General features: G+C 42.2%; 3 protein-coding genes across 3 annotated transcripts; all 3 read left to right on the top strand.

The window, feature by feature from the left end:
• The first annotated feature begins 45853 nt into the window (after window positions 1–45853).
• LOC311131935 (uncharacterized protein) lies at window positions 45854–47633 on the top strand. The gene is made up of 5 exons (XM_084165044.1): window positions 45854–45950; window positions 46268–46323; window positions 46803–46872; window positions 47119–47284; window positions 47548–47633. The coding sequence occupies exons 1-5, from the start codon at window positions 45918–45920 to the stop codon at window positions 47625–47627; spliced, it is 405 nt and encodes a 134-aa protein (XP_084021170.1). The 5' UTR covers window positions 45854–45917; the 3' UTR covers window positions 47628–47633.
• A 6768-nt stretch (window positions 47634–54401) lies between these two features.
• Window positions 54402–97729, top strand: LOC311133087 (adipose-secreted signaling protein-like). The gene is made up of 6 exons (XM_084166522.1): window positions 54402–54600; window positions 79180–79258; window positions 90667–90815; window positions 92688–92826; window positions 93553–93678; window positions 95782–97729. Exons 2-6 carry the CDS (start codon window positions 79240–79242, stop codon window positions 95880–95882), a joined length of 534 nt encoding a protein of 177 aa, XP_084022648.1. The 5' UTR covers window positions 54402–54600; window positions 79180–79239; the 3' UTR covers window positions 95883–97729.
• A 9783-nt stretch (window positions 97730–107512) lies between these two features.
• vax2 (ventral anterior homeobox 2) lies at window positions 107513–134575 on the top strand (the record flags this gene model as incomplete). The annotated part of the gene is made up of 3 exons (XM_084164894.1): window positions 107513–107762; window positions 111574–111761; window positions 134081–134575. The coding sequence occupies 3 exons, from the start codon at window positions 107513–107515 to the stop codon at window positions 134573–134575; spliced, it is 933 nt and encodes a 310-aa protein (XP_084021020.1).
• Window positions 134576–144179: the final 9604 nt, after the last annotated feature.

The raw sequence follows: 144179 nt of genomic DNA, 5'->3' as shown, positions 1-144179 counted from the left end.
CAACCCTACTAGCTATATAATCTTCCAGAACGATGAGTAGGTGTGTCCAAACTTTTGACTGTTACTGTACATACAGTATATCTATATTGCATAGTTATAACCCTTAACTAATACTGTTTACATGTGTGCATATCTTTGTCTTATAGAACCACAACAATAAGATTCCAAGTTATTCGGATTACCACAATCATATAAACATCCTCAAATACAAACAGCTGTGTCTGCATGTGTGCGTGTGGTGGTGACCAAGTGTTTAGTATGGGCCTCAACATCATGTTCTAACCGGACAGCACTATAGTGCGCAGAACCAAACCAATCAGTTATAAGTATATAGCGGGTGAGGGCATTCACAGCCAACCGCTCAGACGGGTGAGGGCATACTAGCCAGCTGTTTTACGTGGTCTTTCTAGCTGGATTTAGTGACTAACAGTATTTTACATGGTCTGTCATTTCTTTAGCGACCAATAGTTTTTACAGTCATTGTGATAACTATAAACTTGTATACTAACATCACCAATCTGAGGTAAAATGGATGTGTAATTCCACTACATTTTATGGGGTGAAAATGCAGGCTTGTAGTAACACAAACTGTCCACAGTCCACATTCGGGAAATTAGCGGAATATACAATAATTTACTATGCCAAAATAATTCAACATGTCAACTTAAGATGATAGTATACAGTATGTTGCCCACTCACAAACTATTGCAACAATGACATCTATTTCTCACTCATTTAACCATTTGGAGAGTAAAATAATGCTCTAAAACACAATTTAACTGGTCGCTGTAGACTAGAGCCTCCATAGTCTGTGCAGCAGCCTGAACGTTTGACGTCCCTACCTTTTTAGGTTTCTTTTCATGTCTAGTCCATTGTACTGGCCTGTGTGAGGTGTAGTAGTTTGATGCATCTTCTTGCTTTGCTTATTTTTTGTCACCTGAAAATTCAGTCTCAGCCAACAATTGTTGATATCCTTCATTCCTTACCTGACCCTTACAGACACAGATACCGGACCCAAAGACATTCAAGCAGCACTTTGACAGCAAGCATCCCAAGTCCCCAATACCTCCAGAGCTGGTTGCTGTTGAGGCTTAAAAGACCACACACACACACAATGGACCTACAGCTGGGATAAGATGCTCTCATCATTCAGACTCACAGTATACATGTTAGCAGCAAATTATTGCCCTATGCATCAACTGTATTTCATATGGCTCAATATGTGGAAATGTTGTCACTCATCGCCTTTCATGTTGTGATTCACAGACACACGATGACCACGATTTGAGCGCTGCAACTGGGACTGAATGGCGTCAAGGGACAAAACACTGAGACCCCTGGACATGGGTGGGGGAATATTTGTGTTACAATGACCTAAAAGGGGGGGGGGGGGGGGGGGGGCAGAAGCACACCAGCACCCCATCTTATATGTCCAACCACCCCTCAACTTCAGACTCTATTGAAGCACCCATCTTACTTCTATGAGCCCACTCTACCTACATCCCTTTTCCCTATGCCGCTTCCTTCATTCATTCCTGATTCAATACCATCTAGACCAGGGGTGTCAAACGTCCGGCCCGCGGGCCGGATCAGGCCCGCAAACGGGTTTAATCCGGCCCGCGAGATGATTTTGTAAAGTATAAAAATGAGCTGCAATTTTTCAATAAAAGAAACTGCTGTTCCAATTGTGTCCACTGGATGGCGCAATAACAATTGTGTTAAGCAAGCAAACTGTTTATACCGGGGCAGAGCAAATAGGTCAAGCAAGTGCAGCCAGTCCGGATGAGCTACTTTGTTTTGCCCGCGATATTTATTACGGCTTCTACTTTTAACATTATGTGCTTTGGCACCCTCATTGCCCCAATATGTCTCTGTCAAAAAAGAGAAAAGTGGACGCAGAATGCAGAGTGTTCCAAGAAAAATTGTCATCCTTCTATTTATTCATGGAATTGAATGGGAAAGCTGTATGTTTGGTGTGTTCACAGCATGTTGCAGTGCTGAAAGAATATAACCTTCGTCGCCACTATGTGAGTCTTCATGCCGACAAATATGACAACTTTCAAGGACAGCGGAGAAGAGAGAAGGTGAATGAACTGTTGGTGGGTCTGAAGAAACAGCAGTCTGTGTTTACTCACAGCCGAGACATCAGTGACGCTGCAGTGAAAGCTAGCTACCTCATTGCTAATGAAATCGCAGTGGCTTCAAAACCATTTAGGTAGGGTGAATTTGTAAAAACATGCATGATGAAGGCAGCAGAGATTGTGTGCCCTGAAAAGCACCAGGCTTTTGCAAATATCAGCCTGACAAAAAACACAGTTGCAGACAGGATTTCCGATCTTTCAGTGGATTTGGACAGCCAGTTGAAGCAAAAAGTAAAGTCATTTATTGCGTTTTCGGTTGCAATTGATGAAAGCACGGACATTACAGATGTTGCACAACTGGCCATTTTCATCCGCGGAGTTGATGACACATTGACCGTCACCGAGAAGTTCGTGGAGTTGGTGCCGATGACAGATACAACGACAGCAGCTGATATTTTCACTGCACTCGTCGGCGCGCTGGACAGGGTCGGAGTGGACTGGTCCCGCGCTGTCAGCCTGGCTACAGATGGTGCGCCCTCAATTATCGGGAAAAAAGCAGGCGTTGTGACAAAGTTCAGAGAGAAAGTGCAATCTGCAAATGGAGGACGTGATTTTCAAATGGAGGACTTTTCACTGTATTTTGCACCAGGAGGCTTTGTGTTGCAAGTCATTAAAGATGGATAACGTCATGAATAAAACAAAGCTGCGCTCAAGGCTCACACACAAGCACTTGAATCACATCCTGAAGTTGGCTGCCACTCAGGATGTGACGCCTGATATTGATACGCTGGTGAAAGCTAAAAGATGCCAGGTATCAGGAGTCAAATAAACCATGCAACCCCACTTAAAGTGCTGCATGGGACACCCTGATATAGTTCTGTGATCTGTGATATACTTCTGTGAATCACTGAGGCATTGTGTGTTTGTGTGTTGTTTGTCCTCAGAATTTCAAATAACTTGAGGTGTTTTATGATTAATAGTGATGTTGTGCTTTTGGACACACTGTCATCAGGCTCCAGCTTTATGTTTATATGTTTTTATGTTGATGAGCTATTGTTTTTAATTAATTTTATTTTATTTGTATATTTAACCTATTCTTGACTCTGTGGTTCTTGCACTTGTTTGTGGAACAGGATTTCAGTATTTGTATCTACATTTCTGCCTGAGAAATGACACCCTGATATAGTTCTGTGATCTGTGAAACAGTTATGTGAATCACTGAGGCATTGTGTGTTTGTGTGTTCTTTTTCTTTAGAATTTTCAAATAAACTTCAGGTGTTTTATGATTAATAGTGATGTTGTGCTTGTACTATTTTGGACACACTGTCCTCAGGCTCCAGCTTTATGTTTTATGTTGATAGTATTAAAACAAAGAAAACAATCTGAAGTTGTTGTTTTTAAGTTATATATACCATGATTTTACCGGTCCGGCCCACCTGGGAATAGATTTTCCTCCATGTGGCCCCTGAGCTAAAATGAGTTTGACACCCCTGGTCTAGATGTTATCAAATCAGGAGAAGAACAAGTGCAGGAAGCAGCATAGCTTCCTTCACTTGTTCTTCTCCTGATTTGATAACATCTAGCCTCAGTAACATATTTAAAAGTGTTGTAGTGTACAGTTTTTGCTACCTTTTTTCCACCTGTGTAAGGCTGTCCTGCTTATTCTGGGGTTCAGACTGAATGCAGTGGTAAATGTGCTGCTCACAATTGACAGCAGCAACATTGACAAGAAGGGTGTTGATATAGCTGCGTTTAGACATGGCTTCCTTGTTTTGAGTCTGTTAGGTGTGTTTCTCATTCTGCTGGAGTTTACCTAGTATTTTATATAAACCTACCTTATGCATCCAGTTTTTCCATTTGTAACTCACCCACCAAAATCACAATATACTGTTTTACATTTTGTGTTATTTGTGCTGGTCTAATTCCTAAAATGGAAAAGCAGAAGAATCTATGCGCTCTTGGATAGTAATAATTGTTAATATGGTGCTCTTCCATGTCCCAGGTGTGTGGCATTGATTAATAAATCATTTAATGTTAACTTAAATTCAGATGTTTAGATGTTATGTATAATGGGCATTGTTTACTATTTGATTTCTTTAAAACAATGTAATTGTTGGAGTTCAGACTGAAGGAGAAGAGGATCTGGTAAAATAGGTTGCTAATATCATCTAAGTAGGTAGCTAGCTATATAGCTTATTTGCAGAAAACTATCCTAGTATTCATAGCACATTATATATATCTGACTGATACTAGTATAGTATTCTGTTCAAGACACAAGACCAAATGCATAAATAAGACAATTATGAGTTAAATAAAATATGTAACAGTAAATGTAAATGTTCAATATACATTTTGTTTTGGATCAAGGTAGCTAGTAGATAGCTAGCTGACAACAAAGGTGTCAAATAGAGAGGACGTGTAGGAGCTCACAGGGATTTGTAGTCTTGTAGTCTTAATGCTAATTAGCATTTTCGAATCTGAGTGTAAATAGAGCCGATTATATTGATAAAAGTCACCTTGTCCAAGAGAGATTTACATGGTTATCAAAACGTCATGACAGGGTAAGCCTACGCAAAACACAGACATTATTTGAAGTGTTTCTAAAATCCACAATGGATAAAATTAATGGTTGAAAAACGATTGGAACCATTTCCGTGCCCGCAAGGTTTTATGGGTATTATGAGGTGTCCACTGTGGGGCTCAATTACAAATATGATAACATTTACATATCATTTATAATATTTGATTAGTTTCAAGTTAGTCGCCTCTCTAACTTCAAAACGTCTAAAATAATTGAGGAAAATGAAACCAACTAATATAAGAAAGACTTAATTTAATGTTTTATTTCAAATTTATATAAATAAAATACTGAACAATGAGGTGAGTGCTTCAATCAGAGGGGTTTGGGGAAGGGTACTATGTTGAAGAATTTACAAAGGGAGGAGCTACATCTAACATAAACCGCCCGGCTAGCTCAGTCGGTAGAGCATGAGACTCTTAATCTCAGGGTCGTGGGTTCGAGCCCCACGTTGGGCGCTATCTTTTGAATAGGAAGTGATTTCACAAAGTGATTTCACAACCTCCCCCACAGTAATCTGAAAACCTTCAACAATGGAATTGAATCACTATTATCTTTTTCAGTATATAATCTATCTTTAATAAGGTGAATTTCTTATATAATCTCTCTTTAATGAGGTGAATTTCATAAAGTAAATATTATAACCCTGTTACAAATACTAACACTAATATTTTTATAGTATTTATATATTTTATTAGTAGGATTTCTTCAACTTCAAAAACGTCTAAAATAATTGAGTAAAATGAAACCAACTATAAAACTAAAATACTATATTAAAATGTATATAAAAAATAAATTAAAATATAATAAAGAACACAGATGAGTGCTAAAATCTTGTCTTTACGTCTTTGAGCACAGCAAGGTTAGAGGTGCGAAAACAATGTGCGCCCAACGTGGGGCTCGAACCCACGACCCTGAGATTAAGAGTCTCATGCTCTACCGACTGAGCTAGCCGGGCAACTTTAAGAACGAAGGAAGGAGCCCAATAAGAACATAACATGGAAACTCCCCCTCATCAATGGTGTGTGTGTGTGTTTCTCGAGGCTTGGGCTAGGGTTCAACTGGAATGTGCTTATGCCCTGAGACAAGTGAGTAAGTGTGTGTCTATCTAGGTAAATGAGAGCAGAGGAAGAGCGGCTTGTTCTAATACAATCGTTGCAGCAGGCTCAACCACTACCCCGCCGCTCGTTTCTTTACAGACAGAAGAACTAGGCAATAGTTGTTTAGAGCACGCAGCACTTCACTGTTTGAGCGAAAGATACATGCGTGCTGGCAGCTACAAATGTATTTATCCGATCACAGATCATAAAAAAATACTTGTTATACTCTTATTCGGAAAATTCTCGATATCCGTTACAATATTCGTTTTGTCAGAGTACTCGGCACACCCCTAGTTGCTAGTTAGTTAACTAACGTTAGCTAGCTGGCTAGTGTTTGTCTGGGAGTTCCATTTGTTGCAGAAGCTAGCTACAGCTCCTCTCCACAGATAAGGTTAGTTGTAAAAAATCTCTGTACTCTTTGCTGGTGGTGGCTTGTTCTCTGTTGTCTAGCTAACGAGCTAGCTGGCTAACGTTCGTCAGGCAGCTGTATTGTAGCCAGCCAGTAGTAGGCGACCAGCAGTAGTGTTGTCATGATACCAGAATTTTGACTTCAATACCGATACAAGGTTTAGTATCACGATACGCGTTACCATCACAATACTCTGTTCCAAAACGATACCACAACAAATCGGCATATTTGCCAAAGTCACAGAATGGCACTTGATCCAGACAGATGTAAACTTTTTATTGGGTATTTGGGAATCTAGTTAATAGTATTAGGGATTTATTATTCTCCTAAACTGATGGGATGACTAACTTAGAAATAATGCATTCTTGACTGGGCTAATGTAGGCTGTGACACCTGGCAAGGCTGTGATTGATGTGAAGAGAAGATAAGGATTGTGTCTTCAAATGCTAGACTATAATAGTTCATTGTGATTTATGAGTCTTCCTTTGACATGGGAATGATGTCTAAGGGAGCTGGCTCTTCTCACTATGATAGGTTGTTATGATAATCTTGTAAGTGTGTAACAAATGGCGCCGAAGAGATGAGACCAACCCCCTGCATCAACGTATTGGCTGAGATAGTTTAAACTGCTCAAGTCTTTACTCTAATTGGCCAGCAGAGAAGTGGGAAACTTCCTCTGTCAGAGTATTTGGGTATTGTTTCTAGAGCAATGAGTTAGTTCTCTGGAATGTCCTGCGAGGCATATCAGAGAGCCCGTATATACGAAACATCATATTTACCATTGAAGGTTTTTGCATTAATTAAAATAACTAGTATACCTTAGAAGTCGTATTGACCTCTTTTGTTCCTGATACCAGATTTGAATTGACGCAACTTTGACAATTGGTGACACCCGACGCGGTCTGGTAGAAGGGACTTCGCTGGGTAAATGTCCGGCCCATTTGGTCAACTCTTTAATCGAACCGTGTGTTTCACAAACTGCCCGGGCTTCTACAAAGGTAAGCAGATACCTGTTGTTAAATAACCAAAGATCTGCAAATTGGCTTTATCCAAATTAATTTTGTGAAACACCTGTCTGATGTAAGTGAACTAAATTATGAAACTATTATGAGTAGACAAGCACAATATTGTGACATGCAGGCCTTTGGTGGATGTGATGTTAAAACATTGGTACCGTAGAGTATTGTTTCTTTGACACATATCCAGAAGAGATATGGCTAGGTTCTGAGGAAAATACTGAAGTCTCCAGGCTAGGATCACCAGGGGTGAGAACTGTGAGATACAGGGAATTATTGGCTAAGGGCGTTGACTGCTGACACATATCCATCAGAGATATGGCTAGGATTAGAGGAGCGCCAAAATTTTAGTTGAGTATTGTTTCTTTGACACATATCCAGAAGAGATATGGCTAGGTTCTGAGAAAATACTGAAGTCTCTGGACCACAAATGGTGGAACCGTGAGATACAGGGATTAATTGATTAAAGTGTAACGTTGTGGCACATATCCACTGAAGATATGGCTAGGATCACAATGGCCACTTAAATTTTAGATAGTGTTACGCTACTGACACATATCAAAAGGCTAGATACGGATAGAGTCAGGGGGACACTGGTTGTTGTATGCATGAGTGCGCGAATGATCACAGACGAAATAAAATAGTGAATAGGGGTTATTAAAAAATAATAGACCTGTATATTAAGACGTCTGTGGCTGTCCAAACGGTATAATTTGGGAATAACTGTTGGATTTGTGGTTGCTTAAACCATATAACCCGTTAAAAACAATTGGGAACATAAAGCTAAAGTTATGAATTGTGTGACTGAACTAAAACGGTTGAATTGATATATTGAAATATAACGTTTGGTGTTTGAAATAGCATAATACTGCTTTTGAATAGTTGTGTCGAAACAATTCGGTTTAGTATTTGATTTGAGGTTTGATGTTTGACATAGAATAATACTGGTTTTAGGTGCTTGGTTTGGGCTACTTGGTTTATTATTTGATTTAACGTTTGATGTTTGACCCTGCAAAATACTGGTTAAACAATTAGACTGAAATAATTCGGTTTATCGTTTAAATATAAACATGCACCAACTTTAACTAATTAGGTGGGGGAGAATCACCGAAAATTGACCAGAGGTATTAAATTCCCGGGGATGCCAGTTATCTCTGTGATTTCACACTTAAAACGTTCCATATAAATGGTTGTGTGAAAGGTACAATTAAGCTGAGATTAAGTCTTTCCTAGTGATTGAGTTGTCTAAAGAAAATCCTTTGATAGGGATCCAGTTGCTTCTGTGACTTCACATAAGTATAAGGTTGTGTGAAGGGTGGCAGTTGAACTGAGACTATGTTTTAGGACGCTCTGGTAACCTAAATTTTTTAAGGTATTGTATTCTAATTGGCAGTTTTGTTTTGCTGTGTTTATATTTTAACGTGTCTGTGTTTTTATGTATTATAACGTGTAATGGATGATGGGAAGGTATAGTGAGACTTATGAGACCGAACACCAATCTGTGGAATTGAGTGAATTTGACCTAGGGTTTCAGGAACCGGGGACTGGGGAGACTGATATTGAAGTTGTGCATGATTCTAGAACAAGCGTGAGATAACTAAAGCGTGGTGTGTGCTGTGTGTAGAGATTACTGCATTGGTATATGTGACTGGAATTCTGATTCTTATGATAATAATTGCATTACAAATTATATAAATTAGCCTCTTTATATGCGAGGGTGTCATACATGAGATAAGTCTGTATTTGCTACCGATAATACATCCAAGATAGAGAAAGCAAGATGGCAGGACCAAACATAAACATACCCAAATTCAATGAATACATAGAACAACGAATGACAGGGAGAGTAATGCCAGGTCCACCAAGGGAGGGAGGTCATATGCCCGCCCTTGATGTACAACAGATAGAAATGACTGATTATGTGAAGAAATTGACGGAATTTTCTGCAGCACTCTCTTCTCAGGCGCAGAAGGCCCAAGAGGGGGAGCTGTCGGGAAGTACGCTGACACTGAAGGTAAACGTGGGAGGCTGGGTGAGGGTTAAAGTCCACAAGAGAAAGTGGCTGGAACCCAGGTGGACTGGATCGTACGAAGTGAAGGAGGTTACTTCACACTCAGTCCAGGTCAGAGGTAAATTAGGCGCACACTGACACCATCTAACTCATTGCACACCAGCCCCCACTCCTTCTAGATCACTGACAGAAGTCAGGGCTGATTTGAGCAGCGAGAACCAATCCTGACAACACAGTGAAGAAACCCTTATGGGAACAACAATCTCACTCAGGGTGAAGAAGAACTTTTTCCCCCTGGGAGAGATTGGGAGTGTCTGAATGTTTGTATGTATGTTTTCTGATAGGAATTGGACTCCTGCTGGGCACTCCTTATGAGGTGTTGTTCTTTTACATTACATTTGAGTCATTTAGCAGACGCTCTTATCCAGAGCGACTTACAGGAGCGATTGGGGTTGAGTGCCTTGCTCGAGGGCACATCGGCAGATTTTTCGCCTGGTCGGCTCGGGGATTGGAACCGGTGACCTCTCGGTTGTTGGCACGGCGCTATTGGTTACTAAACTGCCAGCCGCCCCATATGAGTTTAAGATTGTGGCGTTGTTGGATAATATGATGGCGGAATAAACTGACCATAAGTAATGTTGTTTTAGACGTAATGTATAATATAGTACAAAGCAAATAGAGGGTTAAATCGAACTAATTATCATGGTAGAGCTAACGTAGTACAGTGAGGGAACTTCATTTTGTGTCAGAGGGTAAAATGAGAAATCATTGCAATATGCTATTGCTGGAAATCTATTTATCATTTCAAGGCATGGAGTAACAATCTGCATTTATGAGTGTAAATTCCACGGCTGATGTGTTGATTGAATGGGTACGATGAGTATTTGGTTTGGTAATGTTGAATGGACTATTTGTAGCGAGCGTGTTTAGGGGTTAAATAGAAAAACTAAATTATACAATAGGGAATCAAAGAGAGAGATAGTTTTTTGCTGAGGTGAAAGCTACTGCGATTTTCATTTGGTGACGTCACTTGCTCTATGAACTGGAAGTAGTTACTTTGAGAGCATCGCAGATGGTGTGAAGTGACTGGCGTTGTCCCTGGTTCGAACACAGGTAGGGACAGTAGACAAAGCTTTCGCAATGGGGCTATATACCTAAATTACTATGTGGATTGAGAAATGTGAAAGATTGAAGTAGATAGCTTAAATAGAACTATTCTAGAAAAGTCTATGAAAATATGTAATAAGGTTACCATGCGCTCTCCCCGAAGGAGCAAGGGGAGGGTGAGAGACAGTATAGTTCAGATGATAAGAATGTCATTAAGCGTATGCTGACCAACGATAGCAAGTATTTGTTTTATTAATTAGGGCATAATCAGAGAGAACAGTTAAATACATTGAATAGCGAACTGAAATGGGTTAGCGGGGAAATACAAGATAGATGGACCATTTTGAAACGATAATTTATTTTGGTTAGGATGCAAATATGCATTGGCTGTTGTGCTGGGGAATAGCACCAGCCTGTAGTGGGTTATGGATTTGTTACATAAACTTATATTTTAAATTAAAGTGATGGAATAGGCTACAATTATAACATTATCAGAAAGAAAACACAATATAATGTGAAATAGTTATTACAAGTATTATTGATAGTTATTACAGTTATTATCATTGATCCAGTAATGATATAAGGATAGTAGAGGAAGGCAGGGGATTTAATCTCATTTAGGGAAGTTATATTAGAAAGAAAATACCATTAAATGAGGGAACATTTGATGTAACCGTGATTGTGTTGGCTAAAAACTCAAATATGACATTTAAAGGGAGGACAGGAACAGTAGAAGGGAAGACAGGTTTTCCTAGGGGGTTGAATAAATAATTGATAAATGGATCATTTGAGATGAGATCACATGTAGCAGAGTTAGGGAAATCAATTAAATAATCATTGTATACTCGAGGAATTTTGAGTGGTTTAATGAATTAGATATGAGGAAATAGAATGATACAAACAATTATTGATGGGTTAAGACTGGGGATATCTATCATGTTTTGTGTGTACTACCATCTTTAGATTATAACTAGGAGAAAGAGATTAGCTCATCTCAGTTAGGCAGAATTTAGGTCATAAAAGTGAGCTATCAAATTGAGTGAGGCCTGGCTATTTGTGATTGTTGTTTTTTCAAATTGGGTTAAAATGGGTTCACAGAGCCAGAGGCTGTACAGAGAAAGGTGGAGCCCCCATGGTGCCCTAGTGAAAGAACATTCAGAGGAATGTTTATCACTAGGTAAATATATAAAACAAGGGAAGAACATTACTGACTGGCAGAATACACCAAATGGGGATCAGTATGGCCACTCCACTGGGAGATATAGAATAAAGTTAAATGGGAGAGCAAAAACCCAGCCCAGTGTCCATCTGGAGATAAGTTTTAACGGATGACAGGAAGAGATTTTCTTAACTCAGGAACAGGAGGGTGAGTTAGCAGCAATTCTGTTCAAATTATGGTCACAAGGACAACAGATGTAGGACTAATAAAGGGGGTAGCTCCAGTACAAGTGATTCCTCGATTCGATAATAGACCATACCAAAAGCAATATACTATGAAACCAGAAGCAATAAAAGGGATAACACCTACATTTGAGCATTTACTTAAGGGAGGGGTGATAATTCCTGGAGATGTGGTACAATGCAACTCTCCATTATTTCCTGTTAGAAAGGAGGCACCTAGCGCCGACTGGAGGATGGTCATGGACTTACAGTTAGTTTCAGAAAGTCTTACAATCTTAGCCCAGGCTATAACTAAAAATTTGGGAAAGTTTGAACATAGGGAAGGATGCAAATGTTAGTTTATATAGATGATATTCTATTGGCTAATCCCACTCAGGAGGGATGTAAGAGGGATACAATCCAATTGTTAACCTTCCTGGAAGAACAGGGACACAAAGTGAGCAGAAAGAAACTTAAACTTTGGTAGATCGAGGTCATTTACCTAGGACACACTATAACACAGGAGGGGAGAATGTTAAACTCATCCATAAAAACTGCTATATTTGGAGCGCCAAAACCGTTAAAACAAAAAACAAATGATGAACTTATTGGTAATGATAAAGTGCTGTAAAGTTTGCGTACTCCATTATGTACTGCATACGGGTAAATTAAGTGATCTTATCTATGGGAAGGCAATGGTAGCCCATGGTAAAGTAATTTGGAACTCTAAGGAGGCATACATACATCAGGGATGTTATCCAAATGGTAGAGAGTAACGAGGGATATGACATTGGTAGTGATTTAAAGATGATGAGGTTTTTTGGTGGGCTATTAGATATAACTGGGTTAATCATGAACATAGAGATTTTTATTCTTTGTTGCTAGACAGAAGATTTAGGTGACTTAAAAAATAGACTTGTCATGTCCAACAATTAGTCTTCAGGTCAAGCCCGGGAGAGCCTGGGTAGAACAGAGTTTGAACTAAACATGAGTGTTTTTACAAGATAAGAGATTGAATGATTGGATTACTAATTGATTCTGAACTGGATGAAAGTTGAATTTAGCTGCCATAAAAGACAAAGGAAGTGGGAGGAGCAATAAAGAAGCAAAAGATAATCTAAAAAATGATAGGCATGGCAATAGGATGATAAATTATATAGGGAATGGTTTAGAAAGGTGGTAATATTGACACATGGGCAAATCATGTGTCAAAAAGGGGGAGTGATAGGATTAAATAATATTGATAGAATTAAATAAAAATACTTAAAAAGAAAAAACAAGAATAGAAATTGAGAGCTGAGCATGTATGTGTGAAGATAGTTTATTAACCACACCCGTATGTCAGAGGTTTTGTGCCCCACAGGTGAACTAAAGGAGAAGGTGACCCACTCTATCACACCAGGAGACTGGGTGTGGATCCAGTCCCTAAAAAAAAAAAAAAAGAAAAACTGGAAGCAGGCCTGTTGGGAAGGGCCCTATCAAGTCCTATTAGATCAATCTGGGTGCATGTCACACACTGCAAAAAGGTAAACCCAGTTACACCTGATGAACAAACACAGAGTTAGGAGAAAGATCCGATCACCACTATGGTCCGGGGGTTGCCTCCTTAACGAAGATTCCCTTACCCTGTCTGATCATCCCTGTGTGAGTTTGGTAGAAGGTAAAGTAATGGGTTGGCGTCTGACATGTTCTCAGGGCAAGGGTGGGGATTCACAGGTCTCCTGACGGTAGGTAGCTGTCTGATTGTGGGGGCCATAGTCCTAGCACACGCGGACCCTCCTGTTTCAGCCAAAAGTAGTAGTTAACCTAAAACAAGTTGATAAAATAATACCTGAGCACAGTCTATGAAGGCATAGGAGACAGCTAGACGTAGGGAAAGGGGAAGATTAGGGACTTTAGGGGAGGACATCACTATATGTGTGTCGCCGTGTACATCCTGGGACTATGTAGTTGCTCATATCAAGAGCGTGGGGGATATGTAAATCTTCATATACAGTTTGGGGACAGGTGTAGTGTTGTGAGGGTAGGGAATTACCAGAAATGGCAGTGCGACCCATAGAAGGGTAGGTACTGTCTGAATGTCTGAAGTACGCAAAAACAGGTTTATCCCCATGCAAACCACCTGGGAATGTGGTGAAAGAGTCTTGTAGTAACTTGAACTATCAGTATCCCCCGATAACAAACTCATTCCGACCTAGGTTGCCTACGTTTGAAGTCTCAGGGGATTCTAATCGTTTTTCTAGGACTAGTAAGATAGGATACTGAGTAGGGCATCTTAGCTCTGCTCCTACACAGAGAATATCACAACTGAAAGAAAACATTACTAATCTCTCCTATTTGTTGCAGACAGAGGATTGTAGGACCCAAAACCAGGCCCGTGCTGACATCTGATGGTTGTGTGGTGATAACTGATTGTGAACTCACCTACATACGCAAACAATCAAATGTGTCAGAGACTGGTGAGTTGTCAAATAGAAAGTAGGACCTCCTCCTGGGATCCTTTGATGAAGGGATCCTGTGATGGGATAGGAGTACCTCGAGAGGTTCCAGAACAATTCAAAGCTAGGAATCAGACCGCAGTTGAGTTTGAATCAAGTATTTTTTGTTGGTCAACAATTAATAAAAACTTAGATTGGATAAATTATATTTACTATAACCAGCAAAGATTTATAAACCACACTTGTGATGCAATAAAGGGATTAGATGAGCAGACAGCGGCAACTATCTTAATGACAAAGCAGAATAGAATAGCGTTGGATATGCTTTTGGCTGAGAGGGGCGGAGTTTGTGTTCTGTTTGGATCTATGTGCTGTATTTTCATCCTCAAACAATATAGCACCGGACGGGTCAGTGACAAAAGAGCTTCATGGGAGTAACTACGCTGACAAACAAACTGGCTGAGAACTCTGATATTGATAGCTCCATAAACGGTTGGTTTGATAACATATTTGATAAATGGAAAACTATTGTTGTAACTATTCTGGGTGAAGTTATAGCTTATATGGGTATACTTGTTCTTTGTGGATGTTGTCTTATTTCCTGTGTCTGAGGTTTGGTGAGAAAGGAGATGGAGAAGGTGATTTCCCACAGATGGTGAGATAAGGCCCAAACCTGGACTCCAACCTAGGAATGGAGGATATGACCTACCAGGCTTGGTGGAGTGACACTAGAGGGTGTCTAAAGGGGGCCAAAATATACTTCTCTGTTTGTGTTTTATGTTTTAATAGTCTTATGTTTTGTGTTCTATTAATCCTGTGTTTTATGCTTTATTAATCAAGTTAACCATGTGAATGTTTGTCTTTTCTTATGTGATGGTTTGAAGTTCCTTGGTGACTGGTAACAATTTGCAAGTGGGGTGTAGATGAACTGAGGGTTTGCATTTTTAGTAACATTATGGCCTATTAATAAAAGTGTGATTTTTTGTTTGTTTTGTATTATAATGAATGAAGATCTGTGTTTTCTTGTTTTTTGAATCACACCTTATTTGGTGTGAAAAGGGGGACTATTAGGGATTTATTATTCTCCTAAACTGATGGGATGACTAACTTAGAAATAATGCATTCTTGACTGGGCTAATGTAGGCTGTGACACCTGGCAAGGCTGTGATTGATGTGAAGAGAAGATAAGGATTGTGTCTTCAAATGCTAGACTATAATAGTTCATTGTGATTTATGAGTCTTCCTTTGACATGGGAATGATGTCTAAGGGAGCTGGCTCTTCTCACTATGATAGGTTGTTATGATAATCTTGTAAGTGTGTAACAAATGGCGCCGAAGAGATGAGACCAACCCCCTGCATCAACGTATTGGCTGAGATAGTTTAAACTGCTCAAGTCTTTACTCTAATTGGCCAGCAGAGAAGTGGGAAACTTCCTCTGTCAGAGTATTTGGGTATTGTTTCTAGAGCAATGAGTTAGTTCTCTGGAATGTCCTGCGAGGCATATCAGAGAGCCCGTATATACGAAACATCATATTTACCATTGAAGGTTTTTGCATTAATTAAAATAACTAGTATACCTTAGAAGTCGTATTGACCTCTTTTGTTCCTGATACCAGATTTGAATTGACGCAACTTTGACAATAGCTACGAAGATGATACCGGTGGCTTACAGCTTTATTTGTAGGCTAACTTTCCTCGCTAGCTTACAGCTGAAGCAATATCAATTCACTACCATAGTACTTTGTTTGTGATCATATGCAAATCATATTGCAAAATATGCTGATTTCAAAGCTGACTGTCACCAAAAACGTTATTAATTCACTTCGTCTCCATCGACACCAAAAACGAATTCACTTCTTCACCTCCAGTGTAGTTTCCACTAGATTCCATAACAAACCAAATCAGATTCCACAGCCACATTCTTCCTCACATGGCAGTGTGGGTGGAATGAGCGAGCTCGCCTGGCAACCACAGCGCGAAACACTCGAGGAAATAAAACTCGGGTAGTCTGCCTGGAAATTAATTCGCAAGACCAGTACATTTTTCTAATATTTTTTATAAACATATTTGATAGTTATCTGTTCTACTCTCATTTTAATTCAAGTACTTTTCAAGTACCAACTTCAGAAAATGTCTGATTTTCAAGGTATTCCAGTACTTGAATTTCAGAGTGCCAAATTCATGTACTTTAAGCACCTCAAGCACCTTGTGCGAACCCTGGCTAGCTATTGAATTCATGAATTCATGTTTAGTTCCTTGACTCTTGTTGACCTTGATTGACATTAATGTGTGTTTAGTGACATCTTATGGTTGGTCGACAGTATTGCACCCCTTTGTTTTAGCCACCCAATTGTTGCATTTTCTCCTCACTGTTTTATGTTGCTGGAGAGAATGTGAGGAGTGAGAGAGTCCTTCAAGTCAACTAACACTACTGCTATGTTATGTGCTTGTCATTACCCATAGAATAAAACAAATTGAATAAGCTACATCACGTGCTTGCTGTGCTGTTGCCTTCAGTGGGAAGAACTAGGCAGTTACACCAGCAAATGGACATATGAATTGGAGGAAAAAGGCACAGTGGGGTAAGTTATATCATCATGTTTTGTCTCTCATTCCCTTTCTCTTGTTTCCTCAGGTCTTAGGTTCCCTTTCTTTTGCTCAGTAACGTAAGGTAAGTTATTCAACTGATAGTGTTGACTAAGCACAAACGGGTTGGGTAAGTTGACATGAACTTGTAATGTGTACTTTTTTGTTGACAAAATTGTCAGATTTAGATAAATATGCTAATAGTGTTATAAATGTGCATTTATCAGGTGCTTCAGACGTGTCCATTCATCATGAAGGGATATCACCTTTAGCTGGCTTTGAAGTCGAGGGAAGGATCAGGATCAATTGAGTCTTTCCTCTCTTCACATTACTGCTTCATATCAAGAAGTCTATGCATTTTCTACCACATTGTTTTATTCCCTATCCACACTTACTCTGCAGCAATAGATTGTAAGTTAAAACCAAGGTTCTTCAACTCTGGTCCTGGAGAGCTACTGTCTGTTTGCAGGCTTTTGCTCCGGCCCATCACTAATAATAATTTGCCATTTAACAGACACTTTTATCCAAAGCTACTTACAGTCATGCATGCATACATTATTATTTTTTTGTGTATGGGTGGTCCCGGGGCTTGATCCCACTACCCTGGCGTTACAAGCGCCGTGCTCTACCAGCTGAGCTACAGAGGACCACTAATCACTAACACACATTCAAAGAATCATGGTCGTAGGTCTGGTCTATGATTAGCTGAATTAAGTGTGTCACTGCAGGGCTGGAAAGAAAGCCTACACATTGAGTTGCTTTCCAAGATCAGAGTTTGATACCCCTGGCTTACCCAATGTTAACACTGTGCTTTACACTGACAGATGATGACCAGAAGCTGAGAAAGAGAAAAATATGTCTGAAGATAAACCTGGCCTGGAAGACTCCATATCTTGGCGTTACTAAGGATTAAAGCATTACTTTGTTTAACTGCTTGAGCTAGACCAGAGTTGATGCATTTCCATTTAAACGTTAAGACTATATTGCCCTTTCAGAGCTCTTGAATACGGGGGTGGAACAGAAACTATTTTCATGGTGACAGTGATGAACACCGTTAATTTAAAGCTGCAATATGTAACTTTTTGGGCGACCTGACATAATTCACATAGAACTGTTAGTTATAGATCTGTCATTCTCATTGAAAGTACACTTTATATACAAATGTATGTGGACACTCCTTCAAATTAGTGGATTCGGCTATTTCAGCCACACCCGTTGCTGACAGGTGTATAAAATCGAGCGCATAGCCATGCAATCTCCATAGACAAACATTGGTAGTAGAATGGCCTTACTGAAGAGCTCAGTGACTTTCAACGTGGCACCGTCATAGGATGCCACCTTTCCAACAAGTCAGTTCGTCAAATGTCTGCCCTGCTAGAGCTGCCCCGGTCAACTGTAAGTGCTGTTATTGTTAAGTGGAAACGTCTAGGAGCAACAACGGCTCAGCCGCGAAGTGGTAGGCCACACAAGTTCACAGAGCGGGACCGCAGAGTACTAAATATTGTCTGACCTCGGTTGCAACACTCACTACCGAGTTCCAAACTGCCTCTGGAAGCAACATCAGCACAATAACTGTTCGTCGAGAGCTTAATGAAGGGTTTCCATGGCCGAGCAGCCGCACACAAGCCTAAGATCACCATGCGCAATGCCAAGCGTGGAGTTGTGTAAAGCTCGCCGCTATTGACAAATCTGGGTTTGGCGGATGCCGGGAGAACGCTACCTGCCCCAATGCATAATGCCAACTGTAAAGTTTGGTGGAGGAGGAATAATGGTCTGGGGGAGTTTTTCATGGTTTGGGCTAGGCCCCTTAGTTCCAGCATACAGCATACAATAACATTCTAGACGATTCTGTGCTTCCAACTTTGTGGCAACAGTTTAGGAAAGACCCTTTCCTGTTTCAGCATGACAATGCCCCCGTGCACAGATTGAGGAATACAGAAATGGTTTGTCGAAATCAGTGTGGAAGAACTTGACTGGCCTGTACAGAGCCCTGACCTCAACCCCATCGAACACCTTTGGGATGAATTGGAACACCGACTGCGAGCCAGGCCTAATCGCCCAACATCAGTGCCCGACCTCACTAATGCGCTTGTGGCTGAATGGAAGCAAGTCCCCGCAGCAATGTTCCAACATCTAGTGGAAAGCCATCTCAGAAGAGTGGAGGCTGTTATAGCAGCAAAGGCGGGACCAACTTCATATTAATTCCCATGATTATTAAATGAGATGTTCGACATGCAGGTGTCCACATACTTTTGGTAATGTAGTGTAAGTCTAAGAAGCGGTAGATCAATGTGTGCTATTTCTATGCTTCCCGTTCTTACGTTTAGCTTTATTTAGCATCTTTTAGTTTTATACACCAGCTTCAAATAGCTGAAAATACAATATTTTTGGTTATTGACTAGATATTTCACAGTGGTTTAGAATTGACTAGGTATGGGTGTCCCGAGTGGCGCAGAGGTCTAAGGCACTGCATTGTAGTGCTAGAGGTGTCACTACAGACCTGGGTTTGATCCCAGGCTGTGTTTCCGCGACCAGGAGACCCATGAGGCGGCGCACAATTGGCCCAGCATCGTTAGGGGAGGGTTTGGCTGGCTGGGATGTCTTTGTCTCATTGCACTCCTTGTGGTGGGCTGGGCACATGTATGCTGACTCGTGTTGTATGGCGTTTCCTCCGACACATTGGTGTGGCTGGCTTCCAGGTTAAGCGGGCAGATATTAAGGAGTGCGGTTTGGCGGGTCATGTTTCAAAGGACGCATTACTTGACCTTCACCTCTCCTGAGCCCGTTGGGGAGTTGCAGCAATGAGACAAGATTGTTATTTGGGGGAGAAAGAATTGACTAGATATTTCACAGCGGTTTAGATTGTACAATGATTCTATACATTATATTAGACATTTTGCAACCTGGAAATGGTGGAGCGATTTCTGCATATTGCACCTTTAAAGATATATTATATAATTTAAAATACAATTATTCAATAACGGATCAAATGCTTACTTTTGAGATGTTAGGATGTGTCAATGAATTTGAAACGGTGAATAACTGGCTGTATCAAGGTGAGTCGAAGCATTTGACACAGCATGTATTCCAGATGTGTCCGAATGTGACCATTGAGTCTGACATAAGGTGGTCCGTTTCTTGGTATGTGTTGATACGGTCCATATCGGACCTGGACACATTTGGTTACTCATGGACATACACTATGCTGTGTTGGAATGTGTGTCAAGAAAGACCTATCGGGGCGCTAGTGAGCAAGCCATGGAGTAGGTCACGTTTTTCCGAGCTCCTGCTGAAATTGCATTTATTTAATACTTCTTTGTGCTTTGACCCAAAAAGAACTAGGAAACACAGCCTTTGAATGACGTGCTTTACTTTGTTCAACTTGTATTTTTGTTTCAATGATGTAAATGGCACATAACCTGCAAAAGTTCTGCAGAGTCACTGACAAAAGAGAAAAGACTAGGCCCAACACGAGGAGCTCGAGTTCTTCAACAAGTGGGAGCAGCGGCTCCTACCCTTGGCTCGGCGAAAAAATGAACACAGAGGATTTGAAGGCTGAGATTCTTGATGCCCTCAGAGAGGACATTTAATCTATACTCAAGTCGGAACTCAAGGAGGTGCTCAGTGAGGACTTTAATTTTATTAAGTCGGAGTTTCAAGCATTCAAGAAGGAACTCACAAATCAAATCACATTTATTTGTCACATGCACCGAATACAACAGACCTTACCGTGAAATGCTTACTTACAAGCCCTTAACAAACAATGCAGTTCAAGGTAAAAAAAATAATAAAAAGTAACACAATAAAAGAACAATAATGAGGCTATATACAGGGGGTACCGGTACGGAGTCAACGTGCGGGGGTACAGGTTAGTCGAGGTAATTTGTACATGTAGGTAGGGGTAAAGTGACTATGCATAGATAATAAACAGCGAGTAGCAGCAGTGTAAAAACAAATGGAGGGGGGGGGATGTCAATGTAAATAGTCCGGGTGGCCATTTGATTAATTGTTCAACAGTCTTATGGCTTGGGGGTAGAAGCTGTTAAGAAGCCTTTTGGTCCTAGACTTGGCGCTCCAGTACCGCTTGCCGTGGGTTAGCAGAGAGAACAGTCTATGACTTGGGTGACTGGAGTCTTTGACAATTTTTTGGGCCTTCCTCTGACATGCCTAGTAGGTCCTGGATGGCAGGAAGCTTGGCCCCAGTGATGCACTACCCTCTGTAGCACCTTACGGTCAGATGCCGAACAGTTGCCATACCAGGTGGTGATGCAACCGGTCAGGATGCTCTCGATGGTGCAGCTGTAGAACTTTTTGAGGATCTGGGGACACATGCCAAATCTTTTCAGTCTCCTGAGGGGGAGAAGGTGTTGTCGTGCCTTCTTCCAGACTGTCTTGGTGATAGTTTGTTGGTGATGTGGACACCAAGGAACTTTGTCTTGCTCACATTGAGGGAGAGGTTGTTGTCATGGCACCACACTGCCAGGTCTCTGACCTCCTCCCTATAGGCTGTCTCATCGTTGTCGGTGATTAGGCCTACCACTGTTGTGTCATCAGCAAACTTAATGATGGTGTTGGAGTCGTGTTTGGCCACGCAGTCGTGGGTGAACAGGGAGTACAGGAGGGGACTAAGTACGCACCCCTGAGGGGCCCCAGTGTTGAGGATCAGCGTGGCAGATGTGTTTTTGCCTACCCTTACCACCTGGGCGCGGCCCGTCAGGAAGTCCAAGATCCAGTTTCAGAGGGAGGTGTTTAGTCCCAGGCTCCTTAGCTTAGTGATGAGCTTTGTGGGCACAATTGTGTTGAACGCTGAGCTGTAGTCAATGAACAGCATTCTCACATAGGAGTTCCTTTTGTCCAGGTGGGAAAGGGCAGTGTTGAGTGCGATTGAGATTGCGTCATCTGTGGTTATGTTGGGGCGGTATGCGAATTGAAGTGGGTCTAGGATTTCCGGGATGATGATGTTGATGTGAGCCATGACCAGCCTTTCAAAGCATTTCATGGCTACCGACGTGAGTGCTATGGGGCAGTAATCATTTAGGCAGGTTACCTTTGCTTCCTTGGGCACAGGGACTATGGTGGTCTGCTTGAAACATGGAGGTATTACAAACTCGGTCAGGGAGAGGTTGAAAATGTCAGTGAAGACACTTGCCAGTTGGTCCGCGCATGCTTTAAGTACACTTCCTGGTAATCCGTCTGGCCCAGCGGCTTTGAGACTGTTGACCTGTTTAAAGGTCTTGCTCACATCGGCTACCGAGAGCGTGATCACACAGTTGGTGCTCTCATGCATGCTTCAGTGTTGCTTGCCTCGAAGCAAACATAAAAGGAATTTAGCTCGTCTGGTAGGCTCGCATCACTGGGCAGCTCGCGGCTGGGTTTCCCTTTGTAGTCTGTAATAGTTTTCAAGCCCTGCCACATCCGACGAGCGTCAGATCTGGTGTAGTAGGATTCAATCTTAATCCTGTATTGATGCTTTGCCTGTTTGATGGTTCGTCTGAGGGCGTAGCGGGGTTTCTTATAAGCGTCCGGGATTAGTGTCCCGCTCCTTGAAAGTGGCAGCTCTAGCCTTTAGCTCGATGCTGATGTTGCCTGTAATCCATGGCTTCTGGTTGGGATATGTACGTACGGTCACTGTGGGGACGACGTCATCGATGCACTTATTAATGACGCCGGTGACTGAGGTGGTATACTCCTCAATGCCATTGGATGAATCCCGGAACATATTCCAGTCTATGCTAGCAAAACAGTCCTGTAGTGTAGCGTCTGCGTCATCTGACCACTTCCGTATTGAGCGAGTCACTGGTACTTCCTGCTTTAGTTTTTGCTTGTAAGCAGGAATCAGGAGGATAGAATTATGGTCAGATTTGCCAAATGGAGGGCGAGGGAGAGCTTTGTATGCGTCTCTGTGTGTGGAGTAAAGGTGGTCTAGAGTTTTTTTTCCTCTGGTTGCACATGTGACATGCTGGTAGAAATGAAGTAAAACTGATTTAAGTTTGCTTGCATTAAAGTCCCCGGCCACTAGGAGCGCTGCTTCTGGATGAGCATTTACTTGTTTGCTTATGGCCTTATACAGCTCGTTGAGTGTGGTCTTAGTGCCAGCATTTGTTTGTGGTGGTAAATAGAAGGCTACAAGCATACAGCAATGGTTCGTACTGAACTGGATACAGTTAAGAAAACTGTCTCCGACATGGAACAAGGCTTGTCAACATGCTCAGACGACACGACTACGCTACAAACCACCGTTAAGAAGCTCGAAACTGATGTGGCTAGCCTTAAGTAGCAATGCATACATTTACAAGGTTATATGCGAAGATCCAATATCAAGATCATGGGGGTAGCTGAGGACCCGGGCTCAAGTTGTACTTCATCAGTCTCAAAGTTATTGAAGGAAGCCCTCAAATTGGATAAAGACATCCTTGTAGACCACTCACATCAGGGCTCTCAAGCAAGAAAGCCTGGCGGTAAACCTTGTGTCATTGTGGCTAAACTACACTACTATCAGGATTATATTAATGTTCTTCGGCATGCCAGAGAATTTGGCCCACTTCGATGCAACGGAGCACCCATCTCTATCTTCCCAGACTATGCCCCCAGCGTTGCTCGTGACCGTGCCGCTTTCAACGATGTCAAGAGTCTGCTCCGCGGACGGACCGACGTTTGGTATGGTGTGGCTTTTCCTGCCCGGCTCCGTATAACATACAACGGCACCGAGAAAGGTTCCAAGACCCCCATAAGGCGAGGTCAGATGAAGCAAACGGCTGAATGTTCCTTTTCCCACCTGACTTTACATGCCTAGGCCTAATATCATGAGAGGGACAGCTGATTGCTCGGTCACTTTTGCTAGCTGGAATGTTAAATCTTTAAATCACCTAGTGGAAGTAAAAGGGTTATTTCTCATTTAAATCACTTTAAAGTAGATATCACCTTTCTTCAGGAGACACATCTCGCACTTTCGACCACTCCAATTTTCATTCTAAAACTAGAGGAGCAGCCAATTTAATTAGTAAAAACATACCGTTCGCAATGTCAAGTGTAGAGGCAGACTCAGCAGGTCGTTTCATTATTGTAGTAGGAAGACTGTATAATACACCTGTTATCTTGGCTAACATTTATGCACCAAATTGGGATAACAGTTAATTCTTCACAAATTTATTTTCTTGATTACCAAATATGGACACACACCATCTAATACTAAGTGGTGATATGAATTGTGTACTGTCGCCCAATCTGGATCGTAGCTCTCCTAAGGTATCATCTTCATCAAAGACAGTATCCACAATTCAGCTATTTATTAAGACATATGGCATGTCTGATGCGTGGCGTTTCCGCAATCCCACAGCTAGGGAGTATTATTTTTTCTCACCATAGATTTCTGCCACTTATCACAGAGTGTGATTACCAAGCTATAGTAATTTCGGATCATTCTCCTCTTACTATGAAATTACTTACAGTGGCTTGCGAAAGTATTCACCCCCCCTTGGCATTTTTCCTATTTTGCTGCCTTACAACCTGGAATTAAAATTGATTTTTGGGGGGTTTGTATCATTTGATTAACACAACATGCCTACCACTTTGAAGATGCAAAATATTTTTTATTGTGAAACAAACAAGAAATAAGAAAATAAACAGAAAACTTGAGCGTGCATAACTATTCACCCCCCCCCCCTTTTGCAGCAATTACAGCTGCAAGTCTCTTGGGGTATTACTCTATAAGCTTGGCACATCTAGCCACTGGGATTTTTGCCCATTCTTCAAGGCAAAACTGCTCCAGCTCCTTCAAGTTGGATGGGTTCCGCTGGTGTACAGCAATCTTTAAGTCATACCACAGATTGAGGTCTGGGCATTGACTAGACCATTCCAAGACATTTAAATGTTTCCCCTTAAAACACTGGAGTGTTGCTTTAGCAGTATGCTTAGGGTCATTGTCCTGCTGGAAGGTGAACCTCCGTCCCAGTCTCAAATCTCTGGAAGACTGAAACAGGTTTCCCTCAAGAATTTCCCTGTATTCAGCGCCATCCATCATTCCTTCAATTCTGACCAGTTTCCCAGTCCCTGCCGATGAAAAACATCCCCACAGCATGATGCTGCCACCACCATGCTTCCCTGTGGGGATGGTGTTCTCGGGGTGATGAGAGGTGTTGGGCTTTTGCGCCAGTTTGCGTTTTCCTTGATGGCCAAAAAGCTCAATTTTAGTCTCATCTGACCAGAGTACCTTCTTCCATATGTTTGGGGAGTCTCCCACATGCATTTTGGCGAACACCAAACGCGTTTGCTTATTTTTTTCTTTAAGCAATGGCTTTTTTCTGGCCACTCTTCCGTAAAGCCCAGCTCTGTGGAGTGTACGGCTTAAAGTGGTCCTATGGACAGATACTCCAATCTCCGCTGTGGAGCTTTGCAGCTCCTTCAGGGTTATCTTTGGTCTCTTTGTTGCCTCTCTGATTAATGCCCTCCTTGTCTGGTCCGTGAGTTTTGGTGGGCGGCCCTCTCTTGGCAGGTTTGTTGTGGTGCCATATTCTTTCAATTTTTTAATAATGGATTTAATGGTGCTCCGTGGGATGTTCAAAGTTTCGGATATTTTTTTATAACCCAACCCAAATTTGTACTTCTCCACAACTTTGTCCCTGATCTGTTTGGAGAGCTCCTTGGTCTTCATGGTGCCGCTTGCTTGGTGGTGCCCCTTGCTTAGTGGTGTTGCGGACTCTGGGGCCTTTCAGAACAGGTGTATATATACTGAGATCATGTGACAGATCATGTGACACTTAGATTACACACAGGTGGACTTTATTTAACTAATTATGTGACTTCTGAAGGTAATTGGTTGCACCATATCTTATTTAGGGGCTTCATAGCAAAGGGGGTGAATACACATGCACGCACCACTTTTCCGTTATTTCTTTTTTTGAACTTTTTTAAAGTTCAGGTTATTTGAACTTGAAACAAGTTATTTTTTAAAATTTCACTTCACCAATTTGGACAATTTTGTGTATGTCCATTACATGAAATCCAAATAAAAATCAATTTAAATTACAGGTTGTAATGCAACAAAATAGGAAAAACGCCAAGGGGGATTGTGATGGGTGAGGAAGGCGCAGGAGGGTAAATCACAGAATAACAGGATTTATTCCGGAATACAGAGTTACGCAGTAATGCGTCAACACAGTCCAGTGTGCAAAACAGACGCACTGAAACTAACAAGGCACACGGGGAAAATAACCTGGCAATATAAAATACAAGGAGCTCAACCGAGCTTCACTCTCCTCACAATAAACAATCACACACAAAGACAAGGGGGCAGAGGGAACACTTATACAAGGACTGATGAGGGGATATGAACCAGGTGTGTGTAATAAACAAGACAAAACAAATGGATGATGATGATGAGGAGCGGCAGTGGCTAGAAGGCCGGTGACAACGAACGCCGAAGCCTGCCCGAACCAGGAGAGGGGGCAGCTTCGGAGGAAGTCGTGACAGGGATGAATACCTTTGCAAGGCACTGTATACAAAATACATAGCCTAATTATCGCCCTTGGCGGCTTAACTCACTACTGCTATCAAAATAAACCTTTGTTGCTTTTATATAATCTCAAATTGATCTATTTCTCGAGCTTAATCAAACCCCTGGAATGTCTCCTACAACAGTATGGGAATCAATGAAGGCTTATCTAAGGGGCAAAAAACATTCAGAGAGTGCACGATTAAGGGAGTGCAATATTCAATGCCTAGGGGAACTTACAAATAAAATCTTGGATTTGGATATGGCATATTCACACTCTTCATCCGCAGATTTACTAACACAACGTTTAACACTTCAGACAGAGTTTGATCTTCTTTCAACTCGACAAGCTGAAAATCGAATTAGTCAATCTCGATACAAAAATTATGAACACGGAGAGAAATCAGGGAAAATGCTAGAACACCAGCTGCGTCAGAGAACCGCAAATCAAACCATACCTGAGATAACTGACGAGCTGGGTAACAAATGTATTGATCATTTAGAGGTCAATTCATGCTTTCATAACTTTTACTCACAATTATACACTTCGGAATCCGCTGGTAATGCTACCTTACTCGACACCTTCTTTGAGAACTTAGATATGCCTACAGTTTAACCTGAGATAGCTGCTGATTTAGAAGAACCGTTCTCTGTAGAAAAGATTGTGTTAGCAATTAAATCTATGCAGGGTGGTAAATCCCCTGGACCCGACAGATTTTCGAGCGAATTCTGAAAACAATTCTCAGATCAACTCTCTCCTCTCTTGCTTTCCGTATTTGAGGAATCATTCTCCTCAAACTCTTTACCCTCAACAATGAGACAAGCATGTATTTCACTTCTGAAAAAGGGGAAAATAACTTGAGTGTGGTTCATATAGGCCATTTTCTTTACTGAATTGCAACGTAAAGGTACTTTCTAAGATGATTGCCTGCCGTTTTGAGTCAGTCCTTCCCTCCATTCTCTCTACAGATCAAACTGGTTTCATAAAAAATCGTCATTATTTTTTCAACATCAGACATCTTTATTATATACTTTATAATCCCTCTTCATCTGACACTCCAGAGATATTGTTATCACTTGATGCTGAGAAGGCATTTGATCGGGTGGAGTGGGATTATCTATTTTATACTCTCAAACAATTTGGATTCGGTCTCAATTTTATGTCCTGGATCAAAGTCCTTTACTCCTCCCCTATGGCTGCAGTGCGCACAAATAACAACCTTTCATCCTATTTCCAACTTCAACGTGGGACAAGACAGGGTTGACCTCTATCCCCTCAGCTGTTTGCCATCGCAATTGAGCCTTTAGCCATAGCAATACGTAATAACACCACTATCAAAGGTATTCGAAGAGGGGGCTTAGAGCATAAAGTTTCACTCTATGCGGATGACATGCTATTATATATGTCTGACCCTTTAACTGGTCTTCCAGAGATCCAGGTTCTACTAAAGACATTTGGTAAAATATCCGGGTATAAGGTTAATCTACAAAAAAGTGAATTGATGCCTATTAATCCTTCTGCCATGCAAACTTATTTTAGTCATGTGCCCTTCAGAGTGACTACACAGAAATTGAAATATTTTTGGGGTGGGTTTGATTTGGTAGGGGATCCGTGTGTGATCTGCCCTCTACCTGTTCTGTCTGTTATCTGTATAATCATAAAAAAAGACCTGTTGAATCTTGGTACAGCGGTATGTTGCGCAGTGCTAGGGTTACGGTTAGGGTTGTGGTTGAGGATTGGGTTGAACAGGGATGTGAACATGAAGCTAGGGTTAGGGTTGTGGTTGACGCTAGGGTTAGGGTTGAACCAGGATGTCGACATGAAGCTAGGGTTAGGGTTGTGGTTGAGGCTTTAAAAGGGATGTGGACATGAAGCTAGGGTTAGGGCTGTGGTTGATAAGATATACATTATTAGTCCATATGATGTCTTCTGCATTTTCCCCCCAACCAACCAACCACACATATGGTTGGAGAGCCTGAAGAGCCTGGAGCAGAGGTCATCCGCAGTGCAGCACCCAATGAGCAGTTTAGGGGGTTAGGTTCCTTGCTCAAGGGAACATCGGCAGTAGGTGGTACCTGAGACATTGATGCCAGCAACCCTCCAGTTGCCGGCTCACTCCCAGCTGATTTCCCCCCCCGTCAGCACTGAGACTCAAACTGGCAACACTCCAGTTGCCGGCCCGCTTCTCTAACCTTGAGGCTACTGCCGCCCCCATTGAAGCTAGAGTTAGGGTTGTGGTTGAAGCTAGGGTTAGGGTTGTGGTTGAGGCTAGGGTTTATACTGGATGTGGACATGAAGCTAGGGTTTGGGTTGTAGTTGAGGCTGGAGTTAGGGTTGAACTGGGATGTGGACATGGAGCTAGAGTTAGGGTTGTGGTGGATGTTAGGATTGAAACAGGATGTGGACATGAGGCTAGGGTTAGGGTTATGGTTAGCAAGCAGTTATAACACGAGTCAAAGAGACAAGATTTTGAAGGATGGCCATGTGAGACTAAACCTAGCTATATTTTGTTTAACTTACTTGTTTAGTTTTTCTGTGAGCATTGCTTGATCAACTACACAAACTCTCCATCTGCTGATCCCACTGGCCTCAGACTTAGCACTGCTGATGCCAACCTGGACAACACAATTGAAGTGTGTGTGTAGTAGTCTGTGCGTGTCTGTATGTCCTTCTGTATCTCTGTGTGTCTGTGCGCCTTTCCTTATGTAACCTCCTGTGTACTTTTCCATTGCGCAGGCTCTTGATGTTGTCAAAGCACTTGAGGTGTGGCTGCACGGTCTCGGGGTGGCGTGATTGGCCCAGGATCTCCATCAGGTCGTTGTTGAACAGGAAGTAAAACCTGGGGAAGGTCTGGCGCTTTGCCTCTAGGTACATGACCAGAGACTTCTGAATCTCCTCCAGCTTGTTGTTAATCTCAGACAGCTTCTCTGGCAGGCCTGGTTGAAGGAGAAAGAGATAGGGAATGATCATACCCAGCCATCACCTTTGTCTTGAGATGTCTTGAGACATCCATGCAAACAATAATGAGTCGCTAGAACGTCCCCGGGACGTCACAAAATGGTTGCCTAAAGTCGTCAGGACGTTGTATCACGGTCCTCGGGAGGTTTTGTCTAGTTCCCGGTTGGTCCTGGGGACATCCCCGAGGACATTCTTAGGATGTTATTGGGACGTTACCTCAAGGTCCCATGGAGGTTTTGTCTAGTAATATTCTGGTTTGAATTTATTGACTTATAGCGCCTCTGAGTTAATATTGTGGTTTCTTTTCTACTCTGTTTACATGGTCTAGGCCCTGACATCTCCCCACCCAAGTGTTATATGTTAGAGTTGTATTTTTAGAGAAAAACTGCAGACGCTAAAGCTAAGCTAACTGCGCTAACGCTAGCCTGTCAAGCCTATAGGGTTGCTATTAGCTTAGCGGCTACCATTAGCTGGCTTACCGTTAGCTGGTTTATGGACCATTTAGCCATTTAAAGGTTAAAAAGGCTTCTTTATATGTGTATTCCTTTTTAATAAAATAGTACATGATTGTAAACTTTTATATCATCTGAGCTTTAGATAAATAATAAGGTATATTTTTAAATACAAAATGACTTTCTATGACTATTATGACTATTTTAAAGACAGAGGATGTATTGTTACTGTACTTACGGTACTTTCTAGTCTTTTACAGCATCTGAGTGAATTCTTTATGTTTTGCAGATCGAAATTCACCCATGCTCGAACATTACTGTCCCAAAGAACGTCTGGAGGGCGGAGTTGTCAACTGGGATGGAGAGGTCTTGGAGCTGGCAGGCCTTCCCCGGGAGGAAGAGCAGCTCCTTTTGTCGAGATCAGTAGTTCTCAGGCTCAATAGAATTTTGTTTCCAAGTTCAAAGAAGATCCAATCACTTTGGATCACTTTTTTGGGGGGGTCTCAAACTCAGAATGGATAACAGGTGTTGTTTCAGCGATACATCACCTGTGAAAAGAGGCTATTTGCTGTTCACTCAAACCAACACTGTTTCGGATGGGAATGTCAATTTTACTCATTCTAATTCTGTGGGACAGTCGCTATACAGTGCATTCGGAAAGTATTCAGACCCCTTGACTTTTTCCACATTTTGTTACGTTACAGCCTTATTCTAACATCCACCTCATCAATCTACACACAATACCCCATAATGACAAAGCAAAAACAGGTTTTTAGAAATGTTTGCTAATGTCTTAAAAATAAAAACCGGAAATAACACATCTACATAAGTATTCAGACCCTTTACTCCGTACTTGTTGAAGCACCTTTGGCAGCGATTACAGCCTTGAGTCTTCTTGGGTATGACGCTACAAGCTTGACAAACCTGTATTTGGGGAGTTTCTCCCATTCTTCTCTGCAGATCCTCTCAAGCTCTGTCAGGTTGGATGTGCAGCGTCGCTGCACAGCTATTTTCAGGTCTCTCCAGAGATGTTCGATCGAGTTCAAGTCCAGGCTCTGGCTGGGCCACTCAAGGACATTCAGAGACCTGTCCCGAAGCCACTCCTGCGTTGTCTTGGCTGTGAGCTTAGGGTCGTTGTCCTGTTGGAAGGTGAACCTTCACCCCAGTCTGAGGTCCTGAGCGCTCTGGAGCAGGTTTTCATCAAGGACCTCTCTGCACTTTGCTCCGTTCATCTTTCCCTCGATCCTGACTAGTCTCCCAGTCTCTGCCGCTGAAAAACATCCCCACAGCATGATGCTGACACCACCATGCTTCACTTTAGGGATGGTGCCAGGTTTCGTCCAGACGTGACGCTTGGCATTCATGCCAATGACTTGAATCTTGGTTTCATCAGACCAGAGAATCTTGTTTTGCATGGTCTGAGCATCCTTTAGGTACCTTTTGGCAAATTAAATGCGGGCTGTCATGTGCCTTTTACTGAGGAGTGGCTTCCGTCTGGCCAATCTACCATAAAGACCTGAATGGTGGAGTGCTGCAGAGATGGTTGTCCTTCTGGAAGGTTCTCCCATATCCACAGAGGAAGCTCTGGAGCTCTGTTAGAGTGACCATCGGGTTCTTGGTCACCTCCCTGTCCAAGGACCTTCTCCCCTGATTGCTCAGTTTGGCCAGGCAGCCAGCTCTAGGAAGAGTCTTGGTGGTTCCAAACTTCTTCCATTTAAGAATTATGGAGGCCACTGTGTTCTTGGGGACTTTCAATGCTGGAGACATTTTGTGGTACCCTTCCCCAGATCTGTGCCTCGACACAATCCTGTCTCGGAGCTCTACGGACAATTCCTTCGACTTCATCGCTTGGTTTTTGCTCTGACATGCACTGTCAACTGTGGGACCTTATATTGATAACAGTGTCTGCTAAATGACTAAAATGTAAATTATCAATGGAAACAGGATGCACCTGAGCTCAATTTCGAGTCTCATAGCAAAGGATCTGAATACTTAAATAAGGTATTTCTTCTTTATGGGGTATTGTGTGTAGATTGATGAGGATTTGTATTTATTTAATCTATTTTAGAATAAGGCTGTAATGTAACAAAATGAGGAAAAAGGGAAGGGGTTTGAATACTTTCCGAATGCACTGTATGTAAATGTGTCACGCCCTGTCCTTGAGAGGCCGGTTGTCTTTAGTTGGTTTGGTCAGGGCGTGAGGATCTATGTTAGTATTTCTATGTTTAGGATCTAGATGTGTTGTTTCTATGTTTGGCCGGGTGTGATTCCCAATCAGAGACAGCTGTCGCTCGTTGTCTCTGATTGGGGATCATACTTAAGTAGCCTGTTTGCCTTCCTTAGTTGTGGGATCTTGTTCCATGTTTAGGCTTGTATGTGTATAGCCTGAGGACTTCACGTTACGTTGTGTCTTGTTTTGTTTATGTTTATTGAGTTTAATAAACATGTTCGCATACCACGCTGCACCTTGGTCTGACCTGTCTCTCTGCATTCGTGACAGAAGATCCCACCAAACGAGGACCAAGCAGCGTGGCCAGGAGCAGACATCCTGGACATGGGAGGAGATCCTGGATGGTAAGGGATCTTGGACATGGGAGGAGATCCAGGCTGGGATGGATCGCCGTCCTTGGGAACAGACAGAGGAAGCCCGGGTTAGAGAGGAGCAACGGCGACACTGACGGCGCCGGCCGAGGAGGAAGCCCGAGACGCAGCCCCAATAAAACAAATTGGGGGGGCTAAAGGGGTGGTCGGGGAGCGACCACTGCACCTGGTGGGTTTCCAGTTTGAGTCCCTACGACCATGGAAACAGCAATGGGAACAGTTTTATACTGAGGAGTCGGAGGATGACGACGACGATGAGTTTCTGTTCCCTAACTCGTGGGGGCTCCCAGAGGAGTCCTCACTGGAGGAGGATTGGGCGCGGAGAGAGAAGGACTGGAACAGTCGTACATCTCCAACGCCAGTTCCCAGCCCGGTACGCCCCGTGCCTGCTTCTCGCACCAAGCCAGTGGTGCATGCTCCCAGTCCGGTAAGATCCGTGCCTGCTCCTCGCACCAAGCCAGTGGTGCGTGTCCCCAGTCCGGCTCGGCCCGTTCCTGCTTCTCGCACCAGACCTGTGGTGCGTGTCCCCAGTCCAGTACGCCCCGTACCTTTTCCCCGCACCAAGCCAGTGGTGCGTGTTCCCAGTCCAGTACGGCCCGTCCCTGCTCCTCGCACCAAACCAGTGGTGCGTGTCGCCAGCCCGGTACGCCCCATACCTGCTCCCCGCATCAAACCAGTGGTGCGCGTATCCAGTCCGGTACGGCCCGTGCCAGCTCCTTGCACCAAACCAGTGGTGCCTGTCGCCAGCCCGGTACGCCCCATACCTGCTCCCCGCATCAAACCAGTGGTGCGCGTATCCAGTCCGGTACGGCCCGTGCCAGCTCCTTGCACCAAACCAGTGGTGCCTGTCGCCAGCCCGGTACGCCCCGTACCTGCTCCCCGCACCAAACCAGTGGTGTGCGTATCCAGTCCAGTACGGCCCGTGCCAGCTCCTCGCACCAAACCAGTGGTGCGTGTTCCCAGTCCGGCCCGGCCCGTTCCTGCTCCGCGCACCAGACCTGTGGTGCGTGTCCCCAGTCCGGCCCGGCCCTACCTGCTCCTCGCACCAGACCTGTGGTGCATGTCTCCAGTCCAGCCCGGCCCGTTCCTGCTCCTCGCACTAGATCAGTGGTGCGTGTCCCCAGTCCGGCCCGGCCCGTTCCTGCTCCTCAACTAGACCTGTGTTGCGTGTCCCCAGTCCGGCCCGGCCTGTGGGCCTGGTCCAGCACCGGTCGGCTGCTCCACACCGGAGCCAGAGCAGTCCGTTCCACCGGGGTCCATTCCAGATCCGGTCAGCGGCTCCATTCCGGAGTCAGAGCATTCCGCTCCACCGGGGTCCAGTCCAGCTCCGGTCGGCTGCTCCATGCCGGAGCCAGAGCAGTCCGCTGTCGCTCGTTGTCTCTGATTGGGGATCATACTTAAGTAGCCTGTTTGTCTACCTTAGTTGTGGGATCTTGTTCCGTGTTTAGGCTTGTATGTGTATAGCCTGAGGACTTCACGTTACGTTGTGTCTTGTTTTGTTTATGTTTATTGAAAAATAACCAGAATTTGCATTATGTTTCTTTAGCCGCCAATGGATCATGGTGTCCATATGGCAGAGGCTGGTGCTCTCCCATTAGTTGAATTCTAACTTTTAGATTTTTATCATTTTAATTCAGATTTTTACAATTAACCACTTGACAATGAAATTGAGAAACGAAAACGTTATTATTGAAATGAAACTGTTCCACGAAAATGCGCATATGAAAATCATAATTGACAAGCAGATCGGTAGAAATGGAACGCGACGCCTATGAAGTCTTTATAAAATAGTTGTCTTCACATTTCCATGGTCAGATTTTGCCTATAGGCCACTTTGATGCAGTGGTGGAAAAAGTACCCAATGGTCATACTTGAGTAAAAGTAAAGATACCTAAATAGAAAATGACTCAAGTAAAAGTGAAAGTCACCCAGTAAAATACTACTTGAGTAAAAGTCTAAAAGTATTTGGTTTTAAATATACTTGTCACGATCGTTCATTAACGAGAAGGACCAAGGCGCAGCGTGATATGCGACAAAAGAACAAAACGAAACGTGAAGTCCAAGGTAGACAAATAACATACCTTTACGGAACAAGATCCCACAAACTAACTGGTGCCAACAGGCTGCCTAAGTATGGTCCCCAATCAGAGACAACGAGCTACAGCTGTCTCTGATTGGGAACCACCCTGGCCAACATAGATCTAAACGATCTAGAAACTAAACATAGAAACAAACACAACACGAAATATACACACCCTGACTCAACAAATAACCGTCCCCTGAGTCAGGGCGTGACAATACTTAAGTATCAAAAATAAATGTCATTGCTAAAATATACTTAAGTATCAAAAGTAAAAGTATAAATCATTTCAAATTCCTTATATTTGGCAAATCAGACCACACATTTATTTTTTACTTTTTTTTAATTTACGGATAGCCAGGGGCACACTCAAACACTCAGACAATTTACAAACAAAGCATTTGTGTTTAGTGAGTCCGCCAGATCAGAGGCACTAGGGATGACCAGGAATGTTTTCTTGATAAGTGTGTGAATTGGACAATCTTTCTATCCTGCTAAGCATTCAAAATGTATCGAGTACTTTTGGGTGTCAGGGGAAATGTATGGAGTAAAAAGTACATTATCTTCTTTAGGAATGTAGTGGAGTAAAAGTACAAGTTTTCAAAAATATAAATAGTAAAGTAAAGTACAGATACCCCAAAAAACTACTTAAGGAGTACTTTCAAGTATTTTTACTTAAGTATTTGACACCACTGCTTTGAAGCAAGGCAAGACGTGCCTCATAATATGAAGTAATACATTCAGGTATTAAACAATTAAGTAGGTTTTCAAAATGCATACTGCCTCCAGCTCACATTGTTAAGTGTTGGGTGATGCGCTGAACCTGTTGTCCGTACTTGAATGGGAGGCGTGCTTCAATTACCAGCTGAGAAATAAAAATAGCTATTTTTTTCAGAGGGTGTCTCAGTGGGAGTTGGGATATGCAAAAAAAACTAAAACATTTCCATTTCACACCTCACACTTGTACAGGATACCTACTTGTACATGCATTGAAACAGGACAAATACTGTGAGGGAAAAAAGTATTTGATCCCCTGCTGATTTTGTACGTTTGCCCACTGACAAAGACATGATCAGTCTATAATTTTAATGGTAGGTTTATTTGAACAGTGAGAGACAGAATAACAACAAAAAAATCCAGAAAAATGCATGTCAAAAATGTTATAAATTGATTTGCATTTTAATGAGGGAAATAAGTATTTGACCCCTATGCAAAACATTACTTGGTACTTGGTGGCAAAACCCTTGTTGGCAATCACAGAGGTCAGACGTTTCTTGTAGTTGGCCACCAGGTTTGCACACATCTCAGGAGGGATTTTGTCCCACTCCTCTTTGCAGATCTTCTCCAAGTCATTAAGGTTTCGAGGCTGACGTTTGGCAACTCGAACCTTCAGCTCCCTCCACAGATTTTCTATGGGATTAAGGTCTGGAGACTGGCTAGGCCACTCCAGGACCTTAATGTGCTTCTTCTTGAGCCACTCCTTTGTTGCCTTGGTCGTGTGTTTTGGGTCATTGTCATGCTGGAATACCCATCCACAACCCATTTTCAATACCCTGGCTGAGGGAAGGAGGTTCTCACCCAATATTTGACGGTACATGGCGCCGTCCATCGTCCCTTTGATACGGTGAAGTTGTCCTGTCCCCTTTGCAGAAAAACACCCCCAAAGCATAATGTTTCCACGTTTGACGGTGGGGATGGTGTTCTTGGGGTCATAGGCAGCATTCCTCCTCCTCCAAACACGGCGAGTTGTGTTGATGCCAAAGAGCTCGATTTTGGTCTCATCTGACCACAACACTTTCACCCAGTTCTCCTCTAAATCATTCAGATGTTCATTGGCAAATTTCAGACAGGCCTGTATATGTGCTTTCTTGAGCAGGGGGACCTTTCGGGCGCTGCAGGATTTCAGTCCTTCACGGCGTAGTGTGTTACCAATTGTTTTCTTGGTGACTATGGTCCCAGCTGCCTTGAGATCATTGACAAGAGCCTCCCATGTAGTTCTGGGCTGATTCCACACCGTTCTCATGATCATTGTCACGGATACGGCCGAGGCTGCCCCTCCTCCTCGCTCAGGCAGGCTCCGCTCGGGCACTAGTTCTGTCTTTATTATTCACACCTGTTACTCATTAGGCTTATTAGTTTCCCTATATTACCTCTGTTTTCCCTCCTGGGTGTGTGCGTGATTGTTCTTTGTTGCGTCATCTGTTGAGCTGTTGTTTTGCTCTTCCCTGCGTGGAGGGTTTGCTATGAGTCTAGTAAAGCCATTTATCTCTCAGTTCTGTGTCCTGCGCCTGATTCCGTTTCCCCACTTCACCCAGACGCTGACAATCATTGCAACTCCATGAGGTGAGATCTTGCATGGAGCCACAGGCCGAGTGAGATTGACAGTTACATTTACATTTTAGTCATTTAGCAGACGCTCTTAGTGAGTGCATACATCATTCTTTTTTTTATATATATATATATATATTTTTTTTACTGGTGGGAATTGAACCCACAACCCTGGCGTTGCAAACGCCATGCTCAACCAACTGAGCTACAACCCTGCGGGCCATTCCCTCCCCTATCCTGGACGACGCTGGGCCAATTGTGCGCCGCCCCATGGGTCTCCCGGTCACGGCCGGCTACGACAGAGCCTGGATTCGAACCAGGATCTCTAGTGGCACAGCTAGCACTGCAATACAGTGCCTTAGACCACTGCGCCACTCGGGAGACTTCATTTGTGTTTCTTCCATTTGCGAATAATCGCACCAACTGTTGTCACCTTCTCACCAAGCTGCTTGGCGATGGTCTTGTAGCCCATTCCAGCCTTGTGTAGGTCTACAATCTTGTCCCTGACATCCTTGGAGAGCTCTTTGGTCTTGGCCATGGTGGAGAGTTTGGAATCTGATTGATAGATTGCTTCTGTGGACAGGTGTCTTTTATACAGGTAACAACCTGAGATTAGGAGCACTCCCTTTAAGAGTGTGCTCCTAATCTCAGCTCGTTACCTGTATAAAAGACAACTGGGAGCCAGAAATCTTTCTGATTGAGAGGGGGTCAAATACTTATTTCCCTCATTAAAATGCAAATCAATTTATAACATTTTTGACATGCGTCTTTCTGGATTTTTTTGTTGTTATTCTGTCTCTCACTGTTCAAATAAACCTACCATTAAAATTATAGACTGATCATGTCTTTGTCAGTGGGCAAACGTACAAAATCAGCAGGGGATCAAATACTTTTTTCCCTCACTGTATAAACACCCCCTATTTGACTTTTTATATGTACATAGCTACCTCAGTTCCCTCGTACCCGTGCACATCGACTCGATACTGGTACACCCTGTATATAGCCATGTTATTCTTAATCGTTATTCACTGTGTATTTATTCCTTGTGTTACTATCTATTTTTTGTTTTAATCTGTATCTTTAACTGTGCATTGTGTGCATTGTGGGAAATGGACCCGTAGGTAAGCATTTCACTGTATTTCACCTGCTGTTTACGAAACGTGACAAATAACATTTTATTTTATTTGTGAAAGATGTTTTGATCACCTTTGATCACAAATTATGGAAATGTGATGTTCAGACAATTTTAATGGGTAGTGCAAGTGTATTGCCTACCATGAAAACAATGTAATGTACTCTAATTTACAGTACTGAAGCAAAGGTCAATTTTGAAAAATGTATCTTACATTTTTTGCTATTGGATTAACTGGTTGTTAAAATAACTAAATTGAGAAGATATCATTATGTTGTGTTTTGGTGATTAAATCAATGTACTCATTATACTTAACAGTAAACTTATATTTTGGATCAATGGTTGTGTGGTGAAAGATGTCTACAAACAAAATGTATGCACAATGAAAGGTTTTGAATGTAAGACTGGCTGCGTTACAAGTGTTACCAGTTTGGAGTTCTGAAAATGTTGTCTATTTAGTCAGGCAATGCCCACATTCTTGTGACATATTTTAGAATGTAAAATCATGTGAATGTCAATGCATAATGCCATTGGGTAGGCCTATTAAAAAAATTAATTATTCTTAGCGGTAATGCATACTTTTTTTGCATACATTTTAGGGGGAGGTTTTTTTCTATAGGCTATTACAACAATTAAATATAAAATGCAGGTCCTAGAAAATTACATTGAAGTGTTTGAAAAAGTCCTTGAAAGTCCTTGAATTTGATTTGCCAATGTCTGTATGAACCCTGTATAGGCTACTTGCTCAGCCCGTAAAGGAATGATAAAATGACCTGCTATTGAAATTATGCACGCATTAGTCACTTTCCTGTCAGATCTTGACCCGTGCCAGTATTTTATTTTTCATTCGGGCCAGTAGCGTTCTGTTGGCACTGGCCTGGTGTACCACTGGCTAATTTACGTGAATGTCGAGCCCTGTTGTGTGTGGTGCGCATAGGGCCTATATGTCTACCACTTTGTGTAGCTGTTAGCGATGTTAATGATGGCCTTACCGTTTTCGGGTAGTTGGAAAGGCAATTAAAAGTGAACTACAAAGTAGCCAATACCTACCTGGCAGAATCATGATTATTTGCATCAATCCAGTGGCCATTTGTTTTGAAAACTCTATCTTGGAATATCCAATTTTGCTGTTTTTAAATTATTATTTTCTTAAAATAATTTAACGTGTAAATATTTGTATGAACATAACCAGATTCAACAACTGAGACATAAACGGAACAAGTTCCACAGACATGTGACTAACAGAAATTGAATAATGTGTCCCTGAACAAAGGGGGGGGGGGGGTCAAAATCAAAAGTAACAGTCAGTATCTGGTGTGGCCACCAGCTGCATTAAGTACTGCAGTGCATCTCCTCCTCATGGACTGCACCAGATTTGCCAGTTCTTGCTGTGAGATGTTACCCCACTCTTCCACCAAGGCACCTGCAAGTTCCCAGACATTTCTGGGGGGAATGGCCCTAGCCCTCACCCTCCGATCCAACAGGTCCCAGACGTGCTCAATGGGATTGAGATCCGGGCTCTTCGCTGGCCATGGCAGAACACTGACATTCCTGTCTTGCAGGAAATCACGCACAGAACGAGCAGTATGACTGGTGGCATGTCAGGATGAGCCTGCAGGAAGGGTACCACATGAGGGAGGAGGATGTCTTCCCTGTAACGCACAGCGTTGAGATTACCTGCAATGACAACAAGCTCAGTCCGATGATGCTGTGACACACCACCCCAGACCATGACGGACCCTCCACTTCCAAATTGATCCCCCTCCAGAGTACAGGCCTCGGTGTAACGTCCATTCCATCGACGATAAACGTGAATCCAACCATCACCCATGAATCCAACCATGAGACAAAACCGTGACTCGTCAGTGAAGAGCACTTTTTGCCAGTCCTGTCTGGTCCAGCGACGGTGGGTTTGTGCCCATAGGCGACGTTGTTGCCGGTGATGTCTGGTGAGGACCTGCCTTACAACAGGCCTACAAGCCCTCAGTCCAGCTTCTCTCAGCCTATTGCGGACAGTCTGAGCACTGATGGAGGGATTGTGCATTCCTGGTGTAACTAAGGGCAGTTTATGTTGCCATCCTGTACCTGTCCTGCATGTGTGATGTTTGGATGTACCGATCCAGTGCAGGTGTTGTTACATGTGGTCTGCCACTGCGAGGACGATCAGCTGTCCGTCCTGTCTCCCTGTAGCGCTGTCTTAGGCGTCTCACAGTACAGACATTGCAATTTATTGCCCTGGCCACATCTGCAGTCCTCATGCCTCCTTGCAGTATGCCCAAGGCACGTTCACGCAGATGAGCAGGGACCCTGGGCATCTTTCTTTTGGTGTTTTTCAGAGTCAGTAGAAAGGCCTCTTTAGTGTCCTAAGTTTTCATAACTGTGACCTTAATTGCCTACCGTCTGTAAGCTGTTAGTGTCTTAACGACCGTTCCACAGGTGCATGTTCATTAATTGTTTATGCTTCATTGAACAAGCATGGGAAACAGTGTTTAAAGCCTTTACAATGAAGATATGTGACGTTATTTGGATTTCTACGAATTATCTTTGATAATCTTTTTTTGCTGAGTTTATGATCTAAATTGATTTTGTTTTATGATGATAACATCTGTCTTTTCATATTTGTGCAAATCTTTCTAAAACAGAAAATGGACACAATTCAATGGATATCAATCAACAAAGAGGTAAGAATATGTATGCTATAAGAATATGTTCAAGGCTAGCTGTATTGGGTGCAGATGACTGAACTGCTCACTTTTGTGTCTGTGTCTGCAGGTATACAGACAAGGAGGCATGCAAAGGTATGTCAGTTGGTATTGGTATGTTATGCAGATCTCATTTACCATCCTCCTCCCTTACCTCTTCAATGAATATCCCACAGGCCTCTATATTATGGACAAGGTATGTGTATGAAAACCATTATCAAAACAGTTTTTTTCATTCACGTTTACTACGAAAAAACAAGGTATGAATACTGTCGTGTGCATGCTTTGTTAAACATCTGTATAATTACAATTGTTGGGATTCACAGACTTCACCCTCCCTACACCTCTGATGAATATAACAGGAAACATGTTCGATCACCATGCACCGCAAAATCATTCTGGCTATGGATACGGAGAACATCAACACATTAACATCAACACGCCAGAGGATATACTCGTTGGACTTGGGGCTCTGCTGGGAGTTTTTTTTTTTATTCTGCTTTGAATCATAATTAACACTGACAACTAAATTATTGTGTTATTGTTATGCGTATTATTAATATTAATAATAATAATAATAATAATAGGGGAGGGGGGGTAGTTAAAAGATTTACCCCAAAAGGTTCTTCAAAAGGTTATTCAAGGATCCATTAAAAGGGGTTCTTTGAAGAACTTATAGGGGTTCCCCCACAGTTTCAATTTGAAGAACCCCTAAAGGATACTCCAGGAACCTTTTCTTTTTAGAGTGTAGGGCAAAACCCAAAACGTGCAACCCTTGTTGGAGGACTGAGTTTGGGAAACCCTGCTCTAGATGATTTTGCAGAAAATAACACATGGCACTTTGAACTCTGCAGTAAATACACTTTGAACTTTATTTTAAGTCTCTTTTCTTTGCTGTTACAGTAAATCTATCCAAATCAATGTAAGAACACAAGGCCATGCTAATTTAAAAGATGGCTAGTCATTATTAGCCTGGTTCTGTATGGAATTCAAGCACATTATGGGACACAGGCCAGGTCATTATACATTTCTGTATAAGAAAATTGGTGCAACCAAATCATGTGCTGGTGCCACAAACTGAAAAAGTTGGTAGCACCATTGCCACCAGTGGAAAAGGTTAGTGTAGAACCCTGCATCTACATGTTACATTAAATATATCCCTAAAATAAATGAGAGATAAATGGCTGGTGCATTTATTTATTTTCTTGTTTTGTTTTATTTTCTTGGTCAGGTATGCCAACCTCACATGCTGCAGAATACACTCTAAAAAGTAAAGGTTCCTAGTGGATCCTTTAGGGGTTCTTCAAATTAAACTGTGGGGAAACCCCTATACGTTCTTTGAAGAACTCTTTAAAAGGGTTCTTCAAAGAACCCCTTTCAATGGATCCTAAAAGAACCTTTTGAATAACCTTTTGAGATTCATTTTTGAACTACTCCCCCCTCCCCTAATATTATTATTAGTAATACACTTAACAATAACACAATATTTTAGTTGTCAGTGTTTATTAGGACTTTAGTGGCAAAGCAGAATAAAACAAATCCAAATATAAGGTAGCTCCCAGCAGAGCCCCAAGTCCAATGGGTATATCCTCTGGCATGTTGATGTAAATGTGTTGATGTTTTCCGTATCCATAGCCAGAATGATTTTGCAGTGCATGGTGATCGAACAGGTTTCCTGTTATATTCACAGGCCCGGCGCCACAAGGGTGCAAAAGGGGGCAATGCCCCCTTAGTTGGAATATTGTGCCCCGTCAATTTTGTATTTGTTGTGTATGCTTCATTCATGCAACTCCCTTGCACGCATCATACGTACGTCATACACATTTTACCGGTTGAAAAAAACTATTTTGATTGGCCTTCACAGTAGAAGGGCGGTGTCAATTTGACGGTTTAAGTTAATTTTCAAAGTTATGTACTACGAAAAAAAATAACATTCACAGAGCAGCTGGATGGAATTGAGCTAATGTTAACAGTTAGGTAGGTATCTGATAGTATGATGGATATTAGAAAGTGGCTTCGCAGGGCACAACAGCAGCATCGGATCGAAGCGGCGGGGAGGGGGAGAAGCCTGCCACAGAGGCCAAAGGCAAGGCCGCTGGGCCGACGCTAATCACCGAGGCCAAGGCCGCTGGGACGACGCTAATCACCGAGGCCAAGGCTGCTGGGTCAACGCTAATCACCGAGGCCAAGGCCGCTGGCCCGACGCTAATCACCGAGGCCAAGGCCGCTGGGCCGACGCTAATCACCAAGGCCAAGGCCGCTGGGCCGACGCTAATCACCGAGGCCAAGGCCGCTGGGCCGACGCTAATCACAGAGGCCAAGGCCGCTGGGCCGACGCTAATCACAGAGGCCAAGGCCGCTGGGCCGACGCTAATCACCGAGGCCAAGGCCGCTGGGCCGACGCTAATCACAGAGGCCAAGGCCGCTGGGCCGACGCTAATCACTGAGGCCAAGGCTGCTGGGCCGACGCTAATCACTGAGGCCAAGGCTGCTGGGCCGACGCTAATCACTGAGGCCAAGGCCGCTGGCATGACGCTAATCACTGAGGCCAAGGCCGCTGGGCTGATGCTAATTACCGAGGCCAAGGCCGCTGGGCCAACGCTAATCACCGAGGCCAAGGCCGCTGGGCCGACGCTAATCACCAAGGCCAAGGCCGCTGGGCCGACGCTAATCACCGAGGCCAAGGCCGCTGGGCTGCCGCTAATCACAGAGCCCAAGGCCGCTGGGCCGACGCTAATCACCAAGGCCAAGGCCGCTGGGCCGACGCTAATCACCGAGGCCAAGGCCGCTGGGCCGACGCTAATCACAGAGGCCAAGGCCACTGGGCCGACGCTAATCACCGAGGCCAAGGCCGCTGGGCCGACGCTAATCACCGAGGCCAAGGCCGCTGGGCCGACGCTAATCACAGAGGCCAAGGCCGCTGGGCCGACGCTAATCACTGAGGCCAAGGCTGCTGGGCCGACGCTAATCACTGAGGCCAAGGCTGCTGGGCCGACGCTAATCACTGAGGCCAAGGCCGCTGGCATGACGCTAATCACTGAGGCCAAGGCCGCTGGGCTGATGCTAATTACCGAGGCCAAGGCCGCTGGGCCAACGCTAATCACCGAGGCCAAGGCCGCTGGGCCGACGCTAATCACCAAGGCCAAGGCCGCTGGGCCGACGCTAATCACCGAGGCCAAGGCCGCTGGGCTGCCGCTAATCACAGAGCCCAAGGCCGCTGGGCCGACGCTAATCACTGAGGCCAAGGCCGCTGGGCCGACGCTAATCACTGAGGCCAAGGCCGCTGGGCCGACGCTAATCACTGAGGCCAAGGCTGCTGGCCCGACGCTAATCACTGAGGCCAAGGCCGCTGGGCCGACGCTAATCACAGAGGACAAGGCTGATGGGCCGACGCTAATGACCGAGGCCAAGGCCGCTGGGCCGACGCTAATCACCGAGGCCAAGGCTGCTGGGCTGACACTAATCACAGAGGCCAAGGCTGCTGGGCCGACGCTAATCACCGAGGCCAAGGCTGCTGAGCCGACGCTAATCACCGAGGCCAAGGCCGCTGAGCCGACGCTAATCACCACTGCTGGACTGTCGTACGCCAGTCTGCAGACTGAAATCGCCCGATCTGGAGAAGAAAAATGGACAACGCAGAGCATTTTGGATAGATACTCCGGGCCTCTAACAGCAATGTCTACTGTGGCATTGAAGCTGGGATTAACATTTGGAGCATCCATGGCAACTTGCGAGAACTATTTTTCAACATTGAAAAACGTATTCAGTGAGCACAGACAGAGCATGTTGCACAGGAGGAAAGCGCAGCTGATTCAACTGGCATTTGAGAGGGATCTTACAAGCAAATTCCGTGGGGAGTGGAACGAGAGACTGCTGAGGAGGTTCAACACAGCATCAAGGAGGCTACAACTCTTTTGAATCTGGGTAAGAACAGGCAGCCTGGTTGGCCTTGTATTATTTTGTTATTTGCTAGCTTTTGGAAATGCGTGGCAAATGTCAGAAATAGGCGTAGACGTGATTTTCTTTGTCGGCGTTGCTGCCAAGTCTACTGCTTGATTTCTGTGATGTGATTGTTTTTCATGTTGTTTTATAATGTAGAAGAGGTGCTTTGCATTACATTGATGAGGGTGGGCAGACCTTGACCAATGGTTGAGTAATGATGTGCTGACCTCTGCATGGATAGGCTGATGAGGTAAGTTATGACTGGAGGCTTGTATCTGCTTTTTGTTTTCACATGTGCTTTGATAGTTATTGTGTGATGAACAAGGCCTATTTCTCTTGTCAGGATACAAGGATGGAAGACATGTCAAAAACTCAACTCAATCAAGGCCAGCTGTCACCCAGCAAATACAAGTGAGAACACTGCATTGCAAAAAAGAACATGACACATACAATGTTCATTTCTTCCCATGAGAACAGACAGTGCTTAACTGATTCATCCTATTTTCAGACTGGAATAAAGCTGGGGTCCTACCTGGTGTCAAACAGTAAGCCCTCATGGATGGTAGGGCTTTCTGCTTCAGGTGAGCTATTCATAATTAAGGTACAAGAAAATAGCAGGGTAGAGGTGGTATTGTTACTGATGTTGCTGTATATGATATGATAATTAATGACAGTTTATTTTCCTGTAGATTAAGGAAGAGCAGCTCTGAGATCTGAGATCCCCAAACAAGAGATGACTATCTGGCTGTAAATACTTATTTGGAGCTCTATACTGCCTTTACCAAAAGTTATTTTGTTGCATCTGAAATTGTTATTTTGGGCAATAAATCTTGATTACTTTGATTTATACAATTTGTGCTATGGATGTGCATAAGTGTTCTAAAGTGAGTGATTAGTATTTATAACTAATAAAACATGAAAACAACAAATTATAAAATGTCTAGAAACGTCATAAGACGGATGTCTCAAGACATTGTTATTTCTATGGACTGTCTTAAAGATCTCTTCATTTTCTAAGACAGGCCATAAGACAGGTCTCTATATGCCTCAAGACGTCTTCATTTATATGTATTAAGACGTCTCAAGATGTCTCAAGACATGGTGATGGCTGTGTATGATGTCTTTCATTTCTTTCTACCTGTATTACACCATTCCTAAAGGGTCGTGGTGTGTGTGCAGGTAGTGCTAAGTAGTTGCAAAGTAGCTAAAAAGTAAGTAGTTAAAAAGTTGCTAAAATGCTCAAGTTGTCTGTTTTTGCTTTAAGTAACCATCAGTCTTATGTAACCATACCAAACATAACATATCATACTAATTTGAGTGTTCCGGATTTACTTTTAATATGTTACATCTAGTCTATTAGACCAGGCTTTCCCAATAGAAAGTGAAAGTTGCATACTGAACTGAAAGAGCTAAAGGGCTCAAGCAACTATATAAATGGGTAGAGGCAGCGTACCTCCATTCAACTTTGAAGAAGAAGACTAAGAAGAATAAGCTATATCAGACAGAGATTCTTACATTTACAAAATGGGCGGAATCTACAGTTATTTCTACCCAGAGGTAAGTAACCTACATTTTACTATTCTTACTATGTTTTTTCTTCACTAAGATCCTTTCTGTTGGCAAATAGTCTGTAATCTGAAATCTATTTTACAATATTCTTAGAGAACATCCACAATTTCATAATTTCAAGGTGACGCATGCATGAACGTATGCATTCTCCAAACCAGACCATAAAATGCAAGATTTACATTTAAATGCATTATTTGTTGCTTTTCAAAATAGATACATGATCAGGAAATATAAGGGGAGGGGGCAATCCTATATGACTACTTCTCACTCATTAGAGTGAACTAACTTAGTCTGTTTTGCACCAGTCTTCAGAGGAAATCACAGTTGTCCCTCAGACAGAGACCTATCAGGACACAGACAGGTGAGCCTAGAGTTTCTCTTTTTTTTTTTTTTTTTTTGTTGCCTTTATTTAACCAGGTAAACCAGTTGAGAACAAGTTCTCATTTACAACTGCGACCTGGCCAAGATAAAGCAAAGCAGTGCGATAAAAACAACAACACAGAGTTACATATGGGGTAAAACAAAACAAAGTCAAAAATACAACAGAAATACATATAATATACAGCGTGCAAATTTAGCAAGTTATGGAGGTAAGGCAATAAAATAGGCTATAGTGCAAAATAATTACAATTTAGTATTAACACTGGAATGATGTGCAAGAGATGATGTGCAAATAGACTCTCTCTCTCCTTGGTCAAGTCAATCAATCAAATTAATTTACAAAGCCCTTTTTACATTAGCAGTTGTCACAAAGTGCTTTACAGTCTAGGCCCCAAAGTCTAAACACCTCTGTCTAACTTTCACTTTCACTATAAGTAAACTTCCCCTTTCCCCACCCAGGTCACCAGAACAACAAGGTGATAAGACTAACACAGGGAATTTCCTGGGGGGATCTCCAAGAGCCTTAGGTGTAAGTAGGCTTAACTCTAACACTGTATTTGACTGAAACAAAGGCCAACTCATGGAAATTGTGTTAATGAGAGTGGGGTTTTCCCCCCTCATCAAAGCATCTGATTGGGTTAACATTTAGGGGAAATAGTTATGGGTTTGTTTTTATATTATTATATTATTGAAACTTTTTAAAATGATATATTCTGACTTTTGTTCATAACCCGTGTTTCTCTGATTATTAAATATCTGTGTGCTTTTTATTAAGGCTGACAACAACATTGAGGATGTGGACAAGTTCAATGTCTTTGTTAAGTGTGCGGGAAAGACCTTGGATATAGACGTGTTCCCTCTGGAGAGAATCGCAGTTCTGCTGGAAAATGCATGTCAACAGGCAGGAAAGAAACGCTGCACAATGAAACTTGTTTACAACGGTAGGCTATCCATCTATCCACCTGATACATCCTTTATGAGTTAAAGCAGTATGCCAGTTATGTTTATTTCATATGGATTGTTGTTATTTTGTTATTGTTTACCGATGTCTAACAAGGTAATGAGAATCTTACATAGGTTAGGTAATTCACAGTTAAAAACTTAGCTGTAAAATATTTGTATACTAAGATATAAATGTAAAGCGTCTTTCTATAATAAATACAAAAACAGCTTCTAAAATATGTGTTTGATTACTTGTTTGCAGGGGAAACGCTGGATGAGAACAAAACAGTGAAACACTATAAACTACGAAGAGGAAACTCAGTCAACCTCATTCATGCCTAATAAAAGTACGTAGCCTAAGTCAATGTGTTACTTATTCTTACTGTATGTGTCATCATAGCTGCAGAAAGCAGAATATAAAATTAATTGGCTATAAGATGCACTACACAATTGTATATTCCTGTCAAAGCTGAAGAAAAGTATAAGATACACTACTCATCATTTGTATTCTATAGTATCATCACCTACCATTATATAAACTACTCTTTGAATGCTGGTGCCCTAGCATTACATTCTACCATTAGTCCTACCTGCAATTTTGTCCTGTCGATTTGCTTTTAAAAATAAAACTGATATTTATCCACACTTGTGACAATTGTAGGCTATTTATTCTACAAGATCACAATGAATCTTCAATTCGTATAATGTTAAGAAGATAAAACTAATGCAAGAAATCATCAGGATACAACTGCAAACTAGGTTATAATTCAATATTGAGCTAATAGGCCTCATGGTTCCCTGACAAAAAGGTCTAGTCCTAGACCAGGCTTCAAATGACCGCTAACAACTCGGCAGCGAAACTGTGAAATTTAGCGTACTTCATAAGCCAACTTACATCTAAGACCTAGGAGGCCAAATTATATTTCTTACTTCAAATAACTTACAAGTCGTGTGAACATGCACATGGTGCGTGAACTCACGTGTTTACTGAGACATAAAATGGCAAGCGAAAAAAAAACATGTGGGCCCTATAGGCCATTTCTAGTGCGTCATACACTTCATTTTCTTTGACCAAAACATATTAAACAGGAATGCAATTATGCTATACAATTGTTTGTTTGTAGTTCAAAATGAGTCTACTTATTACTTATTTTCTAATTGCTTACAAGCTTACCTCACCTGGCAGTTTAGGCTACCATATGAACTAACCAATGGGGGGAAAAAGCCTGTAGGCCCTAGGCCTAGCTCATAATTTTTTTGTGCATCAATAACCACAACATTTTATTTTACCAAAACACGTTAAAACCTGAATGGAATTATGTTTATTGTTCAAAATGTGTCAGATATTTTTCACTTTGGTCATATTTGTCAGCTTTCTCTTACCTGATTGGCTACGTGGATCTGGGGCCTACTCCAGAATGGCGCTCTTCTCTCAATGCGCCATGTGCAGTGTTGCCAACTCCTCAGTAAGTAAAGTAGCTGCTGCTCGTTGAGAAGAGTAAGAACGATACGTGCTTTCACGTCAGAGTCTCCAAAAGTCTTCAATAACATAAGAAAAAGTCGCTAGATTTGTCGCCAGTCGATTTTTTGAAAATGTGTCACTAGAGGGGTCTGAATACTTGCTAAATATAGCAACAAAGTTGCTAAATTGGCAACACTGGCCATGTGGTGGGTTTAATCCAAGAACCAAAAAATTAGTTTTTCATTATGGAGCGCACCATCTAAGTAGTCTAATTACTATGCCCAAATAAAGATAAATTAAGCTTTCATTAATTAACGCAACGGTGACTAACGCTTCGAACACACTGACTGTGTTATTATGTTTTCGTACACCAGAAGTACATTCATTTCCAATGGAACGCTGCGTTTGCCTTGCAGCATTGCGTTGCAGAGGCAGTTGCAGTGCGTTCTGTATGGTGCATACATTGGATTAATCGAACGTATGCGTCAAACTGTATGCGTAAAGGGGTTGACAGAAATGGTAGCAGAAGGTGAATGTTGAACTTTTGTTGCACACATATCTAGATGATGCTGTATACTATTTTGCGCAATGACGCAGTCGATGTGTTCAAAGCATTAATTTTACCAATTCGGATCCAGTGGTGGACGCATCACCATGTACACCTATTCCCGCCGTTCCTGTACCATGAGTGATCGATCATCACTACCTCTATACTCAATAAAGATTCTTGCATCCGGGTAATGTTGACTTATACACTCTTTTTCCTGTTCCTTGCTATCTGGGATCCTTGGGACGTCAGTACCCTATTAAAATGTTAAATGACATTTAAAATTGAAATGTTAAGGTTAGGGTTAGGTAAGGGTTATGGTTAAGGTTAGGTTTAGGGTAGGGGTTAAGGTTAGGGTTTAGGGTATGGATGTCCCACGGATCCCGGATAGCCCTTTTTTTCTACCTTTCCTTATATGCTAGTTTATAAGAGGGCAATTCCAACTATTTTAAAATAATACAATACACCCTAATGATTCAGTCTATGCTATAGGCTACTCATATATATATATATATATATATATATATACATATATATATATATATATATATATATATATATATATATATATATATATATATACAGTGAGGGAAAAACGTATTTGATCCCCTGCTGATTTTGTATGTTTGCCCACTGACAAAGACATGATCAGTCTATAATTTTAATGGTAGGTTTATATGAACAGTGAGAGACAGAATAACAACCAAAAAATTCAGAAAACACATGTCAAAAATGTTATAAATTGATTTGCATTTTAATGAGGGAAATAAGTATTTGACCCCTCTACAAAACATGACTTAGTACTTGGTGGCAAAACCCTTGTTGGAAATCACAGAGGTCAGACGTTTCTTGTAGTTGGCCACCAGATTTGCACACATCTCAGGAGGGATTTTGTCCCACTCCTCTTTGCAGATCTTCTCCAAGTCATTAAGGTTTTGAGGCTGACGTTTGGCAACTCGAACCTTCAGCTCCCTCCACAAATGTTCTATGGGATTAAGGTCTGGAGACTGACTAGGCCACTCCAGGACCTTAATATGCTTCTTCTTGGGCCACTCCTTTGTTGCCTTGGCCGTGTGTTTTGGGTCATTGTCATGCTGGAATACCCATCCACGACCAATTTTCAATGCCCTGGCTGAGGGAAGGAGGTTCTCACTCAAGATTTGACGGTACATGGCCCCGTCCATCGTCCCTTTGATGTGGTGAAGTTGTCCTGTCCCCTTAGCAGAAAAACACCCCCAAAGCATAATGTTTCCACCTCCATGTTTGACGGTGGGGATGGTGTTCTTGGGGTCATAGGCAGTATTCCTCCTCCTCCAAACATGGCGTGTTGAGTTGATGCCAAAGAGCTCGATTTTGGTCTCATCTGACCACAACACTTTCACCCAGTTCTCCTCTGAATCATTCAGATGTTCATTGGCAAACTTCAGACGGGCCTGTATATGTGCTTTCTTGAGCAGGGGGACCTTGCGGGCGTTGCAGGATTTCAGTCCTTCACGGCGTAGTGTGTTACCAATTGTTTTCTTGGTGACTATGGTCCCAGCTGCCTTGAGATCATTGACAAGAGCCTCCCGTGTAGTTCTGGGCTGATTCCTCACCGTTCTCATTATCATTGCAACTCCACGAGGTGAGATCTTGCATGGAGCCCCAGGCCGAGGGAGATTGACAGTTCTTTTGTGTTTCTTCCATTTGCGAATAATCGCACCAATTGTTGTCACCTTCTCACCAAGCTGCTTGGCGATGGTCTTGTAGCCCATTCCAGCCTTGTGTAGGTCTACAATCTTGTCCCTGACATCCTTGGAAAGCTCTTTGGTCTTGGCCATGGTGGAGAGTTTGGAATCTGATTGATTGCTTCTGTAGACAGGTGTCTTTTATACAGGTAACAACCTGAGATTAGGAGCCCTTTAAGAGTGTGCTCCTAATCTCAGCTCATTACCTGTATAAAAGACACCTGGGAGCCAGAAATCTTTCTGATTGAGAGGGGGTCAAATACTTATTTCCCTCATTAAAATGCAAATCAATTTATAATATTTTTGACATGCGTTTTTCTGGATTTTTTGTTGTTATTCTGTCTCTCACTGTTCAAATAAACCTACCATTAAAATTATAGACTGATCATTTCTTTGTCAGTGGGCAAACGTACAAAATCAGCAGGGGATCAAATACTTTTTTCCCTCACTGGAAAAAAGGATGGCATTGGCGTTTCTCTACAAGTAGGGTGAATCAACATGTTTTTTCTACTTGCACAATGCACACATACACCCACACACAGAAATCAGAACCATGGACAGCCACATCATATTCAGCTTACGTTGATTGGACTAAATTGTTTTTGGTATCTTTTAGTTGTCACTGTATTAGACTAAGCATACAGTTGAAGTCGGAAGTTTACATACACCTTAGCCAAATACATTTTTCACAATTCCTGACATTTATTAACTAGTAACAATTCCCTGTCTTAGGTCAGTTAGGATCACCACTTCATTTTAAGAATGTGAAATATCAGAATAATAGCAGAGAGAAAGATTTATTTCAGCTTTTATTTCTTTCATCACATTCCCAGTGGGTCGGAAGTTTACATACACTCAGTTAGTATTTGGTAGCATTGCCTTTAAATTGTTTAACTTGGGTCAAACGTTTTGGGTAGCCTTCCACAAGCTTCCCACAATAAGTTGGGTGAATTTTGGCCCATTCCTCCTGACAGAGCTGATGAAACTGAGTCAGGTTTGTAGGCCTCCTTGCTTGCACACGCTTTTTCAGTTCTGCCCACAAATGTTCTATAGGATTGAGGTCAGGGCTTTGTGATGGCCACTCCAATACCTTGACTTTGTTGTCCTTAAGCCATTTTGCCACAACTTTGGAAGTATGCTTGGGGTCATTGTCCATTTGGAAGACCCATTTGTGACCAAGCTTTAACTTCCTGACGGATGTCTTGAGATGTTGCTTCAATATATCCACATCATTTTCCTTCCTCATGATGCCATTTCTTTTGTGAAGTGCACCAGTCCCTCCTGCAGCAAAGCACCCCCACAGCATGATGCTGTCACCCCCGTGCTTCACGGTTGGGATGATGTTATTCGGCTTGCAAGTACCCCCTTTTTCCTCCAAACATAACGATGGTCATTATGGGCAAACAGTTCTATTTTTGTTTCATCAGACCAGAGGACATTTCTCCAAAAAGTATGATCTTTGTCCCCATGTGCAGTTGCAAACCGTAGTCTGGCTTTTTTATGGCGGTTTTGGAGCAGTGGCTTCTTCCTTGCTGAGGGGCCTTTCAGGTTATGTCGATATAGGACTCATTTTACTTTGGATATAGATATTTTTGTACCTGTTTCCTCCAGCATCTTCACAATGTCCTTTGCTGTTGTTCTGGGATTGATTTGCACTTTTCGCACCAAAGTACGTTCATCTCTAGGAGACAGAACGCGTCTCCTTCCTGAGCGGTATGATGGCTGCGTGGTCCCATGGTGTTTATACCTGCGTACTATTGTTTGTACAGATGAACGTGGTACCTTCAGGTGTTTGGAAATTGCTCCCAAGGATGAACCAGACTTGTGGAGGTCTACAATTTCTTTTCTGAGGTCTTGGCTGATTTCTTTTGATTTTCCCATGATGTCAAGCAAAGAGGCACTGAGTTTGAAGGTAGGCCTTGAAATACATCCACAGGTACACCTCCAATTGACTCAAATGATGTCAATTAGCCTATCAGAAGCTTCTAAAGCCATGACATCATTTTCTGGAATTTTCCAAGCTGTTTAAAGGCACAGTCAACTTAGTGTATGTAAACGTCTGACCTACTGGAATTGTGATACAGTGAATTATAAGTGAAATAATCTGTCTGTAAACAATTGTTGGAAAGATTACTTGTGTCATGCACAAAGTAGATGTCCTAACCGACTTACCAAAACTATAGTTTGTTAACAAGAACGTTGTGGAGTGGTTGAGAATCAAGTTTTAATGACTCCAACCTAAGTGTATGTCAACTTCCGACTTCAACTGTAGGTGATTTGATTATGTTGAAATGATGAAGTTGAAATGTTGCTAGAATAGTGGAAGCAGCTTCTGTTTTCTTTGTAATTTGTGGTAACTCTTAGTGGTTCTAAGTCAATGGTTGTTTAGTAGTCCAAAAATGTCAGAAACATGAACTTGCTTGACCATGCTGTAGGTCATGTAACTGTTTGTTACATGAAATATGCTTTGTGGACATCACCCAATGGTGATTGCTCTCCGGTTTTGTGATGAAACAAAGCTATGGTTGGATTTATTCTGTCACTGTGTCTTCTTATTGTCTTTGCCTTTGGCCTATATATCACAGTGGCAAGGCATATGAACTAACAGGTTATGGAGCAAACAAAGCAATGATCACAACACAGGTTGTAGCCTAATACAGTATGGCTTTTTTTTCTGGCTTGGCTTCCCCAGTGATTTTACCCATGTACCGCTACTGACCATTATGTCCGATTGTTTAATGCAAATTCAAAAACATTTGTACCTGGGCAAATTATTAGATGGCCTGCAAAAAAAATTAAATCCGAATGGACCAGATTGACGCGCTCTCCCCACTATTTATTGTTTCTGCATTGAGGATTCACCCTCTTTAGATAATTGTTTTGTAACTTATATGCAAAAAAAAAACGTTGTTTTGAGCTCAAAAATAAGTAGTAGCAGAATGCAGATCAGGGAGCCAAACGAACGGCTCTTTCACCGATGCGATTAGGTTCCCAACGTTAACCAAAAAGATCCGTTCAAAAATAGCCGTTCGTTCGCGAACGACCCATCACTATATAAAACCCTGATAAGAGTAGAGACGCGTTGGTTTTTATCAACTTCCACTGTCCTCCAAGAGTTGCTGAATCTCATCCTCACGACGGTCAGCAACAAGAAGCGGCCACAAAGGGGCGACATCATACCATTAATGTAGGTGGGTGGAAAGAGACTTTATCGACCGATGCACCTTTGACAGTTCTTAATGTAGACCTTATTTGTGTGAATTAAACGTCTGATCGTATATATACATACATAAACAACATTGACAAACGCTGTAATTCACTGTAGATCATAGCTACTTCTATTTCCTAAATTGGATAGCAAACCACGTGACCAATGCGGAAGTTGTCGCCGGTAGAAACCAGCGAAAGGGGAGTAGGTCCCTAGTCCTAGCTCAGTGGAGTGGATACATTATTCGTTCATCCTTCTGTTTATTCATTGTTTGAGGTCCCATATTATTTTGCCTCTCTGTGACTTGGATACAACCGAAACGGACACTAACTGCACTGTGTGCATTTAGCCTCAATTGCAGAATTTACAAGGTGAGTTCTTGCCTTCTTGGAGACCAAAATATGGCTACATACGGTGATAATTATTTCCAAACTGAGTTTGCTACCATAGAGATCCTATATTAAATTACTAATTATGTGGTTGCCACTTGCCAAAGCCCTCAGCACAGTCGTAAATTTGTATCATACTGCGAGTGCGACGAGGCAGCAAGTGTCAATAAATATAGAAATATCAGACTATAAACGAATCTTTGTACAGAAATACAATATTTTTTACTGTTGCAGATTGACTAAATGTACATTAACATACGTAAATCTACCAAAAAGTTTAGTTAACTAGTAGACTAAACTTATTTCAAGTGAGAGAAAGCCATTTTAGAACCCACAATAGTCACTGGGAGCGTTAGTGATTTGTTACTGCTCTAGGTGGGGGGGTTTGGGAAACCCTGCTCTAGGCTACTGTAGTAGCCTAAGCAGTCTGTCTCGTTTTGCATAGGCTATGGCGCTCTTGGATTGAATGGAATACTGTATTAGTAGGCTATAGGCAGTAGCGGGGTGTGGGTAAAATCAAAGCCCCCCCACCCCCCCAAAAAACGCCATATTACAATCAATGTGTTTGTGATAATTGCGTTGTTTGCACTATAACCTGTTATCAGTGGTGGAAAAAGTACCCAATTGTCATACTTGAGTAAAAGTATAGATACCTAAATAGAAAGTTACTCAAGTAAAAGTGAAAGTCACCCAGTAAAATTTTACTTGAGTAAAAGTCTAAAATTATTTGGTTTTAAATATACTTAAGTATCAAAAGTAAAAGTAGAAATCATTTCAAATTCCTTATATTAAGCAAAGCAGAGGCACCATTTTCTTGTTTTTACAATTTACGGATAGCCAGGTGTACACTCAACACTCAATGAATTTGTGTTTATTGAGTCTGCCAGATGGAGGCAGTAGGGATGACCATGTGTTCTCCTGATAAGTGCATGAATTGGAGCATTTTCCTGTCCTGCTAAGTATTCAACATGGAACGAGTACTTTTGGGTGTCAGGGAAAATGTATGGAGTAAAAAGTACATTATTTTCTTTAGGAATGTAGTAAAGTAAAAGATGTCAAACATATACAGTGCATTCAGAAAGTAAATGTATAAAAAATAATGGACAAAGCGAAAACCGGTTTTTGTAAGTTTATAAAAAAAAAAAAAAAAAATAGAAATACCTTATTTACATAAGTATTCAGACCCTTTGCTATGAGATTTTGAGCTCAGGTGCATCCTGTTTCCATTGATCATCCTTGATATGTAGAATGTGATTGGAGTCCACCTGTGGTAAATTCAATCGATTGGACATGATTTGGAAAGGCACACACCTGTCTATATAAGGTCCCACAGTTGACAGTGCATGTCAGAGGAAAAACTAAGCCATGCGGTAAAAGGAATTGTCAGTAGAGCTCTGATACAGGATTGTGTCTAGGCACAGATCTGGGGAAGGGTACCAAAACATTCCTGCAGCATTGAAGGTCCCCAAGAACACAGTGGCCTCCATCATTCTTAAATGGAAGACGTTTTGAACCACCAAGACTCTTCCTAGAGCTGGCCGGCCAGCCAAACTGAGCAATCGGTGGAGAAGGGCCTTGGTCAGGTAGGTGACTCTGACAGAGCTCCAGAGCTCCTCTGTGGAGATGGGAGAACCTTCCAGAAGGACAACCATCTCTGCAGCACTCCACCAATCAGGCCTTTATGGTAGAGTGGCCAGACGGAAGCCACTCCTCAGTAAAAGACACATGGAGTTTGCCAAAAGGCACCTAAAGGACTCTCAGACCACGATAAACAAGATTCTCTGGTCTGATTAAACTAAGATTGAACTCTTTGGTCTGAAAGCCAAGCTTCACGTCTGGAGGAAACCTTGCACCATCCCTACGGTGAAGTGGCAGCATCATGTTGTGGGGGTGTTTTTCAGTGGCAGGGACTGGGAGTAGTCAGGATCGAGGGAAAGATGAACGGAGCAAAGTACACAGAGATCCTTGATGAAAACCTGCTCCAGAGCACTCAGGACCTCAGACTGGGGTGAAGGTTCACCTTCCAACAGGACAGCGACCCTAAGCACACAGCCAAGACAACGCAGGAGTGGCTTCGGGTCAAGCCTCTCAATGTCCTTGAGTGGACCAGCCAGAGCCCGGACTTGAACCCGATCGAACATCTCTGGAGAGACCTGAAAATAGCTGTGCAGCGACGCTCCCCATCCAACCTGACAGAGCTTGAGAGGATCTGCAGAAAATAATTGGAGAAACTCCCCAAATACATGTGTGCCAAGCTTGTAGCGTCATACCCAAGAAGACTCAAGGCTGTAAACGCTGCCAAAGGTGCTTCAACAAGTACTGAGTAAAGGGTCTGAATACTTCTGTAAATTAGATTTCAGTTTTTTTAGTAAATGTTTAATACATTTGCGATGTGCTTTGTCATTATGGGGTATTGTGTGTAGATTGATAAGAATTTAATCAATTTAAGATTACGGCCGTAACATAACAAAATGTGGAAAAAGTCAAGGGGCCTGAATACTTTCCGAATGCACTGTAAATAGTAAAGTACAGATACCCCAAAAAACTACTTACGTAGTACTTTAAAGCATTTTTACTTCAGTACTTTACACCACTGCCTGTTAGTTCATATGCCTTGCAACCGTGATATATAGGCCTAAGGCCGAGACAATAAGAAGACACAGTGGCAGAATGAGTTCAGCCACACCTTTGTTTCATCACAAAACCGGAGAGCAAAGAAATCAGGAGCTGCCTCCACTATTCCAGCACCATTTCAACTTCAACATTTCAACATAATCAAATTACCTATGCTTAGTCTAATACAGTGACAACTAAAATATACCAATTATTTTTTTGTCTAATCAACATAAACTAAATATTGTGTGTGTGGGAGTAGAAAAAAAATGTTGACTAATCCAATGCCGTCCTCCTCTCATGTTGATGAAACGGTTTATGTCATACAATACATATATTTTTTGTTGTCCTAGGCTACCTGGCTAAAATGCTTGCTCGCTAGCCTAACTTCCTTTCATGGGCAAAGTTAGCTAGTTAACATTAGCCTTCTACATCTAGCTACATATTGAACTTCCATCCTCTCAGGCCAAGGGCACAATGTATGAATTAATGGTTGGATCAGAATCGCCTTTATAATCATTGGCCAGTACAGAGAAGTAAAGGGGAATTTCACCCTGGGGGAATCTGAGCTTGTTTTCATCATGTCTAAGGCATTTCAAGGACAGTGAGATGTGTTTCACACATAATTACCTAGGAGGAGGGCAGGTCCGAATGTATGTTGTCCTGCTTTGTGGCATTTTGCGAAGGCTCTATGTTATACTGATTGCACTATATGTTTTTTTGTGGGTGTAGATATGATTGTCCTTGTTCGATAGACGTCTTTCAGTGTTGTTCCTATCGGCGGATTCATTGCTAAGTATACAAGCATACACATTTTTTCCAGTCTCTGAAAGACTACAACTTGTGTTGGGCGGTGCTTCATGCTCTGGCCCCCGTCCCTCCCCCAAGGTGTGCTTTTTTGAAAAGGGGGCGGACACTAACAACAATCCTTTGGTCAAAACTGAAAGAACTGACCGAACACAATGGCTTCAAGTGATTCCTCTCATCAACACGAATTCGACAATGGTCATCTATTAACTACATGATGACATTCAACCATACATGTTTCAACCGGTATAAAGCGAAGAGGATTCGAAACAAAGAGTTGGATTTAGCTAACGTTAGAAGCTCAGCTACAGCCGATGCCAGCACCAAGAGGGCAGATGACAAATGAATTGCCTAGCTAAGTAAGTTATTTTTCCTACAAGCCACCTAGCTAACTTTAGTTTATCTACTGAAACCCATATTGTGTATTGCTGGCTAACATACTACTGTTATACAGTGGGGGAAATCGATTTATTTTTCTGTTAAGTTAGCTAGCTACACAACTACCAGTAGCCATATCTATGACTAAAAATAGAAGAGGTTTTACAATCAGCGATCTTATGTATCTCGATTGTAAAACCTCTTCGTTTTAGTCGTAGATATGATTAGCTACTAAACTGCAACCTACAATGTTACAACCAGCCACCTAAAGCTAGGTTTACCAGCAAACGTTAGCACATGACTGGAGTTGGCTAGCTAGTTAGCCTGGCGCCTGCTAACTTGTTATGCGCCACGCCTCACATTTGTAACTTGTTAGCAAACGTGTAACATCAGCAACTGTAAATCATTTTACTAGCTAGCTATGTAACATAATTGATGAAGGTTGACACTGGTTATGATTATGACCTTGGATGCATTTCAATCTCACAAAATTATAGGCATGACGCAAGATAGGATTCCAAACAGAGTAACAAGTATTGCATATTCAGCAAGGTAAGTTTTCTAGCAAACAGTGAGGAGAAACAATAATAAAATGTACTGTTGTAAATCTCTAAAACTGAAGCTGGTTGTACTATAAAATATTTGCCTAAGCATGCCTGATAGACATGGCTGTAGGTAGCTACTGTCTGCCTACTTACCTAGGCTCATTTGCACAGTCTGGTCACCGTGCAAAGGTTGAGAGTTATGCTATATTTCTTTCTATTAGGCTAGATATTGTTGTAATGTAATCTCTGCCTGTGCACATGTGCATCAATGGCGCCTGAGGAGATGGCTGCCGTTTTACGGGCTCCTAACCAATTGTGCTTTTGTGTTTTTTTTGCGTTATTTGTGACTTATTTTGTACATAATGTTTCTGCCACTGTCTCTTATGATCAAAAAGAGCTTCTGGATATCAGGAAAGCGATTACTCACCTCGTACTGGATGAAGATTTTTTCTTTAACGAGTTGGACGCGAAGGATTTACTTCAGACACCCGACAAGGCCCAAACCCCCATCATTCGCATTAAGAAGAGACAGAGATATCGGGGACGTAGTTCGGGGTGCCTTGTAAGGATCCGACGGCGAGTGGGTAATCTGTGCCTTCCATCAGTCCTGTTAGTCAACGTACAATCATTGGATAATAAAATGGATGAGCTTCGATCAAGAATACCCTACCAACGGGACATTTAAAACTGTAATATCTTATGTTTCACCGAGTCGTGGCTGATCGACGACATGGATAGCATACAGCTGGCGGGGTTTTCGGTGCATCGGCAAGATGGAACAGCTGCCTCCGGTAAGACGAGGGGTGGCGGTCTGTGTATATTTGTAAATAACAGCTGGTGCACAAAATCTAATATTAAGAAAGTCTCGAGGTTTTGCTCGCCTGAGGTAGAGGATCTCACGATAAGCTGTAGACCACACTATTTACCAAAAGAGTTTTCATCTATATTCTTCGTAGCTGTCTATTTACCACCAGAAACCAATGCTGGCACTAAGACCGCACTCAACGAGCTATAAGGCCATAAGCAGGTCCATGAGGCATACCGCCCCAACGTGATCAAGACAAAGGAGGTGATTGTGGACTACAGGAAAAGGAGGACTGAGCACGCCCCCATTCTCATCGACAGGGCTGTAGTGGAGCATCTTGAGAGCTTCAAGTTCCTTTGTGTCCACATCACCAGCAAACTATCATGGTCCAAACACACCAAGACAGTTGTGAAGAGGGCACGACAAAACCTATTCCCCCTCAGGAGACTGAAAAGATTTGGCATGGGTCCTCAGATCCTCAAAAAGTTATACAGCTGCACCATCGAGAGTATCCTGACGGGTTCAAATCAAATCAAATGTTATTTGTCACATACACGTGTTTAGCAGATGTTATAGCGGGTGTAGCGAAATGCTTGTGCTTCTAGCTCCGACAGTGCAGTAATATCTAACAATTTCACAACATATACGTAAAACACACTAAACTAGTAAGGAATGGGATTTAAGAATATATACATATATGGACAAGCAATGACAGAGCGGCATGGACTACGATACAGTAGAATATTATAGAATAGAATGCAGTATATACATATGAGATGAGTAGTGCAAGATATGTAAACATTATTAAAGTGACTAGTGTTCCATTTCTTAAAGTGGCCAGTGATTTCAATAGGCAGCAGCAGCCTCTAATGTGCTAGTGATGGCTATTTAACAGTCTGATGGCCTTGAGATAGAAGCTGTTTTTCATTCTCTCAGTCCCAGCTTTGATGCACCTGTACTGACCTCGCCTTCTGGATGATAGCGGGGTGAACAGGCAGTGGCTTGGGTGGTTGATGTCCTTGATTATCTTTTTGGCCTTCCTGTGACATCGGGTGCTGTATGTGTCTTGGAGGGAGGGTAGTTTGCCCCCGGTAATGCGTTCGGTAGACCGCACCACCCTCTGGAGAGCCCTGCGGTTGCGGGTGGTGCAGTTGCTGTACCAGGCTGTGATACAGCCCGACAGGATGCTCTCAATTGTGCATCTGTAAAAGTTTGAGGGTTTTAGGTGCTAAGCCGAATTTCTTCAGCCTCCTGAGGTTCTGTTGCGCCTTCTTCACCACACTGTCTGCGTGTGTGGACCATTTCAGTTTGTCGGTGACGTGTACGCCAAGAAACTTGAAGCTTTCCACCTTCTCCACTGCGGTCCCGTCGATGAGGATAGGGGGGTGCACCCTCTGCTGTTTCCTGAAGTCCACGATCATCTCCTTTGTTTTGTTAATGTTGAGTGAGAGGGTATTTTCCTGGCACCACACTACAAGAGCCCTCATCACCTCCCTGTAGGCGGTCTCGTCATTGTTGGTAATCAAGCGTACTACTGTTGTGTCGTCTGAAAAATTGATGATTGAGTTGGAGGTGTGCTTGGCCACGCAGTCATGGGTGAACAGGGAGTACAGGAGGGGGCTGAGCACGCACCCTTGTGGGGCCCCAGTGTTGAGGATCAGCGAAGTGGAGATGTTGTTTCCTACCTTCACCACCTGGGGCGGCCCGTCAGGACGTCCAGGACCCAGTTGCACAGGGCGGGGCTCAGACCCAGGGCCTCGAGCTTAATGATGTGCTTGGAGGGTACTATGGTGTTGAATGCTGAGCTATAGTCAATGAACAGCATTCTTACATAGGTATTCCTCTTGTCCAGATGGGATAGGGCAGTGTGCAGTGTGATGGCGATTGCATCGTCTATGGATCTATTGGGGTGGTAAGCAAATTGGAGTGGGTCTAGGGTGACAGGTAAGGTAGAGGTGATATGATCCTTGACTAGTCTCTCAAAGCACTTCATGATGACAGAGGTGAGTGCTATAGGGCGATAGTCATTTAGTTCAGTTACCTTTGCTTTCTTGGGTACAGGAACAATGGTGGCAATCTTGAAGCATGTGGGGACAGCAGACTGGGAAAGGGAGAGATTGAATATGTCCGTAGAGAGATTGAATATGTCCGTTGCATCACCGCCTGGTATGGCAACTGCTCGGCTTCCGACTGCAAGGCACTACAGAGGGTAGTGTGTACGGCCCAGTACATCACTGGGGCCAAGCTTCCTGCCATCCAGGACCTCTATACCAGGTGGTGTCAGAGGAAGGCCCTAAAAATTGCCAAAGACTCCAGCCACCCTAGTCAGACTGTTCTCTTTGCTACCGCACGGCAAGCAGTACCGGAACGCCAAGTCTAGGTCCAAAAGGCTTCTTATAATGTAATAATATAATAATATGCCATTTAGCAGACGCTTTTATCCAAAGCGACTTACAGTCATGTGTGCATACATTTTTACGTATGGGTGGTCCCGGGGATCGAACCCACTACCCTGGCGTTACAAGCGCCATGCTCTACCAATTGAGCTACAGCTTCTACCCCCAAGCCAAAAGACTCCTGAACAGCTAATCAAATGGCTACCCGGACTATTTGCATTGCTACTGCTACTCTCTGTTTATTATCTATGCATAGTCACTTTAACTCTACCTACATGTACATATTACCTCGATTAACCTGTGCCCCCACACATTGACTTTGTACCGGTACCCCCTGTATATAGCCTTGCTACTGTTATTTTACTGCTGCTCTTTAATTATTTGTTATTTTTCTGTTTTTCTTTTTTTACCTAACACTTATTTTTCATAACTGCATTGTTGGTTAAGGGTTTGTAAGTACGCATTTCATTGTAAGGTCTACACCTGTTGTATTGGGCGCATGTGACAAATACAATTTGATTTGTATGCATGTTCAACTATCCTAATGTTGATGTTATGCTGGCATGGTTCAACTGTTGTTCCAACTGTACAATAGAGTATTATTGTTTGTTTTTTGGTCTTACAGACAATACCTTGTGGTGCCTGGGCTTCTTCCTGGAGTTGATTTCTAAATATAATTCCTTTCCCTGCGTGTCATTGTAGCAGAACTCTATCCTGTGAACTGTATCTCTCTCTCTCTCGGGATTAGACATTATGCTGGATTTCAAGCAGATGACTCATGAGAAGTTGAATAGCAGTTTGATCATAATAAACACTCCTCCCACAGCTTTACAAGTATTCCCTGAACTTACTGTGTGTTTCTTTGGAATGGCAATTTCATCATGACCACCTCTCCCATCATCTGCTGATCACCAGTTCTCTTAGCTACAGATTGTTAAACCAGATAATGTGATTTAACCAAAGATTTTTGTTACCCATTACTGGGAGTTAAAGGATAGGTACTGTTTGGTGTAGCACAGAGAATTTGACCAAACTTGCCATCTTCATCCTCGATTCAGGGAAACTGGAGTCTCATAAAATGTCCATATCCAGATGCAGGGGGTCAGTTTGAATTTAGAAAATGCTCCGTTATTAAAATAAATGTTCTGCTCCATAAAGTAATCCAACAATATGTGCCCCGCCATTGTCTATTTCAAGTCTTCTCACTCATTGATCAAGACAGGTCTCTGTCATCATGACATGCAGCACTTTGGGGTGGACACCCACCTGTCTCGATCAATTAGAGAAGACTTGAAATAAACAAGATGTCGGCTAAAATCTTTGGGTAAATCATTATCTGGTGTAACAACCTGCAACTACAGTTCTCTGCACTTGTGTGTCACTACACCTGAGACACACTGAACTGTACTACACTGTTCATACACATTTTTTGTATGTTACTTTTACCATATAACATTGTTGTTTAATACCCAGTTCTCTTGAGTTAGCATTAAATTGTGTACACTCTCTTGTATTATAGATTTTGACAAATTAACAAACATTCTTTGGATATCTGAATGTCTAGCATCTGTTTGATGCTACAGAGCCCTGTACTGCTTATATAAATATCTTCTGTGAATCCATAAGGGCAGACAAATTTCAAAGATTGATAGAACATATCCATATTTATTTGATGGTGGTTCTACACTCTAAAAATATGGGGTTCAACAAGAGTTCTTCTAAGATCCTCAAAGTTATTTGAAGAACCTTAGGGTTCTTGGCACTGAAAATGGCCCCCAAAAGGTTCTTCCAAGAACCCCATAGGAGGTGGGGTTCATCGAGGAACCTCCTTAGTTGGTGGGGGTTCTTGCAGGAACCTAACTGCCCAACTGAAAAAGGTGCAGGCACTTAACTGAAAAATGTAAAGATCTCCTCAATTAAAGGTAAGGTTTGTCCCTTGTACGATCTAAATTGATTTTGTTTTATGATGATACCATGTAGCACACCTGATTCAAATAATTAGCTGGTTGATAAGCTAAACCAGGTTAGTTACAACTGGGGTTGGAGTGAAAATCTACAGGAGGGTAGCTCTCCAGGAACATGGTTGGAGGCCCCGGTATATACAGGCAGCCCAATTCTGATATTTTTTTCCACTAATTGGTCTTGATCACATCAGATATTTTCCAGAACTGATCAAAAGACCAATTAGTGAAGTAAATATCAGAATTGGGCTGCCTGTGTAAACAGTCATACACTCTAAAAAGAAAAGCTTCCTGGTGTATCCTTTAGGGGTTCCCTCGAATTGAAACTGTGGGGGAACCCCTATAAATTCTTCAAATAATCCCTTTTAATGGATCCTCGAATAACCTTTTGAATAAACTTTTGGGGTAAATTTTTTAACTATCCCTCCCCTGTTGTTGTTGTTGTTGTTGTTGTTGTTGTTATTAATAATAATATGCATAACAATAACACAATATTTTAGTTCTCAGTGTTTACTCCCAGCAGAGCCCCAAGTCCAATGGGTATATCTTCTGCCGTGTTGTTATTGTGTTGATGTTCTCCGTATCCATAGCCAGAATGATTTTGCAGTGCATGGTGATCGAACAGGTTTCCTGTTATATTCATCAGAGGTGTAAGGAGGGTGAAGTCTGTGAATCCAAAAAATTGTAATTATACAGATGATTAACAAAACATGCACACGACAGTATTCATACCTTGGTTTTTGTGGTGAATGTGAATGGAAAAAACTGTTTTGATAATGGTTAAGTGAAGAGGTAACGGAGGAGGATGGTAAGTGTGATCTACATAACATACCAATACCAATTGACATACCTTTGTATGCCTCCTTGTCTGTATACCTGCAGACACAGACACAAAAGTGAGCAGTTCAGTAATCTGCACCCAATGCAGCTAGCCTTCAACATATTCTTATAGCCTACATATTCTTACCTGTTGATTGAGATCCATTGAATTGTGTCCATTTTCTGTTTTTAGAAAGATTTTCACAAATATGAAAAGATAGATGGTATCATCATAAAACAATATCAATTTAGATCGTACAAGGGACAAACCATAACTGAAAAATGTAAAGATCTCCTCAATTTAAGGTAAGTGCCTGCATCTGCTGTCTTTTCAAATCCAGATGTTTCAGTTGGGCAGTTAGTTGGTGGGGGTTCTTGCAGGAACCTAAGGAGGTTCCTCGATGAACCCCACCTCCTATGGGGTTCTTGGAAGAACCTTTTGGGGGCCATTTTCAGTGCCAAGAACCCTAAGGTTCGTCGAAGAACTTTGAGGATCTTAGAAGAACCCTTGTTGAACCCCATATTTTCAGAGTGTAGTCCTTTATCTGGCTTCGGTACACTGGCAATGGTGGGCTGGGGCAGCTGAGACTCTGTGCTTATGGCGATGGGCTTGCCCTGTCTGTGGTGAACTGCCAGCTGGATAAGACTCTGCCGAAAGCAGTGTAGGGCTTCTTAACCACCAACTGTTTGGTCCTCTTGCAAAATATTTGCTGGTACTGCATGTCTTCTAGAAAGACATGGTTGTGGTCTTAGCATTTTACACTTTTTGTGGAAGTGGCATAGGACAACACGCCTTTGTTGTTAAAGGTATCACCAGAATGGGACCGGCTAGCGTATTATTTAGGGCAGAGGTTCTTAAGCTTTTTCAGCCTAGGACCCAAATGAGAAATTCTGTGTTTTCCTGGGACCCAAGCTTATGAAAACATCCAATTATACGTAAATATCGGTACTTTTTAATTTCCCTTATGCCTAAAATAAAGGCAATATAGACAAAAACAAATAACAATTAAATGAAATACCCATATAAATAGCAATTCATGTTTTATTTTTCCCAATTTAAATACACTCTTACAGATCTGTCTAGGTTGGAACTGTTGCTGTTAAAATACACTGCTCAAAAAAATTAAGGGAACACTTAAACAACACAATGTAACTCCAAGTCAATCACACTTCTGTGAAATCAAACTGTCCACTTAGGAAGCAACACTGATTGACAATACATTTCACATGCTGTTGTGCAAATGGAATAGACAACAGGTGGAAATTATAGGCAATTAGCAAGACACCCCCAATAAAGGACTGGTTTTGCAGTTGGTGACCACAGACCACTTCTCAGTTCCTATGCTTCCAGGCTGATGTTTTGGTCACTTTTGAATGCTGGCGGTGCTTTCACTCTAGTGGTAGCATGAGACGGAGTCTACAACCCACACAAGTGGCTCAGGTAGTGCAGCTTATCCAGGATGGCACATCAATGCGAGCTGTGGCAAGAAGGTTTGCTGTGTCTGTCAGCGTAGTGTCCAGAGCATGGAGGCGCTACCAGGAGACAGGCCAGTACATCAGGAGACGTGGAGGAGGCCGTAGGAGGGCAACAACCCAGCAGCAGGACTGCTACCTCCGCCTTTGTGCAAGGAGGAGCAGGTGGAGCACTGCCAGAGCCCTGCAAAATGACCTCCAGCAGGCCACAAATGTGCATGTGTCTGCTCAAACGGTCAGAAACAGACTCCATGAGGGTGGTATGAGGGCCCGACGTCCACAGGTGGGGGTTGTGCTTACAGCCCAACACCGTGCAGGACGTTTGGCATTTGCCAGAGAACACCAAGATTGGCAAATTCGCCACTGGCGCCCTGTGCTCTTCACAGATGAAAGCAGGTTCACACTGAGCACGTGACAGACGTGACAGAGTCTGGAGATGCCGTGGAGAACGTTCTGCTGCCTGCAACATCCTCCAGCATGACCGGTTTGGCGGTGGGTCAGTCGTGGTGTGGGGTGCCATTTCTTTGGGGGGCCGCACTGCCCTCCATGTGCTCGCCAGAGGTAGCCTGACTGTCATTAGGTACCGAGATGAGATCCTCAGACCCCTTGTGAGACCATATGCTGGTGCGGTTGGCCCTGGGTTCCTCCTAATGCAAGACAATGCTAGACCTCATGTGGCTGGAGTGTGTCAGCAGTTCCTACAAGAGGAAGGCATTGATGCTATGGACTGGCCCGCCCATTCCCCAGACCTGAATCCAATTGAGCACATCTGGGACATCATGTCTCGCTTCATCCACCAACGCCACGTTGCACCACAGACTTCCAGGAGTTGGCGGATGCTTCAGTCCAGGTCTGGGAGGAGATCCCTCAGGAGACCATCCGCCACCTCATCAGGAGCATGCCCAGGTGTTGTAGGGAGGTCATACAGGCACGTGGAGGCCACACACACTACTGAGCCTCATTTTGACTTGTTTTAAGGACATTACATCAAAGTTGGATGGGCCTGTAGTGTGGTTTTCCACTTTAATTTTGAGGGTGACTCCAAATCCAGACCTCCATGGGTTGATACATTTGATTTCCATTGATCATTTTTGTGTGATTTTGTTGTCAGCACATTCAACTATGTAAAGAAAAAAGTATTTAATAAGATTATTTCATTCATTCAGATCTAGGATGTGTTATTTTAGTGTTCCCTTTATTTTTTTGAGCAGTGTACAATAAATAATTTACATTCTGAACTGGAATAAACTGATCACATCTCACAGATGTGTAACAGAACACACACAGGCTCAGTTTTTGATAGTGCAACCCTAAGTAACAGTACAAATGAAAAATGATCAGGCTTACTGTAGAAATTATTGTTGGAAAAAAAGGTCTGTTGGAACTGGTCCTGTTAAAATACAATCAATCATTTTTATTCTGAACTGGAATAAACTGATTGATCACATCACACAGATGAACAATCAATCAAGCAAAGCGTCAATACAGGACTAAGATTGAATCATACTACACCGTCTCTGACGCTCGTCGGATGTGGCAGGGTTTGCAAACTATTACGGACTACAAAGGGAAGCCCAGCCGTGAGCTGCCCAGTGACACGAGCCTACCAGCGAGCTAAATGACTTCTATGCGCTCTTGAGGCAAGCAACACTGAAGCATGCATGAGAGCACAGCTGTTCCGGACAACTGTGTGATCAAGCTCTCCGTAGCTGATGTGAGTAAGACCTTTTTAAACAGGTCAACATTCACAAGGCCACAGGGCCAGATGGATTACCAGGACGTGTACTTAGAGAATGCGCTGACCCACTGACATTTTCAACCTGTCCCTGACCGAGTCTGTAATACCTACATGTTTCAAGCAGACCACCATAGTCCCTGTGCCCAAGAACACCAAGGTAACCTGCCTAAATGACTACCGACCCATAGCACTCACATCTGTAGCCATAAAGTGCTTTGAAAGGCTGGTCATGGCTCACATCAACACCATCATCCCAGAAATCCTAGACCGATGACGCAAATCTCTATTGCACTCCACACTTTCCCACCTGGACAAAAGGAACACCAATGTGAGAATGCTGTTCATTGACTACAGCTCAGTTTTCAACATCATTGTGCCCTCAAAGCTCATCACTAAGCTAGAGACCCTGAGACTAAACAACTCCCTTTGCAACTGGATCCTTGACTTCCTGACGGGGCGCCCCCAGGTGGTAAGGGTAGGCAACAACACATCTGTGACGCTGATCCTCAACACGGGGGCTCCTCAGGGGTGCGTGCTTAGTCCCCTCCTGTACTCCCTGTTCACCCATGACTGCGTGGCCAATCACGACTCCAACACCATCATTAAGTTTGCCGATGACACAATGGTGGTAGGTCTGAACACTGACAACAATGAGACAGCCTATAAGGAGGAGGTCAGAGACCTGGCAGTGTGGTGCCAGGACAACAACCTCTCCCTCAACGTGATGAAGACAAAGGAGATGAATGTGGACTACAGGAAAAGTAGGACCGAGCACAACCCTATTCTCATCGAAGGGGCTGTAGTGGAGCAGGTCGAGAGCTTTAAGTTCCTTGGTGTCCACATCACCAAAAACCGATCATGTTCCAAACACACCAAGACAGTCGCGAAGAGGGCACAACAACGCCTATTCCCCCTCAGGAGACTGAAAAGATTTGGCATGGGTCCTCAGATCCTCAAAAAGTTATACAGCTGCACCATCGAGAGCATCATGACTGGTTGCATCACCGCCTGGTATGGCAACTGCTTGGCATCCGACCGCAAGGTGCTACAGAGGGTAGTGCGTATGGCCCAGTATATCACTGGGGCCAAGCCATCCAGGACCTCTATACCTGGTGGTGTCCGAGGAAGGCCCTAAAAATTGCCAAAGACTCCAGCCACTCTAGTCAAAGACTGTTCTCTCTGCTACCGCACAGCAAGCAGTACTAGCGTGCAAGTTTAGGTCCAAAAGTCTCCTTAACAGCTTCTACCCCCAAGCCATAAGGCTGCTGAACGGCTAATCAAATGGCTACCCGGACTATTTGCATTGACCCCCACCCCCAACCCCCCCCCCCCCCCCTACCTCGACTAACCTGTACCCCTGCACATTGACTCGGTACCGGTACCCCCTGTATATATAGCCTCGTTATTGTCATTTTATTGTGTAACTTTATTATTTGTTTTACTTTAGATTATTTTGTAAATATTTTCTTAACTCTTACTTTTCTTAACTGCATTGTTGGTTAATGGCTTGTAAGTAAGCATTTCACGGTAAGGTCTACAGCTGTTGTATTCGGCGCATGTGACAAATACAATTTGATTTGAAAACACACACACAGTCCTAATGAGAGGTGTGTGGCTGGTTGAAGTTTCCAACATGTTTAGTCAGGACATGTCGTTTTAATTTGTTCGTTTTGATTGACTCATTACTAAGCACTTCCCCGCACAAAACACATTGTGGGCGCTCCTCGTTATTTCTCAAAGTTTGTATGAAACCAAGAGAAACTCATCGCTGTATTAGCGTTTCATGACGATTGAGCTCAGTCAGAACTTGAGTCCATTTGATGACAGTGGTGAGTGATAGAGAGTGGGAATGACAAGTCAGTGGCTGACAGTGCATTATCTGCTGCTGAATGACCGCACTGCTGCAGTGTGTGAGTCGTGGAGTGATCTTCAAGACAACTGCAGAAAAGAGATCTGGTAAACCGCGAAGCACACGGGCATCTCCCACCCCCTTGCACAGCTGCCAAACTGAGCAGAGACACCGCTGCTGAACAGAGAGCGCACTGAACAGAGAGCGCAGTTGTACTTGGCCAAATTATTTCCAATAATTAATGAAATAATTATACATGTACTCTGACACCATTAACAGGTCCGCGACCCACTTTGGGCCACGACCCATAATTTAAGAAAGGCTGGTTTAGGGACAATTGGGGGACATTGGGAGCTGCTTTTGAAAAGACAGATCAGTCAACAAAGTGAATGGGCTGGGGGGCTAAAGAAGGTGTGAAAAGTCTTAGGAAGGCAGTTCTTACATAGTATGAGTTGTTGTGAATGGGAGATTTGGCACCTCAATCGCTCTCATACGCGACAATACATTTACTGTCTAATCACAACCCTGCACAACCAAAAACCCCTTCCTAATCTCAAAGTACTGTCTGTAAACCTCCCCCAGCCCATTGACTTTGACAGGTCATTCTTGTCAGTAACACAAAAATACAAACACTACCCTATTCATGGTAATACCATGCTTACCATGCTAAATTGAGCTATCTTAGCTGTCAGCTTGTAAATATTTTGGCCAACTTACATTCATCTTGTGCAGCACTAGGGGTTGGAAGCGCATGTTAGTGGAATCAGATACAGTGCCTTGCAAAAGTATTCATCCCCCTTGGTGTTTTTCCTATTTTGTTGCATTACAACCAGTAATTTAAATGGATTTTTATTTGGATTTCATGGAATGGACATACACAAATTAGTCTAAATTGGTGAAGTGAAATGAAAAAAATAACTTGTTTAAAAAAAAATCTAAAAAATTAATAATGGAAAAGTGGTGCGTGCATATGTATTCACCCCCTTTGCTATGAAGACCCTAAATAAGATCTGGTGCAAGCAATTACCTTCAGAAGTCACATAATTAGTTAGATTGCACACAAGTGGACTTTATTTAAGTGTCACATGATCTGTAACATGATCTCAGTATATATACACCTTTCCTGAAAGTCTGCAACACCACTAAGCAAACGGCACCATGAAGACCAAGGAGTTCTCCAAACAGGTCAGGGACAAAGTTGTGGAGAAGTACAGATAAGGGTTGGGTTATAAAAAAATATCTGAAACTTTGGACATCTCATTGAGTACCATTTTAATTCCATGATTAAAACATGGAAAGAATATGGCACCACAACAAACCTGCCAAGAGAGGGCTGCCCACCAAAACTCATGGACCAGGCAAGGAGGGCATTAATCAGAGAGGCAACAGAGACCAAAGATAACCCTGAAGGAGCTGCAAAGCTCCACAGCGGAGATTGGAGTATCTGTCCATAGGACCACTTTAAGCCGTACTCTCCACAGAGCTGGGTTTTACGGAAGAGTGGCCAGAACAAAGCCATTGCTTAAAGAAAAAAATAAGCAAACACATTTGGTGTTCGCCAAAAGGCATGTGGGAGACTCCCCAAACATATGGAAGAAGGTACTCTGGTCAGATGAGACTAAAATTGAGCTTTTTGGCCATCAAGGAAAATGCAAACTGGCGCAAAAACCCAACACCTCTCATCACCCCGAGAACACCATTCCCACAGTGAAGCATGGTAGTGGCAGCATCATGCTGTGGGGATGTTTTTCATCGGCAGGGACTGGGAAACTGGTCAGAATTGAAGGAATTATGGATGGCGCTAAATACAGGGAAATTCTTGAGGGAAACCTGTTTCAGTCTTCCAGTGATTTATGCAAGGCTCAAGTTTTCTGTTTTTTTGTCTTATTTCTTGTTTGCGTCTTCAAAGTGGTAGGCATGTTGTGTAAATCAAATGATACAAACCCCCAAAAAATCCATTTTAATTCCAGGTTGTAAGGCAACAAAATATGAAAAATGCCAAAGGGGGTGAATACTTTCACAAGCCACTGTTCTGTACCAGCTACAACATATTACACAATTTAACCACCCCACTAATTGTATTGATCTCTATTAGACTAAGCATACCTAATATGGACATTTCAATATTGTCAGCTTGCTGTTAGCTAACTAGCGCCACTAAATTAGCAGCAAGAATGCTAGCCAGCTGAGACTGGCTCAGAACCAACTAACCAACCATAGACAATTTATACACATGCATCATTGTTACCAACACACAAAGAGTGAGTTAGCTGTAGCGACAATTCTATTTTTAGTAACGGAGTGTTTTCCAGACAAGGTGGAATAGATGGCTACCAAATTGAGATGCTCTTTATTTGGTAACATTAGCTAGCTTACGTTAGCTAACTTCAGTCAAAGATAGAATGAACAAACAAACATGTTTACTCTGCTGACGGTAGCTACCAGTCTAGCAGTGACTACCATGGCATAGGCGAAATTTGTTTGACAGTGTGTATACCAAAATATAGCTATATGATTTAGCTGATGGCTTTCAGAGTTCAGTACAGGACTGTAACATTAACTAGCTAGCTAACTTGCCCAGCTAGGCTAGCAAGCTAGCTAGCCACTTTTAGCTAGCTAGCCACTGGAGGACAACAACACAACAAGATGTAACAATTGAAGTTGTTTCTGTCTGACATATTGCTCTCGATGTGATTGGTGTGAAGCCAAATCCAAACTGGCTTCCCTTGACACTTTGTTTTTGGGGTGCGCCAGGACCATTCACAGAGTGAGCTCAATGCTGATTGGCTATTATTTTTTTATTTTTTTATCAAGGGATGCCAAATGCTCGCTGGCTTCCCTTACATTCAATACTACAGGTGGCAACAATGTCATACTCTTTTTGACCAGACAGCATCACATAGATGGCCTACACATAGAGACAGAGGGGCGCTGTTTCGCTCGCTCTGATGCTTTCTCCGGTGAGATACTGTACATTCAGCCTCTTGTGAATTGAAGGAAAAGTATGAAACCGAGACGAAATATACTTTTTTGTTTTGTTTTTTTGGGACATAATTTAGGGAAGCCTGGCTTCCTTTGGCATCCATGAATACACGCCACTGGCTATAGAGTGTACAACAAGGCATTCACGTTTTAACATAAATGTGTAGGCTACCATATCTTAGTGTTGAGTTTTTTCCTCAACCTTTACATCAACCTAGCCTATATCGATAGGCTACAAAGTAATAGGCTACATTAACGTGTAGTTAGCCAACAACATTCACATTGCATATTGTTTAGTATTTTTATAAATGACTAAGAAATTAAGTGTCCTTCTTGCTGCAGGAAAGGAAATTCTCTGTTTGCACTGAATGATTGTGATGGTTTCCAAGTGACTGTGTTTTTAGATTTATAATGTACTTAAAGACAAACATGTAAATAAAAGGTTTCAGTTTAGTTTCAAAAGCTTTTCTTTCTCAACTGTACCATTATTCCATCTTGGCAGTAGACTAGATTTAATAATCTCACGTCCCTGAACACCCTGTGGTTTGTGACTGCAGGGTTACGGCCCCCAATTTCAGACTCAGAGGGTTCCATGTTTTTGTTCTCTCAACTGTTACATTGTCTCATGATCTTGGCACTAAATCCCATCCATCAGTCTGAACACCCTGTGGTTTCAGGGCATTCACAAACTTTTGTGACTGCTAGGCTTTCTTTCAGACCCAGAGGAATCTACGTTCTAGTCCCCGGAGTAGCCTTTCATATTACCTTCTTATTGTGACAGTCAGTGACCTTATTAACTGCTCAGGGCCCAGTTTCCCAAAAGCATCTTAAGGCAAAGTTCATCTTAGAACCATAACATCCTATGGTTCTAACGATGAATTTAACCTTAAGATGCTTTCGGGAAACCGCGTCCAGATGAGTAGGACTACTGTCCCACATATCACATTGAGTTACTAGACAAGGCTAGCTATCTATAGCCTGATTTGCACTATAGGGCCGACCTGACCTGCACCGTGCTGACTCTGAAAAATTATTTTCACATTGTCCTTTCCTGCATGGTGTATGCGTATCCAGGCCAGCCTAGTATAGCTTGGCTAGGTTTGGCCTGTAGTGTGGATCAGGCATGAGTAAGTTAATAGACAAGGATATCTATTTGTGCCAATGTTATTGCCAATGGACGTGCTATATGCTTTAAGGATACGTTTTATGTTTTACAACCAAATCTATATTTTTTATGTACAGTGGGGAAAAAAAGTATTTAGTCAGCCACCAATTGTGCAAGTTCTCCCACTTAAAAAGATGAGAGAGGCCTGTAATTTTCATCATAGGTACATGTCAACAATGACAGACAAATTGAGAAAGAAAAAACAGAAAATCACATTGTAGGATTTTTAATGAATTTATTTGCAAATTATGGTGGAAAATAAGTATTTGGTCACCTACAAACAAGCAAGATTTCTGGCTCTCACAGATCTGTAACTTCTTCTTTAAGAGGCTCCTCTGTCCTCCACTCGTTACCTGTATTAATGGCACCTTTTTGAACTTGTTATCAGTATAAAAGACACCTGTCCACAACCTCAAACAGTCACACTCCAAACTCCACTATGGCCAAGACCAAAGAGCTGTCAAAGGACACCAGAAACAAAATTGTAGACCTGCACCAGCCTGGGAAGACTGAATCTGCAATAGGTAAGCAGCTTGGTTTGAAGAAATCAACTGTGGGAGCAATTATTAGGAAATGGAAGACATACAAGACCACTGATAATCTCCCTCGATCTGGGGCTCCACGCAAGATCTCACCCCGTGGGGTCAAAATGATCACAAGAACGGTGAGCAAAAATCCCAGAACCACACGGGGGACCTAGTGAATGTCCTGCAGAGAGCTGGGACCAAAGTAACAAAGCCTACCATCAGTAACACACTACGCCGCCAGGGACTCAAATCCTGCAGTGCCAGACGTGTCCCCCTGCTTAAGCCAGTACATGTCCAGGCCCGTCTGAAGTTTGCTAGAGTGCATTTGGATGATCCAGAAGAGAATTGGGAGAATGTCATATGGTCAGATGAAACCAAAATAAAACTTTTTGGTAAAAACTCAACTCGTCGTGTTTGGAGGACAAAGAATGCTGAGTTGCATCCAAAGAACACCATACCTACTGTGAAGCATGGGGGTGGAAACATCATGCTTTGGGGCTGTTTTTCTGCAAAGGGACCAGGACGACTGATCCGTGTAAAGGAAAGAATGAATGGGGCCATGTATCGTGAGATTCCATCAGCAAGGGCATTAAGATGAAACGTGGCTGGGTCTTTCAGCATGACAATGATCCCAAACACACCGCCCGGGCAACAAAGGAGTGGCTTCGTAAGAAGCATTTCAAGGTCCTGGAGTGGCCTAGCCAGTCTCCAGATCTCAACCCCATAGAAAATCTTTGGAGGGAGTTGAAAGTCCGTGTTGCCAAGCGACAGCCCCAAAACATCACTGCTCTAGAGGAGATCTGCATGGAGGAATGGGCCAAAATACCAGCAACAGTGTGTGAAAACCTTGTGAAGACTTACAGAAAACGTTTGACCTGTGTCATTGCCAACAAAGGGTGTATATAACAAAGTATTGAGAAACTTTTGTTATTGACCAAATACTTATTTTCCACCATAATTTGCAAATAAATTCATTACAAATTCTCCAATGTGATTTTCTGGAGAAAAAAAATCTCATTTTGTCTGTCATAGTTGACGTGTACCTATAATGAAAATTACAGGCCTCTCATCTTTTTAAGTGGGAGAACTTGCACAATTGGTGGCTGACTAAATACTTTTTTCCCCCACTGTGTAAATGCAGTGGTGGAAAAATTACCCAACTGTCATACTTGAGTAAAAGTAAAGATACCTTAATAGAAAATAACTCAAGTAAAAGTGAAAGTCACCCAATAAAATACTACTTGAGTGAAAGTCTAAAAGTATTTGGTTTTTAATATACAGTGCTTAAGTATCAAAAGTATATGTAATTGCTAAAATATGCTTATCAAATGTGAAAGTATGAATCATTTCATATTCCTTATATTAAGCAAACCAGACGGCACAATTTTCTTGTTTTATTTTTTTACGGTTAGCCAGGGGCACACTCCCAACACTCAGATATAATTTACAAATGTAGCTTTTGTGTTTAGTGAGTCCGCCAGATCAGAGGCAGTAGGGATGACCAGGGATGTTCTCTTGATAAGTGTGTGAATTGGAAATACATTTTGTCCTGCTAAGCATTGGAAATGTAACTAGTACTTTTGGGTGTCAGGGAAAATGTATGGAGTAAAAAGTACATTATTTTGGTTGTGTCGAGAAAACGTTTCTAATTATGCTGTGAGACCAAGGAAATCCGCTGACGCTGTACTTCGATTATAAAGGTTTATTATATCAGAGTATTCCAGCTTCAATTTATGGATGTCTGCAGGCACCCGGAGAACAGCCGACCCAAATTCAAATATGCTATTCTCACCGTCCTTTGTCCCAAACCATAGTATATATCCTATGTAATCTGATATGGGTGTTTCCCCTACAGACCAATCCCAGGAGGTCACCTAACAGACTTCCTCTGCTTTAGGGTGCACCTCTAAAACTGCTCCCCAGATGCTCCCTGGGCCAAATCAACATTCTCTAAGCTACCATTTGCAAACATTAACAAAGTCATAATTCCTCAGATACTACATTTTCTTTAGGAATGTAGTAGAGTAAAAGTTGTCAAAAATATAAATAGTAAAGTACAGATACCCCCCCAAAACTACTTAAGTAGTAATTTAAAGTATTTTTACTTGAGTACTTTACACCACTGTGTAAATGGCATTTTATAGAAGGGTCCAGACACTTTTTTGTGTGATTGCACCTGTTTTTGATAAACAGCAAATCACTTCCTCATCCTCGTTGTGTAGTATGGGGACCCCGAAAAAAAGGCTCCGAAAACATCCCAAACGCCCAAAGCTCTCAGTATAGTAATGCAGGTCTTTAGCTGTTGTACACATGAAACTGTGTCATTCAGAACTTTATCCGCAACGTTATATTCCATTTTGTTGTGACTTGAGTGATACCGCTCCGTCCATTCCACAGGTTACTGCCAAAATAAAGGAAACACTTAAGTAAATGATGGATACAAAGTATATTGAAAGCATGGGGTGCTTCCACACAGGAAGTTCCAGACACTTGTAGAATCTATGCCAAGGCGCATCGAAGCTGTTCTGGCACAACGCACTATTAAGACACTTTATGTTGGTGTTTCCTTTATTTTGGCAGTTACCTGTAGCAGCAGGCTACACAGAGAATGGAACAGCTGGATAAGGGAAATGGCTTGAGTCGCGCAAAAGGGAATGTAACATTGCAGATACAATTCGGAATGACAATTTCATGTGTACAACATCTTAAGACCTGCATCACTATACTGAGAGCTTTACCGTTTCTAAAAGTACGTATTTGGGTGTTTTTTTAGCCTTTGTTCATGTTTTTTGGGGCCCCCATACTACACAATGAGGGAGGGATTTGCTGTTTGGGTTAAGTTTCTCAAATGTGAAATCACAAAAAAGGTGTCTGGACCCTTCTATAACATTCTATTTACAAGAATTTAGATTTGGTTGTAAAAAATGACTTCTCCTTTAATCAACTGCCTCCGGGATGCTTCTTCCTTCTTTGTAAGATAAAAAGGAGGGGGAGTGTCAGTGTGTTTAATCGCTTCTTTCCCAGGATCTTTGAACTAAATGACAACTGGGTTCAAACCTCCAGCGGTTTTTGGTCCCTTAACTTCTGACAGAGAGTTACTATTTCTCACTATTCACTGTGGTTAAACTTGTGAGGGAGCAGAAGTCCTCTTAGAACGTATCAGGCCTCTGTTGCCATGGTAAAAATAGCTTAGCCACAAGACATAGCATATAAAGTGTTCGATGTAGATCACTCACAGAATCCATTATTCAATGCTTATTAAATTTTTTTAGAGGTGCATTGTATAAGCACGTCTTATGGTACTCTTCCAATAGTGGCTACTCCCAATGGACAATACAACAACCTCTTGCTGTTGCTACTGACTGATCTGAAACAACTGACTAGGCAAAAGCAATATTGTGAAACAAACACCCAACTAGTCATTGGTCACCTCAACCTACCTAAGTTATTTTCAGGCCGGTGGTTATACAGTTAGTCAGAGCAACTTGTTAATTTTTTTACTACCCTATGACCCTCACTTGACGCCATTTCAATCACTAAGAGTGCTGCGTCCTTCGAAAACCTTTTAAGATGCCTCCCCTCTTGATTTTTGTTAGGGTCATATTTTGTGCTTTCTTTACAGAAACCTGTGAAAGAGACGTTTCCCTGAAAATGTAATAATAAACAATCTGAATCTCCTCGGTTTACATGTAATCCTCTTTGACTGTTTGTTTTTCTTTAATTCAAGTCACAGTCAGGCGCCTCCCCTCTCCCTTGGAGATGGAGGCCGGCACACACAGCTGGGGGCCGTTGTTTGACCTGCAGAGTTAGTAACCTGGGGCTAGGATTTATTAAAGACAAATATCAGCTTGTCTTTCAGAAGCATTTCTTTTCTGATTTCATTATGGTTACGTCACTTTTTCCTTTCTTCCTTTAGCTCTTTCTTTCTTGCCCTCCCTACTTGTGTTAAAGCTAGAGTCCTTAACAATAACAAAGCATCACCCCGCCTCTGTTTTGGTAAAAAGCTGAGGTACGGGCCTGGAGAAATGTGACCACTCTTAAATTCATAGACTGAGCTATGGATGCAAGGAGCGACCATCCACAATATCAACATGATAGTTTTAACCATGTTTTGAGTAATATCGCAGTATATTTTTCGATAGCAAAATTCACACTCAAAGGAGACTCTTTGGTCCTTTAATAACCTGCTGTATGTGTTTTGTTTCCTTGCCACGATACTGGGATCGTCCCGGCCCTAGTTTTGAGGCTATACAGTGTTTGTTTACATTTACATTTGTTTAAAAACCATTGGTGTAAAACAAACGTTTATTTGGGGTTCTGATGGGGTACGACAGTGTGATTAAGCTTATGAGGCATTTATAAGTTATATTCTTCAAGAATCAATGGATATATATCATTAATGAATAAGTCCAAAATGGATGCAGCAACTACGGATTCTAGCTTTAATCCTTTATCATTGAATCCTGTTCTTTCTCTCTCTCTCTCTCTCTCGGTTGTTTTAAGGCTCCGCCATAGAGATGACCAGGCTGTGACGGGTGTGTTCTGTGTAGGACTGACCCTGGCATGGCTACTGCTAGGAAGAGTAAGTATCTTCCTTGTTTTGTTGATGCTCTGAGATTTGTGTGTTTTTCCCTATTATGTGGTGTTCATTGCAAGAATTTGTATTTCTAAAGTGTGTTCAAATTCAAAACATGGTGCAGCTGAGTGAACCTTAACCTTAGCCTAAATCCTTTATTACTGTTTCTTTATTCTTCTTCGGGTTGGCAGACATTGTCGATGTCTGGATCAGGTTCCCATCAGTCTCTCCCTCATACTGTCTGTTTCCGAAATGGTAAACTATTGCCTAGATCGGTGTTTCCCAAGTAAAATCAGGTGTGCTTGTCCGGGGCCACGCCAAAAATATGTACTGTTAAGGGTACCCGAGGACCGGAGTTAGTGCACCACTTCTGACTAAAGGCCTATGGGCCCACTTTCCAAGGGCTCCATCACTGCTCTTATGTTTGCTATCAAAGATGGAGCCCCCAAAATCAGGCTTTTCACTGACCGAACAGCACACAGTACTCAAACCTGTAATACATTTTTTTTTTTGTGATTTTGGAGGCTTTGTGGCAGCATCACAGGAGGTATTGGCATGAAGATGGTAAAGGCTCCCCCCCTCTTTATTTCTCTCACTCCGCCCCCCCTCTCTCCCTCTCTTTCCCTCTCCCCCATCCCTCTCACCCTTCCCCTATGTTATAACAGCACTACAGTATACAAATGCTTAGTAAGTGTGTAATTTAAAGAAGTGATCATCAGGAAGGGTACAGAAAACCCCATAGCAACATGAGACAAGAGAAATAAGACCTAGGAGACGGTGGCTGGAATTCAATCTAACCCCTACATGGCAATGTTTATGTATACAATGTCTTTCTTTACAATCCACACATACTACGTAACGTCTTATTCTGAGAACTACAATCATCAAATTACAGTCTTTGGACGCGTATAATTTGAGGGGATTCTAGTTGTGGGCAAAACCACAATGTGAACTTTATTGAATTAAGCCTGAAGTGTGTCTGAGTCTGTGTGTGACCGACAGTGTGAATGAATATGATGCACATGACAGATAAGCAGGAAGTGTTCAGGGAGCCTCGTAGAAACACAGCAAGAGAACAACAGCTGGGAGACAGGTCACTGTCATTAATACCTCCTGTCCCCGTCCCCCTCCCCGTCCCATCCCCCGAGGAGATTGGGTCTTTGTGTCTGCACACAAAGAGCTCAGCTCTCCCTGGGTCTTTGTTTCTGCACACACAGAGCTCAGCTCTCCCTGGGTCTTTGTTTCTGCACACAAAGAGCTCAGCTCTCCCTGGGTCTTTGTCCTCACTTTAATTAATTAAGCTACAAACTGAATGAGAGACGGTGTAGATTTACTTTCTATTTGGTTTCACCTCAATGTATTTTTTATGTGTCTGGGATGTTGCCAGTGACAGACAGACAGATCTGGTCCTTAAAAAAAAAAAGGGAACTGAACTTGGAGAGAACGCCTTAATAGAGTTGGTTACCATGATATTTTGCCACCCTAACTCTAGGTCTATATTTGTTGTCTGAGTAAGCAAAGAGAATAGACTGTCATACACAGAGATCCTATTGGATTATATTCTAAAATCAAATTCTATTCTGTCGTAGTTATAACCATTCCAATAGAATCTCTTTTCAATAAAATCCTAGGCAGGGACATATGAAACCATATACACTACCAGTCAAAAGTTTGGACACACCTACTCAATCAAGGGTTTTTCTTTATTTTTTACTATTTTTTTTACATTGTAGAATAATAGTGAAGACATCAAAACTATGAAATAACACATATGGAATCATGTAGTAACCAAAAAAGGGTTAAACAAATATATTTGAGATTCTTCAAAGTAGCCACCCTTTGCCTTGATGACAGCTTTGCACACTCTTGGCAGTCTCTCAATCAGCTTCATGAGGTAGTCACCTGGAATGCATTTCAATTAACAGGTGTGCCTTCTTAAAAGTTAATTTGTGGAATTTCTAACCTTCTTCATGTGTTTGAGCGAATAAGTGGTGTTGTGACAAGGTAGGGGGGTATACAGAAGATAGCCCTATTTGGTAAAAGACCAAGTCCATATTATGGCAAGAACAGCTCAAATAAGCAAAGAGAAACGACAGTCCATCATTACTTTAAGACATGAAGGTCAGTCAATACGGAAAACTTCAAGAACTATATGGAAAATTTCAAATTTCTTCAAGTGCAGTCGCAAAAACCATCAAGCGCTATGATGAAACTACCACAGGAATGGACGACTCAGTTACCTCTGCTGGAGAAGATAAGTTCATTAGAGTTACCAGCCTCAGAAATTGCAGCCCAAATAAATGCTTCACAGAGTTCAAGTCAGACACATCTCAACATCAACTGTTCAGAGGGGACTGTGTGAATCAGGCCTTCATGATCGAATTGCTGCAAAGAAACCACTACTAAAGGACACCAATAAGAAGAAGAGACCTGCTTGGGCCAAGTAACACGAGCAATGGACATTAGACCGGTGGAAATGTGTCCTTTGGTCTGGAGTCCAAATTTGAGATTTTTGGTTCCAACCGCTGTGTCTTTGTGAGACGCGGTGTGGGTGAATGGATGATCTCCGCATGTGTATTTCCCATCTTAAAGCATGAAGGCGGAGGTGTTATGGTGTGGGGGTGCTTTGCTGGTGACACTGTCTGTGGTTTATTTAGAATTCAAGGCACACTTAACCAGCATGGCTACCACAGCATTCTGCAGCGATACACCATCCCATCTGGTTTGGGCTTAGTGGGACTATCATTTGTTTTTCAACAGGACAATGACCCAACACACCTCCAGGCTGTGTAAGGGCTATTTGACCAAGAAGGAGAGTGATGTAGTGCTGCATCAGATGACCTGGCCTCCACAATCCCCCAACCTCAACCCAATTGAGATGGTTTTGAATGAGTCGGACGGCAGATTGAAGGAAAAGCAGCCAACAAGTGCTAAGCATATGTGGGAACTCCTTCAAGACTGTTGGAAAAGCATTCAAGGTGAAGCTGGTTGAGATAATGCCAAGATTGCGCAAAGCTGTCATCAAGGCAAAGGGTGGCTATTTGAAGAATCTCAAATATAAACTTTTTTTTTCTTTTTCTGACAAATAAAATCAATCAGTCAATCCAAACTGTGCAGCGGCCAATTGATGAATGGAAAGAGACATCTGTTTATTGGTTGTGTGGTGCATTAACACAGAAACCTGATGGTGGAAAATGTGTTTGTTGATTTGAAATTGATTTGTTTAACCATTTTTTGGTTACTACATGATTCCATATGTTATTTCATAGTTTTGACGTCTTCACTATTATTCTACAATGTAGAAAATTGTAAAAATAAAGAAAAACCCTTGAATGAGTAGGTGTGTCCAAACTTTTGGCTGGTACTGTAAAGTTGATAAGATTGAAGGTTTATATTTTATTTTTCTTTAATATATTTTAATATCCTGTTAATTTGGACAGCCATCCACTGCATAATGACATTCTGAGTGTCATTAAACTCAGTTATCTTATTGTCCCAGTGTGTGTAAGTCTATATCCTCTCCCTGAAAAAATATTTTGTTCCATGATGAAAAAAATATTTTGTTAAAATATGTTGTTGCTCTTGCTTATATACTGAACAAAAATATAAACGCAACATACAATAATTTTGAAGGTTTTACAGAGATACGGTTCATATAAGGAAATCAATCAATTGAAATAAATTCATTAGGCCCTAATCTATGGATTTCACATGACTGGGAATACAGATATACAGTGAGGGAAAAAAGTATTTGATCCCCTGCTGATTTTGTACGTTTGCCAACTGACAAAGAAATGATCAGTCTATAATTTTAATGGTAGGTTTATTTGAACAGTGAGAGACAGAATAACAACAAAAAGATCCAGAAAAACGCATGTAAAAAATGTTATAAATTGATTTACATTTTAATTAGGGAAATAAGTATTTGACCCCCTCAATCAGAAAGATTTCTGGCTCCCAGGTGTCTTTTATACAGGTAACGATCTGAGATTAGGAGCACACTCTTAAAGGGAGTGCTCCTAATCTCAGCTTGTTACCTGTATAAAAGACACCTGTCCACATAAGCAATCAATCAATCAGATTCCAAACTCTCCACCAGGGCCAAGACCAAAGAGCTCTCCAAGGATGTCAGGGACAAGATTATAGACCTACACAAGGCTGGAATGCGCTACAAGACCATCACCAAGCAGCTTGGTGAGAAGGTGACAACAGTTGGTGCGAATATTCGCAAATGGAAGAAACACAAAATAACTGTCAATCTCCCTCGGCCTGGGGCTCCATGCAAGATCTCACCTCGTGGAGTTGCAATGATCATGAGAACGGTGAGGAATCAGCCCAGAAGTACACGGGAGGATCTTGTCAATGATCTCAAGGCAGCTGGGACCATAGTCACCAAGAAAACAATTGGTAACACACTACGCCATGAAGGACTGAAATCCTGCAGCGCCCGCAAGGTCCCCCTGCTCAAGAAAGCACATATACATGCCCGTCTGAAGTTTGTCAATGAATATCTGAATGATTCAGAGGAGAACTGGGTGAAAGTGTTGTGGTCAGATGAGATCAAAATGGAGCTCTTTGGCATCAACTCAACTTGTCGTGTTTGGAGGAGGAGGAATGCTGCCTATGACCCCAAGAACACCATCCCCACCGGCAAACATGGAGGTGGAAACATTATGCTTTGGGGGTGTTTTTCTGCTAAGGGGACAGGACAACTTCACCGCATCAAAGGGACGATGGACGGGGCCATATACCGTCAAATCTTGGGTGAGAACCTCCTTCCCTCAGCCAGGGCATTGAAAATGGGTCGTGGATGGGTATTCCAGCATGACAATGACCCAAAACACACGGCCAAGGCAACTAAGGAGTGGCTTAAGAAGAGCACATTAAGGTCCTGGAGTGGCCTAGCCAGTCTCCAGACCTTAATCCCATAGAAAATCTGTGGAGGGAGCTGAAGGTTTGAGTTGCCAAACGTCAGCCTCGAAACCTTAATGACTTGGAGAAGATCTGCAAAGAGGAGTGGGACAAAATCCCTCCTGAGATGTGTGCAAACCTGGTGGCCAACTACAAGAAACATCTGACCTCTGTGATTGCCAAGAAGGGTTTTGCCACCAAGTACTAAGTCATGTTTTGCAGAGGGGTCAAATACTTATTTCCCTCATTAAAATGCAAATCAATTTATAACATTTTTGACATGCGTTTTTCTGCTGCCTTGAGATCATTGACAAGATCCTCCCGTGTACTTCTGGGCTGATTCCTCACCGTTCTCATGATCATTGCAACTCCACGAGGTGAGATCTTGCATGGAGCCCCAGGCCGAGGGAGATTGACAGTTATTTTGTGTTTCTTCCATTTGCGAATAATCGCACCAACTGTTGTCACCTTCTCACCAAGCTGCTTGGTGATGGTCTTGTAGCGCATTCCAGCCTTGTGTAGGTCTATAATCTTGTCCCTGACATCCTTGGAGAGCTCTTTGGTCTTGGCCCTGGTGGAGAGTTTGGAATCTGATTGATTGATTGCTTCTGTGGACAGGTGTCTTTTATACAGGTAACAAACTGAGATTAGGAGCACTCCCTTTAAGAGTGTGCTCCTAATCTCAGATCGTTACCTGAATAAAAGACACCTGGGAGCCAGAAATCTTTCTGATTGAGAGGGGGTCAAATACTTATTTCCCTCATTAAAATGCAAATCAATTTATAACATTTTTGACATGCGTTTTTCTGGATCTTTTTGTTGTTATTCTGTCTCTCACTGTTCAAATAAACCTACCATTAAAATTATAGACTGATCATTTCTTTGTCAGTGGGCAAAGTACAATATCAGCAGGGGATCAAATAATTTTTTCCCTCACTGTACATCTGTTTGTCACAGATGCCTTCAAAAACAAAAATTAGGGGCGTGGATCAGAACCAGTCAGTTTCTGGTGTGACCACCATTTGCCTTTGCATAGAGTTGATCAGGCTGTTTCCCACTCCTCTTCAATGGCTGTGTGAAGTTACTGGATATTGGTGGGAACTGGAACATGCTGTCGTACACGTCGATCCAGAGCATCCCAAACTTGCTCAATAGGTGACATGTCTGGTGACTATGCAGGCCATGGAAGAATTTGGACATTTTCAGCTTTCAGGAATTGTGTACAGATCCTTGCGACATGGGGCCGTGCATGATCATGCTGAAACATGAGGTGATGGTGGCGGATGAATGGCACGACAATGGGCCTCAGGATCTCGTCACGGTATATCTGTGTATTCAAATTGCAATCGATATAATGCCATTGTGTCCGTTGTCCATAGCTTACATCTGCCCATACCTTAACCCCACTGCCACCATGGGGCACTCTGTTCACAACGTTGACATCAGCAAACCGCTCGCCCACACGACGCCATACATGTGGTCTGCGGTTGTGAGGCCGGTTGGACGTACAGCCAAATTCTCTAAAATGACATCGGAGGCGGCTTATGGAAGATAAATGAACATTAAATTATCTGACAACAGCTCTGGTTGACATTCCTGCAGTCAGCATGCCAATTGTTAGCTCCCTCAACATTTGAGACATCTGTGGCCATGTTTTGTGTCACAAAACTGCACATTTTAGAGTGGCCTTTTATTGTACCCAGCACAAGGTGCACCTGTGTAATGATCATGCTGTTTAATAAGCTTCTTGATATGCCACAGCTGTCAGGTGGATGGATTATCTAGGCAAAGCAGAAATGATCACTAACATGCATGTAAACAAATGTGTGCACAACATTTGAGATAAGCTTTTTGTGCATATGGAACATTTCTGGGATCTTTTATTTCAGCTCATGAAACATGGGACCAACACTTTACATGTTGTGTTCATATTTTTGTTCAGTGTAAGAGGGATCCCAGTTTCCCAGACATTTGAAGGCACCAGAATGACAAGCACCCCGGACAGGCAGAAAATAAATGGGTTTACAATCAAAACATTCAAGTTGCCATGTTCTTCTCGCTTGCATAAGAGAATAGCTTGCATAGGGAACTGTTGTACCAGAGGCCCTTGCAATTTGTGTGTGCAGGCGTGTGTTTGTGTCTGTAAGTGTGATTTTGCCTGTGTGTGTGAAGTGTAGAAGTGTACAGTGGCTTGCGATAGTATTCACCCCATTTTTCCTATTTTGTTGCCTTACAACCTGGAATTAAAATTGATTTTGGGGGGGGGGGGGGGGGGTTTGTATCATTTCATTTACACAACATGCCTACCACTTTGAAGATCCAAAATATTTTTGGGTGTGAAACAAGCAAGAAATAAGACAAAATAACTGACATTGAGCGTGCGTAACTATTCATCCCCCCAAAGTCAATACCTTTTGCAGCAATTACAGCTGCAAGTCTCTTGGTATGTCTCTATAAGCTTGGCACATCTAGCCACTGGTATTTTTGCCCATTCCTCAAGGCAAAACTGCTCTAGCTCCTTCAAGTTGGATGGGTTCCGCTGGTGTACAGCAATCTTTTAAGTCATACCACAGATTCTCAATTGGATTGAGGTCTGGGCTTTGACTAGACAATTCCAAGACATTTAAATTAGGGGTGTAACGATTCGTTTTAACAACGATTCGATTTGTATCACGATTCGTGGTTGTCGATACGATTCAAGGACGATATTGGTTCATTTAGAACGATACGATCCGAAACGATTCAGTGACTTGAAATCGATTCAATAACCTTTTAGCCAAAAATTCAACCAGTGTGACTGAAATAAATACCTGGATACTGGACAGTGCAGGTGAAGTTTCCTAGATTCCTGTTTCTTGTAAGGACCGCAATGGTGGCTTGATAATTTCTCGCTCGTCGGCTTCTCCTCTGTCGTCCGCCATGCTATGTTTTGTTGTCTTTGCGCCTTTGCGCTGCTGCTGGCACGGGGCGATGACGTCACGGATAGGCAGACTGAATCGAGTAATGTTTAAAGCCTTTATCATTAAAAGTGCTAAGAAAAAACATCCATATAAAGTCTGACGTGCTTAAATCCAATGGGTTATTTCCTAGTATCGATACAATCGATTTATTACATTTTAAAACGATGTTAGATTGATACATGTTGTCCAAAAGGCCAACTCGCCGAGCACAGATCGATGTAGTTGGATCATAGGAATATAAATCGATACATCGATGTAGTAGATGGATCGTTACACCCCTAATTTAAATGTTTCCCCTTAAACCACTTGAGTGTTGCTTTAGTAGTATGCTTAGGGATCATTGTCCTGCTGGAAGGTGAACCTCCGTCCCAGTCTCAAATCTCTGGAAGACTGAAACAGGTTTCCCTCAAGAATTTCCCTGTATTTAGCGCCATCCTTCAATTCTGACCAGTTTCCCAGTCCCTGCCGATGAAAAACATTGATTCTGTTCTTGGGGTGATGAGAAGTGTTGGGTTTGCACCAGACATAGCGTTTTCCTTGATGGCCAAAAAGCTCAGTTTTAGTCTCATCTGACCAGAGTACCTTCTTCCATATGTTTGGGGAGTCTCCCACATGCCTTTTGGCGTACACCAAACGTGTTTGTTTATTTTTTTCTTTAAGCAATGGCTTTGTTCTGGCCACTCTTCCGTAAAGCCCAGCTCTGTGGAGTGTACGGCTTAAAGTGGTCCTATGGACAGATACTCCAATCTCCGCTGTGGAGCTTTGCAGCTCCTTCAGGGTTATCTTTGGTCTCTTTGTTGCCTCTCTGATTAATGCCCTCCTTGCCTGGTGCGTGAGTTTTGGTGGCAGCCCTCTCTTGGCAGGTTTGTTGGTGGTGCCATATTCTTTCAAATTTTGAATAATGGATTTAATGGTGCTCCGTGGGATGTTCAAAGTTTCTGATATTTTTTTATAACCCAACCCTGATCTGTACTTCTCCACAACTTTCTCCCTGACCTGTTTGGAGAGCTCCTTGGTCTTCATGGTGCCGCTTGCTTAGTGGTGCCCCTTGCTTAGTGGTGTTGAAGACTCTGGGGCCTTTCAGAACAGGTGTATATATACTGAGATCATGTGACAGACCATGTGACACTTAAATTGCACACAGGTGGACCTTATTTACATTTACGTCATTTAGCAGACGCTCTTATCCAGAGCGACTTACAAATTGGTGCATTCAACTTATGATAGCCAGTGGGACAACCACTTTTATTTATTTATATTTTTTTATGGGGGGTAGAAGGATTACTTTTATACTATTCCAGGTATTCCTTAAAGTGTCTCCGGAAGGTGGTCAGTGACTCCGCTGTCCTGGCATCGTGGGGGAGCTTGTTCCACCATTGGGGTGCCAGAGCAGCAAATAGCTTTGACTGGGCTCAGCGGGAACTGTGCTTCCGTAGAGGTAGGGTGGCTAGCAGGCCAGAGGTGGATGAACGTAGTGCCCTCTTTGGGTGTAGGGTCTGATCAGAGCCTGAAGGTAAGGAGGTGTCGTTCCCCTCACAGCTCCGTAGGCAAGCCCCATGGTCTTGTAGTAGATGCGAGCCTCAACTGGAAGCCAGTGGAGTGTGCGGAGGAGCGGGGTGACATGAGAGAACTTGGGAAGGTTGAACACCAGACGGGCTGCATCGTTCTGGATAACTTGTAGGGGTTTAATGGCACAGGCAGGGAGCCCAGCCAACAGCGAGTTGCAGTAATCCAGACGGGAGATAACAAGTGCCTGGATTAGGACCTGTGCCGCTTTCTGTGTAAGGTAGGGTCGTACTCTGCGAATGTTGTAGAGCATGAACCTGCAGGATCGGGTCACTGCTTTGATGTTAGCAGAGAACGACAGGGTGTTGTCCAGGGTCACGCCAAGGTTCTTTGCACTCTGGTAGGAGGACACAATGGAGATGTCAAGTTGTCAGGTTCTGCTTGAGGTGGTGATCCGACATCCACACTGATATGTCTGCCAGACATGCAGAGATGCGATTCACCACCTGGTTATCAGAAGGGGGAAAGGAGAAAATTAATTGTGTGTCGTCTGCGTAGCAATGATAGGAGATACCATGTGAGGATATGACAGAGCCAAGTGACTTGGTGTATAGAGAGAATAGGAGAGGGCCTAGAACTGAGCCCTGGGGGACCCCAGTGGTGAGAGCACGTGGTGCGGAGACAGATTCTCACCACGCCACCTGGTAGGAACGACCTGTCAGGTAGGACGCAATCCAAGAGTGAGCAGCGCCGGAGATGCCCAACTCGGAGAGGGTGGAGAGGAGGATCTGATGGTTCACAGTATCAAAGGTCTAGAAGGATAAGAGCAGAGGAGAGAGAGTTAGCTTTAGCAGTGCGGAGAGCCTCCGTGAGACAGAGAAGAGCAGTCTCAGTTGAATGACCAGTCTTGAAACCTGACTGGTTTGGATCAAGAAGGTCATTCTGAGAGAGATAGCAGGAGAGTTGGCTAGAGATGGCACGCTCAAGAGTTTTGGAGAGAAAAGAAAGAAGGGATACTGGTCTGTAGTTGTTGACATCGGAGGGATCGAGTGTAGGTTTTTTGAGAAGACTGAAGGGACATAGCCAGCGGTCAAGGATTAGTTGATGAGCGAGGTGAGGTAAGGGAGAAGGTCTCCGGAAATGGTCTGGAGAAGAGAGGAGGGGATAGGGTCAAGTGGGCAGGTTGTTGGGCGGCCGGCCGTCACAAGTCGTAAGATTTCATCTGGAGAGAGAGGGGAGAAAGAAGTCAAAGCATAGGGTAGGGCAGTGTGAGCAGGACCAGCGGTGTCATTTGACTTAATAAATGAGGATCGGATGTCGTCAACCTTCTTTTTCAAAATGGTTAACAAAGTTATCCATAGAGGGGGAGGAGGAGGATGATTCAGCAGGGAGGAGAAGGTGGCAAAGAGCTTCCTAGGGTTAGGGTTATTTAACTAATTATGTGACTTCTGAAGGTAATTGGTTGCATCAGATCTTATTTAGGGGCTTCAAAGCAAAGGGGGTGAATACATATGCACGCACCACTTTTCTGTTATTTTTTTTTTTAGAATTTTTTGCAACAAGTTATTCTTTTCATTTCACTTCACCAATTTGGACTGTTTTGTGTATGTCCATTACATGAAATCCCCCCCCCCCAAAATCCATTTTAATTACATTTACATTTTACATTTTAGTCATTTAGCAGACGCTCTTATCCAGAGCGACTTACAGTTAGTAAATACATTTTTTTTTTTTTTTATACTGGCCCCCCGTGGGAATCGAACCCACAACCCTGGCGTTGCAAACGCCATGCTCTATCAACTGAGCTACATCCCTGCCGGCCATTCCCTCCCCTACCCTGGACGACGCTGGGCCAATTGTGCGCCGCCCATGAGTCTCAATTACAGGTTGTAATGCAACAAAATAGGAAAAACGCCAAGGGGGATGAATACTTTTGCAAGGCCCTGTATATGTGACTGTGTCAGTGCTGTGACTGAAGGTGTGTGTGTGTGTCAACACTGTTGTTTATGTATACTAAAGTAGTTGTTCTCTCCTCAGGCTCTGCGGCAAAGGCGGGGGGCGTCAGTTTCTCAGAAGAGCCAGCCACCGCTACTGATGGCACTCCCTCCCATGTCCACTTTGACAAGAAGCTCCACGACTCTGTCGTCATGGTGATCCCTCAGCCCGATGGGAACTTCATGGTCAAGGTGGGTTTGGTTTTTGGATTGGCGAATTTAACATGTCTGACGTGACAATAACCATAACAGTTGGGCAAAACGGCACACCCAGAGAGCTAGGATACTCTGAAACTTACCCCTTAATCTCAAGTGGTCCCCCAGTCCTCCTCCTTTACTTGGAAAAGTCAGTACAGCCAGTGTTGCCATTGTGAACTACGAGGAGTTGACCATGTATGACAACTAAGGGGAGGAGACAAGCTCTCTGCTAGTCTCTGTTCTTAAGGTTTAGTTCCACATATGCCAGATAGATCTCTCCTTACTACCTGCTCCAATAGCCCTCCAACCATCAACTGTTCACGTTAGGGCCCTAAGTTTATCCTGACCATGTGACCTGTCCAAGAAAAACGAAATCAGCTACTCTTCCTGGGCTCCATAGTTAGTGGACCCCAGGAATTGTAGCTGCTGCATGAGCAACAGCTAAGGGGGATCCTAGTAAACTAAACTAATCTACACTTCGCTAGTAGATAGCCACATTCTTTTGACTGTTTTGCCAAGTTGGCTATACAGCACAAGGAGATGTGGAACCAGGCATAGAAGTGGATCAGAGAACTTCTGTTGTCTCTGCAGCACAGTAACAGTAGGCGTGGGCAGTATGACTGTGCTGTTCTGACCAGCCTTTTATTCCACTGCCCTGGTGTGGGAAGCAGGGTCCACCAGACAGACGACAGGGTTGAATTTGCCGTGTGTCTGAAGTTCTCAGCTACACCCTAGGAACCGCAGGGTTGCCATGGAACAGGGGCCGGAGGGGAGGGGAGGGGAGGGGGGGGGGGACCAACCATAGCCAGAGCCGCTCCTGGCAACCGGGGCTTGTGTAGATCAGATGTAGTGTGTGGGTTGGTTGGAGACGGACGGTATGCTGCATAGCTGTATAATCAAAGCACTGGATTTGTTTGTTGTTGTGTTTCTTTCACTCTCTTCCCTACCTATCTTCTTCACTTGTTCTGTGTTTGGTTTGACGTGGTTAGAGGATCATGTGAGGCTTGGGTTGCTTGTTTGAGGCATTCGAGACTGAGGGTTATCTATTGGCTTCTCTCTCTCTCTCTCTCTCTCTCTCTCTCTCTCTCTCTCTCTCTCTCTCTCTCTCTCTCTCTCTCTCTCTCTCTCTCTCTCTCTCTCTCTCTCTCTCTCTCTCTCTCTCTCTCTCTCTCTCTCTCTTGCTCTTTTCTCCCTCCTTATCTCTTCTCGTGGAGCGCAAGTAAAAAAAGCTGCTTTTTTTTCATCTTCACACACTCTCTTTATCTCTTTTGTGCATTGTATCATTTTCATGAAATTACATTTACATTTTAGTCATTTAGCAGACGTTCTTATCCAGAGCGACTTACAGTTAGTGAATACATATATATTTTTTCGAACCCACAACCCTGGCGTTGCAAACACCATGCTCTATCAACTGAGCTACATCCCTGCCGGCCATTCCCTCCCCTACCCTGGACGACGCTGGGCAAATTGTGCGCCGCCCATGAGTCTCCCGGTCGCGGCCGGCTGCGACAGAGCCTGGATTCGAACCAGGATCTCTAGTGGCACAGTTAGCACTGCGATGCAGTGCCTTAGACCACTGCGCCACTCAGGAGTAATCACATGAACCAGACAGGATGTTTATCAGAGAGAGAAAAGCACGTTTATTTTTGTCATCAGATGAAACATAAGGATGTGCATGTTCAAAACCGGAAGCTTCTTTGCAGGGTAGAGCTAATTCTCTTTTATTGCTAGAAAATGCTTTTCCTGTGCATTTGTCTGTATTGTGAATGAATCGTCTCTTTTTCTGTCTCCCGTCCATCTCTCTCTCTCTCTCTCTCTCTCTCTCTCTCTGTGTCGCTCTCTCTTTCACCCTTTCTCCCTCAGGTTGGTTTTCTGAAGACCCAGCACAAGTATGAGATTGTCTTCGACCTCCCTGAGGTTCCATCACTGGGGAAGGACGTGTGTCCAGCTGCTATACCCAACCCTCACATCTGCATCACCGATATCATTCCTGTAGCAGAGGGTATGTCAGAGTCTTGGTCAAGCCAGCCTCAGCCCTAGTCCCTGTCCCAGTCCCACCCGTTAATCTAACCCCAGACTCCAGCCCCAGCTACCTCGACCTAGCTCATGCTTCAGTTTTACCGTAGCTGTCAGCACAACCCCCAGATACAACCTTTGCCCTATACCCAGACATAATCCCAACCCTTTAGAAATCCACTGATCTTTATCCAGTCTCCAGTTTACCAGACCTTCATATCAGTAATTCTTTATAGTAGCTGTTCATCTAATATGTACAGGAAACACTGAAAGATTGTCACTCCATGACAGAAACCGAATCAGGAAATTCTTTAACTGTTTTCCTAACATCCCCCAGGGGGTTTCTGTAGTTCGTAATGAGGGTTTTTATTACCACTCACTCACTACAGTAGTTTGTTCTAACATTGACTTGAGTTCGTTGCGCCATTCCATTCCACCATCTGCTGGGATACCATGACCTTCTACTTTAATCCCCGTGCCCTTATGTGACCTCTTGGACTCCCTCTGTGTGTGTGTGTGTGTTATTTGTAGTGTTTGCCAGCTGTGTTAATGTGTTTGACCCCAGAGTTTTTCCACTCTGGTTGACATTTCACTCCCCTGGCCCTGTGTGTGTCTGGCCTCTGTCCACTCAGAAAAAAGATAGAGGGAGAAGTAAACAATGATTTTAGTTTTTTGTAGTCATAACAAGCACCTCCCCCTCCCCCCCCACCAGGTGGTCTGAGAGTGACGTGTGAGTACATGGCCCACCAGGAGGGGGTGCTGTGTGAGGAGGTGATGCTGGTCAGTGAGAGCCAGGAGGACGTCTGTGTGGGGGTCAAGGTTCAAGCCCGCGTAATGGGTAAGTGTAGGGGGAAGTTGTACCTAGACTCTGATCTTGGGTCATTTTTGCAGTTTTTCCCCACTCATGGTTAAGATTGGGATTGAGGAAGGATAACCTGATCCTAGATCTGTACCAAGGGGAAACTTCACCCCGCAGCGGGTAAGTCTACAGTTACACCCATGATAACAAAACCAATTCGTTCCAAGTCGTCTTTATTGCAGTCACACTGTGCAGGTGATCAGATCTCGCAATGCCTGGAGAAGTGTTTAGCGACCAAAATGATATAGCAGTACTTTAAGATGTGAGCATGCATAGATCTCAGAAGATTGCTATATCATGTCAGTGTGGTTCCTGAGATGTTAAATACTTATCCAGGCATTGTGAGATCTGCACACATTTTGCAACTAAAACGAGAGTAGTCAAGTTTTAGTCTAACGAGAGTAGTCACCACTTTTCATGCAACTAAAACTTGTAGTCACCACTTTCATTAGAAACGTACTTTCCAGTGTGATGCAATGTTCTGTCCGTCCTTAAAATGAGTACATGTGTTGTATTGTATTGTTGTGTCATGCTGTATGTGCTCTGTAGAGGTAGTGGTTCTCAAACCTCTCCTCTGGGATCCAAAGCCGTTCTATGTATTTTAACTATTCCAGATCTAATACACCTGATTTAACTTGTCAACTAATCATCAAGCCCTTGAATATGTGAATTAGGTGAGCTAGTTCAGGGATACAATTAAATGATGAAATGTCTGAGGTCCTTGAGGAGAGGTTTTAGGAACCACTGCTGTACAATGAACCCTCATCATTTACTGTGTAGACAACAGTGCTGAAAACCAACTGCTTTCTCTAATAATAGCATTTCTAAATAAGGGAAAGGGAAAGGGCAAACCTAGTCAGTTGCACAACTGAACGCATTCGACCGAAATCTGTCAGTTATTTCTGGGTGTGTCAGTGTAGTTTTACTGTAGCCAACTAGTCGTTGTCTCCCCAAACAAGGCAAGGCAATGGTGTAGTGTTGTTGAATTGAGTAACGGTCTAGCACCTAGGAGTCTGATATTGCTCCTTAACAATTCATTTTTGGATAAAGAGGTTGCGAACAATTATGTAGTAGTGTGCTGTTGCCACCTGCTGGTGAGTCTGAGCAGCATGGGTTAAGCATCACTGATGACTTCAATAATGTGATAATCTGAGGACAACGAAGTGAATCACACATAAATGGGGAGCTTATAATTGGTAAAATAATTGTACTGTATTAAATGTGACTGATTTGATTATAATCACTGCATCTCGTTCTTCCTGTTAGCTACTGGAGCTGCAGCCGTTTTCCTTCTCTGTAACACACTGTGGCTTTGACTCTGACTACTCTCATTGTCTGGAAGCTATCAATAGAGTCTGTCACGATGATTCACTTTGGAACCTAACACCAACCCCATAATTAATTTGCTTTCAACAGAAATGTATTGTCTTATTTATTCATTTTCAGTCATTTATGTTTTTAAATGACAACCGTGTGCGAAAAATTTGTCAGACAGCTACACAAGTAGATGGGTAGTGGGGAGCGTTTGTATTCACATGCAGCGTCACAAATGGCACCCTACTACCTATTTAGTGTGCTACTTTTGACCAGAGACCTATGGGCCCTCGTCAAGAGTAGTGCACTACATAGGGAATAGGGTGTGATTTGGGACGCAGATACAGAGTGGAGAGGCGAACATGAACATCTGTAGGCAGGCAGAGGAGGGAAGGGGATGTAGTGTGTGTGTGTGTGTGTGTGTGTGTGTGTGTGTGTGTGTGTGTGTGTGTGTGTGTGTGTGTGAAAGCTTTCGTGGAGGGGCCGAGAAACAGATCACACAGCTTAATTCCTTTTGGGCTTTACTGACTCTCTCTCACCCTACTTTACTAGCAACACACTGTAATTGAGGACTGGCACTGGTCTGATGATGTAGACTAAAACCATTTCTGAGAAATAACCTAATGGTATTTTATCTCTCTCTCCCTCTCTCTATCTTTCTCTCACTCCCCCTCATTCTTTCTCTCCCTTTTTTTATTTTCTCTGTTTCTCTCCCTCTTTTTTTTCTCTCGCTCTCTCTCTCCCCCTCTCTCTCTCCCTGTTTTTCAGACCGTCACCATGGTACACCCATGTTGTTGGAAGGTGTGCGTTGTGTGGGAGTGGAGCTGGAGTATGACTCTGAACAGAGTGACTGGCAAGGATTTGACTAGACCAGGCAATGCAAGACACACACACCTTCAAACAAAAAAGGCAGTGCCACATATATTGGCATTCACCATCCACTCTGCTCCAAACTATCACTGACCATTCAAGATGTTTTGGTCCAAAAGGAGGATAAAATTATGAAATGGACAGTGGTTCTTCTTTTAAAGCAAGGCTAATGTGATCAGATCTCTGAGCATACCTCCAGTATAGTTAGTTAATGCATCTGAAATGCATCTGAAACAGGTACAGTTTTTTAATTGTCATTAGTACTGCAATGACATACCCAACTGCCCACGCCTTTCCACTGAGTGCCCCTATGTTGTGTTGAATATGTTTTCTGAGTAAACCTATAGGGGGCAGCAAAGCTCATGTAATCAATTCAGCACAATTTCACCCAGCCTGACCTCAAAAGTACCAATAGAGGTCGACAAAGACCACTAAATGTATCCCTCCCATCTGAATCCAAAGTTCTGGATGACATGGAGGGATTGAAAATGACTTATTTTAAGTTCATTATAATTATAATAATCATAATTATACGCTATGAATCAATTGCAAGTGCCTACATTACTGTACAGCTTTTACCATCAACAACTGCATTCTATCCCTCTAGCACTCACTCACCTGCCCTCCAGGAGTTGAAAGAATTTGGGGTTTGGTGGCTCTGCACTCAAGGATAGGTCAGCTTTCCAAGACATTTTAAATTTTATTGAGATGTAAAATGTATATTCAGTATATTTTGCAAGGATGAAAGATTGGTGCCATCAGTACCATTGGTAGTAGATCCGCACAGATTTTCAATGTTAGGCTTTTATATGCATTCTAAGCAAGAAGAGAAAGATTTGAACATTTTGTTTAGGCCACCATGAATCTGCCTTAATCTAGTTCCCCTTCACCCCCAAACCCCTCACCATCCTCTCTGAGCACTCATACTCTCGTTGCAACCTAATCTCTTAGTAAGTAGTATAGTTAGTCACTGTTTACTGTCAATGGCTAGTCACTGTAAATGCATATTCCCATCAAATAAGAATATCTAGTACAATCACTCTCCGTATTTCACATAGCTAAATGGACTTAAACCTGTTTTCTTTATCATATCAGACAATCTACATGTGTTAAATGTGTTTGCCCTTAATTGAGAAGAACCTTTATCTTTTGTGTTTATATATCGGTGTATAATAGGCTCTGTAATGTCTTAAAGTTATCCCTTGTTGTCTGGTGTCCATACTAAATTCACGCTCCCAGGTTGGGGTCAATTCCATTTAAATTCCAATCAATTCAGGAAGTACATTGGAATTCAAATTCTCTTCCATGCTTTTCAATGTGGATAATTTGGAATTGGAATTTGGTTTACTTTCTGACTGGAATTTAAATGGAATTGTCCCTAACCCTGCCATGCTTCAAACGATAGTGAAACGGAGCGTGGATTCAGTTTAGATACCAGCCGATCTTGTCCCGTCGACAGCTTAAGAGTAGAAAAAGAGGGTGCACTATTGTTCATGCAGTCAGACTGATCAAAATAATATTCTCTGTTCTTAGCAGGGTTGGGGTCAATTCCGTGTAAATTCAGAAAGTAAACCAAATTCCAATTCAATTCCAAATTTCTCATTGAAAAGCATTGAAGAGAATTGGAATTTCAGTGTACTTCCTGAATTAACAGGAATTAAAAATGGAATTGACGCCAACCCTGGTTCTTAGGTTACTGTAATGAGGGATTACTGTACTAGGAGGGGTGGAGCATTTTGTCAGTCGATACACTACAGAATACATGTTCCCTTATAGGTGTTTGTTATTGTGATCGCTCTTATTTTGTTATCCCATGAAGCAATAAAGTTTATGTATTTAAAAATAAGTACTTGTATAACTGTGCTTTTGTTTCACCATTGCATAATGCTGTGATTTTCCGCTGGAGGGCTGTTCTTACTGTTTTATTACTGTGTTCTGTTGGATGTAATGGAACTACAGGATACATCTATGTTCTGAGGTTTACAGCGTTTCATATAGGCTATGGGTATGCTATAGTCTAAATATTAGAACGGATCCATAGATTAGGTGGGAAATTGTCTCTGACCCTGACGCACCTTGTTTTCTTAGTCCCCTTTGTCTTGCTCTTGCTTCACCTCCATTTCCCTCTCCCTCTCACTCTCTACGTCCATCCTTCACCTCCATTTCCCTCTCCCTCACACTCTCTACGTCCATCCTTCACCTCCATTTCCCTCTCCCTCACACTCTCTACGTCCATCCTTCACCTCCATTTCCCTCTCCCTCTCACTCTCTACGTCCATCCTTCACCTCCATTTCCCTCTCCCTCTCACTCTCTACGTCCATCCTTCACCTCCATTTCCCTCTCCCTCACACTCTCTACGTCCATCCTTGTGTGTCCCTGTCTCAGTCCCAATCATAACACAACCTGCCCTACTGCTGCAAACCACAGATTCAAATCCTACAAACACTCCAAGGGGACGTTGGTTGGTGTGTGTGTGCTCTTTGTTCCTCTACTATAAAAGCCTGGCCAGTGCTTCATGGTTGCGCTCGTGTTCTGGTTCCATCTTGACCGTAACTAGCAGTTAGACACAAGATACAAGACTCGATTCCGTCCCCTTTAGATGGCACAGTCCCCTTATGTTAATTGCCTGTAAATTTTTTTATTGCATAATGTGTTTTATGCACAACTTCACAATCCCTTCATTTGGGTGAGGGGATGTAAACATGACCCAGTAGTACCCTAGTTGAGACACACACACACACACACACACGGTTCACAGTCAGTCCACTTACTTGACACGGCCACAGAGAATTCCCTTGTCTGTACTCTGTCTGTCTCTCATTCCGGTTCTAGTTCCGGATCCTTCTCCTTCCCAGCCAGCAACCAAGCCAGTGTGACCGGGTGGGAAAGAAACGGCAAGACCTCTAGAGACTTTGTCCTGATTCTCCACCCTTCTCTCGAAGTATGCACTTGCACACTTCCCGTCATGGATGTACGTTAACCACGGTGGTAACTCCCTCCAAACAACCCTTACACCAATTCAATGCTTCAATCAATGACTAGGAGTGTGTACTTGCACACTTACTTTGGGAGGAGGGTAGAGAATCAGGACATAGCCTCTCCCTTGTAGTATAGTGTGCACTAGTTTTCAGGGAACAACTCATTAGCTCTCTAAATTAAAAAGTGCTTTCAGAAAACAATCAACTGGCCAAAATTATCGACGATGATGCACTAATGATACACTAAACAGACATTTATTTAAATGACAGCGTTTAGTGTAGGCTGTAAAACCGTTTGTCCCTTCTCTCTAGGGATATCATTTGTATCATGTTACTGACAGGATGATTGAAACTCCATACATTTCAGTCACTGCTTCAATAGTAGACCTACATCACTGAACTAACTTATAGGCCTCCTAGGCATCTAAGTTTCCCCACCCCCCTGGTGCACAGTAAACGACCCACCTCGCATGATAACTATATGAAAATAAAATGAAGCATCTAGGAGCAAAGCATTTGTCATTTAAATTAAATATTAAGATTGCCATGTAACAATGGTTGGGATAACAACAAGCTTACACTGTTGTTATAATTTGGATTGTTCAAAGTGTACAGGTATAGCAGTAAAAAAAAAAATACATTGCTCTGATTAGGCTATCATTACTATTAAACTATTTTAGAAGTCTTTCATATTGTTTTATTTATTGTAGAGTAGGTCAGTATAGTAGGCTACATGGTCTATTTTTAATGCATCCACTCTAAATCTAGAAGTACATGAAACTCACCGTTTGCATTCAAGATTTAAAGGACTGCAAACCTCCAATATTCATTAGCCTACTTTGAACGTCTGTTCTTTAAACAATATTAAATATATGAGCCTATGTAGACTATTGGAACATTTAACTAATACATTTTCTTGTGCATCGTTTTTGGCTAGCGTTACTCTGTCCGTAACCTATAGGCATACACCTTTAATGCGTAAGACAAGACCATCGCCCTTTCGATACAGCCTTAACGAAATTCTGAGCCTTGAAATCACCGCGTTCACCAGAGCAGGGTCAACGGGTGTTGGTCCCTGAACCTAAAATTTCGCATTCGTTTTGTGGACAGTTGGTGAAATAAGTTAGTCATCAAATTCGTGCTCAAATGCATACATTTGCATAATCTTCAACCATTAGCCTATGTAGGCAACAATTAAAGCCTAAAGACATCACCTGTTGGCTACGGTTATAATGGCTATTTTACGCATAGGAAATTATGACTTTGTATACATCACTTATAAATTGTGACTTGTGTTACAAATAAATATTAACAGATGTGTGACCTGATATTAAAATAAATATACCTTTTATTATGTAGCCTATAAATCTTCCCAAATATACAATTAATTCAAAATGTTCCAAACATTTCTCCTTTCATTACATATCAGAGTTTTTGGTGGAGACCAAACTTTCCATTCTTCTTTAATGCTTTGACATGCAGGTGTAGGCCTAAATGAGTTGAAAATGAAGTTGCCTACACTGTAAAACGGCAGCCAACCACCTGTAAGTTACTGTAAAAAAAGGTACAGTATGTTACCTTAAATTCCAAAGAAACTTTGATTTAACAGTACATTACTGTAAACGTTATGTACTGTTAAACCAGTTTCTTAGGAATTTATGGTAACATACTGTTTTTTTTTGTTTTTTTTTTACAGTAACATACAGTACTGGCTGCAATTAAAAACAACAGGATTTTTTTTCTTACAGTGTAAGGTAAAACAAATAAATATTTTCTATATAATATACCACCACAGACCCATTGCAAGCATAATTTAGGAAATACAATATCTTCATTCTGTTATCTAAGAAAAAGTTAATATTTTCAGTTCATCCATGGTTAGAATTTAACGGATGAATGAATGGTCTTACCGTTCCATGGGGCAAAATGCAATCATTCATTCAAAGCATAGGCTATACAATTCAACAGTTGGTTAAAGGTAGGCTCAATTATTTTCACTATTCAGACGCTGTTGAGGTTCATGCGGTTGGAACACCAGACTATAGGCTTCTGGTTCCAGAAACAGGACTACTGCATCGGATATTAAAGCCTAATCGTTTTTTTACATTTTTACATTTTAGTCATTTAGCAGACGCTCTTATCCAGAGCGACTTACAGTTAGTGAATACATTTTTTTTTTTATACTGGCCCCCCGTGGGAATCGAACCCACAACCCTGGCGTTGCAAACAACATGCTCTATCAACTGAGCTACATCCCTGCCGGCCATTCCCTCCCCTACCCTGGACGACGCTGGGCCAATTGTGCGCCGCCCATGAGTCTCCCGGTCGCGGCCGGCTGCGACAGAGCCTGGATTCGAACCAGTATCTCTAGTGGCACAGTTAGCACTGCAATGCAGTGCCTTAGACCACTGCGCCACTCAGGAGTCGTCACCAACCCAATAGTTTGACACATGACAGCATGGGGTGATATGTTTCATGTTCATTTATCACCCTTTGTCTCTCTCTCTCTCGCTCTCTCTTTAAAATATCTGAAATGAATAGAATTATGCGCCGAGAGCATTTGTCTTGCTACACCAGGAGAGCAAGGCCTAGTATTTCGGTATGATAGGCAGGCTACTGCTCATACCGCCCGGAGTCGCGGGACCCACCGAGAGTGTTCGACACTCTCTCATCTCTATTCTGACGAGTTGAATCTGTTTGACATCAAGGCGCAAATTGAACAACATTTTGGTGAAACAGTCAAGCTGAGGTTTGCTACGAATAATATTAGCCTACAACAAAATCATGATATATATATATATATATATAAATAATATATTTATTTGTATAGACCTATGTTAATGAAGTAATACATTTAAATATACTTGTATTGTATGTACTTGTGTTGTTGCTATAGTTGCGGGTCTTAGTACATAGACCTATACCCACGATGAACACCTGTCTTCACTAATTGCCGTGCAACCCCCCTCCTCCCCCCTCTTCAGAACCCCTCTGTTCCAATACCCATTCTACTTTAGAACACGTAACACATTGGAAGAATTTCAGAGACAATCAATGATATGCCAATCAAGCATCATTCAAGTTTTTATTGAAGAATAAGCCTATATGATAATTAGTAACTTAATATTTTTTTAAGAAAATGTGTTTATTTTTAGTAAAGACAATTAAGATGTATGAAAACTAATAAATAGCTGTAATAATTTTAGCAAAAATGCAGCCTAAAACAAATGTCATGACCTACCATGCATGCTGGAACAAATTTCGATAGTAATTTACTAACATATTTACTGATACTATACTGATATCAATAATGAAAGCACTGTAAATGCCAAGATAACAATTCATTCTGGTTAACATTTAACAATGTTTGTTTTAAAAACACTTACAAACTCAAGGCATTGCAGGGGACCAGTATCGGAGAATACAACAGAAATTGCTACATTTTATAATGCATCTACATCTGACTCAAATAGCTCGAGGCTAATCCCTGTCATAGGCCCTATGCCAAATGTAGCCTATAACGCTACACAACCACACAACTTGTTTTCAAAATCTTCTTTGAAAGATTTGGTGGTGTAAAGCCTGTTGAATGTGAACTCTGTATGGCCTGGTACCCTAAGAGCGACCCGATGGATTACAGTAATCTGGACTGACTGATAAAATCCATGTACACTGGGAGTTGAATCAGACGCACAAACACTATATAAACTGTAATTCGGAGATACATTTATCTGCTAGATTAAGTTTATGTCGGCTAACGAACGGTTCATTATAGAGTCTGTATAATTACCTGTAACTCTTTTGTATGTGCAGCCTATACCTTTTCGGTAGCCTATCCATTGTGAACTTTGTAAAACAGTACAATGAATATTGAATATTTGTCCACATTTGTGTCATAAAATTGTACGAAATAGTTATACAGATGGTGTGTGAAGATGGAAGATGAACGATTTCTCACAGCTTTAAGTAGGATTCAGCAGATGTGTGAAATAGGCCTTATAGGGGAAATGGAACAGACTTCATAAGGCTGTTTAGATGACTGGAAAGAGACTGAAGCAGAAGCGTTCAATTCAATTCAACGTTATCCCCATAGGGGAAATTAAGAAAGGCAAGTCAGTTTACGAGATCAAATCAACCCAACACACTCCACATAAAATACAGTATACAACAGATATCATTATTTGATTGAAACAATTATTGTCCCATGGGAGCCATAGACATTCGTTGGTGTTGTTTCAACAATGTTAGTCAGACTGGTAAACTTAAGACATTATTTGCAGTGAAAATGGAAGGGAAAAACTATGATTGGCAATGGGTAAATTATGAGACTATTTTTAATTTAGAAAACTTGTGATGCACTTTGATGAGTGATATATTTTGAATAGTTGTATAGTTCATCACGTGTGATGGCTAGGGAAGAGGGATTGCGCTTGTGGAAGGTTGTATGTGATTATAACCAATACACATTTTAAGTTTGTGTGTGTGGTTTATACTCAATCACACAGATCTGTTGTGGCAATCAGTCCTCTCTTGTCTTGCTGCTGAGTGGAGGATCTGATTGTCAGGTTCATTCAACGCATTGACAGATTACAACATCTGAAACGAATAATGAGCAATTTGAATAATTATCACCTTCCTACCTGGCAAAACTGTTATTATGTAATCCCAATAATTTACAATGTGGATGTTTTTTGCCTTATAATTGTGTAGGCCTACAACAGACAGACAATCACATGCGGTTGTTCCCAGTTACAATTAGCAAGAGCCACAATTAGGCCTACTGCGCAGTCATAACAACGGTTTAGGCATTTAATTAACTCTAATTAACTGAAAGCTTTTTCAGTAGGGAAAATTCAATGGCTATTCAATGTGAATTTGGGCAAGGTAGTCCACATTTTTGTATTATACTAGGCCTAATGGGCAGATGGACCAAGGCTAAATCATTTAGCAGTGTTAATGTGTTTCTGAAGAGCTGTGAATAAAGCCTATAGGCCTACGTTTGAGAAAACAATAATGCTATGAACTTTAAAAGAAGCCATCCAGTAAAATATTTATACTTCAATATTGAAGTATCTTTTTTACAAACTCTTGCAACTTTTAGTTGCAACTCTTAGTTGAAAAAAGTATATATTACCATCAAAGGTATTGTCCAGGAGTTGTGCAAAATGTGTTGTGTAATCAACTCAAATAGATGCATTTTTGTTGCAGAAATTAGGCTGTGTAGGTAGACTATAGATCTAAGGGAGTAGGCCTATTGGCCAAATCCTTTCTAGTGAACGGCAAAATGTAACCTAGGCTACACTCTTTGGAAAAATTGTGCTATCTAAAACCGAAAAGGGTTCTTCGACTGTCCCCATAGGAGAATCCTTTTAAGAACCCTTTTTGGTTCCAGGTAGAACACTTTTGGGTTCCATGTAGAACCCTTTCCTCAGAGGGTTTTACATGGAACCCAAAAGAGTTCTACCTGGAACCAAAAAGGGTTCTCCTATCGGGACAGCTAAAATAGAACCCTTCTGGAACCCTTTTTTCTAAGGGTGTATAGGCCTACCATGAGTGGCCACTTCTGTTTTATCATCGACGTTTTAGCTATGCTATTATCTTATTAAACATTCCCTAAACTCTAAGCATCCTCTCTCTACATATTTTTCTCAGAATGCCCGTTTCCGTTTCTGACTTTCTATCTCATAATTATGACTTACATATCTCATAATAATGACTTACCATCTCATAATAACAACTTACTATCTCATAGTTATGACTCATTGTTCTGACGTTCTAAGTCATTATTATGAGATATGTATATCATAATTTTGAGATCAGATTTAATTAATTAATTCATGTAATTAAATCCATTAAAGGGGCAATCTGGGATTGGTACATCCATTTTTTGACTTTAAAATTATTAATATATAGCCATTGATTCTTGAAGAATGTAACTTAGAAATGCCTCATGAGCAACGGTCTTATACCCCATCAGAACCCAAAATATAAGCTTGTTTTACTCCATTGTTTGTGTAAACAATATAATTGTAAACAAACAAACACTATATAGCTTCAAAACATAGTTAAAACTATCATTTTTATCTCATTGATGGTCAGTCCTTGCATCCATATGTGAGAGTCCTTGCTTCTGTGTATTTGAGAGTGGTTCAATTTCTCCTGCCCCATTCTTCAGCTGTTTACCAAATAAAGTGGCGGGGAGTTATTGTTTGAATTGCCCCTAAAAGGGGTAGATCTGCAGGATTATTCAATGTCCATGATCCAGACTTACTATCTCATAATTATGACTTATATATCTCATAATAATGACTTAATATCTCACAATTATGACTTATTATCTCATAATAATGATTTACTATCTCATAATGATGACTTATTATCTCATCACTATGACTTGCTATCTATAATTATGACTTACTATCTCATAATAATGACTTACTATCTCATAATTATGACTTACTATCTCCTAACTCGTTGTTGTTTTTTTGGTGGAGGTAACAAGCTTCCATACATTCCGGATTTGTAGAAGGGAATTTAATGATTTCCCTTTGAAAATAATGGCAAAATAGGCTACTGTCGTTTACTGAGCTCATTGCATCCATTGACTATTCCAGGCTTCGAGTAGTTTCGTTTATTTTCGATCAACTTAAATATTTTTTAATAGCCTATCCTATATAGGTATTGGTCTGAATCTTTTTAAAATTCAGTTTAAACTAGTTTGGGGAAAGATTCTATAGTGTTCCAATGTCTATTTTTTATAACAATAAAAAGCACACTGTAAAACTTAAAAATAAATAAAAATCTAGTTTCAACAAATTATCATTCAGTAGCTGGTTTCACAGCCTTTTTATTAACTCAACATTTCGGTCCTAAAAAAAAAGGTATGGAAATAGTTACACACACAGTGCTTTCAACTTACATATTTGACACACGATTACATTGTACAGTAACTATTATTCAACATGTCCTCATCTGGGATTTGAACTCACAACCTCTTAGTTCACGGCATTCCGATCTTCCTGCTATGCCACCATGTCTGTGTCAATTATCAGTTACTCTGACTATTCTCTCATCATTGATTTGATTGCCTATTTCAGCAATTTTGGGGGGTTTCTGTATAGTTGTCTAATGTTGGTGGGGCATATTACTTTGAAGTGCAAAGTGTAGCAATACAGATTAAATCAGTCATTGACACAGACATGGTGGCATAGCAGGAAGATTGGAGTGAACCAAGAGGATGTGAGTTCAAATCAAGGTAAGAACATGTTGAATATTCATTGCTGTATAAATGAATATGCATAATGTAGCCTTTGTTAACTTGTGTCAAATATGTAAGTTGAAAACATTGTGTGTTAAAGCACTGTGTGTGTGTAACTAGTTCCACAGACTTTTTTAGGTAAGATGCCCAAATAATAATTTCTAGTTGAATGAACATATGATACAATTAGAGAAAACACATAATTTTAAGTTGATTGAATTTTTGCCTACATTCTCTCAAGTTGGCACTAAGTTTGGGCCAAATATTTTTTTTAGGTTCAGTTAACAATTGGACCGAAGAGTTGAGTAAACAAAAAAAGGCTGTGGAACCAGGTACTTAATAATAATTCGTTGAAACAACTGTTGTTGTTTTTTTTACAGTGAAGGGTTCTTCGGATTTATACATTTCTTAGAATGTGCACTGAATGATCTGTCTGTTTACCAATCAAAGACGAGCAAACCGGATATTACGTTGCTGGTGACAGCCCCTTTGAAGTGCACCCTGACACTACATTATTGTCAATACGACTGTCACACGGTCAATACAAAGCAAAACTATTACCACCAAGATTATCTAAACAATCATACATGACTTATAGGCTACACGCAAATGGCTCGGTCAAGCCTTATTTGGTTAGTTTTGCCTCACTGTCCGCATGTGACCCTTTCCCCCATTTGAACGCCCCTCCTCAACACTCTCTACACAGACATTATTGCGCTCTCCAAAGGAAGAAGACCCCGAGCAGACCACCAACAACCCAACAGCCGTGACCACGCCAAGACAGCGCCACTGAAACCAGCAAGTCAAACGGTGGTAAAGTAACTGATTTCAAGCCCATGCTCTGGGGTGCATGGTTTATAGGAGAAAAAGTTTCCTTTCTTGGATGCAGAGAGTGAACTGACTGTACTGTACAGAGACTGAGACACTGTTCTTCTGCTGGTTACGCGCTCGTCTTTCATTTTATTTATACGTGGGTGAGCAAGTGTAGCACCTCCCAGCTTCTTTGGTCATAGATCTGGTCTCCCCTTGTAGGCTATACACTTACTGTACGTACAACATGCATTTAGGGTTTAGTGCGGTCCTATAGCTGAGGAGGGACCCTAGGCTTGTCCACAGGGCCCCCTCTTTCTCACCACCATCCACGATCTCTCTCCTCTACTTCGGACCGCAGGATAGTGCTGAACCATGCCGAGACACTTGCAGTGCAGCTCGGTTCCATCGCAGGTCGGCGTGGCCGGTTCTGTTTTGTAACTGGATCTACTCTGGGGCATGGTCTCCCCCACCACAGCTGAAGAGAACTATTGCAAAGGACTAAAAAGTGCAAAGAGTAGCAATAACTGCCCAATAGCGAGGTGAAGAATACAGAAGATCTATACAGCAATATTCAAATCGATGTTCGATCAAGCCACAAATATGGGCGATGAGATCGCCGAGGACCGCAACAACCACCGCCGTGGATCCAACTCTCAGTGTCGTGACGGGATAGACAAATGCCATACCGAACTTGGGAGCAGGTCGCCGGTTCAGAGCACAACCAATACCCCGGGTACATCTGCTTCCACCCCGACCTCCTCCAGTGAAGACGGACATGATAAACTTTTAGGAGTGGATCCAGACTACTGCCGGAGGATTTTAGTTCGAGGTTAGTAACGAAATATTATTTTACTGAACAGAACCAGGGGTTTATACTTCTTAAGATTTGAGAATTCCCATTAAATTCATTTAATATATTTAATGCATTTGCAGATATACCACTATTGTAATTACAACTACTATTAGCCTAATTCTACAACAACAACTACTACAACTAGGCTACTAGGCCATATTACTACACTGCTACTACTACTAGAATGCTTTTAAGCTTACAAATAAGCAAATAGTTGCAGTGATTTATTGTAAATAAAATAAAATAAGGTATTTCATATGCAAATGAAGATATAATACTATATATGTCCAATATACTTAAAAATGAAAATATAGCTAGCCTATATTCTGACAACAGCTTTTTTTTATGACTCCTGATACCTTTTTGGAACAAATCTGCAATAATTAGGGGGAAAAAATGCTAACTATATTTAAATAAGTTGTGAACATCTGAGATTAAAATGTACAGTAGAGTTTAGAGATCATGATAACATATACTAATAGCAGTAGCTGCTTTGTACTATATGAATCAACAAATGATTCAGTAATTATTGGCAAACAAAATACTTTTAAAAAACACAAACCATCATGTGTATGTCTGTGTGTGTTTATTCATGGCCATGTTGTTATTTTTGTTTGAGTTAAGGTATTATTACTAAAAATGAAGAAATAATGTTGTCCACGCCCTCTTTGTTTAAAAGAAAGGGAGCCCCACCTTTCTAGGCCTATTGCCATCTTTGCATGGAATTCTCCAAAATATGTAGACCCACTTAATAGTTATTTTAATAATATATATTTTTTTTGTGGTTCTTAGGATCTACAAACTTCTTTAAAAAATGAGTTGCGAATGGAACAAAATATAAGCTACTATTTTCAATTTCTAAATATATAATTGTGTAATTAGGGGCCTACTTTATGGGTGAATCACACAACTGATATCTCCATAGTTTATTTCAGCATGTCCAAATATCTTGTAATTGTATGCGGCCATGATGGTAATAATGGTTCAATAGTTTGTAGTAAATTATTACAATAATCATTGTGGAAGGGAGGGGGAGATCCCCTCAACAACATTCCCTTCTTATAACAAAACAACGCCATGCCATATTTGGTATATTACCAGTTACCTTCCTAATGCTTATTAAAATATAGTAAAATATTTCCAGGAGTATGTATTTGCAGAAATAAATTATATTTAAAAGAAGAAACTATTTGTAAAACATGTCAAATGGTTAAAGGTGTGAGCAAAATGATATACAATACTTATTACATGTCTAATAGGCTATAGTAGTAATAAGCTACGTGACTGACTGACTTAGAATACAATTAATTGAATGCAACTCAATGGTTTTGGTCAGAATGTAATGACATCTCTTTGCACTGCTGTTTAATCAGGGTTGTAAAATGCATTCTAATGTCAATGTCAACAAACCCCAAAGAATACAGGATATTTTTTTTGTGTGGAAGATTATCCTTAGTGAGAAAATATAACAATTATGAAAATGGCTTTCTAAATAAATAGTCATAGTAAGCAGGAAAAAAAACATTTTATTTAAGTTTATTTTGAAACGTTTGAACTTGTAAGCCTATTCATAATAATCAAGTTGACCACTTATTTCTAAAATAGCATATCCATGCCCCTTACCCGGATAGTTTTCACACCAATGTGGGATGCATATTTGTCATGGATACTATAACACCCCATATCAGTTAATCACAAAACTATTAGCCTACAGAAGCACAGATAATATCAATTTCCCTTCTTACAAAATGTTCCCCCTTATTTGTGCACATTTTATTTTCACCAATTGTATAAATGAACCTTTCATTTGAACAACAAATAATCAAACACATCACCTACTGGAAAGCTCTACATAATTGAATGTTTGCGCGTGCCCGGGCCCTAAAACAGTGCAGTTGGTGGGGGCTGAATATGAACAGAAAGCCCGGTAATTGTAGCAGTGAACGGCCTCGGCAGTTGTGGTGTGGTGAGGGCGAGCTGAGCGCTTTTGGCAGAGTTGCTCGGGACACCAAGCTCGCAATACCCCGTGTCACTATTTGTTTTTCAAGCTGACGATTGCGCTGGGTAACTCGTGAGAAACTGAGGTCAGAGAAAGGTCAGGTGTACAAAGTCGCAAAGTCTCGATGTGCGTGCAAACCGTTTGAAAGGCCCTACTGCAAAGTTGTACATTTAGAGTATTTTAATCTAGGGTATTATGAATGAGTAGATTATGTTTAATTGGACATTATAAATATTCACAATGTTGGAATGCGTCTCTGTAGCTCTTGCTGACACCATGCATGCTTGCATTGAAGTTAGACAAGCTATACGCAGAGACCGTGCTGCATAGGCCCTATAGATGCTATTTCCTCATGACATTTGCAATATATAGGCTGTAGTCAATGGATAAACCACATAGGCCCTATGTATAGCATACAACATACGAAGGACACTTGAAATAGTATACGGTGGTTACGCATGATGCAGTAGGCCTATATAATGTTCCATTCTGTCAAGGAATTCAGATTTCTATATCTTCTATAACTTTGATTCAATTTAAGTTTTGCTGAGGAATTGAAATATATTTAGACGCAACATTATTCGACAGATAGAGGCTACTGCCTCCTTTGGCAGTTATATTTTATTGTGCGACCCAGCTTGGTTAGTCTAAATGTTTTGCACTTAGTTGATTTTTGGTATTGCATAAATAGTATATTTTCCATAGCGAGACTTGCTGTAGGCATATTCCATACTTGTATATAAAAACACACATTTCATGATATTTTATTGAACAAAACGATTTCATGTTGTCCCATAAATTGCAGTATTAAACGTTGTGTACTGATGCATCAACTAGCCGGTTACACTATATTCTCCAGGGTGGGTTTTAGGACGCATGCCAAATGCAGAGGTATATTTGAAATATAACTCTGAGAACATGCTCTCCAAAAATGTAGGCCTACTCGCGCTGAGGCAGACAATGCACGTAATATTTAGTTAAATTAGGTACTGGTAGGCCTGTAATTTAGTAATGGGATAGGGATGTATCTTTCAGTTCTCATTGTTCTGGCTATACCTTTTTTGGAATATTCCCCAAACACGGCCAAAAAGCATGCTACTATAGTGACTGTGTCAAACCTCGAGGTAGCCTATTCCAAAATATTTAATTTTAATTGTATACCTTACTTAAGTCCAGTTCCATTACATACTGCAGCATAGCCTACTCTCAGTTGAAAAATTGAATAACTATTCTAAGGCATTTTACGCGTAACATCTATCTAACCAACTGATATGCCTATTATCTCTGTAAGGTGCATTGAGTTTTATTTACGGATATTGTGATTCTTAAAATATATTATCCATCTATTACTCCTGCCCTTTCTGTATTTATTTTACTACAAACTTGACTAGCATATATTTCCAAGAAAGACAACTACATGTCAATGTCCTCATACTGAAAACAACGATCACTTCAAGAGGTTATTCTTATATAGCGTAGGAGCACAATGTTTAACAATATTTTCCTGGTCAGTCCAAAAAATAATTTACATTTTAGTCATTTAGCAGACGCTCTTATCCAGATCGACTTACAGTTAGTGAGTGAATACATTATTATTATTATTTTTTCCATACTGGACCCCCGTGGGAAACAAACCCACAACCCTGGCGTTGCAAACGCCATGCTCTACCAACTGAGCTACACAGGACTAATGACATTGGTAGGCTACGAGAGTATATGCAATTGTAATAAGACAATTTTTCTAACTATGGGGCATTTCACACACCGTGTCTGGCTGTATATCCACAGATGCCAAGGGCACCATCCGTGAGATCGTGTTGCCAAAGGGTCTGGACCTCGACAGGCCAAAACGCACGCGGACATCCTTTACCGCAGAGCAGCTCTACCGGCTCGAGCTCGACTTCCAGCGCTGCCAGTATGTAGTCGGCCGCGAGCGCACTGAGCTGGCGAGGCAGCTGAACCTGTCCGAAACACAGGTAAGAAACAGACATAATTTGACAGTGTAGGCCTATTTCTTCAGTAGTGTTGAGTTATCGATAATAGATTGGTATCCTATTGTGCCAATAAAGACATATTGTACAGGTAACTTTGAGTCCCCATTGTAGGCCTATATATTTAAATATTATCGCTCTGCACAGTCACATTCTATAATGTCTCAGATGTTTTTTATAGCAAACTTTTGTCATGGAGATTAATCTACTTAGGAAAAAGCACGACATTTACATCTAACATCATAACCAATGTATTTTTTGGAAACTCCAATAGTCATCATAATATAGGCTAGGATTTGCGCAATGGCTCCATTATAGCAGTGCTGACCTTTCTTAGCGGGAATTCACAGTAGCTCCATTGCCAGACGTCTCATGTCAAAACAATTAAAATAAACACCTCGGTGCTTTACAGTAAGTATTCAATAATAATAATAGTAGCCTATTAATATTAATAATAGGTATTTGTATTATTTATACTTTTTGTTATAGATCCCCGTGGGTTGTAGCCTATAAAACAAACTTTAGTCAAGATAACAGTAACAAGGGAATGATGGATGTAGGCTAGGCTGCTATAGCCAGTGCCCTCCACATGAATGATTGAGCAATGATGGCGAATGACACACAACATGGTGTGAAAGAATAGAAAACAACAAATGGTAACTAAAATATGATAGAAAACATCCAGGGCCTCATTTGTTATTTGTCAAATGATGAATTACCACGCCTCTGATCCAATTAAACGAGTTATGCCTATATAACTCAACTAGTTACATGTCAAGTTATCATTTCCACAATATGTTTAGTAGGCTAGACCTAACGCAAGGTGTAGTCCATAAGTCCATTCCTGAAGATGAAGGATTGAAAGGGTTGGTGTGAATGAAAACACTTGTTAAATACGCTATAGGCCCTATTGTCGAAAGGACTGTGTCCAATACCAAGTAGCCTACAGTTAAACTGCATCTCCCTTCATTTATGACCACTGATAAGAATCACCTTTATTCGCCAAGTACATTTATATGTACCAGGAATTTCACCTGGTGAAATGGTGCTAACCACAAAACTGAATATATAGCCTACAGGCAGAATATACAGCTCTCGAAAAAATTAAGAGACCACTGCAAATTCTTCTTAAATCAGCATCTCTACATGTATGACAGCCATTCCATTCCAGTGTCTGTTGAATTCCAACACAGGCACACCTCATTCTACTGAATTAGGTACTGATTAGGTGATCACCTGAACCAAATCTTATTTAACGAGGAAAAGTATAAAAACCGCTGCTGTGGTCATCACTATCCTCTTGCAATGGGACCAGCTGGATGGCAAAAACAGTGCTAATAGTACCTCAAAAGTAATATTAATCAAAAAATAACTATTGACCATGCCAAAAGAGTTGAAAATGAAAGTTTTGAGTGAGGAAAAGAAGGGTTCAATTCTGGCTTTCCTGGCAGAGGGATACAGTGAGCGTCAGGTTGCTTCCATCCTTACAATTTCAAAGACGGCGGTTCATAAGAACAAGGTCAAGCAGCAGACATTGGGGACAACAAAGCTACAGACCGGCAGAGGGCGAAAACGACTCTCTACTGACCGGGATGACCGCCAACTCATTCGAATGTCACTCAACAACCGTAGGATGACATCAAGTGACCTACAAAAAGAATGGCAAACAGCAGCTGGGGTGAAGTGCACGGCGAGGACGGTTCGAAACAGGCTCCTAGGGGCAGGGCTGAAGTCGTGCAAAGCTAGAAAAAAGCCCTTCATCAATGAGAAGCAGAGAAGAGCCAGGCTGAGGTTTGCTAAAGACCATAAGGATTGGACCGTAGAGGACTGGAGTAAGGTCATCTTCTCTGATGAGTCCAATTTTCAGCTTTGCCCAACACCTGGTAGTCTAATGGTTAGACGAAGACCTGGAGAGGCCTACAAGCCACAGTGTCTCGCACCCACTGTGAAATTTGGTGGAGGATCGGTGATGATTTGGGGGTGCTTCAGCAAGACTGGAATCGGGCAGATTTGTCTTTGTGAAGGACGCATAAATCAAGCCACGTACAAGGTTGTCCTGGAAGAAAACTTGCTTCCTTTTGCTCTGACATTGTTCCCCAACTCTGATGATTGGTTTTTCCAGCAGGACAATGCGCCATGACACACAGCCAGGTCAATCAAGGTGTGGATGGAGGACCACCAGATAAAGACCCTGCCATGGCCAGCCCAATCTCCAGACCTGAACCCCATTGAAAACTTCTGGAACCTGATGAAGAGGATGATGGATGGTCACAAGCCATCAAACAAAGCCGAGCTGCTTGAATTTTTGCGCCAGGAGTGGCATAAAGTCACCCAACATCAATGTGAAGGACTGGTGGAGAGCACACCAAGACACATGAAAGCTGTGATTGAAAATCAGGTTTTTCCACCAAATATTGATTTCTGAACTCTTCCTAAGTAAAAACATTAGAATTGTGTTGTTTAAAAATGAACATTAACTTATTTTCTATGCATTATACGAGGTCTAACAACACTGCATCTTTTTTGTTATTTTGACCAGTTTTCATTTTCTGCAAATAAATGCTCTAAATGACAATATTTTTATTTGGAATTTGGGAGAAATGTTGTCAGTAGTTTATAGAAAAAACTAAAATGTTAATTTCACCCAAACACATACTTATAAATAGTAAAACCAGAGAAACGTATATTTTTGCAGTGGTCTCTTAATTTTTTCCAGAGCTGTATAAACAAAGAATTTACACATAATCCACATACACTATAGATAAAAAAATAAAAATAAAAAAAAAATTACACATAGGCTAGCTGTGGCCAACTAGCTGATCAAAGTTACAATTCTCCAACGAATTGATTACACACCTACAGATGGCAATGAGGGAGACGAGACGAGGAAAGCAAGCTATTACTTTTGGGACGCAGCCACAGTCATGCAGTGTTCTTCAGGGCATAGTAGTGGCTGTCGGTGGGAGGGGACTATTTCTACCACTTTTTAGGGGAATGAAAATGTATGGGGTATATAGGCTACTGGATGGCAGCAATACGTATGCTATAGTCCTGTAGTCTACCCAGCCAGCCTTTCAGATTGTTTAAAACTGCAATAATCATATATGTCTATAGTCAACATTACCAGACATAATTTAGCTCAGTATATTTCAATAAGAGGCTATTAAAAACAATACCCAGAAGGTGTTGGGGCATATTAGAGCAATTTCCTGAAGCTGTTTCCATTGAAATTGCTTTGATTGTTTTGATAATTTACAACATTGAACAGTCCCAGGAGCAAAGTTGCATATGGGGCCTAATCAACGAATGTAAAATAAAAAATACCCCCAAAAAACTAAGAACAACCACATTAGGCGATTACTCATTCTGTCATTTCTAAAATCTTTTGATTTTTATGTTTCAGTGAAGTTCAATTTCAGAGTTTATATTTTAACTTGTTCGAGTAGGCCTAGAGGCTCTTAGCTGTATCTTTATGAGTTGCTGGTATTCAAGGCTTTCAAAAGAGCCATAGCAGTGATTTTATTTTCAGGTCCACTTATAGTGGCCTATATGTGTGTTTGAAAGCATTGCCATTTGAGAAGTCATTGCTTATCAGTTTTGAGAGAGAGTGATCGTGAAATGTACGATTTAGCGTAGTAATAATAGCTTTTATGAATAATTTATAATACTAACTCATCTTAACTAAAGGCAACATTATACTTTGATGGTCAGAAACACGATTTAATTTGCATCTTCAATTTCAAGAGGGGGTGATAACTGAAATGCACATTTAGGATAAAATCGACTCTGATTTCTGAGTGTGTTTTGGCAACCTCATTCGTATTCATCCAATGATGCCCTCCTCTCCAAATATTTCCAGTCAAAGTCAAGTTCATTTTACAGCACCATGCAATACATTGTATCCACAACATTCGGATTCTGTAGTGTCCATGTAGCCTCATAGACCTGTTGGAGGGGAGGATGTTCACCTATTACTATTGTCAGCATGTCCACTTTGGCATCCACACAAACAATATCTTTCTAAGTAAAGTCACATCAAGTTATCCAATTAGACAACAATGGTAATGTTATATCTAGTTTAGCACAATATTCCAGTAAACTTCAACCCAAGGGTATCACAAATCCTCTTTTTGCAGTTAGCTATGTAGATGTGGGCCTCTGCATGGTTTGGTCACTGTAAAGAGTGTTTACATCAAAAGGTTTTTCACTTATAGCCTACTGAGACATTTAAATGCCCATTCCATGCTATGACATCTCTCGTCGAGTTCTTTCCATTCAAAAAGATCTGATAAAGTAGATATCACAAATGATTGAATTCATCAAATGCAATACTAGTTCCTACTTAATTTGTCAATAAATAATAGCCTAATATCCAAATGAAATGGAATAAATGTAATAGGCTCTTAGCCTGAACCTTAGTGCAGCCAGCAACGTAATAACATCTAGCCTAATTTAGCCAAACATGTTTTGTGCTGTAACATATAGCTCAATTTAGACATTAGTAGACATATTTTATATTCCGTGTTACCAGCACGAAATCTCAGTCATGATAGGCTTAATTGGGCTTAAAACATGTCGTTTTTATTATGTTTATTAAGTTATCAAAGGCAGACCTCAATGGAGGTTGACTTGTGATATTGCACTCGATAGACCCACTGGGCACGGACGTCAGTTCAACATCTAGTTTTGATTTACATTTGGTTGAGTTGTCAACTAACGTGAATTCAACGTGAAATCAACAACAAAATGTAACTTAATTGGATTTAGGTTAAAAGTTGAGTGAAAAAAATACGACATTCCCTGAAATTGATGACTTTTTGCAAGTCCAATCAGTTTTCCACAACGTCATCACATTTGATCATTTTTGTTGTTGTTGTTGTTGAAATGACTTGAAAAAAACGTTGATTCAACCAGTTTTGCCCAGTGGGGAATGTGATGTCAGTCACGTAAATAGTTTATTGTTCCAAAGTTCGTTAAGCCAATTGCGCGGGTTCCTAAACGCTAGTGTTTGGGGATATAGGCGTTGACCCAGGTGTAACTCGAATATGTTTGGTCACTGTCAAAATTGCACAGGCAACGAGCCATAGTCTACATTTGCTCAACAAAAGACACAGGGGAAATAGATTTTAAAAGTTTAATTTGAGCCAAAATGTCATGAAAAAGATATAAGATAGTGTGCTTATTTTCCTGTTCGTTCGCGTGATAGGCTAAACAACGAACGGTTTGTTTAGGTACTGGTATGAAATGTGTAAGCCATCCTTATAATATAGCCTCATGTAAGACAACTTATTCAATGAGGTGTCTGAATATGCTTTGGGCTACCTAAACAGTTTCGCAGTAAAAACAAAGTTAATTTCCAGACCAGTTTTGCGTAAAAGCTTTGAGTTCACGAAGAGACACGAGCTACATGAAAGCAAACTATTTGAGAGGGGGTGAATAAAGTAAAAATCTCCCTCACTCAGGAAACACCTCGCCTCGCCTCTCCCCAGAGCCCAGCAGGTGGCTCCCCCTTCCCGCGTAACGCGGCGGGGAGTCCCGCACCCTTGGCACGCTATGGAGGTTGTCTTGGGGACGCCTGTGCGGCTACTGAGTAGTGCCTACGCCAGGTGCACCTTCCTAGCAGGCTAAACACTGCCGATTCACAGGCACTGTAGGGGAGGAGACCTGTTACTTTAGCAGTTAGATGGGTTACTTGAGCTCTGGTGAAAGTTTCTCATCATTTGCAAATCAGTATTCTAACCATTTTTTTGAAACACAGGGATTGAGACCAGTGAAGCATGAAGCATCCACTGACTATACCTTATACAACGTGCACCTGTTGTGTTTCAAATACCTCTCCATTATGATAATTCATATTATATCAGGGGATACATTGATAAAGGTACGGTAATGGTTTTACTATAGCTGCTATGACTGTGACTCCTCTTTTTCGGTTTAGCAGCACTGACTTACTCAGCTGACAAAATACTCAAATTACATTTCTGGGTGGTTCTGATTCTGAATGCCCAAATTGTGCTTGCTTGTGTTTTCGACACTTGTTTTCTCAGATCCTTGTTTTACATAAAAGCTTACAAGTATATTTTGGGTTGACCCTCGGTTAATACCTCCATACAATTTGGAGCACTTTCATCCCATCCACTTGCATTCTCTTCTAATATTAAAACATGATTCAATTCCGTCTATCAATCTACAGAGTAGGCTTTTTCAGCTTGCTTGAAAAACACCATAGTCTAAAAATTTGCCAGAAACAGCGCCTTACTCCCTAAATATTGATTTGATTTGATGATTTGATTTATATAAAGGGACCCTACTCCATAGGGCTCTGGTTTAAAAGGAATGCACTATATTGGAAATAGGGTGCCATTTCAGACAGGGTCTAATGACTTTCTTTCACATAGAGAAATGTTAACGCCTTTCATTCTGTTACCTTTTCATTTGAACTTGGCTGTACATAAGCTATACATTCCACAATGTGAGGAATGAAGATGTGTTATTGGTGAGTGGTGGCCTGGTAGGACAACATTTTTAGCACCATTTACTGAAATGACTTTTCCCTCTGACTGAAATGATGGTCTAGACTGAAACAAAAACGTTTGACAAAATACTTAAGCGAATGAGGGTTTATCTTTTTACTCTTGTCTAAATGATGACAAGATATCTTAATCTGTCACCTGACAGGCTCTCAACCCCTTTGGACATAAAGAAGTTGCGTCTACATAGTTTCCATGTTATTTCAACGTGACTATTACGTTAAATCAAAGTTCAAAACTGGTTGGATTTTGGCAAATGAGACAGTTATGCATATAGCAGCCCAGCAACCTCTCTTTACCATCCCAACACTCTTCCCATCCCAACTGGGACCAACCATGATGTGTGGCCATTATCAGAGTTTACCATCACCAGGGATAATTTTACTTACATTGCATTGTATCAATCGATTGTTCTCTACTGCCCATCCATGGAAAAGCCATGGATTTAATGGTGGGCGGGGCTACTTAAAACTGGGTTAATCCTGGGCTGGGACAAATGGCAGAGGGCTAAGTGACAGAATTTATGGAATCAAAGTAGTTTCTGTGGAGTTTTGGACAAAAGCTGGTTGTAGTGAGCAGCTGTGACCAAACATTTGGATGTACAGTTGAAGTTGGAAGTTTACATACACCTTAGCCAAATACATTTAAACTCAGTTTTTCACAATTCCTCACATTTAATCCTAGTAAATATTCCCTGTTTTAGGTCAGTTAGGATCACCACTTTATTTTAAAAATGTGAAATGTCAGAGAATAATAGTAGAGAGAATTATTTCTTTCAGCTTTTATTTCTTTCATCACATTCCCAGTGGGTCAGAAGTTTACATATACTCAATTAGTATTAGGTAACATTGCCTTTGAATTGTTTAACTTGGGTCAAACGTTTCCATCCACAAGATTCCCACAATAAGTTGGGTGAATTTTGGCCCATTCCTCCTGACAGAGCTGGTGTAACTGAGTCAGGTTTGTAGGCCTCCTTGCTCGCACACACTTTTTCAGTTCTGCCCACACATTTTCTATAGGATTGAGGTCAGGGCTCTGTGATGGCCACTCCAATACCTTGACTTTGTTGTCCTTAAGCCATTTTGCCACAACTTTGGATGTATGCTTGGGGTCATTGTGCATTTGGAAGACCCATTTGCGACCAAGCTTTAACTTCCTGACTGATGTCTTGAGATGTTGCTTCAATATATCCACATCATTTTCCTTCCTCATGATGCCATCTATTTTGTGAAGTGCACCAGTCCCTCCTGCAGCAAAGCACCCCCACAGCATGATGCTGCCACCCCCGTGCTTCACGGTTGGTCATAACGATGGTCATTATGGCCAAACAGTTCTATTTTTGTTTCATCAGACCAGAGGAGATTTCTCCAAAAAGTACGATCTTTGTCCCCATGTGCAGTTGCAAACTGTAGTCTGGCTTTTTTATGGCGGTTTTGGAGCAGTGGCTTCTTCCTTGCTGAGAGGCCTTTCAGGTTATGTCGATATAGGACTTTTTTTACTGTGGATATAGATACTTTTGTACCTGTTTCCTCCAGCATCTTCACAAGGTCCTTTGCTGTTGTTCTGGGATTGATTTGCACTTTTCGCACCAAAGTACGTTTATCTCTAGGAGACAGAACGCGTCTCCTTCCTGAGCGGTATGATGGCTGCGTGGTCCCATGGTGTTTATACTTGCGTACTATTGTTTGTGCAGATGAACGTTGTACCTTCAGGTGTTTGGAACTTGCTCCCAAGGATGAACCAGACTTGTGGGGGTCTACAGTTTATTTTCTGAGGTCTTGGCTGATTCCTTTTGATTTTCCCATGATGTCAAGCAAAGAGGCACTGAGTTTGAAGGTAGGCCTTGAAATACATCCACAGGTACACCTCCAATTGACTCAAATTATGTCAATTAGCCTATCAGAAGCTTCTAAAGCCATTACATCATTTTCTGGAATTTTCCAAGCTGTTTAAAGACACAGTCAACTTAGTGTATGTAAACTTCTGACCCACTGGAATTGTGATACAGTGAATTATAAGTGAAATAATCTGTCTGTAAACAATTGTTGGAAAAATGTATTGTGTCATGCACAAAGTAGATGTCCTAACCGACTTGCCAAAACTACAGTTTGTTAACAAGAAATTTGTGGAGTGGTTGAAAAACAAATTTTAATGACTCCAACCTAAGTGTATGTAAACTTCCGACTTCAACTGTACACACAGAGTGACAGAGAGAGAGAGAGAGAGAGAGAGAGAGAGAGAGAGAGAGAGAGAGAGAGAGAGAGAGAGAGAGAGAGAGAGAGAGAGAGAGAGAGAGAGAGAGAGAGAGAGAGAGAGAGAGAGAGAGAGAGAGAGAGAGAGAGAGAGAGAGAGAGAGAGAGAGAGAGAGAGAGAGAGAGAGAGAGAGAGAGAGAGAGAGAGAGAGAGAGAGAGAGAGAGAGAGAGAGAGATAGAGACACTCAGACCCTTGCTTTTTGCAGCCTTGGTGATAGCCCAAGACAACAAATCAATGTGCAAGTCCCAACAGCAAAGCAATTACTGAGTGACAACAGCACAGACTAATATATGTGAAGAATCTCATGTGTTAAATTAGGAACACAAAATAACAGCATCCGAACACATTCAGATATGTGGCAAACTTAATGTAAAGTATAGCAGGCCTAGTGACTCTCACCACGAGCCATCCTCCAACCCTGTATTCTGCAGAACTGAATGAAAGATAAATACAGAGTTATGAAATGCTGGAAACATACTGTAGAAACAAGGGGTATTTTATTCTATGCTGTACTGACCCTAGATTTTTGCGCTCGAGAGAGAGAGATACAGACAGACAGAGACAGAGCGACTGACAGACAGAGATAGAGAGAGAGCAGAGACTCAGAGAGTGGATCTGATCCTAATCTTACTAAAGCCCTGCGAGGAGGGAGGATCGGGGACGTATTAAAAAGATGCATAACACCTCTGTTTTGAAACATCAGCTTGTCCGAATCCTATACATACACAGCCCTACTAATACCTTCTCTGCTGACAAACATCCCTCTGTCCTTCTCCTTCTGGGGAGCTCAGCTCTCTAGACCCGACCCACAGTAACTGTCTTAGTGCACCACAGGTACATGAGTGGCCATATGTATGTAGGGGACAGGAGTTTTTCATAGCCACATTGAATAACCAGACCAGGGATAACTCCAGGGCCTATGTAGAGTTTTCATATTTACTGTAGTACAGGGAATTTTTTTGACAGCAGCAGTTGGGCTTCTAGAGCAGGGTTGGGGTCAGTTCAAGTTGAAAGCAGTCAAATCAGGAAGTAAATGGAAATTCCAATTCAATAATTAAAAGAAGGATATATGGTTTTAATGACTTCTTTTTGGGATTTTAAATTCAAATCACTTCCTAAATTGACTGACTTCAATTTTAATTGACCACAACCCTGTTCTAGAGGTGGTATCGTACAACTAACCAGCTGATTTCCTAAAGGATGGCTCGTGGTGAGAGTCACTAGGCCTGCCATACTTTATATTAAGTTTGCCACATATCTGAATGTGTTCGGATGCTGTTATTTTGTGTTCCTAATTTAACACCTGAGATTCTTCACATATACTAGTATGTGCTGTTGTCACTCAGTAATTGCTTTGCTGTTGGGACTTGCACATTGATTTGTTGTCTTGGGCTATCACCAAGGCTGCAAAAAGCAAGGGTCTGAGTGTCTCTCTCTCTCTCTCTCTCTCTCTCTCTCTCTCTCTCTCTCTCTCTCTCTCTCTCTCTCTCTCTCTCTCTCTCTCTCTCTCTCTCTCTCTCTCTGTCACTCTGTGTGTACAGTTGAAGTCGGAAGTTTACATACACTTAGGTTGGAGTCATTAAAACTCGTTTTTCAACCACTCCACAAATTTCTTGTTAACAAACTATAGTTTTGGCAAGTCGGTTAGGACATCTACTTTGTGCATGACACAATACATTTTTCCAACAATTGTTTACAGACAGATTATTTCATTTATAATTCACTGTATCACATTTCCAGTGGGTCAGAAGTTTACAAACACTAAGTTGACTGTGCCTTTAAACAGCTTGGAAAATTACAGAAAATGATGTCATGGCTTCAGAACCTTCTGATAGGCTAATTGACACCATTTGAGTCAATTGGAGGGGTACCTGTGGATGTATTTCAAGGCCTACCTTCAAACTCAGTGCCTCTTTGCTTGACATCATGGGAAAATCAAAAGAAATCTGCCAAGACCACAGAAAAAAAATGGTTGACCTCCACAAGTTTGGTTCATCCTTGGGAGCAATTTCCAAATGCCTGAAGGTACCATGTTCATCTGTACAAACAATAGTACGCAAGTATAAACACCATGGGACCACGCAGCCGTCGTACCGCTCAGGAAGGAGCCGCGTTCTGTCTCCTAGAGATGAACGTATTTTGGTGCGAAAAGTGCAAATCAATCCCAGAACAACAGCAAAGGACCTTGTGAAGATGCTGGAGGAAACCGGTACAAAAGTATCTATATCCACAGTAAAACGAGTCCTATATCCACATAACCCGAAAGGCCGCTTCAAGGAAGAAGCCACTGCTCCAAAACCGTCATAAAAAAGCCAGACTATGGTTTGCAACTGCACATGGGGACAAAGCTCGTACTTTTTGAAGAAATGTTCTCTGGTCTGATGAAACAAAAATAGAACTGTTTGGCCATAATGACCATCGTTATGTTTGGAGGAAAAAGGGGGAGCTTGCAAGCCGAAGAACACCATCCCAACCGTGAAGCACGGGGGTGGCAGCATCATGCTGTGGGGGTGTTTTGCTGCAGGAGGGACTGGTGCACTTCACAAAATAGATGGCATCATGAGGAAGGAAAATTATGTGGATATATTGAAGCAACATCTCAAGACATCAGGCAGGAAGTTAAAGCTTGGTCACAAATGGGTCTTCCAAATGGACAATGACCCCAAGCATACTTCCAAAGTTGTGGCAAGATGGCTTAAGGATAACAAAGTCAAGGTATTGGAGTGGCCATCGGAAAGCCCTGACCTAAATCCTATAGAAAATGTGTGGGCAGAACTGAAAAAGCGTGTGCGAGCAAGGAGGCCTACAAACCTGACTCAGTAACATCAGCTCTGTCAGGAGGAATGGGCCAAAATTCACCCAACTTGTTGGGAAGCTTGTGGAAGGCTACCCGAAACGTTTGACCCAAGTTAAACAATTCAAAGGCAATGCTACCAAATACTAATTGAGTGTATGTAAACTTCTGACCCACTGCGAATGTGATGAAATAAATAAAATCTGAAATAAATCATTCTCTCTACTATTATTCTGACATTTCACATTATTAAAATAAAGTGGTGATCCTAACTGACCTAAGACAGGGAATTTTTACTAGGATTAAATGTCAGGAATTGTGAAAAACTGAGTTTAAATGTATTTGTCTAAGGTGTATGTAAACCTCCGACTTCAACTGTATGTATGTACAGTACAGGTGTCCACAAAAGTTCCAAAATCATGGGCATTAATATGGAATTGGTCCCCCCTTTGCTATAACAGCCTCCCCTCTTCTGGGAAGGCTTTCCACTAGATGTTGGAACATTGCTGCGGGGACTTGCTTCCAATCAGCCACAAGATCATTAGTGAGGTCGGGCACTGATGATGGGTGATTAGGCCTGGCTCGCAGTCGGAGTTCCAATTCATCCCAAAGGTGTTCGATGGGGTTGAGGTCAGGGCTCTGTGCAGGCCGGTCAAGGTCTTCCACACCGATCTCGACAAACCATTTTTGTATTGAATTCGCTTTGTGCACGTGGGCATTGTCATGCTGAAACAGGAAAGGGCCTTCCCCCAACTGTTGCCACAAAGTTGGAAGCACAGAATCGTCTAAAATGTTCTTGTATGTACCAATAGCCCTACATTAAAGATTTCCCTTCACTGGAACTAAGGGGCCTAGCCCGAACCATGAAAAACAGCCCCAGACCATTATTCTTCCTCCACCAAACGTTATAATTGGCACTATGCATTGTGGCATGTAGCGTTCTCCTGGCATCCGCCAAACCCAGATTCGTCAGTCTGACTGCCAGATGGTGAAGCGTGATTCATTGCTCCAGAGAACGCGTTTCCACTGCTCCAGAGTCCAATGGCGGCGAGCTTTACACCACTCCAGCCAACGCTTGGCATGATGATCTTAGGCATGATGATCTTAGGTTGCTCGGTCATGGAAACCCATTTCATGAAGCTCCTGACAAACAGTTATTGTGCTGACGTTGCTTCCAGAGGCTGTTTGGAACTCTGTATTAAGTGTTGCAACCGAGGTCAGATGATTTTTATGAGGTGCGCGCTTCAGCACTCAGCGGGCCCGTTTTGTGAGCTTGTGTGGCCTACCACTTCGCGCCTGAGCCATTGTTGCTCCTAGACGTTTCTTCTTCACAATAACAGCACTTACAGTTGACCGGGCAGCTCTAGCAGGACAGAAATTTGACGAACTGACTTGTTGGAAAGGTGGCATTCTATGACGGTGCCACGTTGAAAGTCACTGAGCTCTTCAGCACGTGCCATTCTACTGCCAATGTTTGTCTATGGAGATTGCATGACTGTGTGCTCGATTTTATACACCTGTCAGCAACGGCGGTGGCTGAAATAGACAATCCACTATTTTGAAGGGGTGTCCACATACTAGTTTATGTGTGTATGTATCTGAATGTCCTTCGCTGTGCATTGTTCTCAGTAACTCCCAGACATTGTCTGGCTAGTCGTCTGGAGTACGGAGGGCACAGGGCATTACGTAGTTCTACAGATGTAGGAGAAAGAAAGGACGAGACAGAGGCAGGGATTGTATAAAAGCTGAAAGAGTAGGGAAAACAATTAGGAAGTAAAGGAGACAGACAGATGTGGGCCTAAACCAGTTACAAATGTTGTAGCATTGTCTATTCATTGCAGGGCTATTGGTACATTTTTCGCAATCCATTATTTGAAAAGCGTGATCCAAGAGGTAAAGGAATTTTATGTACAGTGATTGATGTCCTACTCTGGCCTCATACAGTCTCAGGTTGTAAAACTGATGTTCAACACATTTGACACAACGTTGTGATACAACTGATATTTTTTTTGATACAACAGAGATATTATTTGGTATGGATCTAAAGCCTGTGTGGAAAAACCACAGAAATAAAGTATCTAGACACTGGGTCAGAAGGTAGCTCATCACCCTCCAATTAAATTATCTTCATCCGTCTGCCCATATTCATCAATAAGAATAATATTGAGTCATTGATTTATTAGGGATGTGGTAGGGGAATTGATAAGGCAATTAAGTCGTTTAGGACACTTGTCAATACATGCAGGTATATGACAATCCATCGCTATCGGTATATACTAGAAATGATGACCTATTGGACCCAGTGACGACACGGTGAAGGATGTGTGTGTGCATGCGTGCAAGGCCTTCGTGTCATTCGCCGGGAAATAGCGTAACGCAATTATCCCATTGGATTAGCAAGCACAACATCCAAATGGACACACACACATGCATGCTTGTGACACACACATATACCAGTACACGTATACACACACATATACACACATACTGTATACACACACACACACACACTATTTTGTAGCCAAGTGGTAATTATCAAGGATATGTTTAGGTTCCATGAACTGCATGACCATAATGTTAAGTCCTGTTCAAAAGTCAATTTTATTGAGGAGTTGTCTGCAATCCATTGAGATGTGTTGGAATGAGAACAGTGACACATTCCTCCGCCTATAGCTACAGCAGCTCTGTAGATAAACAGTGAATGTGTGTGTGGGCGTTGTCTGTCAGGCTGCACCGTTGGGGCTCTGTCATATGGAGTGCTGCGGCGCAGTGGGGAGTGGGGGGTAACAAGGGAGGGGTGGAGAAGCTAGGGGACATCATCTCATTCTCCAGTCTCTGCACACACACACACACACACACACACACAAGCCAAATTGCTTTATCTAAACCTCGACATCATAGGACCTTAGGATGAAGGGCTTGGTCCACCCGGGGCGGGGAGGTGGGCGGGACGGGGGGGCGGGACGGGCCTAATAAGAGGGCCTAATAATAGTCCCAAGTGCTTTTGCACTAAGGAGGATTAGGGAGCCACATCTACAAGCGAGTTGATAAGATGGGGTCGACCCTTAGCTGAACCTGCCTGGACATGTGTTTCAGTAATGCAAGGGAGGGATTGAGGGAGGGAGGGATGAGGGCAAAGGAGCAGGGCACGAGGGAGAGTGGATGAGCAGGTGAGAAAAGGTGATGAGATAGGAGAGAGGTAGGAGGTAAGAGATAAGGGGGTAGGAGTTAGAAATTGAAACTGGGGCTGCGTTTGGATGAGGTCCCAAGTGTTAGAATAGAATGTGGGATTGGAGAGAGAGAGAAGGGCTGTGAAGGAAAATAAAAATTAGTCATGTTCATCCATGTACAATGTTACCATACAGTTTCCATGCAGAACATTTAGTAATTGTTACCATACAGTATCCTAATAGAAAACAAAGTCATCGTTACCATACAGTTTCCCTATAGAAAAGGACCATACAGTCATTCAGTTTTGCTATAGAAAATGAAGTCATTGTACTCCTAGACCGAGGCCAGGCGGTCTGATGTTCATCACATGTGTAGGATCAGCGGGGTCGGGCGGGATTGCGGGGGGACCGTTGATCCTTTTCCAGGGTCACAGAAAGTGTTAGAAAGATTGTCAGCAGGTGTCCGTCCTGCTTAATGGAGCCATGCTTTTCTCCCCCACAGACTCTCTTTGAGCGATGAACTAGCTTCTCACTAGCACTCCCCATTATTTGGTCACAACTACAGCCTTTAGAAGCTTTATAGGGCATTCATAAAGCCTTCATAAGAACTATATGGAGGCTTAGGAACAAAGTCATCCTACACAAAGGGTGATCAAAATGTTACCACATTTTGGCCAGCCTAATCCTATATTTATTTTATAGCATTCCATTTTCTAATGAATCATTCTGATTTGTAGGTCTGATGTCATCATTAGACACAATCAGAAATACTCATGACACCGGCTATCTGTCTGCATGCATCGCCGGTGTTGCGTTGCTGATGTGACTGTAAATAGTGCGACATCCATTTCCTGAGCTGCTTCAGTTCAGTAGACTCACATATGGACTCCCAGTTGACCTTTGCCCTGGGTTAGTTAGCCCTAGCAGGTGGCTCAAACTAACACCACTCCATCCCTGCTTGTTTTCTGCTTGTGTTGTTGTGGGTTGGGAGTGTTTAGTACTAGTGGACTCAGGACTATCCAGCTCTGTCCCGCACACTCTGTCTTCCCCTACCTGCTCTACTCTAACCCTTGTGTTGTGAGATGGAGTGTGTAGTAGTGGACACAGGCTTACCCTGTAGCAGTCCAGCTATCCAGAATGTTCTACACTTGCTCTATCCTCTCCTATCCTATCCCACCTCTGTTCTACCCAGCCCTGCTCTGCCCCAGCTGTGCCCTAGCAGAGCAGAGAGCAGAGGGGAGCGTGAGAGCTGCAGGGCAAATCCAGGTCATGCCAAGCCAGCTCTTCCCCTCTCTCTCGGTAATCTCTGCCCTAGCTCTGAACCCTGGATCTCATTAGGATGGATTTATTTCCAATAGTGTTTATGTACGAGAGGGGAGAAATTAGCTTTCTTCAGTGTCCTTCTCAGCAGGGGAGGATCCCTTCCCAATCTCATTATACACATACTAATGGAACCGCTGAGACGATGGTGACCTGAAAGGTCCAAGAGACTAAACTAACCGCCAGGACCGCAGGTGTAAACAACAGTTTTATTCAGGGTTGTGGTCAATTCCATTTCAATTCAATTCAAGTCAATTTAGAAATTAAACTAAATTCCAATTCCACATTTTCCTGATTGAAAAGCATGGAAGAGAATTGGAATTTCAGTGTACTTCCTGAATTGACTGGAATTTAAATGGAATTAACCCCAACCCTGTAAACAACAGTTCTATCACATAGCTTTCACCTGTCCAGTCAGATCAAGGCTCTTTAACTGAGTTAATATTTTTCTTGAGTCTACCACCGTTGTCCCCATTCTAGATTGTCTGAATATCTTCCCCTCTCTCTTCAAGGTTAGCAGAGATGATGTGTGTGAGTAAACACTAAAGAGAGAGTTGTGGTGGGGACTGAGGAGGTTTCTGTTCTGTGGTTGACGTTGGTTGCGTGTTTTATATACATATGACCTCTCTGTGACTGCTGTGTGTGATGTGAATGCAACAGCTCAGCTCATGGTCAGATCGTGTTGTGTGTGTCCTGTACTTGCCATGCTGCTGGTAATCATATAGGTTAGCTAGGTCCTAATCATCATCGATGCTTTCCAAATGGCACCCTATTCTCTAGAGCACTATATAAGGAATAGGTTGCCATTGGAACGCATCCCATGATATCCCTCCCTCTGTGTGTAGGCTAGGCTATACGGCGTGTGCACTGACTTGAGAGATGGCATGTTAAAAGCCACATCCTTACATTATACTGCCTGGTTGTCAAATCACCAAATTGTTGTGAAACATTAATAATATTACTTGAACAGTTTATGGTGTCTAGCTGCAAACTGGAAGCCGCTGCTGTAACAACAGCCCAATCCCCTCTTTAGCTGGACTAGTTGATGGTCGCAGAGCATGTGAATACTATGCAGGGACGTCGTGTATCCCAAAAATCTGAGGGGGCACAAAGTACATGTGTCAAGTGTCAATGTACAGCGGTAGGACGGAGTCAGGCGCAGGACACAGAACTGAGTAAACAACGTACTTTACTCGAAAAATAAACAGCACTAATTTCCACGCAGAGAAAACCCACCAGCTCATATAAGTCTTAGACACAAAACAAAGAACAAACATGCACAAAACCATGTGGGAACCAGAGGGTTAAATAGGGAAATAATATAATGTAATGGGAACCAGGTGTGTACAATCAAGACAAAACAAATGGAAAAAGAAACGTAGATCGGTGGCAGCTAGAAAGCCGGTGACGATGACCACTGAACGCCGCCCGAACAAGGAGAGGCACCAACTTCGGCGGAAGTTGTGACAGTACCAATTCTCCATCTCCACCCCTGACGCGGACAGGCGGTACCCTAGGAAAGAGACAGACTGTTGGAAGAACAGACATTTCTCAGCCTTGACGTACAGGTCATGCTCCAACAGTCGACCAAGCACCTTGCGCACCAGGGACACATGCTCAGCGCTTGTAGCGGAGTATATTAGAATGTCATCTATATACACCACTACACCCTGTCCGTGCAGGTCCCTGAAAATCTCGTCTACGAAGGATTGGAAGACTGATGGAGCATTCATCAACCCGTACATGGTGTGTGCTAAGAGATGCATCTCATCGTGAATCATACGTGACTACATGGTGTGTGCTAAGAGATGCATCTCATTGTGAATCATACGTGACTACATGGTGTGTGCTAAGAGATGCATCTCATCGTGAATCATACGTGACTACATGGTGTGTGCTAAGAGATGCATCTCATCGTGAATCATATGTGACTACATGGTGTGTGCTAAGAGATGCATCTCATCGTGAATCATACGTGACTACATGGTGTGTGCTAAGAGATGCATCTCATCGTGAATCATACGTGTCACAAATCAAAATAGATTGTGGCGAGAGAGAGAAGAAAAAAGTCTAAAGTGCTACCTATGTGACGGGGTTTATTCCCGATATGAAAACACAGCTACTGCATTCTTCCAATCAGCTTAAATCAATGATCGAGTCAGTCGGCCCTTGATTCTGGAGAGAATGGGGCAGATCAGAAGGCCATACTGGCTAGCAATTCATGCTTTGGTCATGTGTGGTTATCGCCTTGCCACAGCTGAATGCCATGACACACACACTCACAAAAATGTACAAACGCACACACTCACACAGCACCCGAGGGCTGAGGAAAAGAGCAGTAAGTCGAACAGGATCATATTATACATTTATGTGCATGATTTCTCTGTGTGTGTAACACCTGCCGACTAGGGTTACCTATGTAAAATGGCTCAACTACCAGGCTACGGCAGTTCCTGTTTAATGAAGTGGAACACGTCAACCAGTATAAAACACACAGGTTCACGACAGCTCACCTATTGGATGGTGTCATGAGCAATACAATGCACCAGGCAAAACTTTATAAAAAATATTAAGTTACAACATTTAAAATATTTCAAATATTCTGTTTCAACTTTGCCAGTATAAATAACAACAGCTACCTAGCGGAACCACCATCACCGCAAGCATGGGGCAGCATGAAGAGCGACGCTTGGAGCAAGACCTACAAAAAAACAGTTATAGACGACAACTCTAACTGCAGGGCAAACTATGTTTAGGACAGACGCCACTTAAAGGCGCTCCATGCTCAATCCGACGTCTGCATTGGATGTGCAGCATTTACGGTGATATGGCCTCTGCAGAAGTCAGGGTATTCATATTTATTGTGCTTCGCCGAGCAGCGCAGAGCTTTTGTGAAGGAAGTGAGTTTGTGTTTATACAGGATCTCCCACCCTCAACCAATCATGTAAATGTGGAGCTATACGGAGCCCTCTGCATTGTTACAACATTTGAAAGGTGCATGGCGATGCGGTTACGGAGCTCAATTTGGCCTTTGCGTGCCTCCGAAGGCTTCCGCAATTGCGTCACACTATCCATACGGTGCCTCTGACCACATTTTCGGATCAAAAAATCATAAATCATAAAGATTTCATAAATTGGCTCTTCGAGTTAGCTCCAACCAGAGCTCTGCAGCTCAGACCTTTGTAGTTTGGACTGATAACTTGCATCTTGTACTCCAGCTCCAGGTTATAAAGGAGGCAGAGGGCAAAAACTGCAATGAAAGAGAGAGCGTAGTTAGGGGATGCTCCAATCACAGGAGAAGGGTGGTTAAAAAAGTTCATACAATTAAGCATAGGAAATCTCCAAGTCACAGCACACACATGCCATCAATTAATGGCAATCATAAATCAATTAAGGTCAATCATTTGTGAGAGCATGCAAAGATCTGTGAGAATTCAATTAATAGAAGAGCTAAAGTCCACCCTATGACATTTGTGTGAGAAAAAGTATCTGATCTCCCCTGACCCCCCTTTCCCTGTGTATTGTGTGTGTGTGTGGTACATGCCTTGCCCCCCCCCCCCCCCCCCCCCTCCAACTCTACAGTACCACACACACAGACACACACACACACACACACACAAACACCTTGACTTTTTCCACATTTTGTTAGGTTACAGCCTTATTCTAAAATATATATATATATATTTAAATGTCCCTAATCAATCTACACACAATACCCCATAACGACAAAGCACATTTTTTGGCAAATGTATTAAAAATAAAAAATAGAACTATCACATTTATGTAAGTATTCAGACCCTTTACTCAGTACTTTGTTGAAGCACCTTTGGCAGCGATTACAGCCTTGAGTCTTCTTCGGTATGACGCTACAAGCTTGGCACACCTGTATTTGGGGAGTTTCTCCCATTTTTTTCTGCAGATCCTCTCAAGCTCTGTCAGGTTGGCTGGGGAGCGTCGCTGCACAGCTATTTTCAGGTCTCCCCAGAGGTGTTAGATCGGGTTCAAGTCCGGGCTCTGGCTGGGCCACTCAAGGACATTTAGGGACTTGTCCCGAAGCCACTCCCACGTGGTCTTGGCTGTGTGTTTAGGGTCGTTGTCCTGTTGGAAGGTGAACCTTCGCTCCAGTCTGAGGTCCTGAGCGCTCTGGAGCAGGTTTTCATCAAGGATCTCTCTGTACTTTGCTCCGTTCATCTTTCCCTTGATCCTGACTAGTCTCCCAGTCCCTGCCACTGAAAAACATCCCCACAGCATGATGCTGCCACCACCATGCTTCACCATAGGGATGGTGCCAGGTTTCCTCCAGACGTGACGCTTAGCATTCAGGCCAAAGAGTTCAATCTTGGTTTCATCAGACCAGAGAATCTTGTTTCTCATTGTCTGAGAGTCCTTTAGGTGCCTTTTGGCAAACTCCAAGTGGGCTGTCATGTGCCTTTTACTGAGGAGTGGCTTCCGTCTGGCCACTACCACAAAGGCCTGATTAGTAGACTGCTGCAGAGATGATTATCCTTCTTGAAGGTTCTCCCATCTCCACAGAGGAACTCTGGAGCTCTTTCAGAGTGACCATCAGGTTCTTGGTCACCTCCCTGACCAAGGCCCTTCTCCCCCGATTGCTCGGTTTGGCCAGCCGGCCAGCTCTAAGAAGAGTCTTGGTGGTTTCAAACTTCTTGCATTTAAGAATGATGGAGGCCACTGTGTTCTTGGGGACCTTCAATGCTGCAGAAATGTTTGGTACCCTTCCCCAGATCTGTACCTCGACACAATCCTGTCTCGGCACTCTATGGACAATTCCTTCGACCTCATGGCTTGGTTTTTGCTCTGACATGCATTGTCAACTGTGGGACCTTATACAGACAGGTGTGTGCCTTTACAAATCATGTCCAATCAATTGTATTAACCACAGGTGGACTCCAATCAAGTTGTAGAAACATCTCAAGGATGATCAATGGAAACAGGATGCACCTGAGCTAAATTTCGAGTCTCATAGCAAAGGGTCTGAATACTTATGTAAATAAGGTATGTTATTTGTATTTATTTTTTGCAAACATTTCTTTGTCATGGGGTATTGTGTGTAGATTGATGAGGAAAAAAACAACAATTTAATTAATTTTAGAATACGGCTGTAACGTAACAAAATGTGGTAAATGTCAAGGTGTCTGAATACTTTCCAAATGCACTGTACATTAAAGCATGCATCAATGAAACATCCAGAAACAAGGACAGCCAATGTTCAGTGAGCTTTTCAGGCTGCTACCCTCGCGAATGGCACGCTGTGTGCTGTGTAGAGAAGTTCACTGTGTAGCCCTACCTACTACAGCACAACACAACACTTCACTTTGCCCTTGCTTTGACTCTCAGTCGAAACAGGTTTAGGAAATACCAGCACCCCATATACCCTTCAAAGCTATTCCTGTGCTTATAGTTTTGTCGTACTTGGGTAATGTGTTGTATACTTTGTACTCATGGGAAAAAAAACGGATTCACTAACTCTTACTTTCACTGGCTGACAAGGTCCCCGTTCCATTCCAATCGCACACAGACTCCTCCCTCCTGTCTCCATCAGGCACCGTGGGGAGAGAGATGAGGGTAAAACCATCCAATCATGGTCAAACCCAGTCAGAAAAACAACAGTGTTGATCCAATGAGGTGTACTGGGGATTGCCTCTGTATGTATGGAGCTTGTGTCTGTGGGTGTATGGATGGTGAGGCACTTGTGTATTATGTGTCACCAACGTGTGCATATTGTGGGCATATCATGTGCTTTACTATAGCCTCCACTGAAAGCATCTAGTAATGTATTGGGTAACTCTCTCAATTTGGAGCTGCCTTCTTTACAAGGACTCCCTTGAAAATGAGATATTTTAAATCTCAATGGAACTTTGTGGATTAAATAAAGGTTTATTTGACGTGAACGTTTCATGCAACAGAATTCACTGAAATCCAGTGATGGCTAAGATGATCAGAGAGAAAGAATCTGTGGCGGACTAGCGGTTAAGAGCTTTGGGCCGGTAAATCTGTCAATGTGCCCTTCAGCAAGGCCTTTAACCCCAATTGCTCTGGATGGGAGCATCTGCTAAATGACTAAAATATAATATGTCTGTGTTTGTATGGTTTTAACTGTACATAAGTAAGAGTTATTATTTATCCTGTTGTCAGCTGTTTTAATGAACCAAACCATTTCATTAATAAAACCATGTTTTAACCTTTTAGTCTTTTTCTCCCTTCTTCTGTCCTTCCAGGTCAAAGTTTGGTTTCAGAACCGTCGTACCAAGCAGAAGAAAGACACAACCAAGGACTCTGACAAGCGCTCCTCCTCTACCTCCGAGTCGCTGGCCACCTGTAACATCCTGCGCCTCCTTGAGCAGGGGCGCCTCCTCTCCGTCCCGCCCCCCAACCCCCTATTGGGCACCCACCACCCAGGAAACGGCTCTCTATTGGGCAGCCCCGGAGGCTCCTCCTCCTCTCCGGGTAGCAGCACGCCACCAGGAAATGGCGTTCATGGGGTGGGTGGGACTTTTGGGCTGTCGCTGCCCTCCCTGGGTGGGACTCCACCCTCGTCGCGTCTGAGCGTGCCGCCGTCACACTCACTGTGCTTCTCCATGCCGCTGCTAGGGGGCGCTCATCATGAACTTGCATCCGGGTATGGGTGCGGGTCCTCTGCGTTCGAACCCTACATGCGGCTGGACAGGATCTCCAAGGATGGCGATCTGACTGGGAAGAAGACAGTTTCCTAAGGGGCGGCCATTTGGGGTTTGGTGATGGGGTTGGGATGACTCCCGATGGCTCCACCCTCCCTCCCTCCCTCACTGCCTCTGGTCTACCACCACCTATCCACACACCAACATCGTTGTCCGTCATTGGTTGGATCACCAACATCATTGTCCAAAATTGGCTGACAAGGATGGACAGACAGACAGCTGGGAGGAGGTGCACCTCAGAAAGAGCAGGGCTATCCTTGCACCACCGTGTTGTGTCATTGGTTGCACCCTGTTCCCACCTGTTCTCCAGCTAATGGCTCCGGGATATCGTCTATAGATTACATCACAAGGAGTGCAACCAGTTACCCCTTCAATATATTACATATTTCCCAGCAAAATTACCAGGTTTCTCATCATGTGTGGCAGCTTTCTGCCAGAACGTTCCACGTAAAATAATGATACACTTTAGCAGTTTCTAATATTAGTTTGTATTGTATAGTGTCCAACACTGATTCCTGTAAATTCTTTATTTGGTTGTGTGTGTGTGTGTGTGTTTTAAAATGTGGACAAATGGTATGTAAATAAAGCTAGTCCTAGGTCAAGTCGGTGCTAATAAAAATAAAAAGAGAAAAGGTACTAGGGATATGTCCTCGCCAAGGTAACGGGTTAGCGATAGCATTGTTAGCTTCATCTCTGCTCTGCGCTATACCCTCACGTCGTTTTGTCGTCCAATCAACTGGAGTAAATCGAGGTCAACCTGTTGAGCTTGAGATGAACTCTTGATGTGTAATTCACCAGTGACGCAGTATCACTCTGCCCGCAGTACACGTTACCATTGGCTACAGAGACTACTCTCTGGTTTAAAGCCACCCACCTGCCGTTTACCCTGACGACCCCCATTCAGATAATCTCAAAATGTTTTGAAACACAAAGGGCTTATCATCATGGGGGGGGGGGGGGTTGTATTTGTTTTAGTGTACATAAAAAGCTACCCATCTATCCGGTGCGTATACTACCACATCACCTAGTATTCACCACTCCTTCTCTTGTGGTTGAATGTTGATCACGTAGGTTTGGTGCGCATGCATGCACACACACACACACACACAGAATTCCTAACCGGTTCATATCAATACTTCTCCTTATCTCATGGAACTCTGTGTGTGATGTTCTGATAAGTCAACACACATAGGATGCAGTACGCATCATTGCTTTTTAACTGTTTTCTTCTCTCAAGTAATAATACGCTTTTTTAATGTAAACGTTTTCTCAGATTTGTACTTTCAATGCCAGTTGCTTCTTTTTCCCTTATCTTGTTGTTATTATTTAACTATGATATTTGGCTATTCCCTCCCAGACACTCTCCTGTGCACTAGACTCGTCCATTGTTTGATTTCCATTAATTTACCTTTGATATAAAGCACTTTATGTTCCTAGAATATTTTCTCAATTTTTAACTCCCCTTTTTTTGGTTGAAAGTTTGTTCTCATTAAAGTTATTTGAGATCTTGAGATATCAGATATTCACAGGTTGTATCACAAATGGCACCCTATTCCCCATATAGTGCACTACTAATCCTCCCTACAGTCACTCTCCCATAGGTACAGTTCTAAATGCAATGTATTCGGACTACCCATTAAGAAGACAGCTTAAGAGTTAATTCGAGATTTTGGATTCAGTTGTTGAACATACACAAGCAGGAGGACACTGTTTTTATTTTGCCCAAAGAGACCCGAAGCTCTGAGCCTTATTGACTGTGACTCGATCTCAATTTGTCGATGTTAACTAGACAACTTTTTTCCCCCACACCTCTCACTTGGTTTTCCTATGCTTTGGCCATTCATATTTTAGTTCCCTAAGTAATATCTGCTTGCTTTTATTGTCAGTTGACTCTCTTCATGGAGTCACAATAGGCCACATAGACAGAGCCATCTTGAGCCCCGTATCTCTTCTTCTTGTGAGGTCCCTGGTTGCTACATGATCACATCAATAAAGAATGGCCGACCTCATCTTCACAAATAAACGCTGAGTTAGCCTATAGTGTATCCAAAGCCTGAAAAAAATCACCTTCTTTAGACAAGTTTGTTAGTGGTGTAAAAATAGTCTCATACTAAAGCGGCAGATTCGTCCTACTGCTGTGTCTCTGACCTTTTTCTGCTACTCTCGTTGGCTCTCACGTTTCACTGGCGTAGTGCAGTTTCTCTGGACCCCGGCAAAGTCTAATGCGTCTGCCACTCACAAAGTATAGACTACCGATCGCTGTCCATGGTTCTGAAATTGCGACGTCTGTGCGGCTGCCTATCGATAGGCTATCCGATTATGTGGTTATACTGCTTGTAGTAGCCTATAGGGTTGCTTTAATGGATACATGTTTATTTTTATTTGGTCGTCATTTTCTCATGTTAAGTCTAACGTTTATGTTTCACGAAGCTATAGGCCTACTGTGTCGCAGTACTGCTATTTAGAATGCTGGCTGGCGGTAATAATGTATTTACTTGTTCAGTAATTAAAGTGGGAAATTCAAACATTGCAGATTGTAAAATGAATTTTCGATGCAACAGCATACTGATCAGTAACAAATAAATGATTGTTTGAATAGCCTTCCTCGCACTCTCTCGCAGCTTGGGTAAAAAGTTTGTGCTGCTTAAAACCAGTCTATTAATGCCAAATAATACAATCAGTCCACCGTCAAAACAAAATAGGGATTGTTTCATTACGCAGACAATGCAGTTTAGCCTACTAGCCTATCAATAGCTCAACGTGGTCTCAGAGCATTTCGTATTGTTTTGAAGGTAAAACCGACAAACTCTTTTAGTATTATATGTTACGTTTCGTATGTATTAATTTCCGGATGTCCATCATCCATTTCATATGATGTGTTACAAATTACAATTAATATGATATGTTACTAATTGCAATTTGTACAATATGTTACGAATTGCAATTTGTTAAATATATCAAGAATATGCAAATGTATGATTTGTTACGAATTCCAATTTGTTGTAGCTAACGTTAGCTAGGTGGCTAACATTAGCTAGTGTTAGGGGTTAGGGGAAGAGTTAGCTAAAAGGGTTAAGGTTAGGTGAAGGGTTAGCTAAAAGGGTTAGGGTTAGGGGAATTGTTAGCTAACATGCTAAGTAGTTGCGAAGTAACAAAAAGTAGTAAGTAGTTGCAAAAATTCTACAGTTGTCCATGATGAGATTTGAACACGCAACCTTCACGCTGGTAGACGGACACGTTATACACTAACCCAACCACACTCCTTTAGTTCATGGCTTAAGTAACCTTCTATCTTATTTAACCGCCCATATTAAACGTAACATATCATACTAATTTGAGTGTTCTGGATTTACATTTACTATGTTAATTATAGTCTATGAGACCAGTCTGTATAGCTATATACAGTATTTAGCTGGTAGCCTATTTATATTACACATTGGAACTCGGTCTCCACGCTGACGGGGCCATCCGTCTCATCACTCGTAGGCTTACCAGTTTTCACAGAAGGTGGGTCGCTCTCATGAGCACCGCTGGGTCTCTGGCAGTCGTCAGCTTGGTTTTCTGGGAGAGGAGGAGGAGAAAGAGGGCCGGCACTCTCACTAGAGGAACTGTCACTATTCTCGAGGGGAGGAGGTAGAAGAGGAGGAGCAAGGCTACTGTCAATGCCGGGCCCAGGCGATGAGGTCTCTGTCAGGACTGGGAGGCTGCTCGTGCTAGCTAGCTGCTGCATAAGTAGGTCTACTAGCTTCCACCTGCGATGGTGTTTCATCAGTCGAGGACGAAGTGGTAGCTTTGCTGATATGGTTATCTTCTGTGCTTGACTTGGGCAGGAGCTCACCGGAGCTGAGTACCGGCACCTCAAATCTTCTACTGCTAGAGCTCCTGTTCTTCTTATAGAACATGAGCTCAAAAGTATTGTGGAGCTCCTGCACCTAAATATAAACAGTACTGGCACCCAAATTGAGTACAGGCACCTATTTCAGTCCAAGTCAAGCACCGATAATCTTCGGTAATTTGGCACGAGCTTGATCAGATACATCTTTTTTGCAGCGTTTTTGTGCACCACTTGTTCTTGACTTTTGTTTATCCATCTTGAACAATGCACTCACTCGCCATCCGAGTATGACCTGGAGAGTGAGTACTGCGGGGGTTTCCACTATGCCAGTGTCCAATTACGTTGCCGTAGTGTAGCACTGATGTGGGTCTTTTATTTGTGGAAACCTCTCTGTTTGTGTCTTGTTGCCGTGGTTCTACCGCGGCTGTTGTTGAACACTATGTTTATTTCAATAAGCAACATCCATAATTCACACCATCCTCCATCAAATATTGAAGGGAGAGATAGACCTGAGAGGCAGATAGGGAGGCAGGCAGGGAGGCAGGGAGGGAGGGAGGAAGCAAGCAACTTAGCTAGCTTCGCACCTCTAACTTACTACTTGGCTGCTTCACACTCCTACTACTTGGCTAGCTTCACACTCCTACTATTTGGCTCAACTAGCTCTCATGTCAGAATTAGACTTTCATCCACGTTTGTCAATTTTCTAAGTGTTTAAGGTTAAGTTTAGGCATTAACTCTGCATTTTTAAGGTTAGGGTTAAGTTTAGGTGTTAACTCCGAAATCGTAAGGTTAGGCATTAACTCCAAATGGTTAAGGTAAGGGTTAAGGTTTGGGATAGGCTTAAAACAAAAACAACTTCCTATCGCTGGACTCGAACTTGCACCCTTTGAAATCAGAGGCAGATGCCTACTTGAAGATGACAGCGCTCCCTGTTGCCCTAGTGACTGATTTCCATGTCATCCCCCGACGTCCTCAGACATGGATGGACGTCGAATACTGACTTGTATCACGGGTGACCTGGCTGACTTGGCTAGCTTCACACTTCTACGTTACTTCTTTTTTGTTTCTTTCTATCTTTCTTTCTTTTCCCCCCAGAACTCTTTCAGTTGCTCCCCTGCCACTTTACCCAAGGCATTATCTCTTCATACAGAGAGAGAGAGAGACAGTAGCCTATGTTTCGTTTTGGGTATTCCTTGAAATAATTACTGCATTTCCTCTTGTAATGTCAAAGTGGTATTTTTTTCTTCAGGTCTCAGTATCTGGATCCAACTCCGATATTCACCCAGCAAATCCCCTCAATTCATCCTCAGATAACAACTAACCTAGTAGAGAAGTAACGGTCATGTGACCCCCATCTCTTTCAATAACAACGCAGCACAACACTAAAAAGCTATTACAGTGAATGATACACTGAATAAGAGGCCATTCTCATGTTCAAAAACACATAATGCTTCATAAAAAACAAACATTCAAAGGCTCCACATAAGAAAATCTAGCCCTTGGCCTTACTGGGTCAAAGATGATAGTGCTTTCATAGCAAATAGCTCAGAATCAAACAGTTCCTCTCTTTCTCTGGGCTCACTGACTGAATGGAATCTTTTATTTTGTGATGTGCAATCTCCTGACACCGTGCAGCACTGAAAATACAGCATTAAATACAAATGTCAGAGAGAAGTGACTGGGGGTAAAGAATACCAGAGTTCAATTCCATACACTATAATTCCGATTCTCTTCAAAGCTTTTTCAATTTGGAATTGGAATTTGCTTTACGTTCTGAATTGAATAGCATTGAAATGAAACTGACCCCAACCCTGGAGAATATTGTAGTTCCCGCTCCTCCTTCAAGCTCTCTCCAGGGCCCAAAGTATCTCAGTGTAGGAATGCTGATCCTAGGGCCCTGTTCTCTCTCTCTCTCTCTCTCTCTCTCTCTCTCTCTCTCTCTCTCTCTCTCTCTCTCTCTCTCTCTCTCTCTCTCTCACTCTCTCTCTCACTCTCTCCATCTACACGGTGCTACTGTATCATGAGTTTGATGGTTTAAGTCCTATGAGATTGTGTGGCAATGTTTCTTTATTTGAAAATAAAAATAAATATTATACAGAGGCAGTGTTTGTTCTTATGCACAGCTAAGGTTTTATAGGCCATCCAAGGGTATATAGGCCATACAGTACAGTAATTCCTTTGGGCAGTAAAGTTGTAACCTGATTCCAGATCTGTATGTGCTTAAGCCAACTATCATTTGTCATGCTGTTGGATAAAAGCACAAACTGATCTGGGATCAGGCTAAGTAAAAGTTGTAATTGACCATGTCGAGTTAACCGGCACCATTCTATTACTCACAGTGAAGAACAAACTCCATGTAAATATATAGGTCTTTGCACAAGTATCTCCATGTCAGTGCCATGTGATCTTTACTCAAAACCCAAAAAAGAAAGACGGAAAAAAGAAAAAACTTGATATATGCTTTACAATTCTTTGTCTCTAACAAATTGCACTTATTTAAAAAAAAAGATTTTTTGTGTTCTGGTTTGAAAGAGCTGTTTTCACGCTCTCTGGCTTGAAAGGCCAATATATTGTATAATATGTATATGTATTTTTATTCATATGCATATAAATATATGTCTATGTAATTGTCTTTTTGTCTGTCTCTTTCTTGTATTCATCGCAACACTTGACTTCACTCACTTGACTTCATTCTTATGGAAAACATACTGTTAAATATCAAGGCCTGTATGTAAGCTATAGCATTTGCTCTGGGGAAAAATATATTTCATCTTATGCTGGTTGACAAGTTTGCCACTAACTATACCCTCTCTGAATCACAAACTTCATTCATATATCATTGATGTCCTCTCCTCTCCTCGCTTCCTCCTTTCCAGTGACACAGGGACAATTGACTCCAGGGTGCCAATTAAAATGATTGGCGCCTTTATTTGAGAGGGGAAAAGGCGAGAGGTCCAGGAGAAAGGAGGCCAGATGGGTGGCCCGTTTCGCAAGGAGGGAAGGAAGGAAGGATGGATGGAGGGAGGGAGGTGGGGAGCTGTGTAGCCCTCCCTGTAGCAGTGGACTGAATCAGAGGAGTTAAACACTAATGGGTTGTAGGGACAGTGCAACAGGCTTGCATGGGGCTAAAGTTGTCATTGCAACTGAGCTTCACAGTGATGCTAAATCCTGCAAATGGATATTATTGTAAGGTGCAATCGGAATGATTCGAAAAATATTAGTACCAGAAAACGTCATCTTGGCTTGTATGTCCTTTTCTTCGTTCTATGGTGTAGTCCATCAGTGGTGCTGTGTGTGTGTGTGTGTGTAATCAGTTTAGTGCTATCCCACTGGGAACACACAGTTGAATCAACATTGTTTCAATGTAATTTGTCAACGTATTGCGATGTGGAATCAATGTGGAAAATACATTGGATTTGAAAAAAGTCATCAACCAGTACTGTTTTCTTCTAATTTCAACCAGCATGTAAACATTTAATTAGGGTAAAACTTTAACTTAAGTACATTGACTTAACCTGACTAACAGGTTTTACATCAATCTGATTTCAACATAATCATCGCAATTATGTATACGGTGAAATTGCGTTGAAAATTCCACATAGAAATGTTACAAATCTTTTTAATCCTATATTCAATATGGTTGAAATTATGTAGAATTTCATATTTGATTGGAAATATTTTATTTGATCTTGTTTCAATGTTGATAGTAAAATGGTGTGTTTGAAAACATCGTCGTTTCAACGTAATGCCATCAACCTAAATAAAGAGGTATATTGAAATTAAATGTGAAGCCACAGTCCAACAATTCCTGCCTGAACACTGACTCCTACTGGTATATGAGGGGCAATGCACTCAGTGAGAACAAGTCTATCATCCAGATGCCTACCTCTATGTACCCTGCTTAGCATTGGGAACAAGCTGTGTCAACACATTTAGGCATTGATCAGCTTTGAAACTCATTTGCGTAGACTACATAAATAACATTGAATAGTTGAAAGTAACTCCTATAACTTTTCTTAAGCAAGCTGCATGTGAAAGTTAATTTGGAGTGAGGATGGGTTTATGTAGGCAGGGCTGTATTAATGCAGGGGTTTACCGGGGCTGAAACCCCAGGGCCCAGGCCCGTTTTACAAAATAAATAAATAAAGGAAATACTGTATGTACATGTGGTATATATATTTTTTGTTTTTTACTGCAACCGCCAACCACAGGAGGACTCAGGAGCCCAATCTCAATGAGTGTCTGTCTGTCTGTCTGTCTGTCTGTCTGTCTGGGGCGAGCCAGCAAATGGAGGGTTGCCAGTTCGAGTCCCAGGTCTTGCGGGAAGTGAGCTCTTAATCAGAGTTTTGCTGCTATCAAATCCTAGATGCCATTGCCTGCCATTGTGCCCTTGAGCAAGGCACTTAACCCCCAACAACAACAATTGCTCCAAGGGTGCCGGTATGGCAGCCCTTCACTCCAATTTCTCCAACCTTTATGTGTGTCTTTCGGAGGGGTTTGTATAAAGTGTCAATAATTGTATACAACTGACAAAAAATTATGTACAATTGACAAATAAAGTGATCTTAATCTTAGTGCTATGTATGTGTGTGTAGAATTAATGTGTTTGTAGAACCCAGATCTTTAGCCACGCATCACTGTCCTATCCACCCCCCCCCTCCCTAAAAACAGCTCTGAGACCCATCAGGGCCCTGCACTAATTACGGTCACTAATTGGGGGCCGTCCAGGGCCAGGGACCTCTCCACACCTGCACGGTCATGTGACATTCAAAGAGGTGCGCAGGGTCAGGGGTCAGAGGCGCGGGACAAGAGGGGAGGGGGAGATCAGCTGTGGAGGTCCTCTGGATTAGAGAGACTTGAGGAAGGGCATGTGTGTGTGTGTGTGTGTGTGTGTGTGTGTGTGTGTGTGTGTGTATGTGTGTGTGTGTGTGTAAGGAGAGAGAGAGACAGGGGGTGAGGCAGCACCTCTTGGGGTTAATTGCTGGGTGACCTCAGTGGGCTGGACGGCCCTCACTCCTCCTCACCCCTCCCACACTCCTCCCTTAGCCTGCTTGCTTTTCTCAGCCCAGGGTGAAATGATGGCTGCTTGTTTTGACATGCTTCACACAAGAGGCTGACTGACTTAGCCCTCCAAAAGAAAGAGCTGCATTCCTGAGACCAGTCCGACCGACCAGGGCCCTCAACAGACAGGCGGGGCGGGGCAGGAGGGGAGAGGGGACCATTAAGGAATCTCTCACGCACGCACTCATACACACACACACACACACTAGCACTGCTACGAAAGGATTGGGAGGAACAGTGTGAAAGGCGTGTAGGTTTTCTTTGGTTTCAAATAGAAAGTCCCATAGCTGAAGAGGGCATGTTTTTAGTCCCCATTGGTGTGCAGTGCACAGTCTTTCCCCCTCCTTCTTTGGCACCTTTTGATGATGCGTAAACAAGGAAGTGCACAGCGAAGTAAGAGGGGGACGCATGTCAATGGGCGAGAAAAGATGACAACATCGTGTTTGTTTGGGGAAGTGGTCAAGGTATTTTAACACGTCATTCAGAAGAGTTGCATTCACTTGTTGTTGTGGTAAGGCGAAAAACACTTTTTGTTGTTGTTGAGATACAACAACAACCATATTCCATGGTTGCTTAGCATTTATTTATGTCAATGTGTTTCATACTATACATCAGATCATTCCTATCGTCCTCATTGACAGAGGCTGTGATAATCACAATAGATTTGGAAAAGATTGCTGGATGTCTGCCTTCCATACTTTCCATAGGGGAGAGTGGGGTAAGTTGAGCCAAAGGGGTAAGTTG

Source organism: Coregonus lavaretus (assembly GCF_964263955.1).
Source record: "Coregonus lavaretus genome assembly, chromosome: 7".
In the NCBI taxonomy this organism is placed as follows: Eukaryota; Metazoa; Chordata; class Actinopteri; order Salmoniformes; family Salmonidae; genus Coregonus; species Coregonus lavaretus.
The sequence above is the reverse complement of the archived record's forward strand: the minus strand, read 5'-3'. Positions and strand labels throughout refer to the sequence as shown.

What these genes read in the sequence shown, in the direction of transcription:
- LOC311133087 (XM_084166522.1), top strand. An exon ending in TATCATTCCTGTAGCAGAGG is followed by an intron (nt 92,827 to 93,552) that starts GTATGTCAGAGT and finishes CCCCCCCACCAG; the next exon opens with GTGGTCTGAGAGTGACGTGT. An exon ending in GGTTCAAGCCCGCGTAATGG is followed by an intron (nt 93,679 to 95,781) that starts GTAAGTGTAGGG and finishes CCTGTTTTTCAG; the next exon opens with ACCGTCACCATGGTACACCC.
- LOC311131935 (XM_084165044.1), top strand. Translation starts at nt 45,918, where the DNA reads ATGGGCGGAATCTACAGTTATTTCTACCCAGAG. An exon ending in ACCTATCAGGACACAGACAG is followed by an intron (nt 46,324 to 46,802) that starts GTGAGCCTAGAG and finishes TTCCCCACCCAG; the next exon opens with GTCACCAGAACAACAAGGTG. An exon ending in GATCTCCAAGAGCCTTAGGT is followed by an intron (nt 46,873 to 47,118) that starts GTAAGTAGGCTT and finishes CTTTTTATTAAG; the next exon opens with GCTGACAACAACATTGAGGA.